This window comes from Coregonus lavaretus (genome assembly GCF_964263955.1).
Source record: "Coregonus lavaretus genome assembly, chromosome: 36".
Taxonomy (NCBI): domain Eukaryota; kingdom Metazoa; phylum Chordata; class Actinopteri; order Salmoniformes; family Salmonidae; genus Coregonus; species Coregonus lavaretus.
In genome coordinates, this window is record NC_140023.1 from 14999211 (window position 1) to 15143389 (window position 144179).

Sequence of the window (144179 nt, forward strand, 5' to 3'; positions counted from 1 at the left end):
GAGTCCTTCAATGGCAGACTGGATTACCTCTGAAAGAAAAAAGGCTTTAGATGTTTACTAATGTGATGCATCCTGTGAGAATTGAGTGAATTCAGCATTCTGTATTTACTTGCGCTTGGTTTAAACATTAGGATAGACCACTATTCAATTGTTGTAATTAAAAAAAATATGCTTTTGGCATACTTTGAAATATTGTATCTAAAATTCCAGTTGAATCACCTGCAAAGCTTTGCCTTAGTCAAATTATTAGTAGCCTATGGCAGAGCACAGTATTTTGATGTCACTGAATAATTATTGTTACAGTTACCATTTATATTATTATGCTGTGTTCATAACCAAGTGGGAAGGTGGTAATTACCAGTTGTGAAGTTGTAAATACCAGTTGGATGCATTCACATGCTTTGAACTTGTTGACAAATGCTAATGGCCAACAACCTGCATAAACCATAAACTAAAAGTACAGCTATCATGCTTGTAAACAAATTAGTGTTAAAAAAACATTAATAGATCATGTTTTTATAAATAATGTTTTGGTACATTTACAGTGCATTTGGAAAGTATTCAGACCCCTTCACTTTTTCCACATTTTATTACATTACAGCCTTATTCTAAAATTGATTAAATCATTTTTTTCCCTCATCAATCTACACACAATATCCCATAATGTCAAAGCGAAAACAGGTTTTTAGACATTTTTGCGAATGTATTAAAAATAAAAAAACATACCTTATTTACATAAGTATTCAGACCCTTTGTTATGAACTCTGGTGCATCCTGTTTCCATTCATCATCCTTGAGATGTTTCTACAACTTGATTGGAGTCCACCTGTAGTAAATTCAATTGATTGGACATGATTTGGAAAGGCACACACCTGTCTAGATAATGTCCCACAGTTGACATTGCATGTCAGAGCAATAACCAAGGTAATGTGTAGATTGATCATGTAGCCGAGGGAGCGTCTCTAAAGCCATGGTGCCTGGGAAATAGAGGAAAGGGACTCTTTACATTAGGCAATGGATGGACTGCTATAGGAGCCCACACGACTTATCGTTTTTTAGAGATCAATCATTTCCAATAAGTTCTGACCCCATTCATTTTTCCTTCAGGGCTACAGTAATTTTGCTCCACCGTTGTCTATATGTTTTGGAAGTGACTTTCATCGATCAAATCTCAAATGGCTGAAATTATGCTAGCTGAAATGCGAACCCCATTTTTATACTAGTCTGTGTAAAAGGGGTTTTGTATGCAGTCAAGTATCTGCTGTCTTTGGGGAAGATTAATCAAAGCTTTATGTAAGAGGTAGAAATTGCCACCTCTGAATCGATTGACAAGACTGGTGATTCTGTCTTAGCGGTCAAAGGTACATTTGCTGCTTTATTTGCTACAAAATGTCTCCACTCCAGTGTGTCATTGCAGTTGTCATCTAGGCCAGCTTCTGTCTATTAAACGTATTGTTATGCTTTCTTTGTACACCAAAAAAGTTTAGTCCTATGTATTCAGATTTGCCAAAAAACTAGGTTTACCGATGTTAGCCCTAATAAAGATACTGTGAAAGGAGTTCAACTAAAAGTGACAAGGTTTTGAAGTCTTAGGTTTCTCCATAATTGCCATAAAAAACAAATGTATCTTGCACAACAGCACCCTTCCCATTTTAAGATCTCGTTGCACTCACGGTTCTCTTTTACCTTGTGAGGTTGGGGGACACTCTTTTCACGCCACTTTGATACAGCTACAACCTGAAGTGTTCTTCGTAGCCGGTTAGGAGCATTTTTGCTAACTTTAATTATCCTAACCTGCTATGAAAAAGTCACTTCTGGTTGTAGCTGTATCGAAGTGGTGTAAAAGGGGTTTTTCCTTACTATGGTTCTGTGAGGTTAGCTTGTGAGCCCATATTGCGGCTGGAAATTAGTTTAGAATGACCTCAACTACTTGTGGCATGAAACCTTTGAGGCATTCTGGGTAACACAGTTCACAACACAGTGGACTCAAGCGTGTATTATAAATGCACTGGGCAGGAAACACTTATCTAGTGGCTTAATTTGAGACTGCGTCTCAGTTTAGAAATGAGTGTACTGTAAACTTCATGTACTTAAAGTGTAGATTGGATTATTTCATGTATGTATTAAGAAAACAAATATAGTAAATTGGCCTATTTGGGGTTAACTGTATAGGTTGTTACACACCATTACCGTTACAAATGTACAAATGAAGCATTAAAAGAAGTTAACATATCCAGATAGTGTGATTTAGATTAGTTCTGCATTACTTTTTATTTATTTACTGTAATTAAATGTGCTAATTCCTGACCGCATTATGTGACAAAGCGTGATCCTTATGAGAAACATATGACCTGTTCTTCAGGTATGGTTCTTCCTATCCATAACATTTTCATAAAAGGTAGCTGTAGTATGAGAACTAGTATCAGGCTTTTTATCTGATGCAGATGTGCCTTGTTTTCATTCCCCTTTCTCTAAACTACAGGTACCAACCTCTTGCCTGGGTAGTCCTGTCCTGCACCAGGTAGCCCATGCTCTATATGTGTAGTACACCTTGATCAATCCAGATCCCTTGGTTGGAAAAATTCTCTATTTTTACTGTGACGGATCAAATGGATTGGCTCAAGACGACATTGTCTTCAGCACTTCAGCAATTTCCAACTCTGCAACTACTACATAGAGGGCAAAGTAAAGCCTGTTGTAGAAGTCACAGGATGACTGCCTTATGTAACGGTGACTTATTTAATTTACATGCCAGAGCACGTTACATTGAGATAAGAAATAATGCTGTATGTTGGTTTAGCAACCCTGTAGCCATTTGGTTACCTTAATTCTATTTGGTCACATATCCTGAGTTTCCTTTTGGACAAACAGGAATTATTGCTTCCACACTGCAAAGTGAGTCCTTCAATGGCAGACTGGATTACCTCTGAAAGAAAAAAGACTTTAGATGTTTACTAATGTGATGCATCCTGTGAGAATTGAGTGAATTCAGCATTCTGTATTTACTTGCGCTTGGTTTAAACATTAGGATAGACCACTATTCATTCAATTGTTGTAATTTAAAAAAAATATGCTTTTGGCATACTTTGAAATATTGTATCTAAAATTCCAGTTGAATCACCTGCAAAGCTTTGCCTTAGTCAAATTATTAGTAGCCTATGGCAGAGCACAGTATTTTGATGTCACTGAATAATTATTGTTACAGTTACCATTTATATTATTATGCTGTGTTCATAACCAAGTGGGAAGGTGGTAATTACCAGTTGTGAAGTTGTAAATACCAGTTGGATGCATTCACATGCTTTGAACTTGTTGACAAATGCTAATGGCCAACAACCTGCATAAACCATAAACTAAAAGTACAGCTATCATGCTTGTAAACAAATTAGTGTTAAAAAAACATTAATAGATCATGTTTTTATAAATAATGTTTTGGTACATTTACAGTTCATTCGGAAAGTATTCAGACCCCTTCACTTTTTCCACATTTTATTACATTACAGCCTTATTCTAAAATTGATTAAATACATTTTTTTCCCTCATCAATCTACACACAATACCCCATAATGTCAAAGCGAAAACAGGTTTTTAGACATTTTTGCGAATGCATTAAAAATAAAAAACATACCTTATTTACATAAGTATTCAGACCCTTTGTTATGAACTCTGGTGTATCCTGTTTCCATTCATCATCCTTGAGATGTTTCTACAACTTGATTGGAGTCAACCTGTAGTAAATTCAATTGATTGGACATGATTTGGAAAGGCACACACCTGTCTAGATAATGTCCCACAGTTGACATTGCATGTCAGAGCAATAACCAAGCCATGAGGTCGAAGGAATTGTCTGTAGAGCTCCGAGACAGGATTGTGTCGAGGCACAGATCTGGGGAAGGGTACCAAAAAATGTCTTCAGCATTGAAGGTCCCCAAGAACACAGTGGCCTCCATCATTCTTAAATGGAAGAAGTTTGGAACCACCGAGACTCTTACAAGAGCTGGCCGCCTGGCCAAACTGAGCAATCGGGGGAGAAGGGCCTTTGTCAGGGAGGTGACCAAGAACCCGATGGTCACTCTGTCAGAGCTCCAATGTTCCTCTGTGGAGATGGGAGAACCTTCCAGAAGGACAACCATCTCAGCAGCACTCCACCAGTAGCCACTCCTCAGTAAAAGGCACATGTCAGCCCGCTTGGAATTTCAGACCATGAGAAACAAGATTCTTTGGTATGATAAAACCAAGATTGAACTCTTTGGCCTGATGAAAACCTGCTCCAGAACGCTCAGCACCTCAGCCTGGGGCGAAGGTCCACCTTCCAACAGGACAATGACCCTAAGCACACAGCCAAGACAATGCAGGAGTGGCTTCGGGACAAGTCTCTGAATGTCCTTGAGAAGCCCAGCCAGAGCCCGGACTTGAGCCCGATCTAACATCTCTGGAGAGACCTGAAAATAGCTGTGTAGCGACGCTCCCCATCCAACTTGACAGAGCTTGAGAGGATCTGCAGAAAATAATGGGAGATACTCCCCAAATATAGGTGTGCCAAGCTTGTAGCGTCATACCCAAGAAGACTCAAGGCTGTCATCGCTGCCAAAGGTGCTTCAGCAAAGTACTGAGAAAGGGTCTGAATACTTACCTAAACGTATTTATACATTTCTGAACCTGTTTTTGCTTTGTCATTATGGGCTATTGTGTGTAGATTGATGAGGGGGGGGGGGGACTATTGAATCCATGTGGAAAAAGTCAACGGGTCTGAAAACTTTCTGAATGCACTGTAACTGCCCTTAGTAGGTGGTGTCAGGATTTGGGAGCATTCGGAGCTCAGGATGATAGACCAGTTTCCCACTAGTAGCAGCATTATTTCTCAAGGCTATGGTTGTGTTCCTTTGCTTAGATGTTTCTGACACATCCCAGATCTTACATATTTGCTAACCACATCACGTTATAGCAATCTGGTGCCTGGCGGCATAGTCAATGACTTGGCACACAAACATTGCTTGATGCATGCAACGTCTGAGCAGAGGAACACTACCTAATATGTCACAGGTGTGACGAGCCTTAATTGCTTGTGCGTGCTACCTTTTCTTTTAAATTTTTTAAATTTTTAGTCATTTAGCAGACGCTCTTATCCAGAGCAACTTACAGTTAGTGAGTGCATACATTATTTTATTTTTTCATACTGGCCCCCCGTGGGAATCAAACCCACAACCCTGGCGTTGCAAACGCCATGCTCTACCAACTGAGCTACATCCCTGAGCTACAAACCTTGGTTTGAGAGAGAACTTGTTATTTGAATGGTTCTGTAATTTTATAGTCTGACTGTTTTCCTTTAAATTCAATCTCTTTTTGTTTGAGGTGTGGCTGCCTGGGGGGAAGGTGCTGACTAAGTTGAGATCATTGTTTGATGTTTTGTTGATTTAAATGAAGGCATAATTTTTTTATTTAACTAGGCAAGTCAGTTAAGACAATAAGAACAAGAGCAAGTCAGTTAAGACAATAAAAACAAATTCTTATTTACAATGACGGCCTACACCGGCCAAACCCAAACGACGCTGGGCCAATTGTGCGCTGCCCTATGGGACTCCCAATCACGGCCGGTTGTGATACAGCCTGGAATCGAACCAGGGGGTCTGTAGTGATGCCTCAAGCACTGAGATGCAGTGCCTTAGACCGCTGCGCCACTCGGGAGCCCAATTAGTGCTCCCCATGCGCTTATTTCAATCTGGAGTGGTGTAGTATTTGGCAGTTTGACATAGTCTGAACTTCTGCAGAGGTATTTAGCACCTCTCATAATCAGTTGACAATAACGCCTTCATTTCTTGGATGTGTAATTGAGAGGACCACTATCCCAATGGTGCCAATTACAGAGACATAATGAAATCATTTGAGGGGACAATGAATCATTAATGGACAGTCTTTTTGTGTTATGAGGAACAAACATTACTCATAAGAAATTGCATCACCATACTCTCTAGGCTAGCAACTGTACATCAAGGCATTGGCTAGTTGTTCAGCACTTATGGCTCATCCTGCAAATTTGAAGCTGAACTGGTATTAATTTGTGTTCAAGTTCAGTATGTATCATACTGTATGAATGACATGTTTTGGGGGGTAACTGTAGCCAGTAGCACCTAGATGAGTTTAGCAATTTACATAGCCCATACGTCAGCGGAAAGCTTAGGTGAAAGTGTTGGTTGGCCCCGGAGGACAGGGAACGGTGTACAGCCGCTGTGTTTGAGGTTTAGATCTCATTGGGATCCCCGTTAGCCGACGCCAATATTGGCAGCTAGTCTTCCTAGGGTCCGACACATAACGAAAAAGACAGACAAACTTTACAATTTGCATACATTTAAAAACATTAACATTTACATTTACATTTTTAGTCATTTAGCAGACGCTCTTATCCAGAGCGACTTACAGGAGCAATTAGGGTTAAGTGCCTTGCTCAAGGGCACATTTACGTCATTTAGCAGACGCTCTTATCCAGAGCGACTCACCAATTGGTGCGTTCACCCTATAGCCAGTGGGATAACCACTTTACAATTTTTTTGGGGGGGGGGGGGGGGGGGGGATTAACCTAGACATTAGACTACACGCATACATACATTACTACATATACATTAACTAGGTTGACTAGGTCAGATTGGGGAGAGGCGTGAGGTGTTTTACTTGTTTTTTAAAGCTAATTTTGCTGTTTGCTTGAGTAATTTGAGATGGGAGTTCCATGTGATTATGGCTCTATATAATACTGGCATTGGCCCTCAGATCCTCAGTTCTACAGCTAACTGGACCATTGAGAGTATCTTGACTGGCTGTATTTCTGCTTGGTATGGCAACTGCTTGGCATCCGACCGCAAGCCGCTACAGAGGGTAGTGCGTATGGCCCAGTACATCACTGGGGACAAGCTCCCTGCCATCCAGGACCTCTATACCAGGCGGTGTCAGAGGAAGGCCCTAAAAATTGTCCGACTACATCCACCCAAGTCATACACTATTCTCTCTGTTACCACACAGCAAGCGGTACCGATGCACCAAGTCTGGAACCAACAGGACTTGGAACAGCTTCTACCCCCAAGCCATAAGACTGCTAAATAGTTAACCAAATAGCTAACCAGTCTATCTGCATTGACCCTTTAGCACTAACATTTTTGACTCCTCACATACGCTGCTGCTACTGTTAATCTATCCTGTTGCCTAGTCACTTTATTCCTAGTTATAGGTACATATCAACCTCTAACTACATCTACATATCAACCTCTAATCTACACAAAAATGTATGCACGCATGACTGTAAGTCGCATTGGATAAAAGTGTCTGCTAAATGGCATATGATATATTATTATATTATATTAACTTCGTACCCCTGCACATCTACTCGGTACTGGTACCCCGTGTATGTAGTCAAGTTATTGTTACTCATTATGTATTACTTTTATTATTAAATTATCACTTTTCTATTTCTCTTTTCTTTCTCTCTGCATTGTTGAGAAGGGCCTGTAAGTAAGCATTTCAATGTTAGTCCACCTGTTTACGAAGCATGTGCTGAATAAAATTTGGGGACTGTGAAGAGATGTCTGGTGGGGTAAGTCTAATATAGAGGCAAAAGAAACGCACACCTATTTAGGCGAGGTGCTGGCTAACGGAGTAGAACACTTGAAAAAGAAAAGGAGAGCCGCAATAATTTAATAACCTAATAACCAACATTTCGACAGACAAGCTGTCTTCATCAGGGTATAATGAAAGGGACTGCTGGTCACTAGTTTATATACAGTGGGGAGAACAAGTATTTGATACACTGCCGATTTTGCAGGTTTTCCTACTTACAAAGCATGTAGAGGTCTGTAATTTTTATCATAGGTACACTTCAACTGTGAGAGACGGAATCTAAAACAAAAATCCAGAAAATCACATTGTATGATTTTTAAGTAATTAATTTGCATTTTATTGCATGACATAAGTATTTGATCACCTACCAACCAGTAAGAATTCCGGCTCTCACAGACCTGTTAGTTTTTCTTTAAGAAGCCCTCCTGTTCTCCACTCATTACCTGTATTAACTGCACCTGTTTGAACTCGTTACCTGTATAAAAAGACACCTGTCCACACACTCAATCAAACAGACTCCAACCTCTCCACAATGGCCAATACCAGAGAGCTGTGTAAGGACATCAGGGATAAAATTGTAGACCTGCACAAGGCTGGGATGGGCTACAGGACAATAGGCAAGCAGCTTGGTGAGAAGGCAACAACTGTTGGTGCAATTATTAGAAAATGGAAGAAGTTCAAGATGACGCTCAATCACCCTCGGTCTGGGGCTCCATGCAAGATCTCACCTCGTGGGGCATCAATGATCATGAGGAAGGTGAGGGATCAGCCAATAACTACACGGTAGAACCTGGTCAATGACCTAAAGAGAGCTGGGACCACAGTCTCAAAGAAAACCATTAGTAACACACTACGCCGTCATGGATTAAAATCCTGCAGCGCACGCAAGGTCCCCCTGCTCAAGCCAGCGCATGTCCAGGCCCATCTGAAGTTTACCAATGACCATCTGGATGATCCAGAGGAGGAATGGGAGAAGGTCATGTGGTCTGATGAGACAAAAATATAGCTTTTTGGTCTAAACTCCACTTGCCGTGTTTGGAGGAAGAATAAGGATGAGTACAACCCCAAGAACACCATCCCAACCGTGAAGCATGGAGGTGGAAACATCACTCTTTGGGGATGCTTTTCTACAAAGGGGACAGGACGACTGCACCGTATTGAGGGGAGGATGGATGGGGCCATGTATCGCGAGATCTTGGCCATCAACCTCCTTCCCTCAGTAAGAGCATTGAAGATGCTCGTGGCTGGGTCTTCCAGCAAACACACAGCCAGGGCAACTAAGGAGTGGCTCTGTAAGAAGCATCTCAAGGTCCTGGAGTGGCCTTGCCAGTCTCCAGACCTGAACCCAATAGAACATCTTTGGAGGGAGCTGAAAGTCCGTATTGCCCAGCGACAGCCCCGAAACCTGAAGGATCTGGAAAAGGTCTGTATGGAGGAGTGGGCCAAAATCCATGCTGCAGTGTGTGCAAACCTGGTCAAGATCTACAGGAAACGTATGATCTCTGTAATTGCAAACAAAGGTTTCTGTACCAAATATTAAGTTCTGCTTTTCTGATGTATCAAATACTTATGTCATGCAATAAAATGCAAATTAATTACTTAAAAATCATACAATGTGATTTTCTGGATTTTTGTCTCTAACAGTTGAAGTGTACCTATGATAAAAATGACAGACCTCTACATGCTTTGTAAGTAGGAAAACCTGCAAAATCGGCAGTGTATCAAATACTTGTTCTCCCCACTGTATGTCAAAGGACACACGCAGGTGTCTGTAATCATGGCCGGGTGTGTCCTGATAGCATTGGTTAATTTACAGATAAACAGAACATACAAAAAACATGGATAGCATACGATCATAGATACAACTTGGCTACATAGGCCCACAAACATTTACAATGAATAGCAAAATCACAATAATCACAAGAATGGCTTCAAATCAAAGTCTACGTTGAGACGGAGGGAGCAAGGGTCTTTAAATTAAAGATCCAGGCAGCCTCTCGTTTTAACAATAAGTTGTCGAGGTCATGTCGTGTATGAAGATTATGACTAGTCTTGAGGGACAAAGAAAAACTGTTTATCTTAGTTTAAATGTAGCAGTTGTAGGGTGACGCCCCAGGGGAGACCGGTGATTGGACGAAAGAGGGAGCAACCCATTTTTGCCATTGTTTATAAGTAGGAGCTAGACAAAGGGGGAGTCAGAAGCATTCAGATTAATTTGGGACGGTGCTTCTCCAGACACCGCGGGTCTGTAACTTATGCTGTAAACGTGTGATATTAATAAAAGCCTCTAATCACGGTGCAGCCTAAGCGGACTCTTTGTTGACAGCAATAACCACCAACAGCAGACGCGACACGACACAATGGGGACTCGTCCGGGATTCTGATTGCATCGTTCTTGGTTCCCTTCCTGAGTCGCGAGTTGACTACTGCTCAAGCCGGCTTTAAAGGTGAGATTACTCACAAAATTTGGGCATTAGTTATTCCGCTGATTCATGAGAGGGCATTGAAGGTGTACAGTTAAAAGTACTTGGGTCGTTGTTGATGTGGTGCTATTGTGGTCGACTAAGAGTCTGTAATAAATATTCTAAAATTTGGTTGATTGGTAAACGGTGTAAATAATAGGAAGTCTAGAACAATTGATTGGTAGTGAATAAAGTCAGGAATATGTATACATTAGGGCATTGTGAATCTGTGGAAGACCTCGAAATGGGGCGACTCCTTAGGAGTGGGCCATAAATCCTTGCAACGCGCTAGGTGTTGTCAGGTTAGTTCTAGGAACTATGAGGTGGACGGTTATATTGTAAGTTATTCTCATCTTGTAGTCGACGGGGTATTTGCATGGGGTAGCCACTCATATAATATCCATAACTTACGGCAGCATAAAGTTAGACGGGGATAAATGGACAATGATTTAGGCACAATGCAAGGTTACTTAGGGCGTAGTAGGCCACAGTTAGCTAAAGGCTAAGGCTAATGTTAATGCTAAATGCTGGATTGGGTTTCATGCTACATTGTACATAGCGGCTAATGCTAAATGCTAAGGCTAAATGCTAATTGTGTTGCGTGCTACATGCTAACGGGTGTCCTTAGAGGTGTCATTGCGATGGACTAAGCCTCTTAAAATATGTCGGTGTGTGTGGAATTCAGAGTTCTACGCAAATGTGAGCTCTGTTATGTGTAATTGTTTGATTATAAGGTATAAAATAGTGAGGTTGTAGTGGAATGCTGGCGTTCTATTGTGTGGCAATCGTATGGTTAAATGGATTTGCGCATGCGCTTGATTTTACGGCGCTAAAACTACAACACGAGGAGATTGGTTAAACTACAACACGGGATTGTGGGTAAAGGGTCATATTTCTGTGGGGTTGCGTGGCTCAGGGGGAGACAGAGAAATATCCACAAAGAGAAGAGATTTGGACACAAATCTTCTAATCGTTAAAGTGACTATTGTTCAAAAAGGAAACTATTTGTTGAGATGTAGTAAATTTATAAATTAGATATATGGTGACGGATTATAATAAATTGAATTAGAAGACGATTAAAAATAAATAAAAATTAAATAAAAATGTTATTGAGCTATTTAGTCCTGAGTTAAGTCTTAGCGAATGTGAGTGGGGGAATATTGAATGTGGATAACTTAGTTAAGTGTATAAACTTTAAATGCTTGTCTGTCCCGTTTTGTTCCCTTGTCATATGAGAGGCGATAGGACGAGAGCAGAGGAGAGAGAGGGGAGGGGCTGACGTGCGTCACGTGACAAGGTGTGACGCAGGCAGAGGATCAGTCAAAATCAGGCCAGTGCTTTTTTGTTTACAAATCTTCCCCTACAGGATGTTTGATGTTATGACAATTTCGCAGACGCTTGGCAACAGACTGATCATTTGAATAAAATTTGCATTTTGGAGTCTCTGTACATTACTTGGCTTGATTAGGGGTTCGGTTGGAAAGCAGGTACTGACATTATTCTGTGAAATTAAGATACTTGGGTGCATATTAAACAATGGAATTTATGAGTGTGGTAAGGTTGTAGATTGGAAGTCGTTGGTTTTTGGGATTGCTGTGAAGTTGACTACTGGTATTCACTTTCCGGATGGGTTAAGGTAAGTGAGCCACTAATTGATAAATTGGTAAGATAGGTGTAGAAATAAAAGATTGGTGTTAATTATTCATAATTTTTAATTGAATTTTTGGATATTCATATTTTTATTGATTTATTTAGAAGAAAAAAAAGTTTTTTTTTTTTTTTTTTTTTGGGGGGGTTGTTTAGGTTATATTAATAATTAAAGGGGGGAGGCCATAGGCTATATAGGCTAAAATAAAATATTTCACAATAAAGGAATATAAAAGAGTAGTTACAATGGGGAGAAAGGACAGCAAGGCTATGAAAGTTATTACACCGGTTGATATAGTGGAACATAGTAATCCTTTAGTTAAGGGTATTGCGAGGTTATCCGGCAAATGGAACAAACGTTGGCCTGACATTGAACAACCATGGCCAGTGGAAGGGGCTCTTAACCCTGACGTCATCAACATCATGAAAGTGCTTCTGTCAATTTACAAGGCAGATCAGAAGAAGGGAAATCAAAAGGAACGACGTAAAGAAAAGAGACAAAGGGAGCTGGGTGTTCTTAAGCTGTTTGAAGATGAAGGACAAAAACTGATGAAAGATACCAACGATAAGGGAAGCAAAGGTATGGAGAAAAGGCTAAAGGAAGAGAAGTCGACAGAGAAACTAAGGGTAGAAGTCAGTATACCTTTCTCACATACGGATTCGGCGAAAAGACCCCCATTTTATGAGAAGGAAGTAGAGCTTAGGGATGCTTATCCTCAGCTTCCAGTGATCCTCCAGCAGGGTGATTATTACATCAGAGATGAAGATGAACGAATAATAGAGAGAGGACAAGCAGAAACGACCATAAAAATGCATCCAAGCTCCAAAGGCAAAAAGAAAACGAGAAGTCTGAAAACTAAGGGTGGAATGAGGTTAAGTAGGATGAAACTGGATGAGGACGATGATGATCAGAGTGATTTAGAGGGGATCATGGGTGGATATGATCCTGTGATCAAACGGAGGTTGGCCAGAACGGAGAGAAGGGGTGAGGAAGGTTTGAAGAAGAAGGATACAAGATATTCCAGGGCTGAGGAAGGTTTGAAGAAGAAGGATACAAGATATTCTAGTTCTGAGGAAAGCAAAGATGAAGACAGCGATAAAGAGGAGACTAAAGGTGCTGTGTATTCAAAAGGAGTTTATCCTACAAGGACTGGCACAGAAGAAATAGAAGGACATATAGACCGATGCTTATCAGGCCTGGAGGAAGCGAGGACTTTGGGAGAGGTAAGAGAGCTAGAGGAACAGCTCGAGACGCTGAAGATACAGAAGGAGAAACTGCGGAAAAAAGAATCCAGAGAAGCTGAGAGAAAATATGCTTTAAGGTCAAGAAAAGAGGCCACGAGCAAAATGATACCAGTTATCATTCGAGGTCAAAACTTTGAATATAAGCCGTTGCAAAATACCGATATGTCAAATATACTTGAGAAGCTGCCTATTCTTCAAAATGGGGCCTATCCTTGGATTTCGAAATTGGAAGAAATTACGGTGGGAACACAGTCAGCCATAGGAGACGTTAAGAGACTGTTGGCTAATCTCATTGGGATTCCAGATATGGAAGAAGTCTTTCAGAGAGCTGGACTCATTAGATATGTAGGGACTGCAGTGAACGATCCTGAATTGTTGGCTGCAAGTAGGAATCGTCTGTGGAGAGCATTGAAAGATACATTTCCAACAAATGTACATCCTGATAATATTCTGATTGACCCGCTAGGACAACAAGAAAATCTGAGAGCCTATGTGTCAAGAGTTCATAAAGTGTGGAGAAATATTACTGGAAATGATCCAGATGTGAGTCAAATTGAGCAGTCAATTTTGAGAGCTAAACTGCAAATGGGACTGCCCTCACCAGTAAGGAGCAAACTGGCAGAAGTGGTTGGACTTGGAAGCATGACAAAAGGTGTCTATACAGATCACATAGCTCATCAAGTGGATCTGTACAGGAAAAAGGAACTCAACCAGAAAGAGCAGGACGAAGAAACTCTCAGAAAACTCAATCAAATACAACTGGGGGAGAATAAAAAGGATAAGAAACAAGCTTTGGTTATGCAGAATCAGTGTGCACCAAATCAACAATCACTGCCACAGCTTCAACCAGAACAGGTCCAACCGCAATTGTACCAGCCACTAATGGCGGCACCAGTTGTTTCATATCCACAGCCAATTTCTGGACAGACACAGAATTGGAGAGGAAGAGGACGAGAAGGCTTCGAAGGAAGAGGAAGGTTTCAGCCACACTTCCAGCAATCTCAAGATGTGTGTTATAATTGTGGACAGGGTGGTCACTGTGTCAGGGACTGCAATTGGTCAGGAGGAAACATCAGAGGGAATTTCAGAGGAAGATACAGGGGCCAGTCAAAGATCATCTGGAGGACCGGTGAACCCCTACAGGGGTCCGGAGCAAGGATTCTAGAGGTGCCTAGATGATCCGAAAGGGGGGTGTCAGCTGGTAGCATCAGGACCTGAAAAAGACCCAACAATTGAGGTGAAAATAAACAACCGACCATTGGAAGTGATGGCGGATAGCGGAGCTGCGTTCACCTGTGTTCGGCCTGAAGATGCTACACATCTCCCTATGTCCAATCAACTCATTAGGACAATCGGATTTGAGGGAGTAAAACAGCTGATTCCTCTTACGGAACCAATTGAGCTCTGCTATAAAGATCAGAAAATTACAATACCCATACTGGTATCAGAACATACACCTGTTGCGTTATTGGGAAGAGATGCATTGTGTAAGTTGAACTGTACAATAAGATGTACACCAGACGGCTGTCTGATAGAAATGCCAAAGGAAAAGGTTTACCAATTGTCGATGATGACAGAGATGGATTCGTCTTCAGTATTCTGGATTGGAAATCTCAGTGAAGATTTTATGAAGCAGGCTAAGATATGGGAAAGATTTATTGTTGCAAATATGCCGGATGCGAAGCTTCCGGAATATCCATTCCATTGTACGCTCAAGTATTTCAAGAAGGCTGCTCAACCACACTCAGAGGAATGGTTGAGTCATCAACCGAAGAATGTTCAACTTAGCTCAAGTTGCATTATTTTAGGACCACAAGGAGCAGCTATGAAGATAAACACAGACGACTATCTGAATAAAGAATTTGAGATTGAGAAGAGTGTGCCACATGTTACCTTGTTGGTTTCGGAAGGCTATGAGCAAAAGCAAATAGGAGAAATGATGACAGAAGCAGAGAAACTTAGTTTCAGACCAATGAAAGAGAATTTGGCGATCTGGAGAAGTGAAGATCAACGATTTCTTAAAATAATGATTTCGGCTCAAGGACAAGGAGAGCCACAGGCTGTAGGAATGACACATTAATCTATTTGCAATATGAAGATGGATTCAGACTCTATGAAAGAGGAGATGTTGCAACAAGTTCCAGAAGGGTTGTGGTCTCAACATAGTACCGATATTGGACTTGTGAAATCAGCCCAACCTGTGAAAGTTGAACTTCGACCAGGAGCCAGACCTCCATGGAAAAATCAGTATCCATTGAAAGATGAAGCAATCAAAGGGATTGAACCACAAATTGAAGGACTGTGATTCATACATCATTTATATATCATTTTTATATTCTTAGTTGATATCATTTATATATCATTTTTATATTCTTAGTTGATATTGATGTTCAATTTGAAAGTGTTGTTTTGCAAAAGATACTGTTTGGTCTTTTCTTTTCTTCCAGAAGCATTTGGGGGAATATGTGGAGATTGAAATACTCAAACAAGGACAATATGAAAGGACAATGACTGGAGGAGATGAAACAAGGAGGGTGTGGAAAGGTTCCCATTCCATCATCAACAATCCATTGGAAGTCGAGACTACGGGGAGATGAAGTGTAGTGGACTACATTCCAGTGTCTGCAATGAAATATAGACATATTTGCATGTGTAATACATAATTTGTGTCATATTCTTAGGTATTAATTTTTGTAGAAGGATATTTGATGTTTTTGAATACATGTGAGGATCTTAGATGTTTTTGTTTATTTCGTTGATGCTTAGGGACAGGGAGTCTAGGCAGGGAGAGGTCCCCTGTAGGGTCCAATGGGTTGACCAGCCTTAGAGTGGACATTTTTGGATAGTATTTTGTTTGCAGGGGCTTACATGTGTATTTAATTGCATCATAGTTTCAAATGCATTTACATGGTTTATGAGTTTATCTGGAGTATCTAGGTGGTTGCCTGGGGCAGAGGGACCGTGAGAGAATTTTACTGTCTTGATTGATGGATGGATATCTGGAAAGATGGCTGCCGGACAGGTTTTTCGCTCTCACACTCCATAAAGATTTGTTCATATTTCATAATAATGTATTCACACTCCATAAAGATTTGTTCATATTTCATAATAATGTATTCACACTCCATAAAGATTTGTTCATATTTCATAATAATGTATTCACACTCCATAAAGATTTGTTCATATTTCATAGTAATGTATTCACACTTCATAAACAGTTATTCATATTTCATAGAAAGGTATTTACACTCTAGAGGAGAATGTTTTTGGTTTAATGTTAAAGATACTCAATAAGATAAATTGTTACTGGTCATAATCCTATTCTGTTTGTTTTCAAGACTTTTAGTTAGTCTCGAAGGGGGGATATGTCGTGTATGAAGATTATGACTAGTCTTGAGGGACAAAGAAAAACTGTTTATCTTAGTTTAAATGTAGCAGTTGTAGGGTGACGCCCCAGGGGAGACCGGTGATTGGACGAAAGAGGGAGCAACCCATTTTTGCCATTGTTTATAAGTAGGAGCTAGACAAAGCGGGAGTCAGAAGCATTCAGATTAATTTGGGACGGTGCTTCTCCAGACACCGCGGGTCTGTAACTTATGCTGTAAACGTGTGATATTAATAAAAGCCTCTAATCACGGTGCAGCCTAAGCGGACTCTTTGTTGACAGCAATAACCACCAACAGCAGACGCGACACGACAGTCACCCCGTCTCCTAGGGAGGGTGACATGTTCGATGCCGATATAAAGGACGAAATCGAGTGGTTTGCTTCCAAAAAGTGGGCAGCAACTGGGTATGTCGAGTTTATGCACCTAATGCACCTAACGATGCTCGGAGATTCGTACTTTTAATTCGCACTTTGTTTTACCCACATCATTTTTACCACAAGGACAAGTTATAAGATAAATAACTGCCTTAGTGGAGCACATGATAACACCTTTGATTGGGATCTGTTTCCCTGTTTGGGGGTGTTTGAAGGATCTACATTTGTAAGTGCCATTGCATTGAGCACACCCATTACACTTGTAGTTTCCATCCGGTAGAGGCGCAAATAGACGTTGTGCAGGGATATTTAGAGGTGGTAAATCCGAGTTTACCAATTGATCTCTGAGATTTATGCCCGGGCAGAATACAACCTAGGGAGGGTCCGAAAACACATTACCAATGCTGTCATCGGATCTTAGAATGTGCCAATGTTTGTGAACGATTCCCTTAATTTGTTCAGAGCAATTTGAATAGCGTGTAGTTAGAACGCAAGAATGCTTCTTTTTGCGAGACTGTCCCTGAAAGAGATCAGGTCTTGATTTGTTTTGAATTTTCTCAATGGCAGTATTAATCTGACAATTTTTGTACCTCCTCTCCTTGAATTGTCTTTGCGTCTGAGCCATATTTCGGTCAAAATCTGATTGTTTTTTACAAATTCTTTTGATTCGACAGAATGGGGTAAGTCTGTCAGAGCTATATGTTGATTATACAGACAATTTGGAATTTTCAACACTATTTCGCACAAAAACAAGAATTGATGCAGTCAATCTCTCCTCTACCTTGAGCCAAGAGGGACTGATGGCACCGTACTGGATGGCTACTGTTTTGCATGCTCCAACCAACTTTGCTATTTTGCGATTATTTTGTTTAATTTTCTCGACATGTATCCACTATCATTTCTTACAACCAAGAATAACTTTTGAACATCAGATCGGCAGTTACTTACCTCAATTCTGGCTTCAATTTTGACTAATCTGCCCTGGGCTCTTTCTGTAATTTCGGGCTACCCAAGAGGAAACGCCGATGTTAGAGGCAAGAGAGGGGGATCTCTCCTTGTATGTCTGTAATCCCCACGTTTTAAGATGACCACCATTATTCCTGTTCCCAAGAACTCTATGGCTTCATGCCACAATGACTACCGCCCTGTAGCACTCACATCTGTAATCATGCTTAAATGACTACCGACCTGTAGCACTGACATCTGTAGCCATGAAGTGCTTTGAAAGGCTGGTCATGGCTCACATCAACACCATTATTCCAGAAACCCTAGACCCACTCCAATTTGCATACCGCCCCAACAGATCCACAGATGATGCAATCTCTATTGCACTCCACACTGCCCTTTCCCACCTGGACAAGAGGAACACCTACGTGAGAATGCTATTCATTGACTACAGCTCAGCGTTCAACACCATGGTGCCCTCAAAGCTCATCATTAAGCTAAGGATCCTGGGACTAAACACCTCCCTCTGCAACTGGATCCTAGACTTCCTGACGGGCCGCCCCCAGATGGTAAGGGTAGGTAACAACATATCTGCCACACTGATCCTCAACACGGGGGCCCCTCAGGGGTGCATGCTCAGTCCCCTCCTGTACTCCTTGTTCACCCATGACTGCATGGCCAGGCACGACTCCAACACCATCATTAAGTTTGCCGACGACACAACAGTGGTAGGCCTGATCACCGACAACGATGAGACAGCCTATAGGGAGGAGGTCAGAGACCTGGCCGTGTGGTGCCAGGATAACAACCTCTCCCTCAACGTGACCAAGACAAAGGAGATGATTGTGGACTACAGGAAAAAAAAGAGGACTGAGCACGCCCCCATTCTCATCGACAGGGCTGTAGTGGAACAGGTTGAGAGCTTCAAGTTCCTTGGTGTCCACATCACCAACGAACTATCATGGTCCAAACACACCAAGACAGTCGTGAAGAGGGCACGACAAAGCCTATTCCCCCTCAGGAGACTGAAAAGATTTGGCATGGGTCCTCAGATCCTCAAAAAGTTCTACAGCTGCACCATCGAGAGTATCCTGACTGGTTGCATCACCGCCTAGTATGGCAACTGCTCTGCCTCCGACCGCAAGGCACTACAGAGGGTAGTGCATACGGCCCAGTACATCACTGGGGCCAAGCTTCCTGCCATCCAGGACCTCTATACCAGGCGATGTCAGAGGAAGGCCCTCAAAATTGTCAAAGACTCCAGCCACCCTAGTCATAGACTATTCTCTCTGCTACCGCACTGCAAGCGGTACTGGAGTGCCAAGTCTAGGTCCAAAAGGCTTCTCAACAGCTTCTACCCCCAAGCCATAAGACTCCTGAACAGCTAATCATGGCTACCCAGACTATTTGCACACTCCCCCACCCCCACCCCCACCCCATCTTTTTACGCTGCTGCTACTCTGTTAATTATTTATGCATAGTCACTTTAACTCTACCCACATGTACATATTACCTCAACTACCTCAACTAGCCGGTGCCCCCGCACATTGACTCTGCACCGGTACCCACATAGCCTCCCTACTGTTATTTGTATTTTATTTTTACACTTTTTTGTTGTTGTTGTTTTATTTTACTTATTTATTAAAAAATAAATGCATTGTTCGTTAAGGGCTGTAAGTAAGCATTTCACAGTAATGTCTACACCTGTTGTATTCGGCGCATGTGGCAAATAAAATTTGATTTGAAGTGCTTTGAGAGGCTGGTTATGGCAAACAACTCCATCATCCCAGACACCTTAGACCCACTCCATTTTGAATACCGCCCCAACAGATCCATAGACGACTCAATCTCAACTGCACTCCACACTGCCCTCACCCACCTAGATAAGAGGAATACCTATGTGAGAATGCTGTTAATTGACTACAGCCTAGCATTCAACACCATTTTCCCCTCCAAGCTCGTCGCCAAGCTTAGGACCCTGGGACTGAACACCTCCCTGGATCCTGGACTTACTGACAGCCTGACCCCAGGTGGTGAGGGTAGGCAACACGCTGATCCTCAACACTAGGGCCCCACAGGGGTGTGTGCTTAGTCCCCTTCTGTACTCCCTGTTCACCCACGACTGCATGGCCATGCATGACTCCAACACCAAGTTTGCTGACGACACAACGGTGGTAGGCCTGATCACTGGCGACCGATGAAACGGCCTTCAGGGAGGAGGTCAGTGACCTGGCAGTGTGGGGCCGGAACAACAACAACCTCTCCATCAGTAAGACCAAGGAGCTGATCGTGGACTACAGGAAACGGGGGCGAGCATGCCCCCAACATTGATGGGGCTGCAGTGGAGCAGGTCGAGAGCTTCAAGTTCCTCGGTATCCAAATCACTAAGAACTTAAAATGGTCCACATGAAGTCACGACAGCGCCTCTTCCCCCTCAGGAGATTGAAAAGGTTTGGCATTGGCCAAATCCTCAAAGTTCTACAGCTGTACCATTTGAGAGCATCTAGCTTGGCTCCATCACTGCTAATATGGCAATAGCACCGCCATCAATCGCATGGCGCTACAGACAGTGGTGCGGACAGCCCAGTCCATCACTGGACCTCTATATCCAGGACCTCTATATCAGGCGGTGTGAAAGGAAGGCCCGGAAAGTTGTTAAAGACTCCAACCACCCAAGCCATAGACTGTTCTCTCTGCTTCCGCATGGCAAGTGGTACCGGTGTATCAAGTCTGGCACCAACAGGCTCCTGAACAACTTCTATGCCCATGCCATAAGACCGCGAAATAACTACCTATACTAAACAAAAATATAAACTCAACATGTAAAGTGTTGGTCCCATGTTTCCTGAGCTGAAATAAAAGATCCCAGAAATGTTCCATACGCACAAAAAGCGTATTTCTCTCATTTTGTGCACAAATTTGTTTAAATCCTTGTTAGTGAGCATTTCTCCTTTGCCAAGATAATCCATCCACCTGACAGGTGTGGCATATCAAGAAGCTGCTTAAACAGCATGATCATTACACAGGTGCACCTTGTGCTAGGGACAAAAGGCCACTCTAAAATGTGCAGTTTTGTCACCCAACACAATGCCACAGATGTCTCAAGTTTTGAGGGAGCGTGCAGTTGGCATGCTGACTCCAGGAATGTCCACCAGAGCTGTTACCAGAAAATGTAATGTTCATTTCTCTACCATAAGCCGCCTCCAACTTTGTTTTAGAGAATTTGGCAGTACGTCCAACCGGCCTCCCAACCGCAGGCCACGTGTGGACGAGCGGTTTGCTGATGTCAACTTTGTGAACAGAGTGCCCCATGGTGGCGGTGTGGTTATGGTATGGGCAGGCATAAGCTACGGACAATGAACACAATTTCATTTGATCGATTGCAATTTGAATGCACAGAAATACAGTGACGAGATCCTGAGGCCCATTGTCGTGCCATTCATCCACCGCCATCACCTCATGTTTCAACACGATAATGCACGGCCCCATGTCGCAAGGATCTGTACACAATTCCTGGAAGCTGAAAATGTCCATTCTTCCATGGCCTGCATACTCACCAGACATGTCACCCATTGAGCATGTTTTATGGATGCTCTGAATCGACGTGTACAACAGTGTGTTCCAGTTCCTGCCAATATCCAGCTACTTCGCACAGCCATTGAAGAAGAGTGGGACAACATTCCACAGGCCACAATCAACAGCCTGATCAACTCAGGCCACAGTCAACAGCCTGATCAACTCTATGTGAAGGAGATGTGTCGCGCTGCATAAGGCAGATGGTGGTCACATCTCTTATAAACAGATGCATATCTGTATTCCCAGTCATGTGAAATCCATAGATTAGGGCCTAATGAATGTATTTAAATTGACTGATTTCCTTATAGGAACTGTAATTCAGTAAAATCTTTGAAATTGTTGCATGTTGCGTTTATATTTTTGTTCAGTATACTTAATAGCTAACAAAATGGCTACACGGACTATCTGAGTTGACCATTTGTAATGTATTCTTATTTTTGCACTGTCTCTATGCACACTCACAGGGCCCTACACACTACACACACTGATACTCCAACACACATACTAACACTCCATCATTGGCTCACATGCACATACATTAATACTGACTCTACACACACCCACTCACACAATCATATGCACTTCTGCTACTCTGTTTATTATATATCCTGATGCCTAGTCACCTTACCCCTATACTTACAGTATCTACTTCTATCGATACAGTATCCCTGCACATTGTAAATATGGTACATGAACTGACCCTGTATATAGTATGCTTACTTTCTCATGTTCTTATTTGTATATCTCGTGTGTTTTTGTTCTACCTTGTTATTTTTAGTATTACATTGTTATTGATTCCTGCGTTGTTGGGGTTAGTGCTTGCAAGAAAGGCTGTACTGTACTAGTGCATGTGACATAAAACTTCAAACATGCATATTGAAAGGCAAGACGTGCTGCCCTATTCTGGGACAGCTACAGGTTTTCTAGGTCCTTCTTTGCAGCACTTGACCATATCACCGGGCAATAGTCAAGATTAGATCAAACTAAAGCCTGCAGGAAGTGGTCGACTGTGGTGTTTTAAAAATGCTGAGCATCACTTTATCACAGACAAACCTCTCCCCATCTTTACAACAACTGAATAACTATGCCTTGACCATGACTATTTACAGTCTAAGGTGACACACCAAGAAGTTTAGTCTCCTCGACTTCCTCAACAGCAATCAATCATTCATTCCCAGTTTGCTAAGCGTCGGCAGCCAGCTGATTGGCGGCCATTAGAACCAATAAAGGGCGCTTTACCGTTCTTGGGTAGTGGAATGAGCTTCCCTCCAGTTCTGAGGACAAACACTTTTCTCCAGGCTCAGATTAAAGAAATGACAAACAGGATGGCAATATAGTCCACTACATTGCTCCGTAGCTTTCCATCAAGTCGTCAATACCTGGTGGTTTCTCATTATTGATGGACAACAATACTTTTCCCACACTAACTTTACAGAATTCTAAATGACAATGCTTTTCTTTAATTATTAGGTATTTGAGGAATTTTTTTTGTTGTCATTTAGCAGACACTCTTATCCAGAGCGACTTACAGTTAGTGAGTGCATACATTTTCATACTGGCCCCCCGTGGGAAACGAACCCACAACCCTGGCGTTGCAAGCGCCATGCTCTACCAACTGAGCTACAGGAGGCTAATATGAATATGATGACTCATAGTTTGTTGGCATTTCATGTCTGAGATTGCCCACTTTGCCAATGAAATAGACAAAATAATTGGCCGTATCAAAAGATGTTGTGATGAATGAGCCTTCTGATTCAATGAAAGATGGAGTTGAATTAGTCTTCCTGCCCATAAATTCATTTAAAGTACTTCAAAGCTTTTTCCCAACATACTTTATATAATTTATCTTAGTTTCATAATACAGTTTCTTCTTTTTGTTCAGTTTTAGCCCTTTGTCCCACATCCCGCAACCAAACAATTATGTCCCACATTTTATCAACAAATTAAAACACTACTAATTTAGATTTTTTTTTTGATTTGTTCTGTATTTGTTAGATTTCCTATTCATTTGATGAGATTTGACATTCCAACCTCTCTTTTGCAATCACGTTGCGCTTATGACAATATATATCATAAGGATGTGGTGCTGGTGATGTTAAACACTTCTCCAATCGTTGTTGAAAGCTGATACAATGCGCAGAGCAAGAAGACACATAGGCCAATGTAAATCGTCAAACAATCATATTTGTCAAATACTTTTAGGCTAAACTTGGAGAGGACAGTTACAGCTGATATAGATTTCTATGCTTCCCGCGCTTACAGTGAGGGAAAAAAGTATTTGATCCCCTGCTGATGTTGTACGTTTGCCCACTGACAAAGAAATTATCAGTCTATAATTTTAATTGTAGGTTTATTTGAACAGTGAGAGACAGAATAAGAACAAAAAAATCCAGAAAAACACGTCTTAAATGTTATAAATTGATTTGCATTTTAATGAGGGAAATACGTATTTGACCCCCTCTCAATCAGAAAGATTTCTGGCTCCCAGGTGTCTTTTATACAGGTAACGAGCTGAGATTAGGAGCACACTCTTAAAGGGAGTGCTCCTAATCTAAGTTTGTTACCTGTATAAAAGACACCTGTCCACAGAAGCAATCAATCAATCAGATTCCAAACTCTCCACCATGGCCAAGACCAACGAGCTCTCCAAGGATGTCAGGGACAAGATTGTAGACCTACACAAGGCTGGAGTGGGCTACAAGACCAACTGTCAATCTCCCTCGGCCTGGGGCTCCATGCAAGATCTCACCTCGTGGAGTTGCAATGATCATGAGAACGGTGAGGAATCAGCCCAGAACTACACGGGAGGATCTTGTCAATGATCTCAAGGCAGCTGGGACCATAGTCACCAAGAAAACAATTGGTAACACACAACGCCCTGAAGGACTGTAATCCTGCAGCGCCCGCAAGGTCCCCCTGCTCAAGAAAGCACATATACAGGGCCGTCTGAAGTTTGCCAATGAACATCTAAATGATTCAGAGGAGAACTGGGTGAAAGTGTTGTGGTCAGATGAGACCAAAATCGAGCTCTTTGGCATCAACTCAACTCGCCGTGTTTGGAGGAGGAGGAATGCTGCCTATGACCCCAAGAACACCATCCCCACCTTCAAACATGGAGGTGGAAACATTATGCTTTGGGGGTGTTTTTCTGCTAAGGGGACAGGACAACTTCACCGCATCAAAGGGACGATGGACGGGGCCATGTACCGTCAAATCTTGGGTGAGATCCTCCTTCCCTCAGCCAGGGCATTGAAAATGGGTCGTGAATGGGTATTCCAGCATGACAATGACCCAAAACACACGGTCAAGGCAACAAAGGAGTGGCTCAAGAAGAAGCACATTAAGGTCCTGGAGTGGCCTAGCCAGTCTCCAGACCTTAATCCCATAGAAAATCTGTGGAGGGAGCTGAAGGTTCGAGTTGCCAAACGTCAGCCTCAAAACCTTAATGACTTGGAGAAGATCTGCAAAGAGGAGTGGAACAAAATCCCTCCTGAGATGTGTGCAAACCTGGTGGCCAACTACAAGAAACGTCTGACCTCTGTGATTGCCAACAAGGGTTTTGCCACCAAGTACTAAATCATGTTTTGCAGAGGGGTCAAATACTTATTTCCCTCATTAAAATGCAAATCAATTTATAACATTTTTGACATGCGTTTTTCTGGATTTTGTTGTTGTTATTCTGTCTCTCACTGTTCAAATAAACCTACCTACCATTAAAATTATAGACTGATCATGTCTTTGTCAGTGGGGAAACGTACAAAATCAGCAGGGGATCAAATACTTTTTTCCCTCACTAGTTTTGTTTTTGCGTCTTATTCTTTCAGTTTTGTACACCAGCTTCAAACAGTTGAAAATACAATATTTCTGGTTATGTAATATATATTTCACAGCGGTTTAGATGGTATAATGATTCTCTACAGTATACTTTTTTCACATAAACTGAAATTAGGCAAACCATTAGAATATTAGCAACCAGTAGATGGCTGAGCGATTTCTGAATAGTACATGTCTAACAGTTAGACTCTAACTACCGGTACTTACAAAAAGTGTGCGTCCTAATGAAGAGCTACAAAAGTAAGTAAATAGTCGTATTAGACTGAAAGATAAGGTAATTTCGATTATCTCGCTCAGTGCAGCGGGAGGAAGACTTTGGTGTGTGTGAAAATAAATATTAATGTGTAGGTAATGTGTAAATTGAATGCACCAATTTGTAAGTCGCTCTGGATAAGAGCGTCTGCTAAATGACTTAAATGTAAAATGTAAATGTAGGCTACACAATCCCGCGAATGATCCCGTTGTCCCGCATTTGGGTATTTTAAATGTGGCCACCCTAGACTTTTTAGCCACTCCTTTTGCTTCATCTCTCTCAACCATAGTTATTCGATCCTCACCATCCACGGAACCTTAAAGGGACATTTCACAGTTGCTCTTTCACTGTATATGCATAACCGTGGGAAGTAGGGGTGCTGAGCGTGCTGCAGCGCCCCCTGAAAAATCGGAATACAAAAATATATTAATAAACAGAAAATATATATAATAAGTAGTCCACTGGGCCTTTACTAGTCTTGTATTAGCGGACCGATATACAGTTGAGGTCGGAAGTTGACATACACTTAGGTTGGAGTCATTAAAACTGGTTTTTCAACCACTCCACAAATGTCTTGTTAACAAACTATAATTTTGGCAAGTCGGTTAGGACATTACACAAGTAATTTTTCCAACAACTGTTTACAGACAGATTATTTCACTTATAATTCACTGTATCACAATACAGTGGGTCAGAAGTTTACATACACTAAGTTGACTGTGCCATTAAACAGCTTGGAAAATTCCAGAAAATGATGTCATGGATGATAGGCTAATTGACATCATTTGAGTCAATTGGAGGTGTACCTGTGGATGTATTTCAAGGCCTAACTTCAAACTCAGTGCCTCTTTGCTTGACATCATGGGAAAATCAAAAGAAATCAGCCAAGACCTAAGAAAAAAATGGTAGACCTCCACAAGTCTGGTTCATCCTTGGGAGCAATTTCCAAACGCCTGAAGGTACCACGTTCATCTATACAAACAATAGTACGCAAGTATAAACACCATGGGACCACGCAGCCGTCATACGGCTCAGGAAGGAGACGCATTCTGTTTCCTAGAGATGAACGTACTTTGGTGCGAAAAGTGCAAATCAATCCCAGAACAACAGCAAAGGACCTTGTGAAGATGCTGGAGGAAACAGGTACAAAATTATCTATATCCACAGTAAAACGAGTCCTATATCGACATAACCTGAAAGGCCGCTCAGCAAGGAAGAAGCCACTGCTCCAAAATGCCATAAAAAAGCCAGACTACGGTTTGCAACTGCACATGGGGACAAAGATCGTACTTTTTGGAGAAATGTCCTCTGATCTGATGAAACAAAAATAGAACAGTTTGGCCATAATGACCATTGTTATGTTTGGAGGAAAAAGGGGGTTGCTTGCAAGCCGAAGAACACCATCCCAACCGTGAAGCATGGGGGTGGCAGCATCATGCTGTGGGGGTGCTTTGCTGCAGGAGGGACTGGTGCACTTCACAAAATAGATGGCATCATGAGGAAGGAAAATTATGTGGATATATTGAAGCAACATCTCAAGACATCAGTCAGGAAGTTAAAGCTTGGTCGCAAATGGGTCTTCCAAATGGACAATGACCCCAAGCATACTTCTAAAGTTGTGGCAAAATCGCTTAAGGACAACAAAATCAAGGTATTGGAGTGGCCATCACAAAGCCCTGACCTCAATCCTGTAGAAAATGTGTGGGCAGAACTGAAAAAGCGTGTGTGAGCAAGGAGGCCTACAAACCTGACTCAGTTACACCAGCTCTGTCAGGAGGAATGGGCCAAAATTCACCCAACTTATTGTGGGAAGCTTGTGGAAGGCTACCCGAAACGTTTGACCCAAGTTAAAGAATTTGAAGGCAATGCTACCAAATACTAATTGAGTGTATGTAAACTTCTGACCTACTGGGAATGTGATGAAAGAAATAAAAGCTGAAATAAATCATTCGCTCTACTATTATTCTGACATTAAAATAAAGTGGTGATCCTAACTGACCTAAAACAGGGAATCTTTACTAGGATTAAATGTCAGGTGTATGTAAACTTCCGACTTCAACTGTAGCTGTCTGTAGCGTCAGCGAAGAAATCGCAGCACCCCCACCCACAAACATCTTCCCGCGGGCATGTGTATATGTCCATTAATATGTCATTAACATATGCACTGAGTGTACAAAACACCTTCCTAATATTGAGTTGCACCCCTTTTTGCCCTCAGAACAGCATCAATTTGAAGACGCAGTGACGCCACAAGGTGTCAAGCATTCCACAGGGATGCTGGCCCACAGTTGTGTCAAGTTGGCTGGATGTCCTTTTGGTTGTGGACTAATTTTGATACATACGGGAAACTGTTGCGCATGAAAAACCGAGCCATGTACTTCCTTTCCTCATGAGAGCCAGTTTCATCATAGCGCTTGATGGTTTTTGCGACTGCATTTGAAGAAACTTTCAAAGTTCTTGACATTTTCCGGATTGACTGACCTTCATGTCTTAAAGTAATAATGGACTGTCATTTCTCTTAGTTTATTTGAGCTGTTCTTGCCATAATATGGACTTGGTCTTTTACCAAATAGGGCTATTTTCTGTATACCACCCCTACCTTTTCACAACACAACTGATTGGCTCAAACGCATTAAGAAGGAAAGAAATTCCACAAATTAACTTTTAACAAGGCACACCTGTTAATTGAAATGCATTCCAGGTGACTACCTCATGAAGCTGGTTGTGAGAATGCCAAGAGTATGCAAAGCTGTCATCAAGGCAAAGCGTGGCTACTTTGAAGAATCTCAAATATAAAATATATTTTGATTTGTTGACTTTTTTGGTTACTACTTGATTACATATGTGTTATTTCATAGTTTTGATGTCTTCACTATTATTCTACAATGTAAAAATTAAGAAAAACCCTGGAATGAGTAGGTCCACTGCAGGCCCCCCATCCGACGCCTCGAATCCAAGATGGAACGGACTGAGTACGCCGGAGCCCCCTCGATGTCCAGCGGGGGCGGAGGAGCCTCTCGTACCTCACTCTCCTGGAGTGGACCAGCTACTACCGGCCTGAGGGGAGACACATGGAACGAGGGGTTAATGCAGTAATTAATGGGCAGTTGTAACCTATAACATACCTTGTTTAATCTCCTCAGGACTTTAAATGGCCCCACAAACCGCCGACCCAGCTTCCGGCAGGGCAGGCGAAGGGGCAGGTTTCGGGTCGAGAGCCAGACCCGATCTCCCGGTGCGTACACCGGAGCCTCACTGCGGTGGTGATCGGCGCTCGCTTTTTGCCACCTGATCGCTCGCTGTAGACGGACATGCGCAGCGTTCCAGGTTTCCTCCGAGCGCCGAAACCACTCGTCCACCGCAGGGGCCTCGATCTGGCTCTGATGCCAAGGTGCCAGGACCGGCTGATAGGCCTTTTCAGTGTGTGCTAGGTTAAGGTTAGTTGAGGAGTGGCGAAGTGAGTTTATAATAGGACCTCAGAAACCTACCCACATCCTGGTTCACTCTCTCCACCTGCCCGTTACTCTCGGGGTGAAACCCTGAGGTAAAGCTAATCGAGACCCCCAGACGTTCCATAAACGCCCTCCAGACTCTAGAGGTGAACTGGGGACCCCGATCAGACACTATATCCTCAGGTACCCCGTAGTGCCGGAAGACGTGAGTAAACAGGGCGTCAGCAGTTTGTAGGGCTGTAGGGAGACCTGGCATTGGAATGAGACGGCAGGCCTTTGAAAACCGATCCACAACGACTAAGATCGTCGTATTCCCCTGGGAGGGGGGAAGGTCCGTGACGAAATCCACCAAGAGGTGAGACCACGGTCGTTGTGGAACGGGTAGGGGTTGTAATTTCCCTCTGGGTAGGTGTCTAGGCGCCTTACACTGAGCGCACACCGAGCAGGAGGAAACATAAACCCTCACGTCCTTAGCCAAAGTGGGCCACCAGTACTTTCCACTAAGGCAGTGCACTGTCCGTCCAATACCAGGATGGCCAGAAGGTGACATGTGAGCCCAATATATTAATCGATCACGAACCTCGAGCGGCACGTACTTTCGACCCTCTGGACACTGTGGGGGAGTAGGATCGGTACGTAACGCCCGCTCGATGTCCGCATCAACCTCCCATACCACCGGTGCCACCAGACAAGACTCCGGAAGTATGGGAGTAGGCTCAATGGACCTCTCCTCTGTGTCATATAGTCGGGACAGGGCGTCTGCCTTAGCGTTCTGTGACCCTGGTCTATAGGTGAGCGTAAACACAAATCGGGTGAAAAACATAGCCCACCTAGCCTGGCGAGGGTTCAGCCTCCTCGCCGCCTGTATGTACTCCAGGTTACGATGGTCAGTCAAAATGAGAAAAGGGTGTTTAGCCCTCTCAAGCCAATGCCTCCACACCTTCAGGGCTTGCACCACAGCCAACTGCTCCCTGTCCCCCACATCATAATTGCGCTCCGCCGGACTGAGCTTCTTAGAAAAGCAAGCACAGGGGCGGAGTTTAGGTGGCGTACCCGAGCGCTGAGACAGTACAGCACCGATCCCAGCCTCGGACGCATCCACCTCAACTTGGAACGCCAAAGAGGGATCCGGATGCGCCAGCACTGGAGCCGAGGTAAACAGGTCCTTCAGATGCCCAAAAGCCCTGTCCGCCTCAGCCGACCACTGCAGACGCACCGGACCCCCCTTTAGCAGAGAGGTAATGGGAGCTGCTACCTGCCCAAAGCCCAGGATAAACCTCCGGTAGTATTTGGCAAAACCCAAGAACCGCTGCACCTCCTTCACCGTGGAGGGAGTCGGCCAATTGCGCACGGCTGAAACACGGTCAATCTCCATCTCCACCCCTGATGCGGACAACCGGTGTCCCAGGAAGGAGATGGACTCCTGAAAGAACAGACATTTCTCCGCCTTTGCATACAGGTCATGCTCCAACAGTCTACCAAGCACCCGACGAACCAGGGACACATGCTCTGCGCGGGTAGTGGAGTATATTAGAATGTCATCAATATACACCACTACACCCTGTCCATGTAAGTCCCGGAAAATCTCATCCACAAACGATTGGAAGACTGAAGGAGCATTCATTAACCCGTATGGCATGACGAGGTACTCATAGTGACCCGAGGTGGTACTGAATGCTGTCTTCCACTCATCTCCCTCCCTAATGCGCACCAGGTTGTACGCGCTCCTGAGATCCAATTTTGTGAAGAATCGCGCCCCGTGTAATGACTCCGTCATACTAGCAATCAGAGGGAGAGGATAGCTATATTTGATGGTGATCTGATTGAGACCACGGTAGTCAATACACGGGCGTAAACCCCCATCTTTCTTCTTCACAAAAAAGAAACTTGAGGACGCAGGGGAAGTGGACGGCCGTATGTATCCCTGTCTCAGCGATTCGGCGACATATGTTTCCATAGCCGCTGTCTCCTCCTGAGACAGAGGATACACATGGCTACGTGGAAGCGCAGCGCCTACTTGGAGGTTTATCGCACAATCCCCCTGTCGATGGGGTGGTAATTGAGTCGCCTTCTTTTTACAGAAGGCGAGAGCCAAATCGGCATATTCAGGTGGAATGTGCATGGTGGGAACCTGGTTCGGACTTTCCACCGTCGTGGCCCCTACGGAAACACCCACACACCTCCAGACACACTGATCAGACCATCCCTTGAGAGCCCTCTGTTGCCATGAAATGTTGGGGTCATGAGATGTCAACCAGGGAAGCCCCAACACCACGGGAAACGCAGGAGAGTCAATCAAATACAACCGAATTATCTCCTCATGGCCCTCCTGCGTTTTCATCCTGAGCGGCGCCGTGACCTCCCTAATCAACCCAGACCCCAAAGGGCGACTATCTAGGGCATGGATAGGGAAGGGCACATCCACTGGAACTATAGGAATCCCTAACTTATGAGTGAAATGGCGGTCGATAAAATTCTCAGCTGCGCCTGAATCGACTAGCGCCTTATGCTGGGAATGAGGAGAAACCTCGGGAAACACAACTTTAATACACATATGCGCAACAGGGAGCTCTGGGTGAGTTGGGCGCCTACTCACCTAGAATGACTCATCAGTGCGCGGCCTACTGCCTCGATTCCGAGGAGACCCTCCCCAGCACCGACCAGCAGTGTGTCCTCTGCGGCCACAGTTGGTGCAGGGGACGGCCTCTCTCCTGGTCTCTCTCCTAGTACCAGCACCTCCGAGCTCCATCGGGGTCGGCTCGGAAGTGCTGGGGGATGGAATGGACGGCCCCGAGTCCGGACGTCCGCGGATATCCAACAGGGTGTCCAGGCGAATCGACATGTCCACCAGTTGATCGAAGGTTAGGTTGGTGTCCCTGCAGGCCAATTCCCGACACACGTCCTCCCTCAGGCTACATCTGTAGTGGTCGATGAGGGCCCTCTCATTCCATCCTGCGTTGGCAGCCAGTGTCCGGAAGTCCAGTGCAAACTCCTGCGCGCTCCTCCTCCCCTGTCGAAGGTGGAATAGACGTTCACCCGCCGCCTTACCCTCTGGTGGATGATCGAATACTGCCCTGAAGCGGCGGGTGAACTCTGCATAGTTGACTGTGTCGGCGTCTATTGCCCCCCACTCGGCGTTGGCCCACTCCAGCGCCTTGCCGGACAGACAGGAGATGAGGGCGGACACGCTCTCGTATCCCGAGGGCGCCGGGTGGATGGTTGCAAGGTAGAGTTCCACCTGGAGCAGGAAACCCTGACACCCGGCAGCTGTGCCATCATAAGCCCTCGGGAGCGAGAGCCGAATCCCACTGGACCCCGGAGATGAAGCGATGGGCATAGCTGATGGTGGTGGTATCGTCGGAGGAGGTGTAGACCAGGGGTGTCAAACGTACGGCCCGCGGGCCGGATCAGGCCCGCAAACGGGTTTAATCCGGCCCGCGAGATGATTTTGAGAAAAAGAAAAAAGAAAAAAAAAATTGTTTCTTTTTTTTTGTATAGTATAAAAATGCGCTGCAATTTTTCTATAAAATAAACTGCTGTTCCAATTGCGTCCACTGGATGGCGCAATAGCAATTGTGTTAAGCAAGCAAACTGTTTATACCGGGGCAGAGCAAGTAGGTCAAGCACGTGCAGCCAATGAGCTACTTTGTTTTGCCCGCGATTTATTACGGCTTCTACTTTTAACATTATGTGCTTTGGCACCCTCATTGCCCCAATATGTCTCTGTCAAAAAAGAGAAAAGTGGACGCAGAGTGCAGAGTGTTCCAAGAAAAATGGTCATCCTATTTATTCACGGAATTGAATGGGAAAGCTGTATGTTTGGTGTGTTCAGAGCATGTTGCAGTGCTGAAAGAATATAACCTTCGTCGCCACTATGTGAGTCTTCATGCCGACAAATATGACAACTTTCAAGGACAGCGGAGATGAGAGAAGGTGAATGAACTGTTGGCGGGTCTGAAGAAACAGCAGTCTGTGTTTACTCACAGCCGAGACATCAGTGACGCTGCAGTGAAAGCTAGCTACCTCATTGCTAATGAAATCGCAGTGGCTTCAAAACCATTTAGTGAGGGTGAATTTGTAAAAACATGCATGATGAAGGCAGCGGAGATTGTGTGCCCTGAAAAGCGGCAGGCTTTTGCAAATATCAGCCTGACAAGAAACACAGTTGCAGACAGGATTTCCGATCTTTCAGTGGATTTGGACAGCCAGTTGAAGCAAAAAGTAAAGTCATTTATTGCGTTTTCGGTTGCAATTGATGAAAGCACGGACATTACAGATGTTGCACAACTGGGCATTTTCATCCGCGGAGTTGATGACACATTGACCGTCACCGAGGAGTTCGTGGAGTTGGTGCCGATGACAGATACAACGACAGCAGCTGATATTTTTACCGCACTCGTCGGCGCGCTGGACAGGGTCGGAGTGGACTGGTCCCGCGCTGTCAGCCTGGCTACAGATGATGCGCCCTCAATGATCGGGAAAAAAGCAGGCATTGTGACAAAGTTCAGAGAGAAAGTGCAATCTGCAAATGGAGGACGTGATTTTTTGACTTTTCACTGTATTTTGCACCAGGATGCTTTGTGTTGCAAGTCATTAAAGATGGATAACGTCATGAAGGTGGTCATCCAAACTGTTAATTTCATCCGATCCAGAAGCCTGAATCACCGTCAGTTTGACAGCCTTCTCAGAGAGAAAGACCACATCTATGGCCTGCCATACCACACTGAGGTAAGATGGTTAAGCCGAGGTGCTGTGCTGAGGCGTTTCTTTGATTTACGAGAAGAAATTGAACAGTTCATGGAAGAAAAGGGCAAACCAGTGTTAGAATTTCATTCCGCAGAATGGATGCAGGACCTTGCATTTATGGTGGATGTTACAGAGCACCTGAATAACTTGAACAAACAGCTGCAAGGGCGCAACAAAGTTGTCACGCAGTATTATGACAGCATACGTTCTTTCAAGTTGAAGCTGTCATTGTGGGAGACGCAACTTGCCGGTGGTGATGCAGCTCACTTCCCCTGTCTGAAAAATGTGTGCGCGACCCAACATGTGGCAGACATGAAGCGGTTCAAAGATAAAATAACGGGACTGTTACGGGAGTTTGAGCAACGCTTTCAGATTTATGTTGATGTTTTTATGTTGATGTGCTATTGTTTTTAATTGATTTTATTTGTATATTTAACCTATTCTTGACTCTGTGGTTCTTGCACTTGTTTGGGGAACAGGATTTCATTATTTGTATCTACATTTCTGCCTGAGAAATGACACCCTGATATAGTTCTGTGATCTGTGAAACAGTTCTGTTAATCACTGAGGCATTGTGTGTTTGTGTGTTCTTTTTCTTTAGAATTTTCAAATAAACTTGACGTGTTTTATGATTAATAGTGATGTTGTGCTTGTACTATTTTGGACACACTGTCCTCAGGCTCCAGCTTTATGTTGTATGTTGATCGTATTAAAACAAAGAAAACAATCTGAAGTTGTTGTTTTTAAGTTATATATACCATGATTTTTCCGGTCCGGCCCACTTGGGAATAGATTTTCCTCCATGTGGCCCCTGAGCTAAAATGAGTTTGACACCCCTGGTGTAGACCAACTTCTTCTTTCCCATCGCTCCACGGTTTTCACCACCTGTTCCATGGCGGTGCCGAGAGCCTGGATCATAGCCGCTTGTTGTTCTACGCGCTCTTCTATTGATCCAGCTGGCACCGCCGCTCCTGCTAACTCCATGTCTAATTGGTGCGTTATTCTGTCAAGGCGACGTGTATGCGGTAGGCGAAGTCAAGAGCAGGACACCGAGCTACTGGCAGACACTTTAATAGATTCAGCAACAAAACAAAGTACACTGGCAACCTCGAACAGCGAGGGAAATAGCAAGACCCGCACACATGGGCAACTGCCGCAAAGACCAAAAACAATAACGCACAATACATAATGAGAAACAGAGGGTATTAAAGGGAACACAATCAAACATAATGGGAAACAGATGTAAACAATAAAGACCAAACAAGACAAACACCGAAACATCGATCGGCAGCAGCTATTACTCCGGGGACAACGAACGCCGAAGCCTGCCCGAGCAAGGAGGAGGAGCAGCCTCGGCTGAATCCGTGACACAGCAGTCTGTTTTTTTCCACTCCTAACCTAATGTAGCAGGTGTAAAATAAACGGTTGTGCTTACTGAACGTACAGTTTTAAATTACATGTATTGGATTTGTTGGCATGAACTCATTTACAGAAAGATTAAACATATAAAGTTAAAACAATATTTAGAGTAGAGTGTATTACCGGCAACCCAGGCTAGGAGAGGGCTTACCAACCTTGGGTTGCCTTACATTTATATGTTTTATGTTTGTATGTTTGTCTTGCTCTTAATCCGTCACCACTTTCCCAAAGACCTCCAGGGCTGCCTGTCCTTAGGAGGGGGCTATTTTGGTTAGAGAGCTGAGTGTAAATCACGTTTGCTTTTGCATGCTAATTATCACGTGTGCTAGCTGTCATCTTACAAATAGTATTTCACCACGAGTGTGCTATCTTACAAAGTGTGTATATGCCTTATCTAAAGTCTGCATGATATTATCCTAGAAGTGTTTTACATGCAAAGATTGAGTCTTGGATACTTGCTATATCGTGCCCTGCTGCTAATTCATTGTGTGTGCTTTCTAAACCATAGTCCCAGCCAGTGTGTGTTAATCTGTGGGATACCAGTGACTCCTAATTGTGTGAATTGTATTTGTTACTCTTGAATGTTAATTAACCTTGGCACTTTGGTTAACTCTGTCATTTATTTTACAGACCTGTTTAACTTGTCCCAAAGACCTCCCCTCGTGTATAAAAAAGGTGGTGTAGGACAGTTTACATAATGATGCCAGAGATTTTATATAATGTTGTCCCATCCCTCAATCAAATACTTGACCAGAAATCACGAGAAGGGTGTAATTGCAGCCCGCAATTTGGGGTGTTCCTGCATGTGGGTATTCCTGCACCTGTTGGAACCCCTCTTTATACTTCCATTGGTCCATTTTAAAGCTAGGTAGCTTTACACAGGCAGGCACGCTCCAGTACAGTAGGTGGGGGTAATGCACCATAACGTTGGATGCCAACCACCGATAAACCCCACAGAAGAAGAGGCGAAGGCTAGCTAGCTAGGACACCGTAGACAGTGTCCTTCGCCCCCCGAAAAAGTCAGATAATACTTTTATTTCCCTTTTGACCCACATTTTAATCGCATAGACAATCAGAGGAAATCTAGAATATCAAGTGTCTCACACGCATGAAGATGGCGTGCTCGAGGGGGGAACGCCCTGAATTGCGGGCTGCAATCACACGCTATTGGAAACCACCAGAAACGGCACAGTTCCACAGGGCCGGTGTCAAACAACACAGGTCCTGCAGGATTCTGTCCCAACTAGGCACCACACTGTGCTACAGTTCAGCGATTGCCTAAATTCAACACACCTGATCTTCCAGGTTGGTTAAATCAAAAACATTAAGTGCCTGCAGCACTCCAGGACCAGGGTTGCCTACCCCTGCACTGAGGTATAGCTATATCAGAGAGGAATAGAAGCGATAGGATTTACTTTGCCCAAAATCTGTCCGTGTGAGAATGTCACAAATGATGCCCGCATCGATGAGGCAGAAGGCCGTGTGGTGTTATGATTCTGACAGGTCAGATAGCTAGCAACAATGACAAGAAGCTGCCATGGGAGAATCGTAGGTGGCTCGTTTCAGCTAATTTTATCTTGTTATTGATACCATGTCTTGACTCATGTCATGTCTATGCTATTATTGTTCAAATTCGCTAGCTAGCTAACCAACAACTGTAACAAGTGCTCATTATGCTACTGTATTTGTTTTCAATAAACATTGAGACAAAACATATACTGAACAAAAGTATAAACGCAACATGAAAGAAATTTGAAAGAAAATGTCTGGGATCTTTTATTTCAGCTCATGAAACATGGGACCAACACTTTACAGGTTGCGTTTCTATTTTTGTTCAGTATAGTTTGTTGAAAACATGTAATCTAAACCCGTCGTTTTTGTTGCTAAACGTTTAGCAACAAAACCCACCCATCTGAGAGTTTCGAATTATGTGAGGCTTATTTGTCATGTTTAGGCTTTTAAAGCGACAATATGGGCGACCTGACCAAATTCACATAGAATGTGAGTAATAGATATTTCATTCCCGTTGAAAGCAAGTCTAAGAAGCGGTAGATCTGTTATATGTGTACTATTTCTATGCTTCCCGTTCTGAAGTTTAGTTTTTGCATCTTTTACTTTCGATTTTGTACACCAGCTTCAAACAGCTGAATACGCTATATTTTTGGTTATGTACTGATATAAGTGGATGCATGTGTCATTCCGGGACCTTTGAGAAAAATGACTTAGTAGTTATTCTTATTCTTCTATGGTATATTGGCGATTGCTAAATGTAATGTGCATCCCGCCAGCTACTGTGCAGGATGGAAACAGGATCCCCCCCCCAAAACGGAACAAACTACCAAAACAACTACCAAAAATAAAATAAACCAAATCAAACAACTTTACTGTAAAAAATAAAATAAATAAATAAAATAAATAAACAGATCTTATCCCTACACAGGCTCAAGGGGAGCCTGGGAGGGCGGGACGTCGTCCAGTGCCAGTACCCCTTGCAAGTCTTCAGATGTAAAATCCTTAAGTCCCAAAAACCTTTGTGCCGCAGCCACAATAATGTCCAGTCTTCTTTGAGACTTCAGCCGTACAGTTTATAACTGTGGCAATGAACGCCACAAAATCCACCTTTTTAACACAAAGGGTATCTTTTGACTGGCAGCAAACATTTACTACAGGCTGTGGTGCATCCACTACCATATCTTCACTAGCATCACTTGTTTTCTCAATTATTTTAATTGCCTCCGTATAGGAGATTCGATTGGTCACTAACTTGTTCCACCTCAATCTCCTTCACCCTTACAGGGCACTCCAGGAACTCGGGATCATGATCCCCACCACAATTGCAACACTGTTGTCCTTTTACACACCGTTCTTCATTATACTCTGTCCATCTGCACATACTTGAAACATGGCCAAATCCTTAACAGTTCTTACACTGCAGTGGTTTGGGAAAGAAAGCACTTACAGCTTATCTTACATAACCAAGCTTCACATGCATAGCTAGATGCTCTTTATCAAAAAACAACAGGACCGACAGACTTTCTTATTTTTCTCCATTTACCCAGCGGGTCAGACGCCTGGCACCAACCACACCAGGAATTATCTTCAGGTATTCAAACTGAACATCTGAGATGACCCCTTTGAAGGGTGCTCTACTCGAAAGTTCAAAGCACGAAACATCTGTTGTTCGGATTCTTTTGAGGCCCACTGCAATCTTCCTCTGTTCTTCAGAAATACAATGAATCAAAATAACACCACTCCTGGTCACTCTGACAGACTATACTTTTCCTAGCTCATACTTCACCATTTTCAGCACCTCAAACAGGTTTCTCACATATGCATCCCAAAAAGAAGCAAATCATTATCATTCATAGATGTATTCTCCACTTTCCTTTTTGTTCCAGTTTTTGACACTACTGATGTCCATTCAGGACCTTCAGCTTCACCAACTTTACGCGACACGCCGCTTGATTCAAACTCTTCTTCTTCTATGATATAATGGCGGTCCGCAAACCAACGTTAAAGGTGCATGCCGCCATCTACTGTGCTGGAGTGTGTGGTCAATCACAGTTTACAACATTTCTAAATCTAAATCCCTTCCAAACCCGCCCAACCCCCTCCTACCTAAATGACCCTACACTTCAATCTTTCCCTCTCTTCAACATACTTACAACAATTTAACAACACATGTTCCACCGTTTCATCGACCATACGCTCCAGACACAAACCATTCACATGCTTGCCAACCAGACGTAATGACGAGTTCAATGTCCTAAGCGCAATCGAGCAAACACCACCTCTTCCTTCCTAATCTGACCTTTGATTGATTCAAACTCTTCTGTGGCTTTTATGGGAGACTACAACCCAAAAAGGTGTATTACTGCCATCAACTGGACCAGGTTGAAAAAATAAAATCCATACGTGATAGGAAAACCTAACTTAATCCACCCAAAATTAAACAATAAAAATCACATTGACAAAACCAAAACTCCCACTTCTTCCTTAAAATCTCCATGTCTCCCTTCTCAGGCTCTATGACCTGAGAGGGTGGTAGGGCTTGTGACAATACTCCATGCAACTCCTCCACAGAGAAGTCTTTCAGTCCCAGGAACCGTTCCGCTGCATCCCCAATGATATCTACTTTCCTGGAATTCTAACTCACATCCACTTCCGCCATTTTCCTCCCACTTTCTGCCCTCTAATTGACTAGAATGGTCCCACCTGATCTCGCCTACCTTCAATTCAATTTGAGGAAGTGTATTTCCATTGTTAGAGCGGTCTGACCAAATATATTTATAACTAACCCAAGATAGTTCATCTGTGTCGTTTTCAATGGGAGCAAATTGAAAATCTGGCACACTCCTGTTGGGTTTTATTTTTCTCATAATTGGATTTGTATGTGATGAATAGCTTAGAAGGAATGCATTAATGATTAAGCATGAAGGGTTTGTACTGTACTGATATAAAATTGTTTCACCTAACAAGCTGTGATTAATGTGAGGAGCTGTTTTAGGGAGTAGGGGGAGATAAGAACTTGTGTCTCAAAGTACTAGACCTCACTGCCTCTTTGTATTCTGTGAAACTGTCCTTGAACCTGGCTACAGTGGATATTGTGTATTCTCGGTGCTGACTCTGCAGGTTATTATCATAGCAACCATGCCTGGCAACAACTGGAGTGCCAAGGAGTTGAGACCAACCCCCGCGCCAACGGATTGGCTGAAATGGAGTCTGGACCACACTCAGTCCTTTGCTCTGGTTGGCCAACAGAAGAGGTGGAAACTTTCTGTCAGAGTATTTGAGAAAGAATCTGTAAACAATAAGTTTAGTTCTCTGTCGGCCCTGCGTGGTTTGTCAGTGAGCCCGTATACGAACTTTCATACTTATCATACATACATTTTGCATATAATAAATTAAGCTTGGATTGAAGATCTCTTGATTCTTATTCCAATACCAGATTTGAATTACGCAATCTCAACACTCCTTGTAAACAAGGCAATTTTGTAAAACTTTGGCAATGGCTACAAATCTTAGTGCACTCTGTTCGTAACAGATTGTAGTTTTGGGAACAGAACTGTTGAGATTGGGAAATTCCAACCGGATGCTTCAGATTTATACATCCGGTGAAACATCTGGCTCCTTGTTCGATCTGTGGTGGGGCAGTCACTCGGCTATCTTGGGCAGTGTTGCCAATTTAGCGACTTTGTCGCTATATTTAGCGAGTATTCAGACCCCTCTAGCGACACATTTTCAAAAAAGCGACTAGTGACAAATCTAGCAATTTTTTTCTGGTGTTATTGGAGACTTTTGGAGACTCTGACGTGAAAGCACGTATCGTTCTTACTCTTCTCAACGAGCAGCGGGTGCTGCCCCGGGCCCCACCATCGTCCCAAAGCACTCACAGACAGCCCAGTCCTCACGCAGCAGTCCCTCCCAGCTGCAGTCAGCGCAGGAGATGTTCACCCCTCCGCGTCCAGACTGCAAATGAATCGTGCATGCGGGAAGCCGCCGCTGGCTGATCCCGCCCTGGCTTACATTCAGGGTGGGATGTAAATATAGGGTGTTTTTTACTCACTTTTTGTCTCTCCCACACATTATTCCTCTCTCTTACAGAGTCCCTCACAATTACATGCACATGGCCAATTATGCAAATCTAGCGGCTTTTAGGACAGCCAATAGCTACTTTCCTTACTGAGGAGTTGGCAACAGTCTTGGGTAGGTTCGTAAATTCACTCTGGCTCTCTACTCAGATTTCAGAGCACTCTCGTCTGTGTGCCAGAGCGCAGAATGATGAATTAATGAACACGCAACACTGGTTGAATATGACTGGTGTCAGTAAACTTCGGCAAAAAAAACTTTATTAAATTGTTGCCAGCAGCAGAATTACAGTCACCAACGCCCTAGACAACATGAAAACAGCCTAACCACCTCTACTAGGGCGAGTAAAATGGTCAGAGTGAGGTGTTCTTTGTGTCTGGAAGTAGCTAGCCAACTTTAGCCAGTTAGCTTGGGTGCTTGACTGACGTTGTTGTGAGGTCAGAACGCTCGGATCAACCCTACTCATGTTTTTTTTTTGTGTGACATTTTAGTCATTTAGCAGACGCTCTTATCCAGAGCGACCTACAGTTAGTGAGTGCATACATTTTCATACTGGCCCCCCGTGGGAAACGAACCCACAACCCTGCCATGCTCTACCAACTGAGCTACAGGGGACTACTCCTCCGCCAGAGCGTCCAGTGCACTCTGAAAACTCCCAGAGCCAAAACGCTGTGAATTTACGAACGCCCTGAGCACAGTCTGTGAGAGAATCAGCGAATCAGCATCCAAAACGTTTGTTTGTGACGCTGGTCGGGTGGTGGGCGAACTCTATTTCAGTCAGATCAGGCTTTGACACCGGACAGGGTGGCTTGAAACAGTTAGGTAACCGAGAAGTTGGAGTCAATTTGTTACATTTAGCTAGTAACATAAATGTTTTGAGACTCATTACCTGTCACTTACACCAAAGAAAGATGGGGAACCGTGTCGCTCGTGAGGATTACGAATGGGTTTATACAGATCAGCCACATGCAGACAGGAGGAAAGACATTTTGGGTGAGGATTTTCCTTTCTCCTCCCAGACCGCAATAGAAGCTAACATTAGCTTGTCAGTTCGTATTTTTCTAACAACTTCACCTACTATCAAACTTGCCACCAACCAAAGGTTGTTAGCTTGCTAGTTAAGCAAACTGGTCATTCATTATTTAGCTTGTTAGCTATAAATGTTATTCTTGTCTTTCATCAGAGCTGGCTGCTAGTTAGTTAAAGTTGGCTAGTTAACTAACTGGAATCCCCCTTCAGGGATGCTATGTAGCTAGCAGTTGCTCACTGCAGCCACAGATGAATAGATAATTAGCTAGCTAATGATAATAGATAACTAACTAAATAATATATAAATATAATAATATATGCCATTTAACAGACACCTTTATCCAAAGCCACTTAGTCATGCGTGCATACATTTTATGTATGGTGGCTGGCTAGTTACCTTGTGTTGTGAGCCAGGCAGGGAGAGGGGTGTTGGCTAGTAACTGATCTAATTTCAACCATTGCTGTTGCTACCTACAATATTCGTCATCTAGCTAGCTAGACAGGCCAATTATTATGTAAAACGATTATGCAGGAACCCCTCTTTATACTTCTATTGGTCAATTTTTAAGGTAGGACTCCAGTACATACAGTACCAGTCAAAAGTTTGGACACCTACTCATTCCAGGGTTTTTCTTTATTTTTACTATTTTCTACATTGTAGAATAATAGTGAAGACATCAAAACTATGAAATAACACAAATGGAATCATGTAGTAACCCAAAAAGTGTTAAACATATCAAAATATTTTTTTTATTTGAGATTCTTCAAAGTAGCCACCCTTTACCTTGATGACAGCTTTGCACACTCTTGGCATTCTCTCAACCAGCTTCACCTGGAATGTTAATGGAACAATTTCAAAGATTTGACTGAGTTGCAGTTCATATGAGGAAATCAGTCAATTGAAATAAATTCAATAGGCCCTAATCCATGGATTTCACATGACTGGGAATACAGATTTGCATCTGTCGGTCACAGATACCTTTAAAAAAATGGGCCTCACAATGGGCCTCAGGATCATTTTATGGTATTTCTTTTCATTCAAATTGCCATCGATAAAATGCAATTGTGTTCGTTGTCTGTAGCTTATGCCTGCCCATACAATAACCCCACCGCCACCATGGGGCACTCTGTTCACAACATTGACATCAGCAAACCATAGACGTGGTCTGCGGTTGAGAGGCCGGTTGGACGTACTGCCAAATTCTCTAAACCGAAGTTGGAGGCTTATGGTAGAGAAATTAACATTAAATTCTCTGGCAACAGCTCTGGTGGACATTCCAGCAGTCAGCATGCCAATTGCACTATCCCTCAACTTGAGACATCTGTGGCATTGTGTTGTGTGACAAAACTGCACATTTTAGAGTGGCCTTTATTGTCCCCAGCACAAGGTGCACCTGCACAATGATCAGCTTCCTGATATGGCACACCTGTCGGGTGGATGGATTATCTTGGCAAAGGAGAAATGCTCACTAACAGGGATAACAAATCTGTACACAATTTGAGAGAAATAAGCTTTTTGTGTGTAAGACACATTTCTGGGATCTTTTATTTTAGCTCATGAAAGATGGGACCAACACTTTACATGTTGCGTTTCTATTTTTGTTCAGTGTAATAATAAATTGTGAACATATTTCAGTTTATTGTTAACACAAATGTTGCTATACAGGTAACGAAACAAATGTGTGTGTCAGGTTGACATTGAAGTTGATATCCAAGTAAAGGGGGATGTATATTGATGTGACGTACTGATATGACGTCACCATGACAGAATGCTGGGTTCTTGTTATACCGACAGTCATGGAGTAAAGCCATTAAAATTGACCTCTGAGTCCGTTTGATTCAATTCAGTATAATATCCTAATTTAGCACAAGTTGTAAGTCTAGGATGGAACACCATGCAATTTCCCCACCCTGTGAACTTATTTCAGCTGCAGCCTAATAAACTGGCTTAGTGGAAGGACCACACAACATATCGCGTGACTCCCACGTTTACATCAATATAATGGTTATTATATATATATATATATTTGCGCATAAGTATTTCCACCACCATTTCTCGCATAATTAATTTTACAGACACAAAAAGATCCCATCTTGGATCTTTTGTGATGTCGACATTTGGAAAGTTTACCGACAAATTTGCTGTTTCCATCAGGCCTGTCGTGACATTTTTCTGTCCGACGTATTGACTCTCATAAAAAGGTTGGAAGGAAACCTGGCTAGTGACAAAGGACTCTCATCCTGTCTGGCTAGTGACAAAGGAATCTCATCCTGTCTGAATAATGTGTAAGCTATGGGAGTACAGCAGCAACAGGAGGCACAGAGGGACACTGCTAGTTACTACTGTAGAGACTGCTGGCTAGTATTGCAGTCTGGTGGTGGCTTTTAGGGTTTATCAGTGTTGTTGTCCCCTATACTAACTGCAATCATCATGGCCTCTCCTTCTCAGTAGGCAATCCAACAATACAAACCTAAGCTCTCTTGAAATATGAATAAAAGCACAGTTTGATTTCCTAGAAGTGAAAATGAAACTGTTTCCCGGCACTGGCAGAAATAGCCTTAAGGTAAATATTTTGCAAAGGTGGCTCTGTTTTGTCTTGGAGACTTATCAGATTTCTCACATCTCTCTCCGCAGAGAAATTGTAAAATCCCAGATATGGTCAGGTGAACAGGTTAAGCCGACTTTATAATAATTACTCCAGACATCACTCCAAAATCTAACTTGATTTGATCACTCCACAAAGTGATAAGTAGTGCAATTAGATAGGAGTGCTGGACTATTGTCAGCTAGCCAGCCCACCTCCTTTTGCTAGCCAGCCCACCTCCTTCAGCTAGCCAGCCCACCTCCTTCCACCTGATTTCTTTCCTGTCTCTGTTAGCCTTTATCGTCCTTATATTTCAGTAGCACTGATGAAACTAACCAAAGTGTGTTACGCTGTGATAGGACAGAAAGCAAACAATGTAACTTCAATTGTTGAGTATGATTTGGTTATAACATTGCCTTGATAAACACCATCCACCCCAATGGTTAGAAAGGTGAAAGGTCATTAGTCAAGAAGCAGTCAGTGAGTAGTAGGCTAAACAGTCCGTCTATCCACACATCCATTATAAGTAACACAGTAAACTCAAGGTCAGCATGGCCTGGCTTTCACTTTCTAGCTCATAGCCTAGTTTTAATAAATCCCTGTGATTTAATATAGGCTTACACACACACACAAAATAATCAAAACTTCTGTCCACTGCAGCTGCTACCAACACTTAAACAAACATTTAAAATAGGCTACTACATTTTACATTTTTACATTTACGTCATTTAGCAGACGCTCTTATCCAGAGCGACTTACTACAAGCTGGTAATGTTGTATAGGACCCAGCAATTGTTGGTGTTTCAGGCTATATCACTATGTGCATTGTTACAATGACTGTTCGACCTACCTGATAAAGGTTTTCCTATTCCTTTGTACACAAAACCCACGTTTGTGTGTCCCCAAAACATTTCTAACTGGTTTGGAGGAGCGGGTGGATGGTAAATTGTACATTTCACCCATTCTCCATCAGCTGAGACTTCAAGGTGATAATAAGGATGTCAGTTTCTTTTTGGTGTTGCTTAACTTAACCCACATGGGTGAAATTCCAGTTGTTATGTGGTATAAGCTGATAGGCCTGCATCTAAAACCCTCCACCCTCTGTAACCACCCAGGTCCCAGTCTTGACCTTCTGTATGGTTTGTTCTCATTAGTATGACATGTTTTTCGGTCCTATGTCATTTGAAGGCCAGTTAGGCCGCTTAATGTAGTTGGCAATGATTACGCTAGGCCTACAGTGACTTACAAGACTTTGATACTAGCAGAGAGACATTTTATAATTTTGATACTGTGTGATAACTTTAATAATGCTGTAGGCCAAACCCTCTGTGCTTTGATTTTGTCACTCATTGGCTGGGCCCTAGTGGACCTAGGCCTAATCTGAATCCACCCTTTGTGCACATTAGGTTACTTTTTAGTCAGGAGCGATTTAAGATAAGTTCTCAAGGTGACACACATCGTCACAAAATGTAAGTTGTGACTCGCAGACTGCTTTATTTGCAAATGGAGGGTGGATTTGGTAAGCTTATTTGCATTGCCCATATTCTTTGAAAGTACATTAATCATTGTGGTCTCACATCCTGCTGTGGCTGCCAGTCAAATAAGATACCAGTATAATTAGTGCTGTTTTGAATGGCAATTGCCAGACTGTTCCTGCAGGCACCTTTCTATCAATGGTGTTTGTGGTTGACAGTTTGGGACCTCTGGGCCTGTCCTGACTGATCTTTTTAAGGGGCCATTTGACAGAAGTAGCGAAACTTGAGGGCTTGCAAATGGTTACAAAGGTTACAAATTGTAGGAAATGTCTGATAGTCTTTATATTATGATTGTAACAATTAAAGTTCTGAATTGGAATGACATGACGAAAGGAGTTGTATCAATGTTATTTTTTTAATTAGTACTTTGTCAAATAAGTAGGCTAAATTTTAAAATGAACCAAAATTGTATTCTTTCTCTTCTCTAACAGCAAAGTACCCAGAAATAAAGACCCTAATGGGGCCTGATCCCAGGCTGAAGTGGATTGTTTGCATGATGGTACTCATCCAGTTTTTAGCATTCTACCTGGTCAAAGACCTAGACTGGAAATGGGTGCTGTTCTGGACGTATGCCTTTGGCAGCTGTATCAACCACTCCATGACCCTGGCCATCCACGAGATCTCCCACAACACAGCGTTTGGCAACAGCAGGGCCATGTGGAACCGCTGGTTCGCCATGTTTGCCAACCTGCCCATCGGGCTGCCGTATTCTGCCTCCTTTAAGCGCTACCACCTGGACCACCACCGCTACCTGGGAGGAGATGGCGTGGACGTGGACATCCCCACTGAATTTGAGGGCTGGTTCTTCTGCACACGCTTCCGTAAGTTTGTCTGGATCATCCTTCAGCCTCTGTTCTACGCCATCCGCCCTCTCTGCATCAACCCCAAGCCCATCACCAGGCTGGAGGTGGCCAACGTGGCTGTGCAGCTGTCCTTCAATGTGGCCCTCTACTGGCTGTGTGGAGCCAAGCCTGTGGTCTACATGATGGCAGGCTCCTTGCTGGGAATGGGCCTGCACCCCATCTCTGGACACTTCATCGCTGAGCACTACATGTTCCTCAAGGGCCATGAGACCTACTCCTACTACGGCTCCCTCAACCTGCTCACCTTCAACGTGGGCTACCACAACGAGCACCACGACTTCCCCAGCATCCCAGGACGTAGGCTACCTCTGGTACAGTATGAGTGTTGAAAAAATTGTTATCATGTACATGTTATCATCAGACCAGTTTTAGCATTCTAACTGTTGTCATCAAATAAAAAATAGGCAATTGGAATTTGGGGGCAGGGGCAGCTGTTTTAATTGTCTGAGTGACGGTTCCATAGCTCTTTTACTGTAATGAAGTGCTGGTAATGAACTTTTATTTGCATACAACTTACATTTGCACCCAGAAGTGCTTGTCGTGATGAAACAGGATAAGTCATATAAAAAACAAGGGTAATAAAAATATAAGAACATCCTGTAAAACAACCATATTCCTCCAAATATGTTTAGGCAGACTGTTCCAATGTCTAGGCTCAGCAGAAAAGCATTTGACTTCACCAGACCCAGGGAGACTTTAACCTCTAGCTCTATTTCGTTGCACATTCTGTGTTTGGAGATGTAAATGATTTAAAGGATTACCATTGTGAAAGAATGTTTGTAGGGAAAAGTGTTGCATTGAGTATTCTTATCTGATTCAGGATCGCTGCAATTTTGCTTTGTTTGAGCGCCCCTGGAACTTAAGAGAAACACTTGAAGATGCAATATGTATAAATCAATCCACCATTTCCTTGTTGCAAAAATTCTAATAGTTTGCCTAATTTTAGGTTGTGACAAAACAAGCAGTCATTGTGTAGAGCATCACTGTACCATGTAAACCACTGTGAAATATATTTTCCATAACCTAAAATATTGTATTTTCAGCTGTTTGAAGCTGGTGTACAAAACTGAAAGTAAAAGATGCAAAAACTAAACTTCAGAACGGGAAGCATAGAAATAGCCCACATAGAACAGATCTACCGCTTCTTAGACTTGCTTTCATTGAGTGACAGATTTATAACTCAATTTATATGCGGATTTGATCGAGTCGCCCCAAAAAGTTACATATTGCAGCTTTATGCTGAAGACACTTGTAGCAAACAGTGTTTATTTGATTTCTCCCTTCACCTAGGTGAAGAAAATCGCATCGGAGTACTACGATGACCTGCCCCACTACACATCGTGGGTGAAGGTCCTGTATGACTTCATTATGGACGACCAGCTCAGCCCCTACTCTCGTGTGAAGAGGAGGCTAAAGGGAGATGTCAAGCAGGAGTAACTCCTTCCCCTCCCTCTCTCGTACTTTAACAAATAAACTGTGAAGTAAATTGACACTAGCCCCAATTAACCACCGCAAGACTTTTAACAGCTTTTGCATATTAATACACATTTTGAATAGAATGTGTAGAGAATTTCTGTGAACAGTACGTGTGACATGTATGTGTTAATGTTGTGCTTACCCCTCAGGAACAACTGAAATGGGTGTATATTCCTCTACCATTACTGCTTGCATTCCAATTAGTCCTTATTACATAAGATTGTCATTTCCCCTATTTGTTTTTCCCGAAAAGCCCATTTATTGCAGTTGTGGTCATTTTAGAAACCTGTAATAGGGACGATGGCAAGTCAAAGTATTTTTCCAGTCACAAATTGTAATTATTATTATAGATTAATCAGGAGTGTTGCACCGGTTGCTGAATGTGTTGAATATTTGAGATCCTGTTTTTATAGTTTTATTTTATGATCAGTTTTATTTCATCTCTTGAAAGAGGTTGTATAGCAATATACAACCATATCTTATTGTGAAAAAGTTTTATTGGAAAGGGTGGAGGATACTCTTGTACCAGTTAGGAGATCAGGCCACCTGAACACACCGTTTTTTGCTTCTGAATTGCTGCTTTGTGAGGGAGGAAAAAGCCTAGCTCATCACTTCTCTTACATGTCTACTGTGTCTGAGGTGAGTTGTAAATTCCATGCTAGAAACCTAATTTGTTTTCACTTCACTCGTAAAATATTGAGTGTTCTGTCCTTTCTTGTAGACTACTAAACTTGACCATGACTGTGTGTATATGGACATATTGTCTTAAGTTTTGAGCTTATTTTAGCTCATTTAGATTTGAGTGCTATTTTGTATTGCGCTTGCCAACACCTCAGTTCAATAACTAATTCACAGTCTGAAGCACTGAGCATTGCCCGAGTCGATTTGCTTCGATTTAAAATTTAGTTTGACACAATCGGGAGAAAGAATGGCATTAGATCAAACATTGTCTCGTGTTTTGTCTCGCTATGCTGACGGTCTCTTATGGAAACCCAATCGAAGGCCAAATTAATTGAAACCAAATATAGATAAGAGTAACTCTTTGTTCCATGTACTGTATGCTTAACTTTGTTACAATTCCACTAGACTCTGAAAGTCTGATTATTTCCAATTGTGTCCTTAACATTTGCAATGGTGTAAGTAACCTAATTTATGTGAGAAAGAGAAAATAGCTTATTTTAAGATGGTGATTGACCTCAAGAACAGGGCCACATCCCCTTAGTCATTGAGTTTGAAAGCCTCTCAAATATTTGTCACTTTAAAGTAGCTACCACAGGGAGAGAAACCCAATTGGTGTAGCACATATCCAAACCATGATGTGGATAGATGTTGTTCAAAGTGGAATGGAAGCTCGCTGACATTGGTGTTGAATAACCTTAGACTCCATGTAGATCTGGAATGGGAATAGTTCCATCTTGCCCTCTAATAGGCTTGGAGGGAGATTTGCCATATTGAATAGACCTACACTTATCCAATCTACTACAGATGAACCATGGTTGATTTGGGATTCGGGGGCCTCTGAAACAGGGTAGAGGGGCTGTTGGTTACATCTACGTCAGTATTAAACATAAGCTGAACTCATGCTAAGGGTGAAAGAATTCTAGAAAGAGCAGTCTGTTTATATTCTCAAATCAAACCTATTATTTTAATGTAGAATATTCCTCTGCAAGAGGGAAGAGTCATGATTCCATCCTCATTGTGTAACACCTGCTTTTTGCATTACTGCATCAGTATGATTTGATTAAACTAATTCACTGAGTTTTGTCTGTCATCCTTTTTGCTGGTTAACCATAAGGTCCTGTCATAAAATGGAATAGCAGGTCAGATCTATTGGTTATAGGCTAAAGCTGTACTGGTAATTGCATTAAGGCTGGGGTTCAATGCAAGGCACGCAGGGTTGGGTAGGTTACTTTAAATGTAATCCGTTAGTTACTAGTTACCTGTCAAATGTGTAATCATTAATGTAATTTAGATTACCCAAACTAACGTAATCTGATTTATGTTCAGTTACTTTTAGACTACTTTCCCTTTTACAAGGCATTAGAGGAAGACAAAAAGTCCTCACCAGGGTCTTGACCTGACTGCAGTTCGGTGTCGTAAACGACTTCAGTGGGCAACTGCTCACCTTCGATGGCCACTGGAGAAGTGTGCTCTTTACGATGAATCCCGGTTTCAACTTTATCGGGCAGACCGCATGTATGGTGTGGTGAACAGTGCCCCGTGGTGGCGTTGGGGTTATGGTATGGGCAGGAGTAAACTACGGACAATGAACACAATTGCATTTTATCGATGGTAATTTCAATGCACAGAGATCCCTTGACGAGATCCTGAGGCCCATTGCCGTACCATTAATTTGCCGCCATCACCTCATGTTTCAGCATGATAATGCACGGCCCCATGTCACAAGGTATGAAAAATGTATGCGCTCACTAACTGTAAGTCACTCTGGATAAGAGCGTCTGCTAAATGACTAAAATGTAAAAAAACAAGGATCTGTACACAATTCCTGGAAGCTGGAAATGTCCCAGTTCTTTCATGGCCTGACATTCTAGACGATTCTGTGCTTCCAACTTTGTGGCAACAGTTTGGACAATGCCCCCATGCACAAAGCAAGGTCCATACAGAAATGGTTTGTCGAGATCGGTGTGGAAGAACTTGACTGGCCTGCACAGAGCCCTGACCTCAACCCCATTGAATTGTCATGCTGAAATTCGATGCCACTCTAGACCCACTTCAATTTGTTTACCGCCCCAATAGAGCCACAGACGATGCAATTGCCATCACTCTGCACACTGCCCTATCCCATCTGGACAAGAGGAATACCTATGTAAGAATGCTGCTCATTGACTATAGTTCAGCATTCAACAACATAGTCCCCTCCAAGCTCATCATTAAGCTCAAGGCCCTGGGTCTGAACCCCGCCCTGTGCAACTGGATCCTGGACTTCCTGACAGGCCGCCCCCAGGTGTTGAAGGTAGGAAACAACACCTCCACTTCGCTGATCCTCAACAATGTGGCCCCACAAGGGTGCGTGCTCAGCCCACTCCTGTGCTCCCTGTTCACCCATGACTGCGTGGCCAAGCACGCCTCAAACTCAATCATCAAGACGACACAACAGTAGTAGGCTTGATTACCAACAATGACGAGACAGCCTATAGGGAGGAGGTGAGGGCTCTGGGAGTGTGGTGCTAGGAAAATAACCTCTCACTCAACGTCAACAAAACAAAGGAGATGATTGTGGACTTCAGGAAACAGCAGAGGGTGCACCCCCCAATCCACATCGACGGGACCGCAGCGGAGAAGGTGGAAAGCTTCAAGTTCATTGGCGTACACATCACTGACAATCTGAAATGGACCACCCACACAGACAGTGTGGTGAAGAAGGTGCAACAGCGCCTCTTCAACCTCAGGAGGCTAAATACATTTGGCTTGGCACCTAAAACCCTCACACATTTTTACAGATGCACAATTGAGAGCATCCTGTCGGGCTGTATCACCCCCTGGTACGGCAACTGCACTGCCCGCAACCGCAAGGCTCTCCAGAGGGTGGTGCGGTCTGCCCCCTTACCGGGGGCAAACTACCCGCCCTCCAGGACACCTAAAGCACCCGATATCACAGGAAGGCCAAAAAGATCATCAACCACCCGAGCCACTGCCTGGTCAGCCAGGCGAAGTCAGTACAGGTGCATCAAAGCTGGGACCGAGAGACTGAAAAACAGCTTCTATCTCAAGGCCATCAGTCTGTTAAACAGCCATCACTAGCACGTTAGAGGCTGCTGCCTATAGACATAGACTAGAAATCACTGGCCACTTTAAGAAATGGAACACTAGCCACTTTAATAATGTTTACATATCTTGTATTACTCATCTCATATGTATATACTGCATTCTATACTACTGTATCTTAGTCCATGCCGCTCTGACATCGGTCGTCCTTATATGTACACTACCGGTCAAAAGTTTTAGAACACCTACTCATTCAAGGGTTTTTCTTTATTTTTACTATTTTCTACATTGTAGAATAATAGTGAAGACATCAAAACTATGAAATAACACATATGGAATCATTTAGTAACCAAAAAAGTGTTAAACCAATCTAAATATATTTTATATTTGAGAAATTACCACCCTTTGCCTTGATGACAGCTTTGCACACTCTTGGCATTCTCTCAACCAGCTTCACCTGGAATGCTTTTCCAACAGTCTTGAAGGAGTTCCCATGTATGCTGAGCACTTGTTGGCTGCTTTTCCTTCACTCTGCAGTCCGACTCATCCCAAACCATCTCAATTTGGTTGAGGTCGGGGGATTGTGGAGGCCAGGTCATCTGATGCAGCACTCCATCACTCGCCTTCTTGGTAAAATAGCCCTTACACAGCCTGGAGGTGTGTTGGGTCATTGTCCTGTTGAAAAACAAATGATATCCCATCTGGTTTGGGCTTAGTGGGACTGGCGTATCGCTGCAGAATGCTGTGGTAGCCATGCTGGTTAAATGTGCCTTGAATTCTAAATAAATCCCAGACAGTGTCACCAGCAAAGCACAACAACACCTCCTCCTCCATGCTTTACGGTGGGAAATACACATGTAGAGATAATCCGTTCACCCACACAGCGTCTCACAAAGACACGGCAGTTGGAACCAAAAATCTCCAATTTGGACCCCAGACCAAAGGACAAATTTCCACCGGTCTAATGTCCATTGTTCGTGTTTCTTGGCCCAAGCAAGTCTCTTCTTATTATTGGTGTCCTTTAGTAGTGGTTTCTTTGCAGCAATTAGACCATGAAGACCTGATTCACACAGTCTCCTCTGAACAGTTGATGTTGAGATGTGTCTGTTACCTGAACTCTGTGAAGCATTTATTTGGGCTGCAATTTCTGAGGCTGGTAACTCTAATGAACTTATCCTCTGCAGCAGAGGTAACTCTGGGTCTTCCATTCCTGTGGCGGTCCTCATGAGAGCCAGTTTCATCATAGCGCTTGATGGTTTTTGCGACTGCATTTGAACAGTTCTTGCCATAATATGGACTTGGTCTTTTACCAAATAGCGCTATCTTTTGTATACCCCCCCTACCTTGTCACAACACAACTGATGGGCTCAAACGCATTAAGGAAAGAAATTCCACAAATTAACTTTTAAGAAGTTAATTGAAATGCTTCCAGGTGACTACCTCATGAAGCTGGTTGAGAGAATGCCATGCTTGTGCAAATCTGTCATAATAAATAAATAAAATAATATGCCATTTAGCAGATGCTTTTATCCAAAGCGACTTACAATCATGTGTGCATACATTTTTACGTATGGGTGGTCCCGGGGATCGAACCCACTACCCTGGCGTTACAAGTGCCATGCTCTACCAATTGAGCTACAGCGGACCACATCAAGGCAAAGAGTGGCTATTTGAAGAATCTCATATAAAATATATTTGGATTTGTTTAACACTTTTTTGGTTACTACATGATTCCATGTGTTATTTCATAGTTGAGGTCTTCACTATTATTCTACAATGTAGAAAATAGTAAAAAGAAAGACCCTTGAATGAGTAGGTGTTCTAAAACTTTTGACCGGTAGTGTATATATTCTTAAGTTGTTAGATATTACTTCACTGTCGGAGCTAGAAGCACAAGCAATTCGCTACACCCGCAAAAACATCTGCTAAACACGTGTGTGACCAATAACATTTGATTTACCTTTGGGATGAATTGGAACACCGACTGCGAGCCAGACCTAATCGCCCAACATCAGTGCCCGACCTCACTAATGCTCGTGGCTGAATGGACGCAAGTCCCTGCAGCAATGTTCCAAATATCTAGTAGAAAGTCTTCGCAGAAGAGCAGAGGCTGATAGCAAAGGGGGGGACCAACCCCATATTAATGCACATGATTTTGGAATGAGATGTTCGACAAGCATGATGTCTCTAGCTACAAACGTAAAACTTTCTACAAGTTCACAAATTTCTTGGTACCGTGACAGAACTCCGAGCATGCGCAGATTCAATATTTACAAGTATTTTTGATTCACAGCAGAATATTCACTCGTAAGTGGACTTGTAATTATTCTGAAAATAAATTATGCTTGCAAATCTCATTGAATGTATTAAGATGTCAAGTTACAAGTTTGCGAACGTTAAATCTTTCACACGATACAAACGTGCGAAATTAAATTACAAAATTGCAACCACGAAATTCAAAATACATACTCAAGTAGTTCTGTCATCACACTATCCTACATCTCAATGTTTTCAATAAAACAGTCAATACATACAGTAATCAATTTCTATTTTAATTTTTTTGACATTCATAAAGGTTTACATTTTCTTTCATAAGAATATAAACATGTCTTAAAATGTGGTTTGGATTATAAAACAGCAATCCAAAAAAGCAAATATGTCTTGGTGTCCAAACAGATAGTCCTCAGCCCTGGTAGATTGTAAATTACTGTTTTATATCATGATATCCTCTAAGTGTGAATAGATTGTTTTTATATATCCTTAGAGATGGAACGTAGCATTAGGTTCAAGCTCTGTATGAGAAGTGTCATTATTTAGTGGACTGTAGGAATGTGTACTTCCAATACCTCAAGGCCTCTCCTGATATGAAGCCCTGTGATACGCACAGAGAAATCATTGGTACTGAAGTACATCTTTGTGGAAGGGAGGGGGTGAGAGCTAAGGGTGTAAATGGACACTGCACTGTATTGAACGTATGTATTCAGCTGGTAAATCTTCGCTGAGTAAACCTTTCAAACATCACTCGGATTTTGGACTCTTGTCTGATAAATATGTTTATTGTGTATTGAGATACTGGTCTTCTTATCAGCACTGATATCCTTCATTCTGAAGGACTCTGGTCAAATCCTCTCACCTTGTAAGAGATTCCTTTAGCTGCTCGTACATACGCTGGTCCTATAGAGGGTGGAAATAAAGAGTCATTAAAAATCCTTCCATGCTCTGTTTGTCGTTTTAGACTTGTTCCGTCTCTTCCTCTTTGTAGTGAAGCCTAAAAAGGCACCCAGCTCCTACCTACATCCAATCACACAAACGGACACCATACAACTGAGCAAGTAAAAGCACACAACTTCCTTGTCGGACTATGACCAACAGGCTAGACCCTGTTAACTTTGGGCTTAATTTATTACATTTGCATTCAAATAGGGATGGAAATGGTAATGGCGGAACAGTTAGTTCCCCAGTGACCACAAACCCACTGAGGCTGTGTGGGAATAGCTGAGGAAACCTACAGTACCTACATGTTTAACATAAGCATTTCACTGCACCTGCTATAACACCTGCAAATCAGTGTCCACGACCAATAAAACTTTGATTTTATTTTTGCCACTGCAGTGTTTACTGATGGGGACAGGAAAGACTGGTTCACCTAGGAGAGATTAAAGACAGCCGGGGGGGGGGGGGGATCATGTGCTAACCTACTTCATTATTAATTACCACATTTAGGAATGCTGCTCCCAATGACGTCTGAGGCAAATCAAAACAAGCCATTACCAGACACTCTGGATTCTGGGGACATCCCTAAATACTTAGACTTGTCTAATCCCTAACTATTTGGACTTGAAACGAGTCACTCGCTAAGTAAATTATACGTGTCAGACTGTCTACAGGGATTCGGGGTTTGGTTACATGCATTTCTGTCAGTCTGTGCTTCTGTGCAGTCATTCATTTGTTCACATCCCAATGCATCTCACCTTTTTAGACACAGACGGCCGTACTTTCTTGAAGGCATCCTCAAAGTTCTGCTTGCTGACCCTGATGTCGGCCACAGGGCCGTTGGAGTAGCTGTGACCTGAGGGGTTAATAAGTACAGACTCAGATGGAGAGGAAGTGGACTGGCAACCCTGGTGGAGGATACTGTACAATTACTATGACCTTGGGTATGGTACTTCTCTTGCCTTAGAAAGCAGTGATAAATGGCAGACATGAAATGTATGTGAGCAATAAACCAGGGTTGCACAGTGTTCCATTAAAAAGAGTCAAGAGGCAGAGAAGACCTAGTTGTCTTTAGGCCAGCATTACCTGTGTAAGATGGGTTGGGTTGGGTCAGGAGGTAGGCTCTCAGAGCATTGACAGAGGCTTCCCTCACCAACGCAGACAGGTCTGCCCCACTGCATGGAACAACAAACACACAATATCCACTGTGTTGAAGGCTCTAAGAGAACATCTGTAAGGTTGTGATTTGGTCAAACAGTACATTTCTGCAACCAAAGGGTCTGCCCTGCCCATGTTGTTTCGCTGCCCCTGTGCTTGTTTCGTGCTGTGATGAGCGAGTGTACTCCCTCTCCCCAGTACCCACTGGGCACTCCGAGTGGATGGAAGATTTAAATAATGGTGTTCTGATTGCCAACATTTTAAAATGCAATAGTGGGTAAAAACTGTTTTAAAAGCAACAACAGTTGAAGAGAAGAGGGCCTCCGCTTTCTGAAGGTATGATATTTATTTCTCAACTCCCAATATTGAGCACTCTAGCACTGTTTTACAACCAAAGTAATTGGTATGGCTTTGAGATAAGGCACGCGAAGGCCATTGGTGGTGATTGCATAGTTTTATATTGACTTCATTGGGTAGTATGATGCAAAGTCTTTTAGGTAATTCGATTTACTGTTAGATTAATCAATTATACAGCTAACTAGCAGTATATTCTATTTAGCTATCTAGATAATACGTTTTGCGTTTCCAATTCCTTAGATGGTGGAAGGCCATAAGACTGTTGAATAGCATAAAACTGTTGAATAGCCAACTACCCCTGCCCTCCCTCTCTCCCACAGACTATCTGCATGGACTCTTTTCCCATCCTCACCACTCAGCCACACACACCTACATGGACACTCTTCACATTCACGCATACTGACATCTCACATATACTCTCATTACCATGGACGCACCACATATGATGCTGTCATAATTGATTGATTATAGTGATAAATATTACAATTCGTTGCTGCTATATTGTTTATTAAGATTATTATTACCATTAGTATTTATCCTGCTACTTTTACCTATACATTCCTTCCTCAAAAAACAAATTCACTCCAGTACCCCGCACATTGTAATAACGGTACTGGCACTGCACTGACCTGTCGATAACTGAATTCTCGTGTTTATTTTATTTTTTCTCTCTCATTTCACGTTTTATTTCTTACTTATATTACTACCTCTATTGTGCATAGTTGGGAAAGAGCTCGCAAGTTAAGCATTTCACTGTGCTGTTTTACACCTGCTGTATCCTCTGCATGTGACAATAAAACGTGTAACTTAAATTAGCCCCAAATGAATTAGCCTATGTGATATTAGTACACAAATTAATCTCTATAGAACAAAATACTCAAATGCTGGAGCCCTATTTTGATATAGCAACAATAGCCTAATTGTCATCTCAGTAGCACTGTGAATGATTTTATAAGATGATTACAATTTTTTTCTATTGCATGACCCTGCAGCAAAATGTTGGTGCGACCAAATCATGGGCCGGTGCCACCAACTGAAAATGTTAGTGGCACAAATGCCACAAGGGGAAAGGGTTAGTCTGGAAACCTGCAGGTTAAGATGTATTCCTTCTCTGGGACACTCACGTGAAACAGTCACTGCGCATGTCATGGGCTATCTCCTCCAGACTCACATCCTGCTCCAGATGAGGCTTACTGCCCCCCTATGACAGACACAATAATCATGAAACAACCCTTCTCACAGCAACACCAGCCACTAACTAAGGCATTATATGAGGCTCATGGATTGTCGTATTGTGAGCTTCCATCCATGGCATTCCACGTTACCTTGGTGATGGTGAGTAAGATGGCGTGTCGGTCTGAAGGAGGTGGGAGGCCCACATACAGGGTCTTGTCCAGACGGCCTGGTCTCAGCACAGCAGGGTCAATGATATCTACAGGGACAGCGTCAACAATGGTGAATAACTTCACAGATTTGAATAGTAGCGTCATATAAGTATACAAAACTGTACATGCGTCAATAGAACCATACACCAAAACACTGAAAAAGAATCTCCCTCAAATGTTGGTTTTGTGATAGGTGAATATCTATGTCAATGAGGGAGTGAAATGATGCGAGAAGCCCACCTGGTCTATTGGTAGCAGCCATGATGAAGACCTGCCGCCGGGTCTCCAGTCCATCCATCTCAGTAAGCAGCTGGTTGACCACACGGACACTGGCTCCAGACTGAGGACACACCGCCACCATCACCCTCATGTCAACAATACTATATTAATCATCATTCACCTCCATTCACTCAGATGGTGACCCTCAGATAGCGGATTATTAGCCCTTCTCACCTCATGCCCGGAGCGGCGGGGGCACAGTGCATCGATCTCGTCGAAAAAGATGACACAAGGGGCAGAGTTCCTTCCTCTCTGGAACACCTGTCGCACGGCCCGCTCGCTCTCTCCCACATACTGAGGAACAAGAGACACAAAGCTGTCTAACTCATGTCGAAATCCACAGCTCGAATAACAGACACACACACAGTACCAGTCAAAAGTTTGGACACACCTACTCATTCCAGGGTTTTTCTTTATTTTTACTATTTTCTACATTGTAGAATAATAGTGAAGATATCAAAACTATGAAATAACACATATTGAATCATGTAGTAACCAAAAAAGTGTTAAACAAATCAAAATATATTTTATATTTGAGATTATTCAAAGTAACCACCCTTGATGACAGCTTTGCACACTCTTTGCATTCCATCTAACCTACATAATGCTAAGTTAATCATTCAGGCCCCCAGAATCAAAGTATGTTTCCTTTGTGTTTTACATTATATAAAGTCAGTGGACATGAATTAGGCCATTAAAATGCATCCAGGTGATTTAGGAGTATTACCTCAGTGTGAAGGGTATCTGATATAATGACTATTAACGGTATAGATAGCTGTGACTACAGGTAACTGAGCCCTCTCCAAGTAAATAATGCACAAGGCTGTCAGATCACTTCTGCTTACTGTCTGTGAGAACGCAATGATTTCAGTCGGGCACTTCAGTTACAAATATAATTTCAGCAGATTTACCGACACAGAGTTAACATGACTTGGCTAAGTGTCACAGGCCAAAGTCATGTTGAGGCACTCCAGGAATCTGTATAGCTGAATGACTCACCATGTTCAGCAGCTCTGGCCCCTTGACAGAGATGAAGTTCAGTCCTGACTCATTGGCCACAGCCTGAAATCGGAGACACACAACACGGTATACTGTTGTAACTGATTATTTACTAAACCACCACAAGCCTTCAACATTCCACTTATTTTAGCAGCTGGCAAACGGTACCTTGGCCAGCAGGGTCTTTCCACAACCTGGAGGCCCAGCTAGCAACACCCCTGCAGGAGCACTGAGACCCAGGGCTTTGAACTGCTCAGGAGAACGCACAGGGGCCTGAGGACACACACAAACACAAAGTTAATACACACACTGCCCTTATTCATCTAAGACGCACAATGCCAGTATTCATTCTGAAGTCAACAAAGTACGACCTATAATCCAGTCTGAATCTGGATGAGTTTAGAGCTAGATAGAGCCGACAGCCATACAATGTTAATCTATAACATTTGCAATGTGCCATTAACTCTGTGACCACTGCCATTGACCGTGTAAATTGACTGACGTCATGCTGTTGTTAAATTAACCTGAAGAGAACCTATGGTTCCTTGTGTTGATACTTATTCAACCATAGCAGTTGAGTCAGAATACCAAACCTATTATATATGGTTAAGTTCCCACAATCAACCACTGTTGTTCTGAATGACATGCTCCAATCACAGAACAGGTACAGTATATTCCCTATGTTCTGATGACAAAATACTTCTAGGGTGGGGACAATTGTTTTATGGTGCTATGCTTTTGGAATAAATAGTTTAATGTCTTAGAGAGATAACCGTGATAGAGGTGGATATTTTATTTGACAATCTTAAATGCTACGAGAGCAAAGGAACTGGTCAATTTTCCTGACAACGTGACCTGAACAGAAAAACTCCTGGCCCAAATTATAATACACCAAGTCCAAATCCTTATGTTGTTTAGCAGTGGCTAACACTGAGCCCAACATATCAGATATAGCATCAGCTGTTTTGAGGAGATACCCACCAGGATGGCCATGGTGAGCTCTTCGCGGATGTCATGCAGGGCCCCCACATCCTCCCAGGTGACGTCTGGCACCGTGGCGAAGCCTTCACGCTTGGCAGAGGGTTGCACACTGGCCAGGGAGCCCAGGAAGTCTGACATGAGGATGCACAGGCCAGCAAGCTGCTCCTCAGACAGCGACTCACTGCTCTTCAGCAGAGACAGCAGGCGACACAGCTCCCCCTGGTGGTGAAGACAGAGAAGTGGAACATTTTCACACCACTGACCATCAAGGTGGGATGTTCACCAGATTCAGAGGGAACAGTGAATTCAATACTATTTACAGCATACTGTCCTAGTGAAAAACACAGCCAGTGTTTATTTGATGGAGTCAAATATATCACCCTGAAGGTTGTCTCAGTGGCCAGAGGATGCTGCTGGTCTCCCTGTGGTACGTGGCTAAGGTCTGTCATCTCCTGGTGCTCTGTGTCTGCTGAGGCCTGGCATCTCTCTGGGCCCTGTGGGAGAGGACCTGCGCCCTGAGGCACCTTTGACTCTGCGCTCTCCTCCGCCATGGGGACCATCCCCTGGTTCTTGTCCTGCCTCTCCAGCAGGACCCTGTTGACGGCACTCATGGCGGCCTCGCGGCACAGCGCCATGAGGTCAGCTCCCACGTACCCCGGGGTAAGACGCGCCAGCTGCCGGTAGTCAAAGTCCTCAGGGAGCTTCAGCTTCCGACAAAGGGTCTTCAGAATTCTGAGAGCAGGAATTAACACACGGCGGGTAACTTACAGTCTCAACACCAGAGCTAGCAACCACATTATCGTCAACGCCACTATTATTATAGGAGACAAATCCACTCACCTGAGACGAGCTGCTTCATCAGGTATCCCCAGACAGATTTCTTTGTCAAAGCGTCCAGCACGGCGCAGCGCTGGGTCCAGAGAGTCTGGCCGGTTGGTGGCACCAATGACCATCACCTGGGCTGTGACAGCTAAAGAGTTCAGGTCTGGAGAAACACATAGATGAAAGAGTGAAGGGAAGATTAACGTCAACCAAAAGTACCAGAGAAGGTGAATTGATAATCTCCCAACCCTGCCAACAAAATATATCAAATTGATTTCTTTATCATAAAAGGAGATATTCCTATCAAAGAAATATAGGTGTATTGTAATCATCAACTCAAAAGTCATGAAATCAACAAGATGTATTGCACTAGCATCTCTTACCATCCATGCAGGTGAGCAGCTGAGCAACAATCCGTCTCTCCATGTCCTTGGAGGCCACCTCTCTCTTAGGAGTGATGGCATCAATCTCATCAATGAACAGGATGCAAGGGGAGCTGGTCTGCAAGGGTAACAGGACCAGAATGGTTAGTTTGAGCGAGCTGTCCTTGAAGGGACATTCTTATAAAATATTCATTTAATTTCACAGCAAACTGTGTAGCAGCCCGTCTGTCTAGACTCAGGAGTGACACTTACCACAGCCTGCTCAAACAGCTCTCTCAGCTTCTGCTCAGATTCCCCTGACACCCCAGACACCAGCTCTGGCGCCGACACCTTCAGCATGGGCAGCTCCATCTCCTTTTAACACACACAGAGGGAAATGAATGAGTCATTTTCACATAGAAAAAAACATGTCTATATTAGAAGATTTTTCCAGGAAATGTGGAAAAAGGTTAGTGAGGAAAAATGTGGAATAAGATTAGTGAGGAAAAATCATCTCTATATATAAAGGGGGACACCATCCAGACTCACCCCAGCCACAGCCTGGGCCAGCAGGGTTTTCCCACAGCCAGGGGGGCCATGGAGCAGGAACCCCCGTGGAGGGACCACCCCCAACTGCTGGTACACCTCTGGATGACGCATATGGATCAGCAGCTTACACACCTCCTTCAGTGACAAAGAGCCAGACAGGAATTCAATCTACAAGCCATTATGGTTCAGTGCATGGGTCATGTTCAGCAGGATACAATGTAAAAAAAACATTTTCAAACAGGAAATGAATAGGAGTATTCTTATTGGACAAGTTCAGGTATGAGCTCGTCTGCTTTCTCCCATTTCGTGCATACAGAATACAACCCAGAATACATCTAAATGAGATTCCACAGCTAAGAAAACTGACAACACTAAAACTGACAAAACAAAGCATACCGTTAACGTGTCCTCATTGCCTCCAACATCTTCAAACTTTAATGTAGAATACTGTAGTTCAATGGATTTTGTCCTCGCTAGAACGATCAGAGGAAAACGTATAGTTTACAAAACACACACCATTCTGACTTCAAGTGATACTGTAGAACAGGGGTATTCAAATCTTACCCTACGAGGTCTGGACTACTGCTGGTTTTCTGTTCAACCTGATAATTAATTGCACCCACCTGGTGTCTTATGCGTAAATCAGTCCCTGATTAGAGAGGATGAATGAAAAAAAGCAGTGGAACTGGCTTCGTGGTCCAGATTTGAATTTGAGGGATGTATAATGTCTTAATATGTTCAACTGTTTAGTTTATATTGTTTGTATCCTTGACTGGCTACAATGTTTGAGTTCTTAAACATCATTAAAGTAAGGTGGGAAGCAACCTTTCTTGTTCATGATACTGGCCTCGATGTCACCATCGTTGCCCTTTGACGCTCCCTCTTTCCGCCGTTTAGATTTTTTCAATTTGCCTTTTTTTGGTGTCTTCTCAGGCTCAAGCATTGAGACATCTGTCTGCTTCTGGTGAAGTCAACATAAGCATTCAAATTGTTATAGCAAATTGTGAGACAAAGAGAGATGTAGTCATCCACTACTGACGAAAGACAACATAGGAAGCTGTGACACATACATTTCCTGCAGGACTGGCTGCCTCCTCTTCACACAGGTCAATGAGGATGCTGTCATGCTCCAGGCCTCTGCCCTTGTCTATGAACCAGCCCCCTGCAGACACCTTTGTGCCAACACTGTGAGGGGTGGACTGAGCCTCGGGGGCAGGGCTGTCTGATGCAGACTGGTCCCTCCTGGGAGATGCCCCACTCTCTGGGTTCCCCTTCTTGTACAGGGACATCAGGGAGTTATTCATGAGGTTGATGGGCTGTTAAGGCAAGGGATAATCAGAAGGAAAAACAAGTTTAGTCTATTAGCGTATTGTCCTGAAGCTCTGTGTCATTTTTTATATTACAATGACTCACATGGTAATAAGCAACACATAAGGATGGTAAACTTGACAAATGAATGAAAAGAGGTAGTAGAGAATTATGTACCGGTTGTTCGGGAAGGTCCTCATCACTATCAGTAGTGTCATCCAAGTTACTGCTGCCATCCCTGTAAAAGACCAGAATATGCGCTGTATAATCACTCAACTCAGGGGCATTGACAAATCAAAACAAAAAGATTATGAGCAGATGGTGTGGCCCTTACCCAGCATCCTTCTCACTGTGTCTGGCTCTCTTGGCCAAGTGCTTGTTCTCCAGATCGTTCAGTCCAGATTCATCGCATATCACGCCATGGACTGAAGGTGTAAAAATGCACAGAGAATTGTAAGTCCTGGTTTGCTCTTGGAGAAATTGGCTAACATGCTTTAATGAAAAGATCGGCAGATGCATTGTAGCTGAACTACCAAAAATGCCATGTGCAGTCAAATGATAAATTAGGTACTTGTATAAGTTTTCACTCACCTTTTTCCACCTGAATCCTGAATGCAGTCTTGTTTCGCCTGCCATAGTCCATTCTGAGGAGGATACAATATTAAGCTGTGTGTATAAACCCTGAAGGTTTTCAGAAAGGCAAGGTTGTAGAAAGAGTACATGGGGAAATTATGATAAATCAAACTCACCTGTAGAGTCTCTGAAGATCATGTGCCATTGAAGTAATGTCAACATACTGACCGCTCTGGTTACTCAAATACTAGCAGACAAAATTGAACAGATCCAATACAGTAACAACACATTACTGTAAATTATGTTAGCTAGCTAGCGTGTTACAAAATAGGAATCAGGCGACAGTTGGTGTATACTGCGAATAACTAGTCTAAAATGTACCTGCTCAACTCTCTGTTTGAGTCGGTTGTCCACCCCGCCACCTCTGTTCTTCATCATGTCTCCTGTCACCTGCAACATTAGTTGCGTTACAACTAACGTGAGTTAGCGTACTAATTCACTTAACTAGCTATAAATAATGAGTAACATGAGGGTCGTTCCTAGCTAACAGTGTCTAACTACAGTTTATCTCGGGAAAAAAATATTTAGAGTAGTATAGCTAGATGAAACCGGTATATTTAACACATTGGATGAAAGTGGAAGTATGTGTAGACGTTACAGTCCCTAGCAATGTGATGCTATCGAGCAAGCTAGCTAATAGGGTCGCTATACCACCATAGGAGTGTCTATGCGTATGTACTCTAAACAGATAACATTTAATTATAGGCACGTACCTTTTGTAATAATCGTACATAGCAGTTGATGAATAAGCAAAGACGATTGTAAATAACAGTAATTACAGTTAGCACAAGTTTGTACCCCACGTGAAACTACAGGCTTTTTACACGGAGCTGTCCATGATGTTGCCTGTTTGAAATTGTGGACAAAATGCCAGAAGCAGAGGTTTCTTCTTCTTCTTCTTCTTCTTCTTCTTCTTCTTCTTCTTCTTCTTCTTCTTCGGTGGGGGTTAGCAGAGGATTCGATTAGGAGGTGATTAATCGAGCTGTAATTCAACTTTATACAATTGATATCTCATACTGGTAGAAATCACGCTTGTTTTATAATCAGAAGAAATACGGGTGGACTATTTGCAGGTTATCATCAGGACAGCAATTTTATTTAATTTTATTCCAAGTACAAATTACAAATATCAGACACAAATATTAATTATACAAATTATCAGCAATCAACAATTTACATCACTACGTCAAACATGTCTAACACAAAACAAAACACAGGTAAAAACAAGAAATATTTTAAATAGGCAGTCAAAGGCAGTCAAAGCCAAGTAAATTCGCTACTGCGACTTCAGTAACTGTAAGTCGCTCTGGATAAGAGCGTCTGCTAAATGACTAAAATGTAAATGTAAATACATACAAAAAATTTAAATTAAAAGTGCAATTGCATTCACTCAGAAAAAAATCTCATTATAATGATTTCATCAGGACCGGTATTAATTTCTGACTGGGACCTTCGTGACGTTGAAATTGGATCAGAGATATTAGAGAAAGGAGGAGATAGGAATCCCACAGGGCATTAAATGGACGAACGTATAACGCCTCACTCCTTGAAGGAGAGTGCTCCTTGTCCCAGAACCACCCATAATGCACCGCGCGGCCCATGGGCAACGTTAATACGATTCCATTGGAGTTTCCTATCTTCTCAGAAGTATCTCTGACAGACATTATAGAAAGGGACCGCGCTATCTAGAGTCACCTTCCAACAGGACAACGACCTTAAGCACACAGCCATGAAAACACAGGAGTGGCTTTGGGACAAGTCTCTGAATGTCCTTGAGTGGCCCAGCCAGAGGCCGGACTTGAACCCGATCAAACGTCTCTGGAGAGACCTGAAAATAGCTGTGCAGCGATGGTCCCCATCCAAACTGACAGAGCTTGAGAGGATCTGCAGAGAAGAATGGGAGAAACTCCCCAAATACAGGTGTGCCAAGCTTGTAGCTTCATACCCAAGAAGACTTGAGGCTATATTCGCTGCTAAAGGTGCTTCAACAAAGTACTGAGTAAAGGGTCTGAATACTTATGTAAAAAAACATTTATTCATTTTTTTCTTTGTAAAAACTATTTTTGCCCACAACCCCATTTTTATATCTGAAAATTCTCTTGACCCCAACCATGTGAATTTTATTAATGTAATTAACAGCCAATGTTTACTTTTTTAATTGGGGCTATAACAGTATAACAGTATTTCTGATTGTATTCTCAACTCACCATCATATACTTTTAATGTGGGGCGTTGACAGTCAATTGCAAATTAGTCTGACATTTATCTTAACTCTCCACCACTAATGACATGGGTGTGCTTGATTCATGTCGTGTCAGAGCTTCTCAAAGTCAGGGGCGTGGTCGACAGTGTGCGCTTCATCTCTCCTGTCACATCCAACCTGGATCGATATTTGTTGTTAATGCAGAGGAGAGCACTGAATCCGAGTTTTAGTGCTCTGAGGTAGACGGCACAGTATTCCCTTTCTCAGGAACAACATCTCCTCCATAGTGACCCGTAAATGCGTTGTCTGCAGCATTCGGTCACATGACAGCTCCATCAGCTGTTCGGTTTCACTTACCGTCATGTCAACTAAGCCATGATCACAGTCAAACTAATTTAGCTGATTCGGTCACTCATCCGTATATATTTTTTGTATTTCCCCTGTATGCTTGCGTTCAGTTCATTCAGTTTCCCAAATATGTCTGTTACATAGGCAATGAGACATTTTATTTTCATTACACAGAAAGTCAACAAAGTCTGTTTTTTTTTACATCCATTGCAATTGACAACAGTTCCTCTCTCCATTCAAAAAATCTTTCCAACACTCCCCCTCGATGACCACCAAGCCTCCGTGTGAAATATAACATTGTCATGCTCTGATCCCATATCGCCACATAGTTTTGCGAACAGGCGTGCGCAATGTAGTTTACAATCGAAGTTACCTGCTGCATATCTCTGAGTTCTGCGCTCAGCTCTTTTGCCGCCAGTTGCTCTCGGTGTAACCATTATAGCTCAGTGGGTGTATCATACAATGCTTCCATATGGCAGAGGGAGACACATTCATAACTAAATTGCAGAGGCCTGCCCGCCATCCCACCATAGATAGGAGCCCGATCTGTGCAAAAGCCCACCATTCAATCTGTTTTTCATCAATATAGCCACGCAGCACACTGAACATCCCGTGAGACAAAACAATAAATATGTCCTCGTGAATAGCATCCCGACATGTAGCAAACAAAAGTCAATGTATGGGCATCTTGGCCCTCACAGCTAACGTCCATTTGGAGAGCATAAGGTGGGGAGTTTTTCAGTCATTCAGTCAGTTTCCTCTTGATTGCTAGCTATAACATAAATTCTTAGTTTCACAGTGTTATCTGACAAAGGTATTGATGTGAGTTTCTGTGCCTCTGCCTCGCTCCGAAATACAAATAATATTACTACAGATAATACACGTAACGTTAGCTAGCTAGCTAACAGTACACTTGAACTTGAAATGAAAACGAGTTTCTGACAAAATGAGAAATGTGTTATATCTGAAAATGTAGCTAGCTAGACTCTCTTACCCGTATACATGGATGGACGCTTCTCTCTCTCTGTCACGGATGTCACGGTTGCCATTCGTTTGAAGATGTAATCCGGAGACAGGTGTTTTATACAATAGCCTTCTGTGTGTTCTCTTTTTGACTCCGTCTGCATATTTGCAATCAAACGCCAGAATTTCCTCCATCTCCTTAGCTATCATACTCTAATTCCACTGATTTCAAAACTCGGTCCTCCAGAAAGCGGAGAGTAACACTTATGCAGTTCTACTACGTGATATCTTTCAAAAAAGCTGTGTTAGAAAGGATTACCTACACATACTGACCAGCTCATATTATAGACAGAAGCATGCTACATGGCAGACCAATCTGAACTCATCTCTCGGCATGTCCAGCCCACTCATTATCTCAGCCAATCATGGCTAGCGGAAAGGTGACTGTCTTTGTCCGTGGCTAAACCAACTAGGCTCGTAATTTAACAATTTAATTAGTATTTACAGATGGCATACAAGTTTGTTATTAAGGCACATTAACATTCACATGTTCTAGAAGGCATTTCTGCCAAAAAACTTATTTTGATAAAAGTTCACATTCAAATGGCGCTCCTGAAACGAGTCACAAATCTTAGCTAGCAAGCTAGACAAGCGGTCATCATCAATAATCAAGTCGACAATCTACTGGCAAATCCTTTTTTGCCATTTATGAATGTGTTATTCAATGCGTTTCTATGGACTATAGTAGTAGAGGACAAATTCAATATTTTATCAAATAATTGTTGTATATTTTTTGGATACCTAAAGGGGTCCTAAAGTTCAAAATCAAATCGCTAAATTATCCATGATATGACAATCTTAAAACAATTAAATATGTTAGCTTAATAGAACAATTATTTTGCAAGCAGTAGGCATTTAGAAGGAGTGGAGCGTATTGTTTTGTGATGACGTCACATGCCCCGCGTACCTTCAAAAGTATTCGGCAATCATCATTTATTCGAAAAACAGTTTCCATCATTTGTCGCAGTAAAGAAAATTCAACAAAAGAAAAATGGACCCCTATTGAACGGATAAAAATTTTGATCTTTAAAATGTCTGCTATATCTGCCGTTTCTATTACACGTCACAACTATTTTTTTCGACATTGCTTTGTTGAATAAACCTGGGTCAATGGAAATGCCTAAAGTGTGAGAAAGAGGACAAGCGAGTGAGCAACAGCAGTCAAAAACATGACGTATATAATCAGATACAAAACAGTGATCACCTTACAAAAATATGGAAACTGTTTCTATCCTGATAGGATCCAATGACTGGCAAGATCATTTGCGCTTGCAAATAGACTTGCTCCATCAATTGCTGAGACCTAGATTATAAGAGGACAATGTATGTTGTAAGAGAATTTCTCCATTATAGAATAATTCCATCTCAACAGTTTAACATTAGGAAGAAAAACAGACAGCACATGCTTCAAATGGCAGTTGACCTTTAAATTGGGAAAATACATTTGATCATATTTGCAGCACTAAATCAAGGTTGAACCAAGTGAAATATACACAAAAGTGGCCATGGCCCAATATAAGAGGGTTGTTTAATAAACATTTACAGTAACTAAAGGTCTGAACAATGGGATCAGTAGCTGGCAGCAAAACGATTCTGGACATGATAAATGCTGCAACACAGAGGAACACAGTTTGTTGAAAAAAGGACAACCCCAAAAGGAGAGAAAAAAATCAGAGGAATATTGTTTATTTCTAACTTTAAAAGCTCCAACTTCTGAAAACAGCTGCAATGATGCCAAACAATGACCCAAGGCCAGGTCCTCCAGAGATACAATCAAACCAGGACATGCAGTACAGCAGCTATTACTTATTCTAATCCTTTTCCTTCTTCTTCTTCTTCTTCTTCTTTTTCTTCTTCTTCTTATTTTTGTTGCCTTTAGGAGATTTGCCTTTCTCGTCATCACTGCTGGAACTGCTTTCTCCTTTATCTTTGTCCTTTTTGTCACATACTTCCACTGTGGGATTTCCTTTGGTCTCCATCTCCTCCAGTTTGACTCTACCATGTTTCCCACTGGCAGGGTCAGAGGAAGCAGCACAAGAGCCCTTATCCACTCTCCCCTCCTCTCTCCCCCTGGCCTTCTGCAAACCTGGTGGGGTGTGCCCGCAGACCATCGTCATCTTTATCCTGGGGCTTCCAGGTCGTTCCTCTTTCACGTAGATCTTCTCCCTGTCGTTCCTGTAACCCTTTGGGCCCTCATCTAGTTTGCGTTTAAGGTCAGGGTGCCTCTGATCCCTCTGGTGCTCAGGATACCTCTGATCTCTTGGGTCTCTCTGGTCCCTCTGCTCTGGGGCCAGGGGGTATCTGCTGTGATGGCTAGGGTGTCCTCTGTCCTCTCCAGGTCGTCTGTCTCCATGCTGATGCTATAGACAAGGTGAAACAAGTAGCTAAGAATTATATTGATACAGTTTGGGATTATAATACTGAAAATAACACCACAATTGTTTTTGGGAATTAGACTTTTTTTATGGATGCTGAAGCCAACTGGACTGGAAAGGAACCTCAAGTTAATACTGAGGTGTGATCTAGGTTGAACAATACAATGGTTTAACTACGTTATTTATTTGGTCAATGCAGTGTATACAGTTGGGTTACTGTGTGGGGCGAGAGAATGTAGCTAGGTACTTGCCATGCTAGGCTCATTCCGCCTGTGGGTTGCTGCATGGCCCTCAGCAGTGGTCAGGTCTCCAAAGAACTCCTCACACTTCTGGCAGTAGAACCCGATGACAGGAATTAGAAAGGTAGACCCTGAAAAATATAGGAATGAAAAGGAATTTAGGAGTAATTCTATCAGCAAGTAATGATGGAAACAAAAATAATGCTTATATTATGTAGATAGAGAAAGACTGGTTAGAAAGACAGGTCTATAATGAACAATACTATACCATCCTGCATTAGCAATTCCTCCAGTTCCTTCACAAGAATTTCTTTCCTTTTCATTTGGTCATGTCTTGATCTCCTCTGACTCTGACTCTCATCGTCATCTTTGCTCTAGAAAGTCCCATTTCATCACAATGTTAAAATGCAGTGTTTTCTAGTTTAGACATCACAACATGCTGTACACAACAAACATCAGGAGTAATTATCATCAGCAATACTGAGGTTTATCGCAGAGAATAGTGTGTGATTGGAATAACACTGCCAAGTAAATGTTACCTTCTCTTTGTCTGAACTCCTCTGGGAATGGTTGCCATCATGTGGATCACTATTGGCCCTTTTCTCCCTTGTTGCTAAAGACAGTTATAGAAATGCGATCATTAATATATACTGAACAAAAATTTAAACGCAACATGTAAAGTGTTGGCCCCATGTTTCATGAGTTGAGATAAAAGATCCCAGAAATGTTTCATATGCACAAAAAGCTTATTTCTCAAAAATGTTGTGCACAAATTTGTTTACATCCCTGTTAATGAGCATTTATCCTTTGCCAACATAATCCATCCACCTAACAAGTGTGGAATATCAAGAAGCTGATTAAACACCATGATCATTACACAGATGCACCTTGTGCTGGGGACAATAAAAGGCCACTAAAATGTGCAGTTTTGTCACATAACACAATGCCAAAGATGTCTCAAGTTTTGAGGGAGCTTGCAATTGGCATGCTGACTGCAAGAATGTCCACCAGAGCTGTTGCCAGATAATTTAATGTTAATTTCTCTACCATAAGCTGCCTCCAACGTCGTTTTAGAGAATTTGGCAGTACGTCCAACTGGCCTCACAACCGCAGACCACGTGTAACCACGCCAGCCCAAGACCTCCACATCCGGCTTCTTCACCTGCGGGGTCGTCTGAGACCAGCCACCCGGACAGCTGATGAAACTGAGGAGTATTTCTGTCTGTAATAAAGCCCTTTTGTGGGCAAAAACACATTCTGATTGGCTGGGACTGGCTCCCAAGTGGGTGGGCCTGGCCATGACTGCGCCCCTACCCAGTCGAGTGAAATCCATAGATTAGGGCCTAATGAATTCATTATAATTCACTTATTTCCTTATATGAACTGTAACTTAGTAAAATCATTGAAATTGTTGCATGTTGCGTTTATATTTTTGTTCAGTATAGATTAAAATGTTTCCTGCAAGAGTGAATTTGTTGTATATAGACTGCTCTAACCTTTAATAATGGACTGTAAAGACTCCAGTGCTTGTCGTATTGGTGCTGCCCCGAATGCTGGCGAGGCCAGTCTGGGCTCCTGTGATGCCCCAACTACAATAGGAATCGCTGGTGCTGGTGACAGCAGTTTCTCCTCCCTCTTCTGCTCTGGCATCTTCCCCTCCTTCTGTTGCTGCAGCTTGCTCATCATCTTACTGATCTCTGCCGTGCCCAAATTCAGACCAATGTTCTTCAAAATAGTCTTGTACTTCTCACATTCCTTCACAGTGGGGGCGGGCTTCACATCAGGAGCAGAAACAGGCTGTACCCTCTTCTCAGGCCTCACACTGGACTGGACTGGTTGAGAAGGCATCTTGAGCACCTGGATTTCACCATGGTTCCCGAACAAAGGCTGGCTTTGATAGTAGGGTGGGCCTGCCGGGGAGATCTCTGCATCGCTCTGCTGGGTAATGGATGTGGACTGTGCGAAAGGCAGGGTGGCAGGGTGTTGTTTTGGCTGGATATCCTCATTCCCATAGAGGAAGTCCTCCTCATCCTCGACCTTCTCCGGCTTCTGAACAGGCGAGACCTCCCTGGTGCCCTGCAGCCAGGAGAAGTCACAGCCCACCCTCTCGTGGGGGAGAAGATTGCTGTCGGTCTCCTCCCGTCTCGTCTGTGGATCACCCTGTCTACTGACTGGCATAGGCCCATCTGATACTTGAAGAAATTCCTGTCTGCTGGCCAAGACTGGTCCACCTGGAAGGCTGCTGCTCTGGATTGCTCTGCTGCTCTGGATATCTTTGCTAAAGTTATTGGCCTATGGAACAAACAGAAAAGACATCAATGGGTTTTATTTTGAGGATTGATTTTACATTTGTTATATTGTCTAGCCTTCTTCACTGCAGATATAAATTAGAATATTACTTCAAAATGGGTCTCGCCATGATTGTAGAACATTCATTAACTAAACATACCCCATAACAACCCATGTCTTTCTCATACTATACCTGTATTGTGAGAATGGCATTCTTGATGGAAGGCATACTGTCCTCCAGTTGCTTGCTGTTCATAACCCGTTTGAGGCCCTCAAGCAGGTCATTGTGTGCGGAGGAGTGATTACTGATACTGCCGCTACAGCTCCGACTGGGGCTCCTTTTGTCCCTGTGGTCTGAGTGATGGTTTATTCTACCCCGGCTCTTTCCATGGCTGCGACTCCTACTCCTTGATCTGCTTTTGCTCCTTGCCCGACTTTTCCCTCGGCTACGGCTCCTACTACGAGCCTTGCTCTTGCTTCTGGCCTGGCTCTTGCTTCTGGCCTGGCTCTTGCTTCTGGCCTGGCTCTTTCCACAACTGCGACTCCTGCTCCTCGGTCGGCTTTTGCTTCTTGCCCGGCTTTTCCCTCGGGTACGACTTCTGCTGCGCAGACGGCTCTTGCTTCTTGGCCGGCTCTTGCTTCTTACCTGGCACTTTGCTCGGCTCTTGCTCCTGCCCCTGCTTTCCTTCGCTGGACTGCGAGATTTGCTCCGGAGTCTCTGCCTCTCATAACCCCGGTCTTCTGGTACACCTGGTGCTTTGACCTCCTTCCCTGCGTCCAACAGGTTGACTCCTTTGAGGAAGTCAGGGACTGGCTTATTAGCTGCAAGGCATCTGAGGAATTCTTCACCAGCCGTCAAGTTCTCACTGAAATACAAGTGAAAACGGTTCAGATTCCTGTTAATTGCAATCAGCCATAGTTGAATGAGGTTGTGAACTAGGCTATGCATCACAAAATCCTTGAACCTTGACATTTCCCCAACCTCATGTCTCTTTGGCGTGGTTCCAAAGGGTCGGTGGGCCACTGTGGCATCTGAAGATGCCGTGTGTCTGGTGGGAGAATCTGTTGACTACCCAGACTGATCACTGTGCTGCGGTCAATGGAGTAACTGCTGCAGTGTGGAGTCTGATTGAGGTACAAACAACATACTAATCATTAACATTATGGTGTTTTGGCTGTGTGCACCATGTCTACCAGTATCCTAGTTTAAGCATTAATACATTTTATCAAGAAACAAACTACTAAAGAATAAATCGACTAGCTATGGACTTGTTGTGAAGCACATTAGCTGACACATAACGTTAGCTACGTACATTGATATAATGCTCCCTCATGGGCCTGTGGAGGTATTCACTTCCCGATCCAAGAGGTAAGAAGGGATGACAAGGTCCAGGAGGTAAGTGTCTATGCGGTGGAACTTCGGGTGGCGGGCCAAAGGGCCCTCCGTAGCTGGGACCGGGTGGCTGTACATGGGGTGGGTGGCCTAACGGCGCAGGGCCCCGGGGAAATTCTCCGGGATTAAGAAAACCACGAAACATTATAGCCGACAAACGATCACGGCAATTAAATTAATACTAGATATCAATACTTATCAGGGAAACGACCAAATGTCAACACAAACATTAACTCATTCGTTCGCTTGCTTGCTTTGAAGTAGCTGGCGGGTGAATGAAAGCGGAAGAACTTCAAATTGTAAAGTCCACAACATCCGGTATTCTGCATTTCAAAATAAAAGCCCACTCTGGCCCTAAAATACAACCACCTGATCAGAAAATAAAAGCCCACCCTGCACCAAGAATTAGCAATAGCATTACAGCACGTTTTTAAACTCTTTCATTACATTATGATCAATAATTAATTGATATGTGGAGCTAATTTGGGTACACTGGTTTTCAAATTGTGTACAAAATACTGGTGGTCACAATTAAGATGAAAGTATGACCAAATAAACAAATAAGATGACAGGCATGTTAAATCAATTAGATTTTATTGCTCACCTCTCATTCATTCACACTTCCAAGTAGTCTTTCTTACATCCAAGTATGTACACTTCTGTTTATAAGCATCATTAGGTGACGTCTTTTAAATAAGTAATAGAGGAGATACCAGTCAAAACTATTTGCAACAGCAAAAAACTTTTGAGGCTCAAGCTTATTTTTAACCCATTCCTAGTTACAATGAGCTAATGTAAACCAAAGCTTACAAAAAAAAAAGCACTGGAGAAATAAAGCTTGTTTCTTTTCAAGTATTAATTAAATTAATTAAGGATGGACTACAATACTTCCACAATTGTCAGCTTATCATATGTAGTTACATGACATTCAACTCCTCTTTCAAATAATCTTCAAGATAAGGCTTTATAATTTAGTGTTACAATGGCCACCATTGGCTTTAGCTTTCATGTGGCAAGATAGTGGAACACAGCATAAACACAAAAGCACTCACATATGCAAAAGAACACATGGGAACAGTCATTTGTAATAGCCATGGGATTGTGGAAAAGTCTGGTTTGTTTGAGCTCTCATGTCATGCATGACCTGGACTTTCTCTTCAGTTGGAGACATGGTCACTCTCCACATTCTTATTCGGTTTAGGGAAGAAATTATAATAACCATGCTTTATATTCATATTCACATTTAGAAAATAAGGCGTTTTCACTTCATGACTTGCATGATCTCTGCTTCAGTGGCCTGCACTTTCTTTTCAACTAGTGTAGTTTTTGCTCCCCTGGCTAAAGCCTGCTTGATTGTACTGCTGGCCACCCTGCTGGAAGAACTGTTCAAACTGTCCTCCTTGGTTCAAATTCTGACCCCCTCGCCAACCTCCTCCCTGACCTCTTCCCCTACCATCACCTCTTCCTCTACCCCCGCGACCCCCTCGGCCACCCCTGTCCTGGTGGCGACCGCCTTCTTGATTTTGGTTGTCGTGTTGGTAACCACCTCCTCCTCCGCCCCCTCCTCCTCCCCCTTGATGCCCTGCTGCAGGGTAACCAGGGCCCTGAAAGCCCCCTTGAAATTTTCCACCCCCGTGACCTCCTCTCCCCCCACCCCCTTGGTGGCCACCTCCTTCCTGGTAATGACCCTGGTAACCACCACCCCCCCCACCACCTCCTCCTCCTCCTCCTCCTCCGTCCGACCAGCCTCCCTGCACCTTGCCCCCTCTGCCGCCCCCTCCTCCACCCCTCCCGCCCCTTTCATAACCCCCTCCTCCTCCTCGCTCGTAACCCCCTCGGCCCCCCTGAGAGTGCTGGTCGTAGCCCCCCCTGACGCCTCCTCGTCCACCCCCGCCGTAGTGTCCACCTCCCTGAGGACCGTCTTGCCTCTTCTGCCAGGAAGGCATCTCTGGTGGGGGCGCCTCAATCTCAGTGGGTCGCCCACCTCTGTCTGGCACGCGTCCCATCAGAACCTGCTCAACAAGACACAACAAAAAAGAAAGCCAATAGTTAATCAACAGAATGTGTACAAGCCAAGGGGTGTTGTCTGACAGCACAGCCGAAGTAGCCTAAATAGTTTTAAAATATTTTCTTGATTTGAAGTATAAAAAAACAGAATGTGACAGCAGCACTCAAGGTAGCATTGAGATTAAACGTTAAAAGTTAGCAAGTGCGGAATTACAAATCTGCTCCCTACCTTGTTAATGGCACAAGCAGTCCTCTCCCTTATCCTGCCACTACTTGTGCGCATAATCTTGGAGAGGTCCTCTCGTGCAGCAAAGAGGTGAGCCACCGAGACTTTGCTCTTTGTGGCGAGGGTTGAACGCAGAGGCGGGTATACATTGGCCAGCTTTTCAGCATGTTTCTGTGTAACAATAGAAATACATCAGTCTCTACATACAGTACTCAATTGTTTACAGTACAAATGCATTGTGATTGCAAATATGCTGTAAATGAATAACAGACTACAACCACAACCAGTTACAGAGGTCTCACCTTAGCTTTGTCAGACCAACCAAAGGACTGAACTGTCACGTCAAGACGTTTCAACAACATTTTCCTTCGGACTTCATACTCGTTCACAAGTGCTTGATTGATGGCTTCGATTTTTTCCTGTAAAATAGATCATATGTAGATTAGATTAGAGAGTTTAATAGTCACATGTACAGGGTTGCAGATATAATTACAGGGTACAGTGAAATATAGTATAGTACAGTATAGTACGCTGCTTAAGAATGTTTGTTGTTGTAACATATTTTGGTTTGAAGTGGGAAATGTATTTTGCTTTATTGTTTTTAAGGGTATTACAAAGTGAACTGGTCCAAGTGCCTTCTTCATCAGAGGACCCCCAACATGAGTTGATGGCACTTTGGCTAGAGCTTCTTTCAGCTGAGGAAAAAAGGAGAGAATATTAATGTTGAGAAAACCAGACCTTAGCTAAAGTATAGCTGCATTCAACAAAAAGACACACCTATCATAACATAAAAAAGCATTCTGCCATAGCCTGGTGTGACATGGACTGACCTTCTTCTCGATCCCACTGAAGAACTGGAACATGGTGATGTTGGCTGGGGGTTTGGACATGCCCAGGGACACACAGATTCCCTTCAGCTCCATAAAGACAACACTGCCCCCGGCCTCCTGGGCTGCCTTCTGAGGCTTGTTGACCAGGATCATCCTGGAGGCCTCCAGCTCCGAGATCAGAAAGGCTGAGAGAGAGAGCATATCATTCAAACGGCAATCATCATACTGTATTAATATGAATTCTATAAATTATGGGGAAACTGACAACACAGAGAGAAGGTTGACTTATGCTGTTCACATACTGATGAGCAGTAGGCAGTTTGTCTTGTTGAGGAGCCTCTGGGTGACATCTCCTGTGGTGAGGACATTGTAAGGACAGGCCAGCTCAGACAGAAGACCACTCATCTCCAGCTGGAACCCCTCTGCCTCACTGGGACCTGGGTGGGGTAGATGGAGAGTTGGTGCAAGAACAACTCAGGGAACTATCTTTTTCTTTTATTATTCAATTTACAAACACTGAGATGAGTTAAGATGAAAAGTGACTCACAGTTGGTGGCATGGACATTCTCCTCCAGCTGACAGTAGAGCTTGAGCTCTGAGACGATCCAGGCACACACCTTGGTGAACTCTGGTGCTGCTGCTCCCCCGCTCACCGCAGCCTCCAGTGCTCCATCCTCCAACAGTGGGCCTTGGTACCTGAGAAAACAAAGACAGTAACCTCATAAGACTTTCACTAAAAACCCATACTTACCAGTTTATCTAGCTAGTCATTAAAGCAGCAATCAACAGTTGAAAAAAAATTGTAAAAAGCTGAGGGATAGAGCTCGAGAAATGTAACCACTCAAATTCATAGAAAGAGCTATGGATGCAAGGACTTACCATCCATGATAACAAAATTGATATCAAAATTATAGTTTTAACCATGCTTTGAGGCTATATAGTGTTTGTTTACATTTACTTTGTTTAGAAACATTGGAGTAAAACAAGCTTATATTCTGGGTTCTGATGGGGTACATAATATGTACCCATTGATTCTTGAAGAAGATAGCTCATGAGGCGTTTATAAGTTTAGTTCAACTGTGGTACCCCATCAGATATTATTATTAACTTATACAGTGAGGGAAAAAAGTATTTGATCCCCTGCTGATTTTGTATGTTTGCCCACTGACAAAGACATGATCAGTCTATAATTTTAATGGTAGGTTTATTTGAACAGTGAGAGACAGAATAACAACAAAAAAATCCAGAAAAACGCATGTCAAAAATGTTGTAAATTGATTTGCATTTTAATTAGGGAAATAAGTATTTGACCCCTCTGCAAAACATGATTTAGTACTTGGTGGCAAAACCCTTGTTGGCAATCACAGAGGTCAGACGTTTCTTGTAGTTGGCCACCAGGTTTGCACACATCTCAGGAGGGATTTTGTCCCACTCCTCTTTGCAGATCTTCTCCAAGTCATTAAGGTTTCGAGCCTGACGTGGCAGCTCGAACCTTCAGCTCCCTCCACAGATTTTCTATGGGATTAAGGTCTGGAGACTGGCTAGGCCACTCCAGGACCTTAATGTCCTTCTTCTTGAGCCACTCCTTTGTTGCCTTGGCCGTGTGTTTTGGGTCATTGTCATGCTGGAATACCCATCCACGACCCATTTTCAATGCCCTGGCTGAGGGAAGGAGGTTCTCACCCAGGATTTGACGGTACATGGCGCCGTCCATCATCCCTTTGATGCAGTGAAGTTGTCCTGTCCCCTTAGCAGAAAAACACCCCCAAAGCATAATGTTTCCACCTCCATGTTTGACGATGGGGATGGTGTTCTTGGGGTCATAGGCACCATACCTCCTCCTCCAAACACGGCGAGTTGAGTTGATGCCAAAGAGCTCGATTTTGGTCTCGATTTTGGTCTCATCTGACCACAACACTTTCACCGAGTTCTCCTCTGAATCATTCAGATGTTCATAGGCAAACTTCAGAAGGGCCTGTATATGTGCTTTCTTGAGCAGGGGGACCTTGCGGGCGCTGCAGAACTTCAGTCCTTCACGGCGTAGTGTGTTACCAATTGTTTTCTTGGTGACTATGGTCCCAGCTGCCTTGAGATCATTGACAAGATCCTCCCGTGTAGTTCTGGGTTGATTCCTCACCGTTCTCATGATTATTTCAACTCCACGAGGTGAGATCTTGCTTGGAGCCCCAGGCCGAGAGAGATTGACAGTTCTTTTGTGTTTCTTCCATTTGCGAATAATCGCACCAACTGTTGTCACCTTCTCACCAAGCTGCTTGGCGATGGTCTTGTAGTCCATTCCAGCCTTTTGTAGGTCTACAATCTTGTCCCTGACATCCTTGGAGAGCTCTTTGGTCTTGGCCATGGTGGAGAGTTTGGAATCTGATTGATTGATTGCTTCTGTGGACAGGTGTCTTTTATACAGGTAACAAACTGAGATTAAGAGCACTCCCTTTAAGAGTGTGCTCCTAATCTCAGCTCGTTACCTGTATAAAAGACACCTGGGAGCCAGAAATCTTTCTGATTGAGAGGGGATCAAATACTTATTTCCCTCATTAAAATGCAAATCAATTTATAACATTTTTGACATGCGTTTTTCTGGATGTTATTCTGTCTCTCACTGTTCAAATAAACCTACCACTAAAATTATAGACTGATCATTTCAGTGGGCAAACGTACAAAATCAGCAGGGGATCAAATACTTTTTTCCCTCACTGTAAGTCCAAAAATGGCCTTAACAAAAGGAGCTGTGCGTGCTGGACAATTCCACGGTTACAGAATTACTCTGACTCAATTTTTTCACTTAAAAAATGTATGCCAAACAAAAAACTGTTGATTTCAAAGTTTAACAAACCACACAACTCTATGCACAAAGACTACTTTTAACAATTTCCCCTGAAAATAGTACAAAAACTAATTTAGTGGAAGAATTGTGTAAATAAATGCAAACTTTGGTAACAGGGTAATAGTAAAATCTACCTCAGGTTTTTATGCTACCACGTTTCCCCAAAACTCTTAAATATCTGCTCCGAATTAAGATTCAAAGATGTCTGCAGAAAGAATGGGGTGTCGGCTATGACATGGCACCTTGAGTTTGAAGAAATCCATTTTTGTTATTGAACTACAGTATGTGAAGTGGATTTACACCCGGTAACGGAATTACATCATGGTTCCCTGATCTGTACTACACATAAATGTATAATTATGGATATGAATGTCATTCTCCTCATGTTTCACAAGTTTGGACATCACAGCGTTGCAGAGCAGAACACAGTACAAGAGTACAGTTCAGTAGAGTATAGTTCAGTACAGTACAATATACTGTACTCTACTTTTCTTTACTGTACTACTGTACTGTATTGGACTGTACTGTATTGTACTATACTCTACTGTGCTTTACTCACTGTACTGTACTGGGCTATCCAAACTTGTGAAACATACGTCTATGATAGGTTCAGATTTGGTCTAGTGCGGATGTTAAAATCAAGGCCAGGGTGGACTGACCCAATTTAAACTACTTGTCAACGTCCATGTATGTCCGGTGTCGGTCTGTCAGTGGGTGAGGATGTTGGTTACAGTAAATCGAACGAGAGGGGGCTTATGGGTAGCTGTCAGTAAGAGCTGGGAGAGGTGACATTAACTGGTGAGAGAGAGAGGCAGAGAGAGAGAGAGAGAGAGAAAGTGATAGAGAGAGGGAGAGGTTGATCAGACATACTGTTTTAACACTCTTGGTTTGAGCACCTGACAACAGAAAGACAAAGAAAACTTATGAGCTGAACATAACAGTATGTCAGTGGAAGGGAGGACAGTAGCAGTTGACCCAACTGTGGTTTGTAACTATTATGATTTCCAATTGTAGCCAATTCAGTTGCAGTAATTCAGTTACAGATTTTTTGTAATTCTGTTACCAATTTGGTAATGGAATTAGGAGTTTGAATCACTTAAAATAGATATCAGTAAAATCACTATAACTAATTGTTAGGTCTACCATTACTTGTTACTTCTGTGAACTTTCATTATCCTCCCTCCTCATGAGGGAGAGAAATTAGAAAATATCTTAAAGATATGTGGGTTTTTGGTAACGGAATTATAAGGCACAAGACAATATTTCTTAAACTTACAGATGGTAAAACATTTTTCCAAAACTAAATATAAGTGTTGATATTAGTTGGCAGGGGTCTTTACGTCAACAATTTTGTGTTTTTATGTATTTCTGATACCTTTTAAGACTTTTTCTGGTAGATGTTTTCTAAGACCCCCTTTCCATCTGTTTAGAAAAGAAATCAAAGTATTTTACTTATGCCTAATTTTTCAGATTAAAAATGGTTGACAAATGTATCTATGCCTTCATTTCCCAAAAATATAGACTCTTAGCTTTCATTTGACCCCCCATTTGATATGCTTATATGAGCTTCACATGTTGGTGCTCATGGGTCCTTTTCTATGGAAATGCACTGCTTCAATTGACAAGTAATGGCGTCTTTTTGTAGGCACTATCTCTGTCATAGTTCGTTGGACAAAGCCTATGGGGAAATTAATATTTTTTTGATAAATACCAAAAATAAGATCTGTGGTAAACACAGGCTTATGAAATCTTATAAATGTTGTTCTATGAGATCATCATCAGCTAACCTCACATTGTTAATTTTGAAGCACATAAGTAATTGTAAAAAAGCACATAAAGCACATAAATGCTTTATAATTCATAAAGGTCATGTTAACAGACTGATATTATCTCATAGAACAAAACGTATAAGATCTACTAAACCTATGTTAATCTCATACCTTACTTTCGGCGTTTATCCCAAAACCCCATTCTTTCCACATTGGTTTTCCCGATAGGAATGGCTGAACGAAACAGCGGTAACTAATTCATTTCCGGTTTTTACGACTACAAGCCGGCGAGCTCTACTGAACTGATTTTACTGTGAATAGCAACCAGTCATGAGATAAGTGGGACCTTCTGGCATATCTTGTTTCCAGCTTCAGTGTATTCATAACACTGAGGCGGTGCCTGCTCTCTGAATGAACATCAACCGGTTGGCATGATAGGTAGATTCAGCCAAAATGGATAGGTCACTTTTACATTCACAATATAATGAAAAGGAAGTCATAAGGCCGTATAGCCAGCTAGATGCCACAAAAATGTATGAAAGACCCTGCAGAGCTTAGTTTACTACTCAGCTGTCTCTGGCTGTGACAGTTGACCGATGACAGGCAGTCAACGTATCAGCTACCGTTAACGTTAGCTAAATTAACCAGCTGAGCAAGCTAGTTAAAACATAAATCAGATAGGCTAAATAAAGACTATTCTCATCGAAAAATTGTTTAAACCTACCCCAGATCTTCCAGTGAGTCAATAATATCTGTCTCCATTTCTGTGATGAACCTTCAATTGATTAAACCGCAAGAATAATCTAATATCACTGAAGAACAACACTTCTGCTGGGTTGGCATGCTGGGTCCTAACTCAACCTCTTACTGGTGATAGGGCTGACCGATACAATGCCTGTGCAGAATGCCTCGCCGAGTAGGATTTCAATTTGAAAGTATTAGACGTGTGCTCGAGAATAAAGTCGAAATAAAATGGAGGTAATAGTGTCAACAGGTCGAGAGTAAACGCCAAATGTAACGTCGAGAATAAATGCGAAATATTAGCAAGGCTATTTTTTGAAGATGAACATAGGGGATTTGGTGAAATGCATGTATCCCTAGCTCCCTATTGATGTGCGCGCCACCGTTGAAATGCCTGAGTAAAATGACCTGGTGAAACAATACTTGAGAATTGGATTTAGTAAGAAGGAAATCCTTGCTCTTTTAGCACATAATAACCATATTATTATAAGTATTAGGCCCTGGAAAAGGTTGTGCCACAGATTATTTTCAGAAGGAGGAACCGTGGTTACATATATAGGTAGCGACGGGCGTGTTGTGTGTGTAAGCAGCAGTGGAGGCTGCTGAGAGGAGTACGGCTCATAACAATGGCCGGAACAGAGCAGATGGAATGGTATCAAACACATGGAAACCATGTGTTACCATTCCATTATTCCACTCCAGCCATTACCACGAGCCAGTCCTCCCCAATGAAGGTGCCACCAACCTCCTGTGGTATGAAAATGTATGCACTCACTAACTGTAAGTCGCTCTGGATAAGAGCGTCTGCTAAATGACTAAAATGTCAAATGTATGCAGGTGAGTGTGTGGGCGATAAAAAAATAAGGGCGAAACAAACTGCCCATCAATCTAATACACTCATTCAAACAGGCGTCACTGGGCACTCACGCTTATCAATCTAATGATCGAATAACTCGCAAACACACACCCCAAGTTTCTCCCTGGCAATTTCAGACTATAGGCATACACACTTCTGACCGCCATGGTGCGTTATGAGTACAAACAAAAAACGTTATTGGCAATGTCACTGAATGCGAAGAGAACTGGAGTTAAGTCCCTGTCAGTCTGCCCTCCGAATTCGTTACAACGTTCTGCTGCTTAGCAGAACACCTTGCAAAAAATCTATGCATAATGTAAACTATTAACGACCTTGTCCATGGTGCTTTATTAACAGAGGTTTTCCCCCTTATGGCGACTATAGGCTAGTAGGCTACGTGAGCACACCCAATAAAAACGAATTATCTTGGGATCCTGGAGACCGGGGGCTATGCGTGTGTATGTTCCATGTCAAGCTGCTCTCCAAATTAACAACACCTCCATTTTGCAGCCATTATAAAACTATAGCTGCCCACTATATTGAGTAGCCTAACCTGTAGGCAAATCGTACACTACAGTGGGCAAGTGAAAGTAAATTATACGCTTATCCAACGGCTGCGGGAGGAATGAACAATGAAGCACCAAGGGTTTTAAGCAAGGACCAACTCTCCACTCCTGCATGCGCAAACCAGCATACCTCATCCAAATCCGTGTGGTTCCTCCTTCTGAAAATAATCTGTGGCACAACCTCTTCCAGGTCCTTAATAGGCCTATTTATAATCATATGGTTATTATGTGCTAAAGGAGAAAGGATTTCCTAAGTATAGTTTCACCAGGTCATCTAACTGCAGGCATTTAAATGGTGGCGCGCACAGCAACAGGAAGCCGGGAGCCATGCAGTTAACCAAATCCCATACTTTCATCTTGAAATATAACGGCGACATTATTCTCAACATTTTGACTTTATTCTCAAAATAAAATGTCGAGTTTATTCTCGAAATATTGCCACTTTATTCACGAAATTTAATTTGGACTTTATTCTCGAAATATTGCTACTTTTTTTGAAGTACCATCGTCCAACATCCTCACCCGGCAATAAATTGTAGATGGTCTGTGCCATTTGACCACCACTAGGGGGTGGTGTTTGACAACATATTTCCCATGTTTACATTTCCTAGTTTAGAGAAAGGTTTCACCTTTCACTTTAGATGTCAGTAATTTCAGATATCTAAATAGGACATGAAAGGCATTTTTTTCTTCCAGATGTTGCCTACTCTTTATTCTCTGCAGACTAAAGAGACATATCTTCAAGATAAATTAGATATAAATGCACCTGTACCTGCTCTCTGTGGAAAACATCCTGCTGTGGACTCCATCTTCCTTCTCTACTTCCCACTGGATCAATAAGTCACAAATACTGGTATTACATTCTCCTTAAAAAGATAAAAACATATTTATGTTTTTATGAGATAGAAATGTGGGCAATGCCACAATGGGCTTGTGTACAAAGAGTCTGATAAACAGGATTATCTTTTTTATTTGGCGGTTTACAGTGTAAACAGTTAACAGCTGTTTATTTTTATGATATGGTGCCCCCCAGTCAAGATACAACACATATAGGCCTACTAAGCAGAGAGAGCGAAGACAGAATTGGAAAATCAACCCATTGCACATGGTCGACAAGATGGAGCAGGACAACAGTATTGCAACACAGTATCGAGCAGATTTATACATAATAGTAAAATAGGAAAGATATGGGAAATGGGTACTAACAGCGTATGGTTCATAAGATTAATGTAAAACTTATATAAATATGTTATCGCTTATATTTTTCTTTTGTAGAAAAATGCACAATATATTTTTTTTTGAAATACCATAACCCCAAAATCCTCCATCAAGGTGTAAATGTAAAATGTAAATGTAAGGTAATAACTTTAACACATAAAGATAGGCATTTTGATCAAGGTAATAAGTACACTGAACAAAAATATAAATGCAACAATTTCAAAGATTTTACTGAGTTACAGTTCATACAAGGAAATCAGTCAATTGAAATAAATTCACTAGGCCCTAATCTATGGATTTCACATGACTGGGAATACAGATATGCATCTGTTGGTCACAAATACCTTTTAAAAAGGTAGGGGCGTGGATCAGAAAACCAGTCAGTATCTGGTGTGACCACCATTTGCCTCATGCAGCGCGACACATCTCCTTCGCATAGAGTTGATCAGGTTGTTGATTGTGGCCAGTGGAATGTTGTCCCACTCCTCTTTAATGGCTGTGCGAAGTTGCTGGATATTGGAACTGAAATACGCTGTTGTACAGGTCGATCCAGAGAATCCCAAACATGCTCAATGGGTGACATGTCTGGTGAGAATGCAGGCCATGGAAGAACTGGGAGATTTTCAGCTTCCAGGAATTGTGTGCAGATCCTTGCGACATGGGGCCGTGTATTGTCATGCTGAAACATGAGCTGATGGCGGTATCTCTGTGTATTCAAATTGCTATCGATAAAATGCAATTGTGTTCGTTGTCCGTAGTTTATGCCTGCCGATACCATAACCCCACCTCCCCCATGGGGCGTTGACATCAACAATCCGCTCATCCACACGATGTCTGCCATCTGCCCGGTACAGTTTAAACCGGGATTTAGCCGTGAAGAGCACACTTCTCCAGCGTGCCAGTGGCCATCAAAGGTGAGCATTTGCGACGCCATACTGCACTCAGGTCAAGACCCTGGTGAGGACGACGAGCACGCAGATGAGCTTTCCTGAGACGGTTTTTGGCAGTTTGTGCAGAAATTATTTGGTTGTGCAAACCCACAGTTTAATCAGCTGTCTAGGTGGCTGGTCTCAGTTGATCCCGCAGGTGAAGAAGCTGGATGTGGAGGTCCTGGGCTGGCGTAGTTACACGTGGTCTGCAGTTGTGAGGCGGGTTGGACATACTGCCAAATTCTCTAAAATGATGTTGGAGGCGGCTTATGGTAGAGAAATGAATTCCTGCAGCCAGCAGACGCCTCAACTTGAGACGTCTGTGGCATTGTGTTGTGACAAACTGCACATTTTACAGTGGCCTTTTATTGTCCCCAGCACAAGGTGCACCTGTGTAATAATAATGCAGTTTAATCAGCTTCTTCATATGCCATACCTGTCAGGTGGATGTATTATCTTGGCAAAGGAGAAATGCTCAATAACAGCAATATAAACTAATTTGTGCAAAACATTTGAGAGAAATAAGCTTTTTGTGCATATGGAAAATGTCTGGGATCTTTTATTTCAGCTCATGAAACATGGGACCAACACTTTACATGTTGCATTTATATTTTTGTTCAGTATATATTTTTGGATGTAGCCTATCAAGTTGAAGAGATTTGTCCCTTAATAAAATAATTGTGATTCTATGGGTAAATATACATTCATATTATATACAAAAATCCAGTATTCGGGTTATGATTAGTTGGTGCATTTTGCCCCTCTAATAATACATCTGATATTAGACCGGAGTGAGTTTTTTGGCCTCAGAATATGTATTGGCTTTACTTTTCCCTCATAAACATAAATATACTATATGTCTACTGGTTCAGCAGGTAACAGGCTAGAGATGGTACATTTCACTGTTTCACAAATACACAAGGAGTAAAAAACATTGCCATATGATTGGTTACAGGATGCACTTGTAAAGATTTGAACGAGATAGTAGTTTACAGTGGTAGCCTTCAATAACAATTTGACAAATCTGAACTGATTAAACTAGGCGCTGAAAAATCTGTTTAATACTGTACATTATCAAAATGTGTATCAATTAGCCACACATCAACAAATAATAAAATAACATTGGCACACAATGACAAAATAAACAATGCTACAGAATTCTCTCCATAAACAATACAAATAGACAGAATTAAAATAAAATAGATGACAAACATACAATCAAGTGAGATAACAACACACTTTTCTCAAGTAGACCAGTTAATGATAATAATGTTGATAATAGTATCATCAATATTGTTGACAATAATTTGACTGAAAAAATATAAAGTCTTGTTGGAATGTGTCCCAAATACAAAAAAAGTATGTCGTTGCAGAAGTGAAGTTGCCACTGCCTTAATATCCCTTATCAACATGATAACTCAGAACCATTTTCAGAAGAAACAATAAAGTCATTTGATATCAAGTGTGGTAACTACTGTATGTGAGTGTGAGACAAGCAGGGACTTCAGATCCTTCAAAGATCAGATTATTGGTCTTCATTAGTGTACTATTATACATGCTCTTGTATGTTCTCAATACCTGACACGTAACAACCCCAATAGAGCTACTGTATAAAGGATCTGGCACCAAGATCAATGAGAACTCAAGCAGACCAGTATACTCTAAAAGCAGCTCAGCCATTTAGAAATAACCTCTGTGGCATCACAACACTTTGCTGTCCTTGATTTCAGCCAGGTATGAGGATATTGTGGGTTTGAGACCTTGCAGGAACAACACATTATCCATGAGTAGTCCAGTAGCAAAGAGAGTGATATTGCTCTGACGCACTAAGCATTGAATAATTGCCATCCCTTACCTCTTGTATATGAAGCTTTGGATATCTCTTGCTACTATACACTATCTTTTCCCATGCCCCTCCTCCAACATGGAGTGCTCTGACCCTACGGTCCTGTTCTTGTCTCTGTCCTACTGTGTCGAACAAAAGGTCAGACCCTATTGTCTCTGCAGAGATCCATGTCAAACTCACCTGCCCATACCTACTTCTCCCTACCCTGAAGGGGGTGGAGTCCCTGCAAGCAGTCGCTCTACAGATGAAAATAAACTCCCTCCTCTTACGTAACCTGTTGTATCCTTGGTGATGGAGGAACTGACCTGCTCACTCAACTGATGCCTGGCAACCACAGAACAATGAGCACCTGGGCTCACATCTGGTGCCACTGTAAGCAAGTTAGTAATCAGTGCTCCACTGACTGAGGGCTTAGTGGAGATTCCATTACCCCTGCCTGAAGGCAACAAGCTTGATCCTTCAGCAGATTAAAAAAGGTCAAAGGTCACTTATTGGCTTCTCTATAGATGTGCAGTGAGACAACAACATTGACCCATATTGACATATTCAGCCTGCATTGCTTTGAAATATCTAGAATAGCTTGAACGTTGAACAGCCTCACTAGTGTCGCATGACTGTATGAAAAATCACATGCCTAAACCCATAAATATATGTACAGTATACATAGTTCACCTTATTGTCCTGAGTATTACAAAGACTAGATTCCTTCTGAGTTCAAATCCCTTTGAAATAATAAGGCTGAAAACAATAAAGCTTTCTTGACTAACCAAAAGACACAACTATTCCTTGATTTATAAAACAAGTCTCAGTGGTTATATTGTTCTTTATCTCATGCTCACACAGCAAGTACCATTTATTGGTTTCCAGAGTAAGATACAGAACTGGCACATAAACGATCATCAGTAGTCATGTTACAATAAACTTACCCTTAGAAACAATGTACCTGCCTCTGTTTCCCCTCATCACTTTCACTTCATCTTTAACTTTCTATTGCTTTACATCTCGATCTCTGTATGCATTCTCCCATCTCCAAATGCATTCTCACTTTGCATCCCTCTCCCAGTCCATTATAAAACGTTCACTATGTTCTCAAAACGTTCATCAAACGTTATTGCAACTTAACCACGTGACCCAAATAACTTCATTTCATGGTATTATACATGCCCTTAATGGTTTTTTCAGCAATTCAACAGTAGATATCACAAATACTGTATGTGCACCACAGACCACACACACAGTAAATAGTAAGCATGTACATGCTCCGACATTCATACAGGCACAGGTGGACACCCGATCAGTCTGTCAAACACTGGTGAGCCCCATTTGAGCCCCAACAAACCTAAATCACTTATAGGTAGTCCAGGATCCTTTTCCCATGACACTGATGGGGTGGGAAGGCGGGGTATGTAGAGCTGGGGAGCATTCAGGAGTGTCTGTACCCTACCAAACAAGGGCTTTTTCAGTTCCACCACCCACATCCGCTCACTCCCCTTCGCTATCTTATGGCATGTGAACTCTCACGAGGAATCCCAAACCAGCCCTTCACCCCTACCAACTCGCTTGGTGTGAGGGAAGGTGAAAGGACCTGGGAAGAGACTGGTTTGGGATTCAGCATCAGTATTCACATGTGGTTCACCGAAGACATGTCCGTATAGGTCAGAGGAGGTCCGTCCTACTCCAGGTCACCAAATGGGGGCCTCAAGCAGCCAAGTACTTCCCCCAGTAAGGACAGCTTCATGATGCGGGCTGCCGAGGACCTCCTGGGGCCCTGGGTCCGGCCCTCGCCAAGTCAGCTGTCCTGTGGGCAAGAGGAGAGACACGTACTGTAGTCACATATTTAGAGCTCACGATAGAGGAGAGAAGACAGGAACACCCTTGCCAGTCATTCACAAGAAGTAACTACTGTAAAGAGATGTTCAGAATGTTGTATACTTGTTTTTCTTTACAATTAGATTGCCTACAGTGGCAGCAGATTGGCCAATAGTTTGGATTACGTCCATCTCATAATGGAAAAAAACTATATTTGTTTGTGAGTTTTGTTGAGGCTCTGAGGATGGAAACCAGTTGCAAATACGTTTGATTGAACGTCTAAAAATAGAAGAGCCAGCATGTTTCCAAGTACCCTCCAGCCTTTCATGTTGATCCAAATATTCCCAAGGTAGACGACCCAATAATACCATTAGTGCCTCAGGTTTTGTCTCAATAAAATCTTCAACGCTCTGCTTTTGAGCCAAACTATATGGTCCTTATTTAGCCTTCTTAAGCTGATGAAAATCAACTTCTTGACACAAGCCACCATCAATCTGAGTGCCTCTGTGGCCTCTGTGCTCCCTTGATCTAGATCATCTCCCAGTGAATAGAAGAGAAAAACCCCTCTTTGCCCTGTTACTGAATCCCTTGTTTCCATGGGTATGAAAATAAGTGAGGCTTTAATAACAAAATGTTCCGTGGTGGTGAGGCCGTAGGTAAAAGGTGAAGGGCACAGACTCTGACAACAAAGACAAAGAAAATAGCTTTCACTGTATTGTTCTGCGTCCCTGAATCTGACCTGGCCAGGTTATCTATTTTGGGCTTGATAAGAAAACACATAACACAATGATAACTGTAAGGCTGTTATTGGGCTATTGTTAGAAGTAAAAAAGACTATGTTTTCAAACATGCATGAGAGAGGATCACCATTAACAAACAGAATGTGGATAACAACCACTTGAGGGAGAAGGAGTGATAATTGGAGATTCAATGTGACACATGTAACTGCCAAAATAATTTATTTTGGCAGTTACCTGTATGTTGTGTCACAGAGCATTAAAACATAACCATCCCCTAAAGACACAGAACAATACACACATGCACACTCACACAGGTACTCACCCATACGCACACATTCCAACACACAGAGACAAATAAAATAAAATATTATTTGTCACATGCTTCGAAACAACAGGTGTGGAATAACAGTAAAATGCTTACTTACTGGCCCTTCCCAACAATGCAGAGAGAAAGAAAATAGAGAAATAATAGAAAAGTAAAACACGTAATAATACAAGTAATAATAGATACACAATGAGTAACGATAACTTGGCTATATACAAGGGGTACCAGTACCGAGTCAATGTGCAGGGGAACGAGGTAATTGAGGTAGATACGTACATATACTGTAACTAGGAATAAAGTGACAGATAATAAACAGTAGCAGCAGCGTATGTGATGAGACAAAAAAGTTAGTGCAAAAAGGGTTGATGCAGATAGTCCAGGTAGTTATTTGGTTAACTATTTAACTAACTATTTGGCAGTCTTATGGCTTGGGGGTAGAAGCTGTTCAGGGTCCTGTTGGTTCCAGACTTGGTGCATCGGTAATGCTTGCCGTGCGATAGCAGAGAGAACAGTTTATGACTTGAGCGGCTGGAGTCTTTGACAATTTTTAGCGCCTTCCACTGACACCGCCTGGTATAGAGGTCCTGGATGGCATGGAGCTCGGCCCCAGTGATGTACTGGGCTGTACGCACTACAGTGGCCTTGTGGTCGGATGCCAAGCAGTTGCCATACCAAGCGGTGACACAGCCAGTCAAATTGCTCTCAATGGTGCACTTTTTGAGGATCTGATCATACCAAATCTTTTCAGCTTCCTGAGTGGGAAGAGGTGTTGTCGTGTCTTCTTTATGACTTTGTTGGTGTGTGTGGACCATGATAAATCCTTAGTGATGTGGACACCGAGAAACTTGTAAGCCCTCGACCCGCTCCACTACAGCCGATGTGAATGGGGGCATGCTGGGCCCTCCGTTTCCTATAGTCCACGATCAGCTCCTTTGTCTTGCTGATGTTGAGGGAGAAGTTGTTGTTCTGGCAACACACTGCCAGGTCTCTGACCTCCCGATAGGCTGTCTCATTGTCATCGGTGATCAGGCCTACCACTGTTGTGTCGTCAGCAAACTTAATGATAGTGTTGGAGTCGTGCGCGGCCACGCAGTCATAGGTGAACAGGGAGTACAGGAGGGGAATAAGCACGCACCCTTGAGGGGCCCCCGTGTTGAGGGTCAGCATGGCGGATGTGTTGTTGGCTACCCTCACCACCTGGGGGCGGCCCGTCAGGAAGTCCAGGATCCAGTTGCAGAGGGAGGTGTTTAGTCCCAGGGTCCTTAGCTTAGTGATGAGCTTGGAGGGCACTATGGTGTTGAACGCTGAGCTGTAGTCAATGAACAGCATTCTCACAAAGGTGTTCCTTTTGTCCAGGTGGGAAAGAGCAGTGTGGAGTGCAATAGAGATTGCGTCATCTGTGGATCTGTTGAGGCAGTATGCGAATTGGAGTGGGTCCAGGGATGATGGTGTTGATGTGAGCCATGACCAGCCTTTCAAAGCATTTCATGGCTACAGATGTAAGTGCTACGGGGTGATAGTCATTTAGACAGGTTACCTCAGCGTTCTTGGGTACAGGGACTATTGGTGGTCTGCTTGAAACAAGTAGGTATTACAGACTGGGTCAGGGAGAGGTTGAAAAGGTCAGTGAAGACATTTGCCAGCTGGTCAGCGCATGCCCTGAGTATGCTTCCTAGTAATCCGAATGTTAACCTGTTTAAAGGTGTTACTCACATCGGCTACGGAGAGCGTGATCACACAGTCGTCCAGAACAGCTGGTGCTCTCATGCATGGTTCAGTATTGCTTGCCTTGAAGCGAGCATAGAAGGCATTTAGCTCCTCTGGTAGGCTCGTGTCACTGGGCAGCTTGCGGCTGGGTTTCAGTTTGTAGTTCATGATAGTTTGCAAGCCCTGCCACATCCAACGAGCATCAGATCCGGGGTACTAGGATTAGATCTTAGTTCTGTATTGATGCTTTGCCTGTTTGATGGTTTGTTGGAGGGTGTAGTGGGATTTATTTTAAGCATCCAGATTAGTGTGCCGCTCCTTGAAAGTGGCAGCTCTAGCCTTTAGCTGAGTGCGGATGTTGCCTGTAATCCATGACTTCTGGATGGGATATGTACGTACGGTCACTGTGGGGACAACATTGTCATACATTTTAATGAAGCCGGTGACTGATGTGGTAAACTCCTCAATGCCATCGGATGAATCCCGGAACACACACACACACACACAAATCTCAGCTGCAGTTACCTTCTCTCTGTGTGGTGTTATCCCATTCTGCACCACCTCTGCAGGTCCGTCCGTCTGCTCCTGGGAATCCCGCCGACCCCTGGGTTGCCCCTGGGCCTCGTTCTCCCAGCGGGCAAAGCCTTTGCTTTTGGAGGCCTTCCTGTGTGGTCGGTACCTCATCTTGGGGAAGGTGTGGGAGCCCCCGTCCCCAGCCCCCCAGGTGTGCTCTGGCCACAAAGGCTCTGTCTGCGTGGCCTGGCTGGTGGTGGCCCGCTGCAGACGCACAGAGATCCGCTGGGCCGAGCCCGTCATCAGGGTGATTGACTTATGCTCCAGGTCAGAACCGCCAGGTGTCACAGAGGGGAACTCAAACACTTCGTCCTCATCTGCAGGGAGGACAGTATGACAGGAATGAAATACACTGACCAATCATCATAGTTGAAACGCTGTTGTTTACAGTATATCACTAAAGTGTTGCTGTACCTTTACAGGTGGGCATGGCGGGGCTGCTGGGTAGAGAGCTGTGGGTCAGGCCTCCAGGGGAGACACTTCGCAGAGAGGTGGAGCGCGGCAGCTTCCTACAGGCCAGCACCAACAGCTCCCTGCACTGCTTATGGCAGTTCACCCCGCAATCTGAAACAGAACATATAACAGTGCTGTCAGGCCTTAGCCCTCACAGTGCATGTATAATGAAAAATCCCAAACGTCTTAAATGTGCAGTTCTCCGAATAATAGAAAATAGGTCGATACATACAGTCCATAGAGCCTACCTTTGCACTTGTATCCCTGTTTGATTATTCCCCAGAGCTAAGAGCAACAAGTCCAGAGGGACAGGAATCGGAGGGAGGTGGAAAAAGACAAAGGAATGTTAGAATTTGTAATGATGGAAGCATATTCAGTGGAAACCATTGTGTAATAAACAGGATACAATCTCTCACAACACCCTTCCTGTAAACTCTCTCTGTGTGTGTGTGTGTGTGTGTGTGTGTGTGTGTGTGTGTATGCTCATTTGAGAATAGTAGGACTTCTCTGTATAAATTCTCATTTCTTTTCACTAAGTGATGCCTAAAACAACACAAAAATAGAAAGATAGCGAGAACATAATTTGTGTACATATTTTGACACGCAACAACAACTCTTCTCTCATGTAAGACGTGCATCCTTTCATTGTTGACTATGTGAGTGTTGGCATTACCATGTAAATCGCATTATTGTTCCGTCGACACGATTCAGTGTTGTTTTTATCAACTTTAATAAACCAATGTATCCTGAAGTCATGGCAACATATTGCATCTCTGTATTTTGAATCCCTCTATGCACTGTGAATCATCTCTGTCTCAGAAGGTCATTAAAAGAGTAAAGATAGGCATCTTCTCTCAGCACTGTATGATTCTGTAGCTGTTTTGCACTAATTTGATGGCAGTATATAGCACAGAGTTGCTGACCTAAACAACCAGAAAGCACTATACTTTTCTTCCAACCAAAACTGCACTGTCTCTCTGAGCATAAACAGTTTGTTTATATTCATGTGTATTACAAAGTGCACAGTATACATACAAATCCAGCACAGTGCTCGCAGAAGGTGGGCTTCAGATACGTCATCTCCGTAAAGTTGTGGATAAAGCCAGGGCCCATTTTGTACTGGAGCAAGGGGTTGGCCCTCAGGAAGTAAGCCATCATCTCATCCTTACTAATCAGACCATCCCTGTAGTAGAGGAGAGAGAAAGACAAAGAAATAATACAGATAAGAGAATGATAATACGATGGAGAGAATGACAGCTCCTGTTATGCAAACATTACAGTAAATCCCATCCCTTATTTCTGTTTTATCCAGACAGGAAGAGATCTACAACAGTGCTCTAGATTAGACACCCAGGTGGTTTGTGGCAGCTCCAGTCCCTACATGTCTCCAGTCTCCCTCCTAAGGAGCTCAGCCTCCCAGACCTATTTCCTGAGTCATGGAGCTGCTCAGGCGAGCTGAAATGTGATTTGAAGCGTTCCAGTGAACAGATGAACGGCCCAGGACACGACGGCAGAGCACTGTGTGTGGCACTGTCTGTCCTTCACGGGCTGCCATAACCTTCACCTCCCCCCTCCTCAAACCATGGCGACAAAGCACCACTCCCAGTCAAGGCAGGGCAAGGCTAAAAGCAGATATGACTCTGTTGTGACTTCACAGGGTTTTCCTGCAGATTTATGAGAGGATGTTTAACATTACCAATGACCTCATTTATACTGTAGCTTTGTGTGGTGAATAATGGTTGTTGATGGCCAGTTACTGTATCTCGCTGTGAAATTTTCAGAATACCTCCAGATGTAGTCTTATAGCATCTTGGATGCTCGTAGCTGCTTTAAAGGCAAATATTAAACAGGCACATGAATCAGACGACTGTGAGAGAGGGAGAGAGAGAGAAATGGGGTTTATGTGTGAAAGGCAAATAAGGTGAGATGTATTAGATGTGTTAGGTGTGGAAACGTTAAAATGTGTTTGCATGTGTGTATGTGTGGAACGTGCGTGCGTATGTGCGCATGCACGTATGTGTGAGTGAGAAAAAGGCAATGTGAGAGGGTGTTTGTTGGTGACACAAAGCGGGAAATGGAAGAGGAGGATGAGGTGGCTTAGTTGTGACACCTCTGAAGCTGTCATATTTCAATGGTAGACAGGGTCACTCACTGGTCCTTGTCCAACACACAGAAGGAGTCCAAGAAAGGAAAGTTGGCAGCAATACTCTCAAAGTCCTCCTGAGAGATGTAGCCATCATGGTCATGGTCGTAGTTCCTGAATACAGACTTCCCAGAAAAAGACATGAACAAAATACTTGAAATGATTTACAAGTGCCAGTAATTTTGTGAGTCATATTTTAGTAGTTGTTGGTTTATATACCTACTCAAATATTTGGTATTGTGACAGAAATAGCCACAGACTGATTCTTGAAATAATGAATGAGATATTTTTGGACGGGTTACCCATCCTGTAGATAGTACAATTTTCAAGAGTTCAGACCACAGCTAAGCTATGTCCTCCTGGACTTTATTCAAGAGAAGACACATATCAGTTACTGTAATGGAAGCAACTTACATCCACCACCTTCCTGATGTGCTTGTTCACCACATTGGGGTCAGGTTTGGTTGTCACACCTGAAGCCCAGTCCAGAGGGGCCATTGGCTTGTTGGGGGTTGTCGGAGAGGTAGGCTGTGGAGAGGGAAAAGATGGAGAGTTAAGATAGGAACCCTCAGGTATACAGTAGTATTTATATTTTTATACATTTCAGTTTTCTAATAACTATAGCGCCAACAATGCAGCCTATAAACCACAACAAGGAGACTTACCAAAGACTTTGGGTTCCGTGGTTCCCTTAGCAAGGATAGCTCATATATCTCATCTTCAGTGTAGTAAAGGTCTAGAGAGAGCTGGAGGAAATTGTTTACGATTAAACATTAAAACAGATTCAGCCTTTCTGCAATAACAAACATTTATAATCATGTTACTCTTTTCTATGATCCCACTGAAATGACAAATTCAGTGATAGAACGATAAACAAGTCCATTTCCTGTTGACGGGGGACCTTTTAGGGCGGGACACTCACGGTGAGCAGGTAGATGAGGTCCATGTTGGGTTCCACCTGGGCTGCAGCACTCTGAAGGGACACAAGCTCGTTGAAGGTGAGGTAGAGCTGCTGCATCTTAACGATGTTCACCTTGTTGTCGTCCACCCAGTCAGAGAAGACCACGTGTACGGCGATCAGGTCCTTCAGGTGGACTCCCAGGATGGGGACCTTGAAGCCTTCGGAATCTGTGAACGCCTTGCGGTAAGCACAGTAGTTCCCATTGGAGGAGACCAGCTCCGTCATCTCATTCCAGATCTGATGGGAGCGGTAAGATGTCAGGAAGTGGTGGACAGCATAGATATTAGGGTAACACTTTACTTGACACCCAGTGTCATAACACGTTATGATTATTTTATGGCTGGTTATGACACCTACATAAGAGTGTGAAACTCGTTTTTTCCCTGCCAAGAAGTTTCCTTTCATTTGAAAGTTTGTTTCTTAAATCCTTTGTTGTTGTTGTAATGAATTCTTTAAAGTCATGTTTTTTTCCTCATATCTTAAATAACTTGTAGGAAATACACTTTATGACACTCATGAAGCATTATGACCATCCTGTATCACTTTACTTGGACTAAGAAAATACACTTTATGACACTGTCCAGAAGCATTATGACCATCATAATCATAAGCCAGATAGGCCTATCACGTACATGCCCTTATGTCAGTCATCAGTCAAAAAGAGGGTGTCTTGTCCTGCTCCTGAAATCTGCTCCTGCATTCATCCCAGTTATCAGCAACAGAGCATTGGGGTAGGTGCATGTCTGATATCAATGTGTGCGCAATTACAATGATAATTTCATATGGTCAATAAAAAAAAATATATACAACATAAGTATAATGTTGACATTAGGCTATGGTGTTATGGAATGTTTTGCCTTGTGTGGTAGGTTTTGTGGGTTTTGACACTTATATGTAGGCGTCATAACCAGCCATAAAATAACGCAATATTTATCACAACAGGTGTAAATATATGTGTCATGAAAGTGTTATGACCATATTATAACAGGTTATGACAAGTTATGTCAGCTGTTATGACATTTTATAAATGTAAAATATTTTAGTAATTTAGCAGACGCTAAATGCATACATGTTTTTTTGCATACATGTTTTTTTGTTTTTTCCATACTGGCCCCCCGTGGGAAACGAACCCACAACCCTGGCGTTGTAAACGCCATGCTCTACCAACTGAGCTACACAGGACTTTTTTGACATGGTTATGACCGTGTCATAGCATGTTATGATGCTGTGTGTCAAGTAAAGTGTTACCGATATTAGATACAGCACCAGAAAGATACAGAGAGAGTGACATAACAGCAATCAATATGATACAGATCGGTATCAAATGTAACATCAAATGCCAGGAAATTAGGACAATATCAATTCTGCGTGGTGTGCTTTCTGAAACCATCACTACATGGCAGTTGATGAATTGATCTAAATTGATCCTTAGAAGATTCTAAATGAATATGACCATGATCTAAAGTAAATGAAAATGTAGAATCACATCAGATGATATTAGTGAGGCTGTGACAGAGCAGAGGCAGGCGTGCGTGCTGACCTTGGTGACCTCAGGAGCCAGATGAGAGTGGGTCTCCTTCAGACGAGAGATGGAGCTGTGACTCAGACCTCCCACCACAGCCATCAGCGTATTAAAGTTCTGCAGTTGGAGGAGTTTCTGAAGGACAGAGTGGCATGGAACAAAGTGGAAGAGAGAGAGAGAGAGGGGAGGTAGAGTGAGATGGAGGGAGGGAAGAGATAGAGAGAGAGAGAATGAGGAAGAGAAATACAAATTACAATAAAAACAAATGAACATACCTAAAACAACTTTATTCCAATACAGTATCTAAAGCAACATAAACCAACATCAATTAAGCTCTCTTTACATTGAGCTTATGCAGTCAATAACGTCAGGGGAACGTGTTTTAACATCTTATTTCAAAAATGCGAGAAGCTTTGCCTGTAAAAAACTAAAAACAATGAGCCCTCTTGAGTTGAACAGCTTCTGCATTAGCTGAGAGATTGCCTGCACAAACAGCGGAAGCAGACATGAGCATGAGTGCTAGTCATTAGTCTTCTGAATAATTCCTTTATCTAATTCCTGGTAGATGATAATGGAGGGAGAAACCCCTGGTATCTGATGAGATTGAGGCCCAATAGCATGCATGATGCTTAATGTCACCCCCCCAGCAATTAGACATGGAGAATCGCATTAATCGAAATGAGACAGTGTTATTGCTAGAGGGATGCCCTGTTCTTACATTGTCTTACGTCAGATAGCGCAACGATTCCTCCTGCACTGATCTCTCTCGTTTCTCACAAAGAGTAAGGGGATAGATCAAAAGTAGTTCGACTACAATGTGCCATCATATCATAACTTTCAAAAATACTGGGTGCATTTGAGTTCTAAGGTTACTTACGTAATGAATCTTGTGAAAGCTCTTGTGGATTAATGTTGAAAAACGTTATGATACACAGCCTGTTAAACAGCATTAAGAAATACAATTTCTCACCATAAGCTGTAAGACTAGACTTAAATTGCTGACAAGGATACATGAGGAAAGCATATAGAGAAATCCTTTCTATAATAGAAAAGAAAGGCATGTGTGGGCAGCAGTAGCTTTTAATGAGCAGAGGGTGTTTGTGATCTAATTGACAATGTTCCAGCTCCATTGATACAGATGATTTAATGCAAGTCAGGCTCAGCTAACTGTCTGATTAATATACGGTACATGTTTCATATTGAACCATGAGTCCCTCTAGCTTCCTCTGTTGTTCCTTCTCCTTCAGGATGTTCATGTACTTATAATGAGAGAGGTTCTGCACATGGAGGCAAAAGAAACCCCCTATTTATGTCAAGAGTTACAGTATCGTACTTTTAATGAAAATGTATGCCTCAAAAAATTGCCCCAACCTCCTTTACAGTTGCTTGTGTCAGAGTGGGCAGGTTGTAGCTCATCAGACAAATGAAATTGTGAGAAGTTATGGAATATAGAATGTAAGTGGAGAGGTGGGGTGAGTGAATAAGCGTGAACCAGCAACGCCCCAGCTGTCAGAGAGAGCGAGAGAGAGGGAGACAGGGATAGAAAAAGAGCGAGAGAGAGATCGAGAGGGAAGAACCCCACCCACTCACGGATAAACGCTGTGGTAATATGAAGGAGCAGACTTTAACAAATGTCCAATTTGAACCCTTTAGGGCCCTCTTATGGCACTGTCCTATACGACTCCACAGATAGTTTTATTTATTTAAATGATTGTTATCATTTAGTTGGTCGTTTCATTTTGAGGAGGCTGTAGTAAATCACACTGCGTCATGACAGGCCTCTTGGGCAGTTCAACAGGGAAATGCATGAGCACGAATCTCGGTTGAGGGACGAGTGTCGCGTAAGAGTGACACCACCTGACGTAAGACAATGCTGTGCTTATACATAATGGACACGTCTTCCACATACACTCTTTATGCTCCCTGCATCTTTATTCCCAATTCAACCGTTGCCCTAACCCTAACCCTAAATACGGGGTAAGTAACAATACTTGGTACACAGAAATAATTACAAAGTAATAAGGGCACTGTAATGTAAAGTGTTACCATCAAACCTACAACTAGGAAGTGCTCTCTTCCTCTCTTCCTACCTGGGCCACGTTAATGTATTTGGTGATGACCTCAGCGCGGTGTTGTGGTGTCAGCTTACTGAGCACCATGAGCTGAACCCACTGGGACACTCCGTTAAACAGGGCGATGGAGCGCTCCAGCGTTGGGTTGTCCACCAGACATCCGTGCATTACATAGCTTTGGTAGTCTGTGAACTGGGTTTGGGGGTTGGAGAAAGGGAGAGTTAGTGTACATGGCATGTACAGTCGGCTGAGTAGATTACAAAGACGTCATTGGCATATACTGTGCCTTACATTGCTGGTGAATTTACAAGTAAACTACCCAGCAAATCAAACTAACTGAAATGTAGAGCAAACGTATCTAAGAACATACTCTGTGGTGGTGCGCAATAAGCCTGGGGACGAGGTTAGTTGACAGCCAAAGCTTTGTTCTTGTACTTAGTAACAGTACTAGAGGGGCTAAAAAGAGTTCTGTGGAAAAAGTACTCTTGGAAAGAGTCTTGAGGAATGTCACACACAGGGGTTAGATAGGGATGAAAGGACCCCAGCAGGTGGATCGGTTCTCAGGGCAAGTGTCTTTTTCCACCAGGGACACTCACTGATATCCTCCTGATGGACTTGTACTCCAGGAACGTGAGGTGTTCAGCCAGCTCCATGGGCTCTAGGTGGTCAAAGAGGAGTGAGGCTTTGCCCTTCTTGGCTTGCTTCTTCCTCTGGGTCAGCTTTCTCATCCAGTCATATGATGGACTAGAAAGAAATACATACAATCTGTTGAAACTGTGTCTGTGTGTGTGTGTGTGTGTGTGTGTGTGTGTGTGTGTCTGTGTGTGTGTGTATGTGTGTGTGTGTGTGTGTGTGTGTGTGTGTGTGTGTGTGTGTGTGTGTGTGTGTGTGTGTGTGTCCGCCCGTCCTTGAGTAGTCCCTCACATGGTGGAGATGTCAATGAGTTTGAAGTGTTCCTCACAGCCCAGCTGAGCCGCCACATCTCTGAACTCCTCAGTGAGGTGGATAAGGCCCAGGTCCAGATTAAACTCTGCAGGGAACACCGTAATCCAGTACCTGAGAACAAACAGCACAGCAGAATGGCTGATTTAACATATATAAAATGTTGACTGTTTGTTTGCATGTGTACATTATGGCTGAACATCATAGTGTGTAGCCCCAAGCAGTAGTGCCTGTTATAAATGAATGATTCACAATGATATCATAGTCTCAGAGGGCAAAGGCACACACTGACTCTGCACAAGGACTGCTGGGGGCTCCTTGCGCAGTGATTTGTAGTGTGATATGGCGATATGATATCGGCAAGTCCAGCAAACATAGTCATAAACATGGCCTAGATTTTTTCAACCCAACAAATCATGTTTTCTTAATCTGGAAACAACAAATGAATACAGAGAACCAATAGCATTATGCTCCTTTAACAAGTGAATGGCCATTGTGTTATTACCACTTCAGATTAAAATTAACTGCAAAATAGCATGAACTTTAGACTGGCCCCTCGTTACAGTAGTTAACATTAAATTCAGATGATTTACTTAGTCTTTGAATTTCATATCAAGGTTGCACACAGAATAGTAGGACAGATGTAATGGATTGGCAGACATTGGTGGAGAATTGCTTTAAAGGGGTTTACCAGTGAAATGAGGGTCTGAGTATGCTGTTACAGATTGCCTGAGGACTTTTCTGGGTAAGTAATGGATCACAAGACTCCTTAGTCATAGAATGCTTTTCCCCCAAACAATATCTCCACTTCAGATGGCTGGCAGTGGCCCACATCTCATGAGGACAGCCACTGGCTGTCACTTCCAATGACATCATCGCATCCCTCATTGTACCAGCCAGTCAGTCACAGAGCCCCGAGAGAGGAGCACACAACCCGCACAACATTTTCAGCCGAGGGGGCGGGTTGCCTAGCAATAAAAAACATCTTCAATACTAAAGAGCTCAGAAACTTCTGGGTATGTAGTAGTGTTTTTTTTACCTCATTAAATAGCAGATCTTCAGTCTCGTTCTTTGGCACTCATCTCCCTGGCAGTCACGGTACGTGGGGTTGTGTCAAGGACAGTTTAGCACTTTTTGGAGACATTGCCCGAAGCCCCATTACAAATGGACACCATTCCCCATTTCCAACAACCCCCCACCCCTCCCAAAAAACACAACAATAAAACATATTTCACGAGAAACAGCTGTACATTTATTAGTTGGACAAAAGGTCTCCTCTCATGAAGAATAACTAAAGTGTTCAGAGAGGAATGCCCAGTATCTGGAAGTAAAAACAATGGAAGGTGAGGCCATGTGATGAACCTCTCCACCACTGCATGTGTGCATTCTCTAAATAACTGTTACTGGGCCAAAGTTTTCCTACCTCGAACCATTGAAATATAGATCTTAGAAGTAGCTTTGGAGAGGCCATGGGCAGGGAGCCATGTCTGCAGCGTAGCCTGTCTGCTATCACCTTCAAAGGAACACAGCTGTTTCTCTGCCCAGGATCCAGTCACAAGCATGCAGTAGAGCAGACAAACCCCTGCCTTCACTGTGGTACTTTGGAACTCTCCCAGCATGGAGGGTCACGATGGATGCTTATTGGATGTATACATGACTGTGAAAAACACACATAATCAATTGGTCTCTCCTTCTCTCAAGAAGACTGAAGAAATATTCTCATGGGCTAACTCACAAACAATAGGGTGAGTCCATAATATACATAAGTACTGTATATTAAGTACTGAAGGACAAAGATAAGTACTGTATATTTTGTTGGGTTAAAGCAAAAGCAAAAAGTGAGAGTAAGGGCAGAATAGTGCCTTTGTATTCTGTCACATGGAAGAGGCTGTCTGCTCTGGCTCTCATCTGAAGCAGCTTCATACTGCATGGAAAATGTAGAATTTGCCACAAACTGGTCCTGGGTCACATATTTTTAGGATCAGGACTGGAGGTTGGGTTATCTAGTCTGATTCTAGACCTGCGGTTAGGGGCAACTTCCATCTGGAGCACCACAGCCATTACTCCAACCAACAGCAGGGAAAAGATTGGTTAATCGGTCATCAGTGGAGAGGCCTGACGCCAGGCAGAGTAATATCTCAGGGTCATGATGTATGATGGAAGCAAAGAGTTCTGAGAATATGCCGTCCCCTGTTGAGTGCTCGTCTGAAGAAGATGCACGCGACATCAAACCACTTAGTGGTATGGAGTCTCCAGGAAAACACCGTCCAGAACGCTGCTAACTGATAGAAATCATATAGAGAAATGGAACGCTATTAGGTATAGATTCAATCCAAGTTGCATTTCTTTTGAAGCGGTTCTTTATCTCTAACATTGCTCTCAAATGCATTTGCACTTAAGGAACATGTCTAATTCTTCCTGATGTTTTGATAGGACAATCTGCATTAACCCAGAGCTGTGCGATCAACCAATAATAATTTGTTGCTAGAAATGACACAAAGAGAGTTTGTATACTCAGGAAAAGTCGGTCAGGGTTAGTCAGTGTCTCACCACCCAGAAAATACATTTGGCACAGACAGGGAACACAGCATTCCATAGCGTCCATATTGTATACTCTGCCATATCTAAACACTACCAGAAAGGCTCTAAATGGCATATGACCATTGTTCTTTGTTGTTCTGGTGTGAATCCACATGGAAGGATATATCATGAGCAGCTTCCCAGCCAGCTCTTTGGACGTGACATACCAGCGGTGCATCAGCAGCAGGGTGCGCGGGAGCTGGTTGGACTGCAACTCCCCATTGTCATCTGTGGAGAGTGATCACACCATAGAAGAGGAACACCTACAGTATCTATATCTCTATGGATCACATCACACACCACTGAGATAGCTTCCCCACTGTGTTTCTGTGATTGGTCACTCACCAAAAGCCTGGATGCAGGCATCCAGTAACGTGTTGAGGGGGGCTGCCTTCCCCAGCGTTGATGATCCCATGGTTCCGCGGGGTGACTCCTCACAGATACGGGTTCACTCCCCCGGAGCGGGAGAACACATGGTACACCTCCACACCTGAAGGTCAGGGGTCAAAGCCTGCTTAGGAGCTCTCTATGAGGAGAGAAGACACAGGGATGCATCTAGATGTCAGCTTACACTAAACAAACATTGCTTATATCTCTTTTTAAGATTCTTCTAAACACATGCAGATACGGATGTGGATGTTGTTTATTCCTAAAGCACACAATTGTAATAGGTGTTCTAACTGTGTGGACACATACTAAATTCACCAGGCGTATTTCCTTTTACAATACATACTATCACTAAATGGATGCTATACTAGGTTTTTCAATAAACTACAGTGGCTAGTGAAAAGAGGTGATAGCCAGTTCAGTGCATTCCTCCAGCATCATGCTCCTTTTCTCCCTCCCCCACCATCTCCCACAGCACGTTTCTGATCCCCACATCTGCAGGAGTGGGGCCATCTTCTGAGAACTCCCATGGCAGCCATCAATTTTTAATGACTTTTCGATGTGCTCAGTGTGTGGTACCACTGAAACAGCTCATGATTCCATACAAATTGCATAATTTCTGGCCCAGTGAGCTGGACAAGACTACATCTGTCTACAATGGGACTGGATACAGTGGTCTCTCTCGCTCTGTCTGGTGAATATCAGTGATTGTCAGTTCATACAATATCACCACTGATGCCAACACAAAGTAAGTTAAGTACAGACAAGGTCATTTCAGGATGTTATTCTAGGGTTTTAGATTTTACGACACAACAATAAAGGTTGAAATAGCAGAGCGAGTTGTCTGTAGTGATGACATCAGAGAAGGCGTCATCGGGAGGTTTGGTCGGTTGTTTTGGAAACCGTGGCTGTTTGAGATTGGTTGAGATTGGCCTAAGCCTCGAAGCCAAACAAATCATCAACCACTGAATAAGGATTAGAGGTGCATTGTGGGAGCAGGGGACCAAGTCCCTGTTGATTTGGAACTTGTTAATGGCTTTGTGTGTAATCTGTTGCCGTCACCTTCGTGAGGCGCATACAAGACGTCATCCACAAACCTTGTAATTGATTGTGCGACACTTATGTCAATATCAGAACTAGGGCAATTGGTGGGGGTTAGGGTCAGGAGAGTGTGTGTGTATGTGTGCATGTATGTGCGTGTGTGTGTGTGTGCGTTTCTGCATGTGTGTGTGTGTGCGTGCATGCGTGTGCACATGCTTTTTCTGGAAATTAATCAAGGCCTTGTCCCTTGACTGTAAGGAGATTAGTGAGCTCTCTCTATCTGCAGACGGATTTGATAATATCTTAGAATGGATGTGTTACCATACTGACTAGTATGTGTCCTTCAGGTCTGATTCATATTTGTTAGTGTTAAAATGAATGACGTCCATGACCTTGACTGAAGGCAACCTTTCTTAGGGCTCTATTCAATCAGATCCGCTTTAGCCGATATCTGCATAGCGGTTGTTTTGGTGGTGTCGGAGGTGGGACTGCATTAGAGCTGTCAAATCCACAAGCGGCTCCTGGCATTATATCTAAAGCGGACATTGCCATTGGCTGCAATGAGTCGCAATAAGAGAAATCCCATGCAACCTTGTTTACAAGTTGGAACACTGGAATGTGAGATGTAATCTGGACCTCGATTAGGATGATAGAAATCCTCATTATTTCGTTGAATGATTTTCAATTTGAGCGTCATTATTTCTATATAGCCTGAGAGTGGGACGGGTGTGGCAATGATCAAGAGTAGCTGCTCACAGATTTCACAGCTCAAACACAGTTACACCTCCAAAACATCAGCTTTGTGGGTGTCGATTATCGCCAGTTCACGCTTGATCGATTTGAATCTAGGCCTTAATTAATGCTCGGGACAAACATAAATCAAGGCATAGTACCCAAAAATGTATTAACTCTGCCATGCAGATTCATGTCCAGCTATCTACTTCAATCCTATCTCAAGCCTCCCACCTATCACATTTTGAGATGCATTTGAAATATAACAAACTGATGTACACATACTGTATGTGTATTGATAAATTGATAAATACACAAATACACTGAGAATACCTGCTCTTTCCATGACATAGACTGACCAGGTGAATCCAGGTGAAAGCTATGATCCCTTATTGATGTCACTTGTTAAATCCACTTCAACAGTGTAGATGAAGGGGAGGAGACAGGTTAGATAAGGATTTTTAAGCCTTGAGACAATTGAGACATGGATTGTGTATGTGTGCCATTCAGAGGGTGAATGGGCAAGACAAAATATTTAAGTGCCTTTGAACGGGGTATGGTAGTAGGTGCCAGGTGCACCGGTTTGAGTGTGTCAAGAACTGCAACGCTGCTGGGTTTTTTACGCTCAACAGTTTCCCGTGTGTATCAAGAACGGTCCACCACTAAAAGGATATCCAGCCAACTTGACACAACTGTGGGAAGCATTGGAGTCAACATGGGCCAGCATCCCTGAGAAATGCTTTCGATATCTTGTCCATGCCCTCACGAATTGAGGCTGTTCTGAGGGCAAAAGGGGGTGCAATTTAATATTTGGAAGGTGTTCCTAATGTTTAACACACTCGGTGTATGTCAATAGTCTATGCAGAGGGAAGAGCAAATGCATGAGGAAGATTTGATCAACATTCAACTCAGTGGAAATGATGTGTGTATCTGTTACGTTATTCCCTAGCCAATAGTCTATCATTGCACTGAAACGAAACAGCTGATGCCTAGTGCCATAATGGACACCATGGCAGATATGCCCAAGCTTGTTTAGCTCAAGCAATCACAGTCTATTAATAAGGGTTGAAGGCCCTAACAGCAGCACTCCTAACAGATAAGATCTTTCTAATGCACAACTGTTTTCCATCATGATTTGCAACATGATCTCCACTACATGGACTTGTATGTATTGAAGCAACTACGAAAGCCATAACAATCAGTCTAAAATCCTCTGTTTTTGTGCAGAGAAGATTTCTACCTCTTATTCTGGGTATTAAACCTCAAATTCCCTGTGCAGTCAGTCACACAGTTTGCCCCTCTACAGCTGGGCACAGAGCCAGCGTCCAGATAAATGCCAAAAGCCATGCAGCCTTGGAGGGTCACACTTCAATAAGTTGAGAGGGGCACTGATAAATTAACAACCAAAGGTCTACAACTCAGCTACAGCTCTGACTTCAGATTGACCATACATTTTGTGCTCATCTGTGACTCTGAGTTGAAGTTCACAATGTCAACTTCAGAAAACCTTCCAAAGCATGCGATGAGCTTATTGGTCAAAACTGTTGTAAACACAGAGTTGTACGGTAGTGTCCTGACATAAACCAAACCTCAGCTTTTAGAAGGAAGCGTCAGTCAGCAGAATTACTCTCTGCTGTACATTCTGTTCTGACCACACAGTGCCGAGACAGACAGAACCAACATAATCACCTGTCAAGTGGAAAATACATGTTTTTCCAGAAACATAACATTATATGATTATATTATATGCCATTTAGCAGACGCTTTTATCCAAAGCGACTTACAGTCATGCTTGCATACCCACAATACTGCCGTTGCAAGCACCATGCTCTACCAACTGAGCTAGAGGACCACATGACCTCCCACTGGACACAGATGTCAAGTCAACATCTATTCCACGTTGGGTCAATGTACATTATATATACACAAAAGTATGTGGACACCTCTTCAAATTAGTGGATTCGGCAATTTCAGCCACATCCGTTGCTGACAGGTGTATAAAATTGAGCACACAGCCATGCAATCCCCATAGACAAACATTGTCAGTAGAATGGCCTTACTGAAAAGCTCAGTGACTTTCAACGTGGCACCGTCATAGGATGCCACCTTTCCAACAAGTCCGTTCGTCATATTTCTGCCGCGCTAGAGCTGCCCTGGTCAACTGTAAATGCTGTTATAGTGAAGTGGAAACGTCTAGGATCAACAACGGCTCAGCCGCAAAGTGGTAGGCCACACAAGCTCACAGAACAGGACCGCCGAGTGCTGAAGCGCGTCCCGCGTCTGTCCTCAGTTGCAACACTTACTACCAAGTTCCAAACTGCCTCTGGAAGCAACATCAGCACAAGATCTGTTCGTCGGGAGCTTCATGAAATGGGTTTCCATGGCCGAGCAGCCGCACAAAAGCCTAAGATCACCATGGGCAATGCCAAGCGTCGGCTGGAGTGGTGTAAAGCTCGCCGCCATTGGACTGTAGCAGTGGAAAAGCATTCTCTGGAGTGATGAATCACGCTTCACCATCTGGCAATCTGACGGATGAATCTGGGTTTGGCGGATGCCAGGAGATCGCTACCTACCCCAATGCATAGTGCCAACTGTAAAGTTTGGTGGAGGAGGAATAATGGTCTGTGGCTGTTTTTCATGGTTCGGGCTAGGCCCCTTAGTTTGAGTGAAGGGAAATATTAACTCTACAGCAGACAATGACATTCTAGACGATTCTGTGCTTCCAACTTTGTGGCAACAGTTTGCCCCTGTACACAAAGCGAGGTCCATACAGAAATGTTTTTTGTCGAAATCGGTGTGGAAGAACTTGACTGGCCTGCACAGAGACCTGACCTCAACCCCATCAGCAACCACAGCTAATGAAGTGACTGAAACCCTTAACAAAGAGTTGCAGTCTGTTTTGGAATGGGTGGCCAGTAATAAACTGGTCCTGAACATCTCTAAAACTAAGAGAATTGTATTTAGTACAAATCATTCTCTAAGTTCTAGACCTCAGCTGAATCTGGTAATGAATGGTGTGGCTGTTGAACAAGTTGAGGAGACTAAATTACTTGGCATTACCTTAGATTGTAAACTGTCATAGTCCAAACATATCAAATCAAATCAAATCGAATTTTATTTGCCACATGCGCCAAATACAACAGGTGTAGACATTACCGTGAAATGCTTACTTACAGCCCTTAACCAACAATGCATTTATTTTTTGATAGAAAAGTAAAATAAAACAACAACAAAAAAGTTTTGAGAAAAAAAGAGCAGAAGGAAAATAAAATAACAGTAGGGAGGCTATAAAAAGAGGGGTACCGGTGCAGAGTCAATGTGCGGGGGCACCGGCTAGTTGAGGTAGTTCAGGTAATATGTACATGTGGGTAGAGTTAAAGTGACTATGCATAAATAATTAACAGAGTAGCAGCAGCGTAAAAGGATGGGGTGGGGGGTGGGGGGGCAGTGCAAATAGTCCGGGTAGCCATGATTAGCTGTTCAGGAGTCTTATGGCTTGGGGGTAGAAGCTGTTGAGAAGCCTTTTGGACCTAGACTTGGCATTCCAGTACCGCTTGCCGTGCTGTAGCAGAGAGAACAGTCTATGACTAGGGTGGCTGGAGTCTTTGACAATTTTGAGGGCCTTCCTCTGACACCGCCTGGTATAGAGGTCCTGGATGGCAGGAAGCTTGGCCACAGTGATGTACTGGGCCGTACGCACTACCCTCTGTAGTGCCTTGCGGTCGGAGGTCGAGCAGTTGCCATACCAGGCGGTGATGCAACCAGTCAGAATGCTCTCGATGGTGCAGCTGTAGAACTTTTTGAGGAGCTGAGGACCCATGCCAAATCTTTTCAGTCTCCTGAGGGGGAATAGGCTTTGTCGTGCCCTCTTCACGACTGTCTTGGTGTGTTTGGACCATGATAGCTCGTTGGTGATGTGGAAACCTGTTCCACTACAGCCCCGTCGATGAGAATGGGGGCGTGCTCAGTCCTCTTTTTTTTCCTGTAGTCCACAATCGTCTCCTTTGTCTTTGTCACGTTGAGGGAGAGGTTGTTATCTTGGCACCACACGGCCAGGTCTCTGACCTCCTCCCTATAGGCTGTCTCATTGTTGTCGGTGATCAGGCCTACCACTGTTGTGTCGTCGGCAAACTTAATGATGGTGTTGGAGTCGTGCCTGGCCATGCAGTCATGGGTGAACAGGGAGTATAGGAGGGGACTGAGCACGCACACCTGAGGTGCCCCCGTGATGAGGATCAGCGTGGCAGATGTGTTGTTACCTACCCTTACCACCTGGGGCGGCCCGTCAGGAAGTCCAGGATCCAGTTGCAGAGGGATGTGTTTAGTCCCAGGATCCTTAGCTTAGTGATGAGCTTTGAGGGCACTATGGTGTTGAACGCTGAGCTGTAGTCAATTAATAGCATTCTCACGTAGGTATTCCTCTTGTCCTGGTGGGAAAGGGCAGTGTGGAGTGCAATAGAGATTGCATCATCTGTGGATCTGTTGGGGCGGTATGCAAATTGGAGCGGGTCTAGGGTTTCTGGGATAATGGTGTTGATGTGAGCCATGACCAGCCTTTCAAAGCACTTCATGGCTACAGACGTCAGTGCTATGGGTCGGTAGTCATTTAGGCAGGTTATCTTAGTGTTCTTGGGCACGGGGACTATGGTGGTCTGCTTGAAACATGTTGGTATTACAGACTCAGTCAGGGACATGATGAAAATGTCAGTGAAGACACTTGCCAGTTGGTCAGCACATGCTCGGAGTACACGTCCTGATAATCCGTCTGGCCCTGCGGCCTTGTGAATGTTGACCTGCTTAAAAGTCTTACTCACATCGGCTACATAGTCATCCGGAACAGCTGGTGCTCTCATGCATGCTTCAGTGTTGCTTGCCTCTCGAAGCGAGCATAGAAGTGGTTTAGCTCGTCTGGTAGGCTTGTGTCACTGGGCAGCTCGCGGCTGTGTATAGATTCAATGGTTGGAAAGATGGGGAGAGGTCTGTCCATAATAAAGAGATGCTCTACTTTTTTGACACCACACTCCAAAAAGCAAGTTCTGCACGCACTAGTTTTGTCTTCTCTTGATTATTGTCCTGTCGTGTGGTCGAGTGCTGCAAGGAAAGACCTAGTTAAGCTGCAGCTGGCCCAGAACAGAGCGGCACATCTTGCTCTTCATTGTAATCAGATGGCTGATATAAATACTATGCATGCCAGTCTTTCTTGGCTAAGAGTTGAGGAAAGACTGACTGCGTCACTTCTTCTTTTTATAAGAAACATTAATGTGTTGAAAATCCCAAATTGTTTGCATAGTTAATTTACACACAGCTCTGACACACACACTTACCCCACCAGACATGCCACCAGGGGTCTTTTCACAGTCCCCAAATCCAGAACAAATTCAAGAAAGCGTTCAATATTATATAGAGCCATTATTTTGCATGGAACTCCATTCCATCTCATATTGCTCAAATAAACAGCAAACCTGGTTTAAAAAAACAGATAAAGCAACACCTCACGGCACAATGCCTCTCCCCTATTTGACCTAGATAGTTTGTGTGTATGTATTGATATGTAGGCTACGTGTGCCTTTAATTTTTTTTTTAGTTCTGTCCTTGAGCTGTACTTGTCTATTAATGTTCTGTATTATGTTTCATGTTTTGTGTGGACCCCAGGAAGAGTAGCTGCTGCTTTTGCAACAGCTAATGGGTATCCTAATAAAATACCAAATGCCAAAATACCATCGAACACCTTTAGGATGAATTGGAACACCGACTGCGAGCCAGGCCTAATCGCCCAACATCAGTGCCCAACCTCACTAATGCTCTTGTGGCTGAATGGAAGCAAGTCCCCGCAGCAATGTTCCAACATCTAGTGGAAAGCCTTCCCAGAAGAGTGGAGGCTGTTATAGCAGCAAAAGGGGGACTAACTCCATATTAATGCCCATGATTTTGGAATGAGATGTTTGACGAGCAGGTGTCCACATACTTTTTGTCATGTAGTGTAATTTCAGAGCCTAGCATCCTGCCAAGGCTCATGCAAGGCTACTCACGTACTTTATGACAACACTGATGTTTGCAACACCTTGATTTTATATATCCAATAGGACCTCAGATTTATACTTCCACAAATACAGAAGGTAGCCTGGCGTTTGCAACGCCAGGGTTGTAGGTTCGATTCCCACGGGGGGCCAGTAATAATGTATGCACTCACTAACTGTAAGTCGCTCTGGATAAGTGCGTCTGCTAAATGACTAAAATGTAAATGTAAGAGTCTGCTGCCCTGAGCCTCCACAACTCTAAGGGGATATGAATCAATGAATGGATTAGTTGTCCGTTAAGTGGTAATCATGCATTCCTACTCTCCACAGGGACACCCAATGATTCCTCCACAGCTTGACCCCACACAGCCAAGGAGATGCCAGATGACAGGAGGTCAGGAGGGTACGAGGCTCAGGCTGCATCTCATTCCACAGAGAATTCCTCCCTTCTATACCCCCTAAGTTAGTCCCCCTGTCCAGATCTGATAGGAACGGATAGGTGGAAGCAATATGGACACGTACTATGGTACAGTGAGGGAAAAAAGTATTTGATCCCCTGCTGATTTTGTACGTTTGCCCACTGACAAAGAAATGATCAGTCTATCATTTTAATGGTAGGTTTATTTGAACAGTGAGAGACAGAATAACAACAACAAAATCCAGAAAAATGCATGTAAAAAATGTTATAAATTGATTTGCATTTTAATGAGGGAAATAAGTATTTGACCCCCTCTTAATCAGAAAGATTTCTGGCTCCCAGGTGTCTTTTATACAGGTAACAAGATTCCAAACTCTCCACCATGGCCAAGACCAAAGAGCTCTCCAAGGATGTCAGGGACAAGATTGTAGACCTACACAAGGCTGGAATGGGCTACAAGACCATCGCCAAGCAGCTTGGTGAGAAGGTGACAACAGTTGGTGCGATTATTCGCAAATGGAAGAAACACAAAAGAACTGTCAATCTCCCTCGGCCTGGGGCTCCATGCAAGATCTCACCTCGTGGAGTTGTAATGATCATGAGAACGGTGAGGAATCAGCCCAAAACTACACGGGAGGATCTTGTCAATGATCTCAAGGCAGCTGGGACCATAGTCACTAAGAAAACAATTGGTAACACACTACGCCGTGAAGGACTGAAATCCTGCAGCGCCCGCAAGGTCCCTCTGCTCAAGAAAGCACATATACAGGCCCGTCTGAAGTTTGCCAATGAACATCTGAATGATTCAGAGGAGAACTGGGTGAAAGTGTTGTGGTCAGATGAGACCAAAATCGAGCTCTTTGGCATCAACTCAACTCACCGTGTTTGGAGGAGGAGGAATGCTGCCTATGACCCCAAGAACACCATCCCCACCTTCAAACATGGAGGTGGAAACATTATGCTTTGGGGGTGTTTTTCTGCTAAGGGGACAGGACAACTTCACCGCATCAAAGGGACGATGGACGGGGCCATGTACCGTCAAATCTTGGGTGAGAACCTCCTTCCCTCAGCCAGGGCATTGAAAATGGGTCGTGGATAGGTATTCCAGCATGACAATCACCCAAAACACACGGCCAATGCAACAAAGGAGTGGCTCAAGAAGCAGCACATTAAGGTCCTGGAGTGGCCTAGCCAGTCTCCAGTCCTTAATCCCATAGAAAATCTGTGGAGGGAGCTGAAGGTTCGAGTTGCCAAACGTCAGCCTCGAAACCTTAATGACTTGGAGAAGATCTGCAAAGAGGAGTGGGACAAAATCCCTCCTGAGATGTGTGCCAACCTGGTGGCCAACTACAAGAAACGTCTGACCTCTATGATTGCCAAGAAGGGTTTTGCCAACAAGTACTAAGTCATGTTTTGCAGAGGGGTCAAATACTTATTTCCCTCATTAAAATGCAAATCAATATATAACATTTTTGACATGCGTTTTTCTGGATTTTTTTTTGTTATTCTGTCTCTCACTGTTCAAATTAACCTACTATTAAAATTATAGACCGATAATTTCTTTGTCAGTGGGCAAACGTACAAAATCAGCAGGGGATCAAATACTTTTTTCCCTCACTGTATATGTGAATGTGAGTGAAGAATTCCTTCCTGTAAGAAGCAAAAAAGCCCAAACGGAGCAGGAAAGGGTAATATATTATTCATGATATAATACTTTAATCTTTCATGTTTGACTTGTTTGCTATACTTGATTGTTTGGATATCGACCCCAAAGTCACTTGCATCACAACCCAAGCTATTTCAAGACAAAGAGTTTCTTCATATAGCAGGTTTAAGACCACTATAGAAATATGGAACAGTTTGCTATAGTTTATTATTATCAGGAGGATAGGATGAATCCTCTAAAGTAACCTCAATACACACACACATCTCTACAATCACTCCTTGACAACAACCACCATCACCATCGCCTGACCACCACTGTATTGATCCAAATAGCTCAACCCAACCATGTCTCTGAAGTGGCTGAGGTTACTGGCTGAGGTCAAAATAACAACACAATAACAACTCCATATGTACACATTGAAATACACTAGGGTGGGGATTCAATGCAAGGCACATTATACAGCCGACAATGCAGCTTTTAAAGGCATTTTCCGGATGAAACAGCTGATGCCTGGAGCCAAAATGGACACAATGGCAGAGCTCTTTTTTATTGTGGCACGGCATCAGTGAGATTCAAACCTATAATTTTATGTTCTCTATTTTATTAATGAAATATTTTATTAATGAAATACCAAAACAATTATGTTTTTTTAATCAAGTTCCTTAAATGTGATAAGAATGTTCCAAAGCGAAGCAACAATCCTGCACCATTCCCAGAAAGTTGCTGGGAATTTAGTGTTACCTAACTGGCAACCAGCAAGTTATTGTTAACTTTACAGTAACTTCCAGTGATTTACTGTACCGTCACTGGAATTTTCAGATGACAACAATAGGCAAATTGATCAACAACCCACTTGCAACTAGCTGACAGTAAGTTATTGAAAATTAAACATTAACTTCCTGGTGACCAGCTGCCATTAAGTTACTGTGAATTGCACATTAATCTCTTAACAGCGCAGCTCTTCATTGTCACAAGCTCTCACAAAGATTGTAGAACTGGAAATTAACAAATTAGGTGCTCAACCTTCATCAACATATCAATAAAACCACTTCAACTGGTACAACACTTCCACTAACGGTTGGTACAAAAACAACATATTTTAGACCATGCCCCAAATACGCTAATGAGCCCCGCCAGCATATTGCCCCCACTGACATTTCAAAGTGCAGTAATAATTGTATCTTATATTCAATACGTTGGGTAGAAAATGTGCTATTATAATAGACTATCCACACAAATACTTAAAAAGATACCGAATAACCAGTGCCATGTGAGTTCTTATGTGTAACTTTGACCTTTTCGTACCCCAGGGAACAACGCTGTTGCGTAACCATACCATTATTTTTGAGAGTGTGTGAAAATAGGTTATTGGTAATAAATATGTACCTGGTGGCACTGCAGAAATACTGATGCACTCCCCACCTAGAGGTTGCAAGTTCAAATCCACAGAGTATTTTTGCACACTTTATGTCAAGTGTCTTTGAGCACTACTATTTTTACGTTGGTGTTGTCAGATAGTCACAAAATTATTGACTTGATATTGGGAAACTTTTAGCAAAGTGCAGAAATGTATTCTTCCCAATAAGTCTATGGCCAATCTCCATCACACCAACAGATATGGTGGCGTAGCATGAAATGTCAGGTTGCTGGCAACCAAGTCCCAGTAGAGGTTGAGTCCCAAGTGTGCTCACAGTACACCATTTAACAAGATTGTACTGCATCACTTAGCATGTAAAATTACAATAGCTTACCGGCTACTGAGTGGCAGTAAAAATACAGTCAATATAATTTACAAGAGTGTACTGTTATGAGAAAACAGCAGCATACTGTCATTTTACAGCAATAACATCTTCACGTTCTCGTATATATACTTTATTTGTCTCTTGTATTGTCACTGACCTGGTGGCGCAGCAGGAAATTCAAGTAGTTACCAACCAATAGGTTCTGAGTTCAAATCCTAAGTCAGGTAACGGTGCAGTTAACTGTAAGTTAGCATAAAACAATGATACCAAAGATTACACTAAGTATTTGTTACCGTAAAATGACTACAGTAGCATTTTTGGTACTGTAAATCAATTATAGTAACATTATTGGATACCGTAAAATACAGTACGGTAGCATACTCTACCTTTTTTTCTTACAGGTAACTGGCTGCCAGTAAGTTACTGTAAAAACAACAGGACATTTTTACAGTGTAGCATCCTGATCTAAACCCAAACCTCAGCTTTTAGAAGGAAGCGTCAGTCAGCAGAATGACTCTCTGCTGTACATTCTGTTCTGGCCACACAGTTCAGAGACAGACAGAAACAACATAATAATCACCCGTCAACTGGAAAAGACAAAGGACCTGAAAAAGGAAAAGTTCTATATACTTCTTTGGAGAACGTGTAATTAACGGTTACAGTCCACAAATAATGAGCCCAAGCCAAGATACGATGATCCCTTCCTCTTCCTAGATAATCCCCAAGCCAAATCTCTGCTTTAACCCTTTGTCTCTCAGTATTATAATTATGCTGTCTTTATTACATGGTTCCATCTACTGTATAAAGCATAGGATAATACTGAGAATTATGAGCTACTTATACATGTTTTTCGACAAACATGACAAGACATTGCAGTCACCACCAGTCTCATTCTGCATCAGCTTTACCGGCAGTAGGGTCCACTACTCCTCAATATCCATATGAGAAGAACGGATACCCTGATGCATTTTAAGTTTCCTCCCTCATGCTGATTTGAATACAGCCGTGCATTGTTGGGGTCAGGTCTGTCATGTTGGGGTCAGTTCTGCCATGTTGGGGTCAGATTTGCTTGACTTGTACTGTCTGCTCAACAATAAGCCTGGGGTTTGCACACACACACACACATTGTAGCCAGACCACTAGTGTCACTAGCTCACCATCAAATAACCACTCTATTCCTCTGCTCTGACAGACACAACTCTAACGCAGAGATGCGAGAGCACATTGCCCTGTTGACCTCTAACAAAAACAAAACAGCACACAGAAACCCCATGTCAGACAACAATACAAGCAGCCTCTTAGCCACCAACAATGAATAGATATTAGATACAGAGACAAACAAGAGCAAAGAGTAACAGTAAGATGTACAAGAACGATAAGGTTCTACATAAGCCTTTTCTGTCTGTGTTTCATAATGCTCTGGTGTACAAGAACGATAAGGTTCTACATAAGCCTTTTCTGTCTGTGTTTCAAAATGCTCTGGTAACAGTCACAAGCATCTCACCCATTGTCTTGAACATATTATAAACACTGAAAACGTCCTAATACGTAAATGTACAGTCTTACCCCCAAAAGGCAGGGCAACAATGTCAGCCTTTAGTAAGTCCAGGGCAAAGATCATTCTTCCCAAAGGCTACACTATCTTAGATGAAGTCGACCAAACCAGTACTCCAGGCTTTCTGGCTGCAGTGGAGTCCCATGGTAGAGTGCAGAACGGTACCCTGGTCATCCTTCTGTTTGTAAACACAGCCTGCAGCAGTGTAACACAGCCCCCATGTGACCCCACACTCCAGCAAATCAAAGGAGCTCTGCTCAGAAAACCAACACACACCCCCACTACCGCACGGACACATACATCCACACACTCAAACACTGATCGCACAGGCGCACACACACGCACATCAAAACAGGAGCAGACATGGATAAGGTATAGCATCCAGACCTGGAGTATTTGAACAGAGCCCATGCAGCAGACACAGACAGGGCACACATAGAGGATGAGGCAAGGGCAGATGTTGTTGTAGACACACATGGCTGTAGCCTTGCTCAGTGATTTGGCATAAAGAGAGCAGCAGCTGCCCACCACAGCCGTTTGTTGTTAGGTGTGAGAGAGAGAGAGAGAGAGTGTGTGTGTGTGTGTGTGTGTGTATGCATGCCCCAGCCAGTCACATGTTTCTTTTGATCACTGAGCAGATAATGGCCTGAATAGTGGCCTGCAGCCTTACTAATCCTACCTACAGCAGCCCTAATGAGTGCCACTAAATGGCTGCTGACATTACCTATAGAGTACAGGGTTTATAACTGACATCACCTATACAGGATGGGGTTTTTAATTGACACCACCTACAGTGCATTCGGAAAGTATTCAGTCCCCTTGACTTTTTCCATATTCTGTTTCGTTACGTTAATATTTTTCCACATCAATCTCCACACAATACCCCATAATGACAAAGCAAAAACAGGTTATTAGAAACTGTTGCATATTTATAAAAAAACTAAAACAGAAATACCTTATTTACATAAATATTCAGACCCTTTGCTATGAGACTTGAAATTGAGCTCAGGTGCATCCTGTTTCCATTGATCATCCTTTAGATGTTTCTTCAACTTGATTGGAGTCTTCCTGTGGTACATTCAATTGATTGGACATGATTTGTAAAGGCACACACCTGTCTATATAAGGTCCCACAGTTGACAGTGCAGGTCAGAGCAAAACCAGTCCCATGAGGTGGAAGGAATTGTCTGTAGAGCTCCAAGACAGGATTGCGTCGAGGAACAGATCTTGGGAAGTGAAACAAAACATTTCTGCAGCATTGAAGGTCCCCAAGAACACAGTGGGCTCCATCATTCTTAAATGGAAGAAGTTTGGAACCACCAAGACTCTTCCTAGAGCTGGCCGCCTGGCCAAACTCAGCAATCGGGGGAGAAGGGCCTTGGTCAGGGAGGTGACCAAGAACCCGATGTTCACTCTGACATAGCTCCAGAGTTCCTCTGTGGAGATGGGAGAACCTTCCAGAAGGACAACCATCTCTGCAGCACTCCACCAATCAGGCCTTTATGGTAGAGTGGCCAGACGGAAGCCACTCTTCAGTAAAAGGCACGACAGCCCGCTTGGAGTTTGCCAAAAGGCACCTAAAGGACCCTCGGACCATGAGAAACAAGATTCTCTGGTCTGATAAAACCAAGATTGAACTCTTTGGCCTGAATGCCAAGCATCAAGTCTGGAGGAAACCTGGCACCATCCCTACGGTGAAGCATGGTGGTGGCAGCATCATGCTCTGTGGATGTTTTTCAGCAGCAGGGACTGGACAACTAGTCAGGATCAAGGGAAAGATGAACGGAGCAAAGTATAGAGAGATCCTTGATGAAAACCTGATACAGAGCACTCAGGACCTCAGACTGGGGCAAAGGTTCCCCTTCCAACAGGACAACGACCCTAAGCACACAGCCAAGACAATGCAGGAGTGGCTTCGGGTAAGTCTCTGAATGTCCTTGAATGGCCCAGCCAGAGCCCGGACTTAAACCCGATCTAACATTTCTGGAGAGACCTGAAAATAGCTGTGCAGCGATGGTCCCCATCCAACCTGACTTGAGCTTGAGAGGAACTGCAGAGAAGAATGGGAGAAACTTCCCAAATACAGATGTGCCAAGCTTGTAGCGTCATACCTAAAAAGAACCGAGGCTGTAATTGCTGCCCAAGGTGTTTCAACAAAGCACTGAGTAACGGGTCTGAATACTTACGGTGAGGGAAAAAAGTGTTTGATCCCCTGCTGATTTTGTACGTTTGCCCACTGACAAAGACATGATCAGTCTATAATTTTAATGATAGGTTTATTTGAACAGTGAGAGACAGAATAACAACAAAAAAATCCAGAAAAACGCATGTCAAAATAAAATACAATAAATTGATTTGCATTTTAATGAGGGAAATAAGTATTTGACCCCTCTGCAAAACAGAGGGGGAAAAAACTATTTAATCCATTTTAGAATAAAGCTGTAATGTAACACAATTTGGAAAAAGTCAAGGGGTCTGAATACTTTCCGAATGCACTATATACAGGATGGGGCTTTGAATTGACATCATCTATACAGGATGGGTTTTTGAATTTATATCACCTATACAGGATAGGGTTTTTAATTGACACCTATACAGGATGGTTTTTTAAAATTGACATCACGTATACAGGATGTTTTTTTTTATTGACACCTATACAGGATGGGATTTTTAATTGGGTGCTCAACTCTACTGCACCTTTTCCATAATACTGTGCAACCTATGGCAACACTAATACAGTCCTTAACATATACAGTATTTGGACAGTGAAGTTAGAATTTGTATTTTGTCTCTATACTCCAGCATTTGGGATTTGAGATCAAATGAGTAATACGACTCAATAGTACAGAATATCACCTTCTATTTGAGGGTATTTTCATACATATGTTTATTTCTTAGACATGAAAGTACTTTTCTTTCCAAGTGAGCAGAGAATAAGTTTCCAAACCCTTCTAAATTCATCTTGATCCTGCCATGGTTAAGAAAATTCATGAATGGATCATTAATAATGACGAGTATGAAAGTTAAGCTACAACAACAGATGCTAACCTCTCATCATTACCAATAACAGGGAAGATTAGCATTTTTGTGGGGGTATCATCTTTGTCTCTCTGTAACTTCGTCACTCAACTTTCTCACACAAATAATTGATCAGAATCCTTGATGGATTCAAGGCCTTAGCAGTTTACAAAACAAAACAGTACTTTTTTTCACATACAGTTGAAGTCGGAAGTTTACATACAGCTTAGCCAAATACATGTAAACTCAGTTTTTCACAATTCCTGACATTTAATCAGAGTAAAAATTCCCTGTCTTAGGTCAGTTAGGATCACCACTTTATTTTAAGAATGTGAAATGTCAGAATAATAGTAGAGAGAATGATTTATTTCAGCTTTTATTTCTTTCATCACATTCCCAGTGGGTCAGAAGTTTACATACACTCAATTAGTATTTGGTAGCTTTGCCTTTAAATTGTTTAACTTGGGTCAAACGTTTCGGGTAGCCTTCCACAAGCTTCCCACAATAAGTTGGGTGAATTTTGGCCTATTCCTCCTGACAGAGCTGGTGTGACTGAGTCAGGTTTGTAGGCCTCCTTGCTCGCACACGCTTTTTCAGTTCTGCCCAAAAATGTTCTGTAGCATTGAGGTCAGGGCTTTGTGATGGCCACTCCAATACCTTGACTTTGTGGTTCTTAAGTCATTTTGCCACAACTTTGGAAGTATGCTTGGGGTCATTGTCCATTTGGAAGACCCATTTGCGACCAAGATTTAACATTCTGACTGATGTCTTCAGATGTTGCTTCAATATATCCACATAATTTTCATTCCTCATGATGCCATCTAAGTGCACCAGTCCCTCCTGCAGCAAAGCACACCCACAGCATGATGCTGCCACCACCGTGCTTCACAGTGGGATGGTGTTCTTCGCCTTGCAAGCGACCCCCTTTTTCCTCCAAACAGAACGATGGTCATTATGGCCAAACAGTTCTATTTTTGTTTCATCAGACTAGAGGACATTTCTCCAAAAAGTACGATCTTTGTCCCCATGTGCAGTTGCAAACCGTAGTCTGGCTTTTTTATGCGGTTTTGGAGCAGTGGCTTCTTCCTTGCTGAGCAGCCTTTCAGGTTATGTCGATATAGGACTTGTTTTACTGTAGATATACAGTGGGGAGAACAAGTATTTGATACACTGCCGATTTTCCGGATATTTTTGTACCCGTTTCCTCCAGCATCTTCACAAGGTCATTTGCTGTTGCTCTAGGAGACAGAACGCGTCTCCTTCCTGAGCGGTATGACAGCTGCGTAGTCCCATGGTGTTTATACCTGCGTACTATTGTTTGTACAGATGAACGTGGTATCTTCAGGCATTTGGAAATTGCTCCAAAGGATTAACCAGACTTGAGAAAAAATTTCTGAGGCACTGAGTTTGAAGGTAGGCCTTGAAATACATCCACAGGTACACCTCCAATTGACTCAAATGATGCAATTAGCCTATCAGAAGCTTCTAAAGCCATGACATCATTTTCTGGAATTTTCCAAGATGTTTAAAGGCACAGTCAACTTAGTGTATGTAAACTTCTGACCCACTGGAATTGTGATACAGTGAATTATAAGTGAAATAATCTGTCTGTAAACAATTGTTGGAAAAATTACTTGTGTCATGCACAAAGTAGATGTCCTAACCGACTTGCCAAAACTATAGTTTGTTAACAAGAAATTTGTGGAGTGGTTGAAAAACGAGTTTTAATGACTCCAACCTAAGTGTATGTAAACTTCTGACTTCAACTGTATCTGCATGGCTTTTCCTAATCCTACTGACATGGATCCCATACTATTGGCTTTGGGTGCAGAATGGCTATAATTGTTTTGCCTAAGATAAATGTTCATATTCCAAGAAAGTGTGTACCCTCTTGGCAAAAACTGGTTGAATCAATGTTGTTTCCACGTCATTTCAATCAAAAATATATATGCGATGACGTTGAATTAACGTGGAAAACTGATTGGATTTGCAAAAAGACCGCAACGTAAGAGCATTTCATATTTTTTTACCCAAGTTTTGACCTGAATTTTTTTGTCGATTTCACGTTGAATTCACATTAGGTGACAACTCAATCAAATGTGAATCAAATCAAAACGTTGAACTGACGTCTGTGCCCAGTGGGTAATGTCTCATTCTTTGAGTCACTGATTGACAGGAGGTCATCTCTGTGTGTTTTCCAGGAAGCTTACCATTGATACCAGTCTCTAAACAGCTATAAAACACTTAGATGGTCATTATTGGCAATCCCTCTGCTAGACACACTGCTACAGCATATGAATGTGATGTGGGCGCATTTGGGCTGAGGATAAGCACTGTAGTACAAAAAAAAGTAGATTTCAACTAAAAAGGGTGTGTTCATATAGCAGGTTTAAGACCACTATAGAAATATGGAACAGTTTGTTATAGTTTATTATTATCAGGAGGATAGGATGAATCCTCTAAAGTAACCTCAATACACACACACATCTCTACAATCACTCCTTGACAACAACCACCATCACCATCGCCTGACCACCACTGTATTGATCCAAATACCTCAACCCAACCCAACCATGTCTCTGAAGTGGCTGAGGTTACTGGCTGAAGTCATAATAACAACACAATAACAACTCCATATGTACACATTGAAATACACTAGGGGGAGGATTCAATGCAAGGTGTGTTATAACGCCGCACGTTATGGTAAATGATGTCGGCCCAACTTAAAATATCTTTAAAAATCTGTTATATAGTGCGCTGTACTATAACACGCTTTGCATTGACTCTGGACTATGGGCGATTCCACGCCAGGATAGCCCAAATATATATTGGGAATCTAAGATTGTTCTTGTAATTTTCACATAAAGTTCATTGGGAGAAAGGATGTTTGACATGCTTTTTTTCCCAGAAAAATTGTTTGTGATACAAATGTAAAAAGCTTGTTAAACATCCTTCCTCCCAATGAATTTTCTATGTGAGAATTGCCAGATCAATCTGAAATACCTAAATTATTTCAGGCTATCCTGTCGTGGAATCACCCCTAAGAGATCTGAGAAGTTCAAGGGGTTCATTACGCAAATGTTCCAACAGAACTCAGAGAGAAAGGACACTAAAGCCCTGTTTATACCTTGTTCTAACATGTGTCCTTAGTCCTGATCTTGTCCACATTCTGATTGTGCCCTAATTTATAGACAGGTCTATACGAGTAAAATAAACATTGTGATCTGATTGTGATCCAGAGGCAGTCAGGGACCAATGGTGTTTGGATATCTTACAAGTATAGATGTGGCTGCACAGTGAACCATTTAAAATCATCAATATATTGCCCTCTAAAATCATTGACAGCTGGCACCATTGACTTATGGCATCAATATGTTTCTTAAAATAAATAATAATATTATTTTGAAGGAATATCTGTCAAATAATTTGCATACAGGGAGGGACCAGGAAATCTGGTCACAATGCAGATACGGGACGGATAAGAGGCACGTAACACACGTGCAGGTGCAAAAATGTGCGCACAATCAGAATGTGGACAAGGTCAGGACACAGGACGAATGTTAGAACTAGGTATAAACGGGGCTTAAGTGATATGCTAACTTCACATTAGTTAACAAGCTTGAGAGTGTGTCGTGTGTTTGTGTGTGTGTGTGTGGGAGCCAGCATGCTGGGCTATTTGCTAAGTATCCTCTCGCTCTGTGAATTAATCAGGCAGGGTCTGTTGAAGAGGGCTCTCTTGTTGCTGGTATGCATTGTGGGAGCGAGGAAGCGTCAGATGGATGGAATTTCAATGAAGTGAGCCCCCTTCTTATCTCAGGCAATGTCATTCCCCTGGTATCGGGGTCCGCATTCTGAGCATAGCGCTCGCTCAGCTTGTACTTCTCGGCTTGAGCTGATTCTAACAGGGCTCAAACATTAACTAATGCTCAATCCACATACATGCTCAAATGGAGTTATATTATAGCAGCCAATTAACGTAATCCATAAAGAAAACCCCACCATATTGAAAGCATAAACCTTAGCAGATTCCTCCAACGTCTCTGCACCTTGCTAACCACCATCACAATGTTTCCCCAGATTACGCTGACATAATGTCACTTTGACAGTGCAAGAACGTCCAGACTTTGTCAGAAAAGCAGAGCGACAAATAGGTACTGAAAACAGTCACAAAGCAAAAAAGTTAGTTTACTGTAGAAACTGAACACAGTTGGGCTACAATCAGACCCCAAAACCAGTAGAGGCTGCTGAGAGGAGGACGGCTCATGGTAATGGCTGGAATGGAGTAAATGGAATGGTATCAACCGCATGGAAACCACGTTTGATACCATTCCACTGAATCTATTCCAGACATTATTATGAACCGTCCTCCCCTCAGCAGCCTCCACTGCCCAAAACAAAGCAAAGAGCCTGTGTTGGAGCTGAAGTTGTAACTTTCCTTTAGCATGGCCCAACCTACCTCAGGAAGAACAGTCAGGTCCTACCAGTAGACCACTTGGATCCACCACCTTCCACACATGGCCTCTGATTGGGAGACTCAAAATCCACCTAAAGAGCCTGGCCCGCTCCTACTCAGACCCATTCACTGGAAACACCAGCATACTGCTCCAGTACTGTGCATCTTCTCTGGTCTTTTCTGTGGCTGACCCACTTCTATTGTACCTCTCGCTGTCCCCTCTCTCTCTCTCCTCGTAAAGCGCAGCAGCTTACTCCTGCTAGACCGCTGATTGTTTGTCTAAATGGCAGTAGACTTCCTCCTATTCTTTCCCAACTTAGTTTTCCTGCCTCTACCTGACTGTTTCCCTGGGCTGGACTAAAAATAGGGCCCACACAAGGTAAAGTGGAAAAGAGCAGGGCAGGAAATGTGTGACAATAAGCTCTCTCTCTCTCTCTCTCTCTCTCTCTCTCTCTCTCTCTCTCTCTCTCTCTCTCTCTCTCTCTCTCTCTCTCTCTCTCTCTCTCTCTCTCTCTCTCTCTCTCTCTCTCTCTCTCTCTCTCTCTCTCTCTCTCTCTCTCTCTCTCTCTCTCTCTCTCTCTCTCTCTCTCTCTCTCTCTCTCTCTCTCTCTCTCTCTCTCTCTCTCTCTCTCTCTCTCTCTCTCTCTCTCTCTCTCTCTCTCTCTCTCTCTCTCTCTCTCTCTCTCTCTCTCTCTCTCTCTCTCTCTCTCTCTCTCTCTCTCTCTCTCTCTCTCTCCTCTCCTCCCTCCCTCCCTCCCTCCCTCTCCCTCTCCCTCTCCCTCTCCGTAATTAAAGTAAAAACATTCAGAAATAAATCAGAGATAAATCACTCAAAGCGATGGGGCTGAAACTATTTGGCCCTCAGCAATAGGAGCCCAATCAATTCCCTATCTCTGGAACAGCAAAGACAGAGGCAGCATGTACCAGACACTTAGGGAGCCCATCCGTGTTCAGTCAACTTCAGTGTGTGTGTGTGTGTGCGCATGTGCGTGAGAATGATGCCAACCCAGCCCCCTCTGACGCTGCACACATCGTTTTGTCTCCTTCAGAGTCTAAAGAAATCCCCTAAACAAAAACAATGACTGCATATCCTGCCGCTTGGGCGTGCAAGTAACAAGCAACAATGGACCATGGGCTTTTGCAGAACATCCCCACCCATTGACACTGCATTACCACAAGTCTTACTTTCAATGTCTGCTCTCATTTGAAGATGTGCCTTTACTTCAATGATACTGGTGACATATGGGTATGCAGCCTTTTGACATAAAGATACAATATTGAGGCAATGTGTGACTTTTCCACACTAGCATCCATTCACATATGGAGAAAAAAATATGTTGGTAGCAGTTTCAACTACTCCAAGAAGAGTGTGTTGATGGCTATGGTTTTCTTGGGACTAGAAATCTTGATAAAAGGATTACTAATGATTAATGTCTTTGCCCTCCAATGCAGTTAGTCTGGTCCAACAGAATATCATTCCTTAAATCAAAAAGTCACAACATTGTCTATATGACAAATAGATTTGTCCCAGTTTTGGATTTGCGCAACACTTATTGTGAACGGTATGTGGACATTTTCAAAATGTTGTCATCTGTCCTCCCTTTCCCATCTCATTCTGTATTATGTATCATTATAAGTTCTTCTTGTTTTGAAAAGCATTGTTGTACAGTAGGTCCCACTGTTTTGTCATGCAGTTCACTTCATCTATTATGTAAGATCATTGACTTACAAGGGTATGATTAATGCATGCAAGTCTTCATTCTGTATTTGGTCCTCTTGTCAAGATACGTCAATGTTTCAAGCTCGCTCTGAAATTTCGCAACAAACAGAAAACAAAAAATCATGTGTTTCCAGCAACGGGGAGTTTTCTTACTGATCCAGAACAATTATCTCAGATAGAGAAGGTGGACGACATACAGTAGAATGTGTTGCATTGTGGGAAATCTTGTTATTCCACATGAGTTGTGGTGAGTAGTTACCTGTAAACAGAGGCTCTTGCACATGGGCCGCTGGGGTCTGGGGTGGGGCATCAGGACAGTGGGGGGACATAGCACATGGGCCCTCTGATGGTTGCTAAGTGCTTTCTGCTGTTACACCGACGTCATACGTCTGTTATTAAGGGAAGTGGTGGTGGTAGGGGGTAGTGGATGGGATATTTATCTCTTTCTCCTCCTATCAAAGGGTGGCAGAACTGGCACGTGCACAAGCATACTCCTAGAAAAGGGATTCTCAACCAGGGGGGCCCGGACTCTAGAGGGCCTCAATTAATTTCCAAGTGGTATTCATGGACAAGCAGGGAAGAAAAATGAAATCAAAAACATTTGTGGAAGAGCACTGTCTGACTGGACAACTACACATAAAACAATAAATATAAAGTAAATACAGTATATAGGTCAGAGGCCAGCCAAACTGGACATCAGCAAATACAAAAAGAGACAGTGTGCAAAGCCACAACTTCAAACTACCTGTTTACTAAGTATTAACATTCTTTCTTTCTAGCATGTTCCTACTTTTGTCCAGGAAGTATAGCACTACTCACACATCCTACCCTTAAACCCTTTAACCCCAGGCTTCCAGAGTAACAGACCACTCCCCTAACCGCCCCACATGTGCTACATACACTGCCCCCCAACTGGCCTCTTCTGCCCAAAACAGAGCCCTCACCATCACAAACCTGTCTTTCACATGGCCGTTTTCTCCCTCTGTCATACTCTCCTTCGCCACAGTCAGTGAAACACAGACACCCCTGTAAGTGTGGAGCGAGTGAGCACTGCCAATCCACACACGCTCGCACCCGCAGACACTTACTCGCAGACACACACACCAGTGACGTGCAGGCAGGGCTTACTCTGTGATAATCTAATAAAAAAAAGCTGTTCTAAAAAAATATTTTGTTGTTATCTAATGTTTTCTCTCAACGATTCTGGTGTTTTTTATGCTCCTCGTGAACATGGGATAGAGTCAATAGACAACATCCCTCTGATGCATTTGATTTATCAAGCTAGAATTTTGTTTTGATGAGACTTTTTTAAAATGTTTTGAACTGCATTTTTCAGTCATTTCGATTGTTGATATGAACATATCAACATATGCCACCTTTGGTTGTAACTGTGGATGCTACACTGGTCTATAGCTGAGCTGAGTTGAGCAGTGTGTCATTTTGTCGGGTGCTATAAAATATTCTGCCATCGGAGGCTATCGCTTGTGTATCTTGGCTACATTGGTATTTGCATTTGGGGGAAATGATTTGTAAATGTAGGTTAATGTCACTCTGGTTGTTGGAGCTATCTGTTGTATGGTGAACTTGGGCTTCATCAAGGTTTATTTGTAAATCTGGCTTTGATAATAGCCAGTGCCTACCCAGCCACCGACCTCACTGCAAGTCACTAACACACACACACACACACACACACATGAGGAGGCTGGTGGGAGGAGCTATAGGAGGACTAGCTCATTGTAATGGCTGGAATGGAATTAATGGAACGGTATCAAGCACATCAAACATATGGAAACCACATTCCAACTCCATTCCATTCCAGACATTACAATGAGCCCATCCTCCTATAGCTCCTCCCACCAGCCTCCTCTGTGTTAGTGTGTGTTAGTGACTTGCGGTGAGGTAGGTGGCACACACACACACACACACACACACACACACACACACACACTATAAATAGCCCCAGAGTTGAATGGAAACAAGAGCCCCGGCCCATGGCCGCTCTGCAAATAACAATCTGTGTAGCCTTGCTGGAGAGAGATTCAGATTCAGAGTGTTTAATAGTCACAGTTGCAGTTGAGATTGCAGGGTACAGTGAATGTCCATAGTTGGTGTAGCAGGGGGGAGGGGGGAGTAGGTAGCTGACTAGTGGTGACTATTCAGCAGCCTGATGGTCTGAGGGTAGATACTATTGGCCAGTCTGATAGTTTTTGCCATGATGCTCCTGTACTGCCCGCGTCTGAATGATTGAAGCAGGGAGAACAGGCCGTGGCTTGGGTTCCTGGGGTCCCTGATGATCTTCTTGGCCTTCCTGCGACACCTGGTGTTGTAGGGGTCCTGTAGGACAGGCAGTGTGCACCCAATGGTGTGTTCGGCTGCACATATCACCTTCTGAAGAGCCTTGTGGTCAGTGGCGGTGGAGTTGCCTTACCAGGCTGTGATGCAGCCCGACAGTATGGTCTTGATGGTGCTCCTTTAGAACACTGTGAGTGCCCTTGGGTAATGGCCAAATTTCTTCAGCATCCTGAGGTTGAAGAGTCGCTGTCGTGCCTTCTTCACTATGGTGTCCGTGTGGTTAGACCATTTCAGCTTCTCTGACATGTGTACGGCGAGGAATTTGAAGTTATTGACCGTCTCCACGGCAGCCCCGTTGAAGTGTCCAGCCTGGTTTCTCCTGAAGTCCACAATCAACGTTGAGGGAGAGGTTGTTTACCTGGCATCACGCCTTCAGAGTGCCTACCTCCTCCCTGTAGGCTGTCTCGTCGTTGTTGGTGATTTGTATTTATTATGGATTCCCATTAACTGCTCCCAAGGCAGCAGGTACTCTTCCTGGGGTCCAGCAAAATTAAGGCAGATATACCATTTAAAAAACATTACAATACATTCACAACAGATTTCACAACACATTATGTGTGTACCCTCAGGCCCCTATACTACCACATATCTACAACACAAATTCCATGTGTACGTGTGTGTATAGTAGGCATGTTATCGTGTGTATTTATGCATGTGTCTGTGCCTATGTTTGTGTTGCTTCACAGTCCCCGCTGTTCCATAAGGTGTATTTTTATCTGTTTTTTAAATCTAATTTTACTGCTTGCATGAGTTACTTGATGTGGAATAGAGTTCCATGTAGTCATGGCGCTATGTAGTGCTGTAAGCCTCACATTGTCTTTTCTGGACTTGGGGACTGTGAAGAGACCTCTGGTGGCATGTCTTGTGGGGTATGCATGGAGGTCCGAGCTGTGTGCCAGTAGTTCAAACAGACAGCTTGGTGCATTCAACATGTCAATACCTCTCACAAATACAAGTAGTGATGAAGTCAATCTCTCCTCCACTTTGAGCCAGAAGAGATTGACATGCATATTATTAATGTTAGCTCTCTGTGTACATCCAAGGGCCAGCCATGCTGCCCTGTTCTGAGCCAATTGCAATTTTCCTAAGTCCCTCTTTGTGGCACCTGACCACACGACTCAACAGTAGTCCAAGTGTGACAAAACTAGGGCCTGTAGGACCTGCCTTGTTGATAGTGCTGTTAAGAAGGCAGAGCAGCGCTTTATTATGGACAGACTTCTCCCCATCTTAGCTACTGTTGTATCAATATGTTTTGACCATGACAGTTTACAATCCACGGTTACTCCAAGCAGTTTAGTCATCTCAACATGCTAAATTTCCACATTATTCATTACAAGATTTAGTTGAGGTTTAGGGTTTAGTGAATGATTTGTCCCAAATACAATGCTTTTTAGTTTTTTAAATATTTAGGACTAACTTCCTTTCCACCCATTCTGAAAATAACTGCAGATCTTTGTTAAGTGTTGCAGTCATTTCAGTCGCTATAGTAGCTGACGTGTATAGTGTTGAGTCATCTGCATACATAGACACACTGCCTTTACTCAAAGCCAGTGACATGTCGTTGGTAAAGATAGAAAAAGGTAAGGGGCCTACTACTGTCGCGTTATCAGTGAACTTGATGATGGAGTTGGAACTGTGTGAGGCCACGCAGTCATGGGTATATAGGGAATACAGGAGGGGACTGAGGACGCACCCTTGTGGGGCCCCCGTGTTGAGGATCAGTGTGGAGGAGGTCATGTTGCCTACCTTCACCACCTGGGGGTGGCCCGTCAGGAAGTCCAGGACCCAGTTGCATATGGAGGAGTTCAGGAGCTTTGTAATGAGCTTATAGGGCGCTATGGTATTGAAGGCCGAGCTGTAGTCGATGAACAACATCCTCACATATGCATTCCTTTTGTCCAGGTGGGTAAGGGCAATGGCGATTGTGTTGTCCGTGGATCTGTCAGGGTGGTAGGCGAATTGGAGAGGGTCGAGTGTGTCGGGGAGGAAGGAAGTGATATGGTCTTTGACTAGCCTCTCGAAGCACTTCATGATGACGGAAGTGAGTGCTACTAGTCGGTAGTCATTCAGTTCAGTTACTTTCCCTTTCTTGAAGCAGGTAGGTATAGAGGCCTGAGCTAGGGAGAGATGAAAATGTCAGAGAACACAACAGCCAGCTGGTCTGCAAAGCTCTGAGGGCACGGCTAGAGATGCTGTCTGGGCCGGCAGCCTTGCGAGGGTTAACACCTTTGAATGACTTACATACATCCTCAGTGGAGACTGTGAGTGTGTAGCCTACGTTGTCATCGGGGGCTCTCCCCGGCAGCTCAGGGTCATTGTGCTCGAATCTTCCGAAAAAGGGGTTTAGCTCGTCCGGTATGGTGACGTTGGTGACCGTGATGTGGATGGCTTTCTTTTTGTAATCCATGATCGTTAAGAGCCCCTGCCACATATGCATTGTGTCCAATCCGGCAAATTGCACCTCCACTTTGTCCCTATACTTGTGTTCCGCCATCTTGATCGATCTGCATAAGTCATATTTGTACTGTTTAACCAAAGAGTACACTAGCCAATCACCTTGCCCTGTTGATAAACAGCATCTCTCTCTTTCAGAGGGAGGGAAAGGGAAAGAGTGAGATAATAATGAGAGAGAGAGAAATAGAGAGAAGAGAGGATTGTGTTTGTGTAAGAGAGAGAGGGAGGGAGAAAAAAAGAAAGGTGTGGAAAGGAGGAGAGTTAGGAGGAGGATAGTGAAACATAAATCACTAGAACATGGTAGTGATTTATCTCTCCCTCTCAGTCACCTGCAGTGCTGGCCATAATTAACATCAGCTGGGAGGTGCAGGTGGAGCAGATAGTGGCGGCGGCGGTGATGAGAGAGAGAGAGAGAGAGAGAGAGAGAGAGAGAGAGAGAGAGAGAGAGAGAGAGAGAGAGAGAGAGAGAAAGAGAGAGAGGAGAGAGAGAGAGAGAGAGAGAGAGAGAGAGAGAGAGACCTGTAAAGGTTAATTATTGAAAAGTTGTATTAACAGGCTGTCTATCCCAGGCTGGTATCTGACTGGGACCTGACAGGCAATATAGGTTATAGAGGGGGGAGGACTGTCAAGTGCCTGAGGCACTCTGTGCATAGTCACTACCTATATATATTAAAAGGGGGTGATCTTTTATATTGCCTATCTAACAGTCTAGAAAGAGAGACATAAAAATAATGTAAAGAAAGGAGTAATAAAACAAGCATGTGACTGAATGTAGTGTCCTCCATTCTATCAGGATCCATAGCTACTGCTGCTACTGACATCACTGACACATAGAAAGTCTGCAGTGGTAACGCTATTACTATCCGTTATGATCATAGCATTACTGTCTATATTATTACCACCAATATAGCTATTCCATTATCAACTATTACACTCATATCACTAACATAATTAAACTACTGTACTGTGTTATAGGGATGTAACGATTCACCGATACGCATTGGTCCCATGTTAAAATGTTTAAGATACAACCCACTGGGCACACACTGGTTGAATCAATGCTGTTTTCACGTTATTTTTATGTGCCCAGTGGGAAGTGCACAGGTCCGTGGGAGCCCAAACGGTCCAAATGAAGCATGCATCGGTCAGAAAACCGATTCAAACGTTACGAATAGCCGGATCACTAATGTTTTTACTCAAATTGTTTTATTCAGAAAATACCTCTTATTTGTTGTGACTGAATTCATGTATATTATGTAAATGACTGTCAGATAACTGTGTGCACGCCGCACAGTGCGGGAGACAGTCTCTCACGCAAAAGAAAGGGAGGCCTATCGCTGTTCTAGGCTATTCGTACATTGTGCGGCACCTTCAGCATTCAGATGCTTGTAAAATGACTGTCACAATGTAAAATCATAGGCTTTAATAGTTGAGCGACAACCAATGTCATTTGCTGGGTTACTGTTACTAGTGGCGTGTATTCATGGATGTCAAGGGAAGCCTGGCTTCCCCTAATATTTGAAAAATAAATATATTAAAATTTCAGAATTTTCAGTTAATTCGCAAGTGGCTGAATCTCACTGGAGAAATCATCCAAGCGAGGGAAACAGCACGCCTCTGTCTCAGTATATGTAGCGCATGTATCTGATGCTGTCTGAACCAAAAGAGTATAACATGTTGCCGCCATAGCATTTGATTGATTGATGCCAGCAAGCATTTGGTCTGCCTTGATTTTAATAATTAGCCAATCAGCATTGAGCTGAGCTCAACTGTGGGTTGTCCCAGTTCAGCAAAACGCCCCCCCAAGGGAGGCCAGTTTGGATTTGGCTTCAGACCAATCAAATCACTTCCTTTGTAAAACGTAATTTGCAGAAAAACTTGTCTGTTTCTGGTCTGCTTGTGTTGATGTCCTGCACTAGCTAGCTTGCTAAATTGGCCCTTTCCTAAGCCATGGATGGAGATGGGGATTTGGACTTGTGGTTTTGACTTACTTCTCTGTACAGGCCAATGACTATAATGCCATAAACCATAAATGAATATGTTGGCCGCTGGCCTGAGATGATTGAAGTTCAATATTTAGCCTAGATGTAGTCTAGTAGGCTCACATTAACTAGCTAGCTAGCTAACTTAGCTGGTTCATTGTTGCCCATGCGAGGAACTCAGGCTAGCAAGCATTTTAGCTAGGTAGCCTATGACAACAAAAACTAAAAGTGCCATAGACCGTTTTGCCAACATGAAAGAGAGGAGGACGGCATTTGCGTTCAACTAGTCTACAAGTAGGGTGTTTTATTTGTGCACGCACACATGCACACGCATACACACACACACACACACACACATCAGTACCATGGACAGCCACATTATATTTAGCAACATAGATTGGAATAAATGTTTTGGGTATCTTTAAGTTTGTTTTCAGTGCATTAAACTAAGCATGTATAGCGCTGTTGATTTGATTTTTAAATGTTTACGTTTAAATGGTGCTGGAATAGCGGCCTTATTGTATATCACGGTGGCGTATGAACGAATGGGTTATAGAGCAAACAACGCAATTATCACAACGTAAGTTGTAATATGGGTTTTTTACTGGCTTGGTTTGGCTTCCTCAGTGATTTTACCCACGCACCGCTACTGATTGTTACCATAACCAAATGCGCTGTAGAAAATTGTGTTTTACCGGAGTTCTGTAGGCCTAGCCTACCGGAGTGGAGTTGGACGCAACTCACATCCAACTGCTGATTGGGGTATTCAATCATTCAGATTTTATTTTAATGATTCAGGTTCAACATAATAAATACTTTTACTTTAAACAGTCAGTGTATTTGGTCATTTTTACTTGAACAGGGTAATTTCATAAAGGACATCAATAATGTTTTCGAGCTGTGCAATCATAGAGAGAAATAGTAATGGCGTCTTTTTGTAGGCACTAACTCCGCCATGGTTCATTGGACAATGCCTATTAGGAAAATGTATGGTGTTTTTGGAGGGTTTTTGGATAAATGCCGAAAATAAGGTCCGTGGTAAACACAGGCTTATGAGATTTAATACGTTTTGTTCTATGAGATAATCAGCTAACGTCACTTTTTGTGAATTTTGAAGAATTTATGTAATAATAAAAAACATAAATCACATAAAGGCTTCATAATTCATAAAGGTCATGTTAACTGACTGCTATTATCTCATAGAACAAAATGTATAGGATATTTTAAGCCTATGTTAACCTCAGACCATCATTTCACAGTTTATTTCAAAACCCTATTCCAAAACCTTATTCTTTCCCCATTCATTTTTCCCGTAACTAATTTCCTAAAATTCCAAACATCTAAACCATTTGCTTTTGAGATGGGGGTAAAATCAAAAGTTGCATTATATTAATTGGCTAAATGTCATGCTAATTTCTAAAGATAAATATTGACATAGTACTATGACAAATCATTTTTCTTTGCAAAAATTACAAGTTAATCAGTGGGTGATGGTGATTTCAGATAAAAAGTGGGGGAACAAAAAGCATAAATTGCCCCCAACCCTAATCTGATAGTGGGGTGGTAGATGCTCAGCCTTCCCTATGGCTCAGCTCAGGTGCCTACACACACCATTAACGTTGACACACACACACACACACACTCTCTAATAGAGTGCCACTCAGCTTAGAGAAGTCATCTCAGAGAGACACAACTCCTGAGCTCCCATCAGCAGCAGTATGTGTTCATACAAAATAAAGTGCATTGAATCGTATCGAATAGCATGAAATCGATCCCCTAATCAAACCGAATCGCTCAGAATCATTTCAAACTAAAACGTATCATTCCTGTATCGTATCGGAGCCCATGTATCTAGATGCGCTTCGAATCGTTCATAAAAAGGAGAGATGCACATCCCTACTGTTTAAGCATCCTCTACGTTGATTACACAAGGACAGCTTGTGTGCAAGATGTGATCATCATTACTGCAAGTAAGTTGCCTCATCCCCCAACAACTCCCACGTTTACTGCCTTTTGTTAAATTAATGTCATTTCATAAATCTCAATGAGTGATGACAGGCTGTCAGGGAGCCACTCCTCTGTGATGTCATCCGTCACGCTCCGAACACACGCCACGGGAATGCTGGCACAGTGCCCAGCTAGATTTACTGTCTTCAGGACAGATGGACACACACACATACACGTATACATCAACAACACTCTACTCTCACTCAAATCATTACCCTCCAACAACAGCACAGCACACTCCTGTCTCACCCATCTCTTTCAAGTCTCTACTCAACATCAACATTCATGTGAAAAGAGATTTGTCGATGATGTGCATATAGCCCAGTTGCACAGTATGACAGACACAGTAGTGATAGTCTCCAATCTCAGTTGAACAGCTGAATTTGCTTAGTAGCATATTGCTCTTACCTCTGTCTCTTCTTCAGTATGGTTTCCTCTCAGTGTTAGTCTCAGCGGAACAGAAGTAGTTGCGTACCGACTCTGGTCATGCTGTGGGGAACTGTCCACTCATGCTTAGACAGCACTGTGTGCTGTGTGGGGCGCTCTGACCGAACGAACTGCTCTCACTCCCAGCTGCTCTGGAAAGACTAAACAAAAACAGCACGCCTGAAGAGAGCCGGGAGAGGAGCATGTGATCACAGCCGTCTGTGTGCCTGCCATCTCTCTCTCTCGCTTTCTCTACCCTCGGAGCCCTCTCTTCTTCTCATTCACTCTCTCTCACTATTTTTGCTCTCTCACACACACACAATCTCTCCTCTCGTTCTCTTTCTTACTATCAGTGCTCTCTCCTACTTTCCCTCAGATCTCTCCTCTCTCGCTCTCTGGGGCTGGTGTAAATCTTTCTCCTCTCATGTCATTTGAAGCAGTTCTGGCTGCAAGAGTATAGTTATATCAGCCATCAAAGCACTCGTCCCTTCATCGCAAATCTGTCTGAAAATCCCATGTGGTTTGGATTTAAGAGACAAATCCTGAAGTGGAAAAAGAGGGTCTGTTCTGTTCAAATAGGAGCTGTATAAATCAAATGAGATACTGTACTTCAGTCTTCCTTGCCATGCCCTGGTACAGAACCGGAGAGACAGGTGGATAACAGGTGTACAGTCCAGACAAGGGGCGCGTTCCTCTGCCCAGGCGTTGCCGACACCTGCCACATCTTACAATGCCTGGATAGGTATTTTACTTATCAGCAAACCACATCATATGTTATAGCAATCTGTGACACAGTTGATGACGTGGCACGCAACCATGGGTTGATGCATGCAACATCTGAGCAGGGGAAGGCAACCAAGACCTGTCTACTGCAGGTGGCTATCAGAGCTAACGAACCTAACCCTGATACAGACGAGAACTGTTTGTGATAGCCACTGACCTGTAGGGCAAGACTAACACTGTGCAATTCGACCAATGAGAAGGGGTCCACTGCAGCATATCAAAACTAATAATAACCATACAAACAGGGCGGAGGTAGCCTATTGGTTAATAGTTTTGAGCCAGTATCCAAAAGATCTCTGTTTCGAATCCCTCCGCCGACTAGATGAAAAAAATCTGTCTATGTGCCCTTGAGCAAGGCACTTAACCTTAATTACTCCTGTAAGTCGCTCTGGATATGAGCATCTGCTAAATGACTAAAAATGTAAACATGAGAAAACGATTAAACATATTTACTATGCAAATAGCTGTCTCTTACCTTCTCCTTATGTTGGACTCAGTGCAAGGTTGCTTTAACCAAGACTACAATGCTACTACTTAAATGTAGTACTACTTGGTATAACTTATCCCTCTGACATACAGTAGCTCTTCTCTCCACTCGTTCTTTAACAGACTGCCCAGTGAGACATGATTTAGGGGACTAGAAAGCTGGACTTTTGACCTTGGAATGACTAGTTAAAGTCAGCCCTGACCATTGGCTGAGCCGATCTAGGACCTGACACCAGAAAAGATCCCAAACCCACAACAGCAACCAAGCCCTCCAAAACAACATGGGCTTCGCAACGTAGGAAGTGATGCCAAATAGATAAAGGGCTTGGTGACTGAAAAAACATATCATTAACATGCTATTGGGGAGTACATCTAAATAAGCATTAAACATACAATATTCTGAAAGTGGCAGTCTACAGTGGTCAGGGTAGAAGTCAGAACACTCTTACTGTTGCAGTTATACATATTCTACAGGGTGGGCTTCCGATGTGATCGAGAAGCAACTTGGGAAATGGCTCATCTCTTCCAAATGACTTAAAAGGGGGAATTCTCGGTTGCCACCCAGGTCGTTCTCTTTTGTTCGGCAGAAAGTATGGTCAAGCCTGGCACTGGAGGTGCTATGCTGAGTTTAATGCCATTTGAGTCCCCCGTCGAAGGTTTCCGCTGGCCCCTTGTCACTGTGGGAAAGACCCATCTGGGTGACACTGGGTAGCTAGCCAGCCAGGAGGAGGGCAACAGTAACACTAAACATTTATTACCTAACTGGCTGTGGTGTCCTTTTACTCTGCCATTCATATGCTATTGGTTAGATCAGATACATAATCACAAACACACAGATTCACAATGACCAGAACCAACCACTGAGCTTTTGTCATGTCATTGTTGGCCTATATTAAGAACAGCAGCAGGAAAATAAAATGATTAATCAGGTCTTCTACGATGTGTTGACATCAGAGGTGTTGTTGCGCTATCACTGTCTATGTCAACGGAAAAAATGACAGAGGGGACACTGGAAAATGGGGCAATAGGGAGGGTGGGGGTTGAGAGGCATGTGCTGAGATCAAGATCTGTGAGCAACAAGAATGCAACAGCAACAGCAACGACAGCAGCGAGGTCATTGGTAGTTGAAGCCACTCATGAGTCTCCCTTCTATTTTGCTCTGATTAGAGAAGGGCCTTGACACCATAATGTCATGCCAATTCATATTCTATATGATGCAGAAAACAGGGAGGAGCAAACATCACCTCTGACCTAGGTATTGCTCCACTGATCAACCAGTTAATGTTAAGTGAAGTGTGGTCTCACCCTAACCCTGAGTCTACACAGGCTAATAATAGCACTGGTCTGAGGGTTATATGCAGTGACTAAAATAATGAACATTAACAATATGAATATGATATGAATTGACCATATGCAAACATTCGTGTTGGAAAGGTATGATAGAAAATGTCTTGTTAAATAAAGTAAGTTGAGTCTATTCCTTGAAACATTGAACCGCTGTAGTTTACAACAATTCTAATTTCTAAAGTGGAAGTTGGGAGAGTTTTATTCGGGTGGTTCAGTGAAACAATTATAGTTTCTGAGGTGGAAGTTGGGAGAGTTATATTTTTTTGGTGAGGGAGGCCCTGCTCTCTCCTTTCCCAGATGTTTAGTTCATTTCATTCCGATCTCCTCTGCATTATTGTAGCCATCTGCTACAGCCTGTCAACTATGCCTCTGCCTATCCCTGTTCTCTCCTCTCCGCACAGGCTACACAAACGCCTCACACCGCGTGGCTGCTGCCTCTCTAACCTGGTGGTCCCTGCACGCACCACACACCTGGAGTTCCAGGTCTCAGGCAGCCTCTGGAACTGCCGTTCTGCTGCCAACAAGGCTGACTTCATCCCAGCCTATGCTACCCTCCAGTCCCTCGACTTCCTGGCGCTGACGGAAACATGGATTACCACTGAAAACACTGCTACTCCTACTGCTCTCTCCTCGTCTGACCATGTGTTCTCGCATACCCGAGAGCATCTGGTCAGAGGGGTGGTGGCACAGGAATCCTCATCTCTCCCAAGTGGTCATTCTCAATTTTTCCCCTAACCCATCTGTCTATCTCCTCATTTGAATTCCACGCTGTCACAGTCACTAGCCCATTTAAGCTTAATATCCTTGTCATCTATCGCCCTCCAGGTTCCCTTGGAGAGTTCATCAATGAGCTTGACGCCTTGATAAGTTCCTTTCCTGAGGATGGCTCACCCCTCACAGTTTTGGGGGATTTCAACCTCCCTACGTCTACATTTGACTCATTTCTCTCTGCCTCCTCCTTTCCACTCCTCTCCTCTTTTGACCTCACCCTCTCACCGTCCCCCCCTACTCACAAGGCATACGCTTGACTTCATCTTTACTAGATGTTGCTCTTCTACTAATCTCACTGCAACTCCCCTCCATGTCTCCGACCACTACTTTGTATCCTTTTCTCTCTCGCTCTCCTCCAACACTACTCACTCTGCCCCTACACAGATGGTAACGCGCCGCCGCAACCTTCGCTCTCTCTCTCCCACTACTCTCTCCTCTTCCATCCTATCATCTCTTCCCTCTGCTCAATCCTTCTCCCTCCAATCTCCTGATTCTGCCTCCTCAACCCTCCTCTCCTCCCTTTCTGCATCCTTTGACTCCCTGTGTCCCCTATCCTCCCGGCTGGCTCGGTCCTCCCCTCCAGCTCCGTGGCTTGATGACTCATTGCGAGCTCACAGAACAGAGCTCCGGGCAGCTGAGCGGAAATGGAAGAAAACTAAACTCCCTGCCGACCTGGCATCTTTTCACTCCCTCCTCTCTACATTTTCTTCATCTGTTTCTGCTGCTAAGGCCACTTTCTACCACTCTAAATTCCAAGCATCTGCCTCTAACCCTAGGAAGCTCTTTGCCACATTCTCCTCACTGCTGAATCCTCCCCCCCACCCCCCCCCCCCTCCTCCCTCTCTGTGGATGACTTCGTCAACCACTTTGAAAAGAAGGTTGACGACATCCGATCCTCGTTTGTTAAGTCTAATGACACTGCTGGTCCTGCTCACACTGCCCTACCCTATGCTTGGACTTCTTTCTCCCCTCTCTCTCCAGATAAAATCTTGCGACTTGTGACTGCAGGCCGCCCAACAACCTGCCCGCTTGACCCCATCCCCTCCTCTCTTCTCCAGACCATCTCCGGTGACCTTCTCCCCTACCTCACCTCGCTGATCAACTCATCCTTGACCGCTGGCTATGTCCCTTCCGTCTTCAAGAGAGCGAGAGTTGCACCCCTTCTCAAAAAACCAACACTCGATCCCACTGATGTCAACAACTACAGACCAGTATCCCTTCTTTCTTTTCTTTCCAAAACTATTGAGTGTGCCGTCTTTAGCAACTCTCTTGCTATCTCTCTCAGAATGACCTTCTTGATCCAAACCAGTCAGGTTTCAGGACTGGTCATTCAACTGAGACTGCTCTTCTCTGTGTCACGGAGGCTCTCCGCACTGCTAAAGCTAACTCTCTCTCCTCTGCTCTTGTCCTTCTAGACCTGTCTGCTGCCTTTGATACTGTGAACCATCAGATCCTCCTCTCCACCCTCTCCGAGCTGGGCATCTCCGGCGCGGCTCACTCCTGGATTGCGTCCTACCTGACCGGTCGCTCCTACCAAGTGGCGTGGCGAGAAGCTGTCTCCGCACCACGTGCTCTCACCACTGGTGTCCCCCAGGGCTCAGTTCTAGGCCCTCTCCTTTTCTCCCTATACACCAAGTCACTTGGCTCTGTCATATCCTCACATGGCCTCTCCTATCATTGCTACGCTGACGATACACAACTAATCTTCTCCTTTCCCCCTTCTGATAACCAGGTGGCGAATCGCATCTCTGCATGTCTGGCAGACATATCAGTATGGATGACGGATCACCACCTCAAGCTGAACCCTGGCAAGACGGAGCTGCTCTTCCTCCCGGGGAAGGACTGCCCGTTCCATGATCTCGCCATCACGGTTGACAACTCCGTTGTGTCCTCCTCCCAGAGTGCGAAGAGCCTTGGCGTGACCCTGGACAACACCCTGTCGTTCTCCGCTAACATCAAGGCGGTGACCCGATCCTGCAGGTTCATGCTCTACAACATTCGGAGAGTACGACCCTGCCTTACACAGGAAGCAGCACAGGTCCTAATCCAGGCACTTGTCATCTCCCGTCTGGATTACTGCAACTCGCTGTTGGCTGGGCTCCCTGCCTGTGCCATTAAACCCCTACAACTCATCCAGAATGCCGCAGCCCGTCTGGTGTTCAACCTTCCCAAGTTCTCTCACGTCACCCCCCTCCTCCGCACACTCCACTGGCTTCCAGTTGAAGCTCGCATCCGTTACAAGACCATGGTGCTTGCCTATGGAGCTGTGAGGGGAACGGCACCTCCGTACCTTCAGGCTCTGATCAGTCCCTACACCCAAACGAGGGCATTGCGTTCATTCACCTCTGGCCTGCTGGCTCCCCTTCCTCTGCGGAAGCATAGTTCCCGCTCAGCCCAGTCAAAACTGTTCGCTGCTCTGGCACCCCAATGGTGGAACAAGCTCCCTCACGATGCCAGGACAGCGGAGTCACTCACCACCTTCCGGAGACATTTGAAACCCCACCTCTTTAAGGAATACCTGGGATAGGATAAAGTAATCCTTCTACCCCCCCCAAAAAAAAATTGTAAGGTGGTTATCCCACTGGCTATAGGGTGAATGCACCAATTTGTAAGTCGCTCTGGATAAGAGCGTCTGCTAAATGACGTAAATGTAAATGTAAAATGTTGTTAGTATCCACAGTTGTAAAGGCTTATCTAATCGGGTATGTGTCATATGTCATGACTATATGGTTCTTCTAGGTACAGCTATTGTACACAATGTGAATAGGTCTTTGTCACTTCTAATAATAAAGGCCATCACATACCAGCCAGTTTAAATATCACCATTTGTGATTTATTACCAGGGGTTTAATATACATAGTAAAATGAATATTCATACAAGAGCTATTTTTCATGTACAAATTACAAATACATAAACTGGTTTCTCAACTCTTCTGTTTAAATGTACAAAATTTCTCCCATGGCTGTCCCATAGCAGCTTTGCAACCTGGCAAGACCTTTAGACATTGCAGTAAAATGCAGAAAAATATTTCATTGAAGTATGAAAAAATAAAGCAAAACAATATCTCAAGAAAATAAATGAAAGGGTAGGGAATATGACTGCTCCACAGGGCAGGCATGAGTATAAAACCAAACAAATCAAAAAATTAAAACCTGCTATTGTCCAATGTCCCAGACAGAGAAGTAGTTTTGTGTTTGCATTTATAATTAATACAAAAATTGACTAGAAAAAAGCTTATTCCAAAGAATTTACATGAAAAACATTCTATTACAGTAATGTGCATACTGCATGTTCGTGTGAAGCCACCGAGCAAAGATCAGATGGCTGTCCATCCAGGGCCAGGCAAGCAGTCCTCCACAGCCACGGTACAGGGAGGAGGAAGAGAAGTGCTGGGAAGAAGTGGGAGAACGGGGAAAGCGATTGGATGGCTGGCCTCTTCACTGAATTAAATATCCACACACAAGGCGTTTTGGACTGGGTAGAAAATAAAAAGTTATCCCCCAGTAAGAGTTCATAGGGTTTGTCGTTACGTTAGGAGAGCGAATGCTCCTCTAGCGCGCATAAACTCCTTTTAATATAAAAAAATAAAACCTACAAAAACCGGACAAAACAAACATACATTTTATACAATGCTGTGTTTCTCCACCGCACACAGGCACCACATAGTAGGTTACATTGGATCTTTATCTCAAGGAAATTATTTTTGTTGTTTTATTTAGTGTGTTTTTATACAGTGCAGAGTATATGGGCTTGGATTAAATAAGTGTATTTTTTTAGTGTTATGTGTTTCCCTCTAGTGGCCGTGGGGGCTCACTCCCTCTCTGTGTGCGCTGCTGCTGCCCACTGTTTCCTGGCCACACAGTAGTTAGACCGCTCAGAAGGGGTGTATCCCGGCAGGCACACACACTTGTAGGATCCTTGCGTGTTGATACATTTGGAGTTCTTGCAGAGGGACATCCGGTTGTTGAGCTCAGAACATTCATTCACATCTGTGTAAAAGAGAGGAGGGGTATCATGTTAGCAGTCTACATACAGTGAGGGAAAAAAGTATTTGATCACCTGCTGATTTTGTACGTTTGCCCACTGACAAAGAAATGATCAGTCTATAATTGTAATGGTAGGTTTATTTGAACAGTGAGAGACAGAATAACAACAACAAAATCCAGAAAAACGCTTGTCAAAAATGTTATAAATTGATTTGCATTTTAATGAGGGAAATAAGTATTTGACCCCCTCTCAATCAGAAAGATTTCTGGCTCCCAGGTGTCTTTTATACAGGTAACGAGCTGAGATTAGGAGCACACTCTTAAAGGGAGTGCTCCTAATCTCAGTTTGTTACCTGTATAAAAGACACCTGTCCACAGAAGTAATCAATCAATCAGATTCCAAACTCTCCACCATGACCAAGACCAAAGAGCTCTCCAAGGATGTCAGGGACAAGATTGTAGACCTACACAAGGCTGGAATGGGCTACAAGACCATCGCCAAGCAGCTTGGTGAGAAGGTGACAACAGTTGGTGCGATTATTCGCAAATGGAAGAAACACAAAAGAACGGTCAATCTCCCTCGGCCTGGGGCTCCATGCAAGATCTCACCTCGTGGAGTTGCAATGATCATGAAAATGGTGAGGAATCAGCCCAGAACTACACAGGAGGATCTTGTCAATGATCTCAAGGCAGCTGGGACCATAGTCACCAAGAAAACAATTGGTAACACACTACGCCGTGAAGGACTGAAATCCTGCAGCGCACGCAAGGTCCCCCTGCTCAAGAAAGCACATATACAGGCCCGTCTGAAGTTTGCCAATGAACATCTGAATGATTCAGAGGAGAACTGGGTGAAAGTGTTGTGGTCAGATGAGACCAAAATCGAGCTCTTTGGCATCAACTCAACTCACCGTGTTTGGAGGAGGAGGAATGCTGCCTATGACCCCAAGAACACCATCCCCACCTTCAAACATGGAGGTGGAAACATTATGCTTTGGGGGTGTTTTTCTGCTAAGGGGACAGGACAACTTCACCGCATCAAAGGGATGATGGACGGGGCCATGTCCCGTCAAATCTTGGGTGAGAACCTCCTTCCCTCAGCCAGGGCATTGAAAATGGGTCGTTGATGGGTATTCCAGCATGACAATGACCCAAAACACACGGCCAAGGCAACAAAGGAGTGGCTCAAGAAGCAGCACATTAAGGTCCTGGAGTGGCCTAGCCAGTCTCTAGACCTTAATCCCATAGAAAATCTGTGGAGGGAGCTGAAGGTTTGAGTTGCCAAACGTCAGCCTCAAAACCTTAATGACTTGGAGAAGATCTGCAAAGAGGAGTGGGACAAAATCCCTCCTGAGATGTGTTTAAAACTGGTGACCAACTACAAGAAACGTCTGACCTCTGTGATTGCCAACAAGGGTTTTGCCACCAAGTACTAAGTCATGTTTTGCAGAGGGGTCAAATACTTATTTCCCTCATTAAAATGAAAATCAATTTATAACATTTTTGACATGCTTTTT

At 43.3% G+C, this 144179-nt stretch overlaps 6 protein-coding genes across 6 annotated transcripts in view; 1 reads left to right on the forward strand and 5 right to left on the reverse strand.

The window, feature by feature from the left end:
- The first annotated feature begins 41316 nt into the window (after nt 1-41316).
- On the forward strand, nt 41317-49778 carry LOC311110626 (sphingolipid delta(4)-desaturase DES1-like). Its single transcript, XM_084153157.1, has 3 exons — nt 41317-41524; nt 46112-46854; nt 47834-49778. The coding sequence occupies exons 1-3, from the start codon at nt 41443-41445 to the stop codon at nt 47978-47980; spliced, it is 972 nt and encodes a 323-aa protein (XP_084009283.1). The 5' UTR covers nt 41317-41442; the 3' UTR covers nt 47981-49778.
- Nucleotides 49779-54276: 4498 nt separating this feature from the next.
- nvl (nuclear VCP like) lies at nt 54277-64629 on the reverse strand. Its single transcript, XM_084153207.1, has 24 exons — nt 64505-64629; nt 64113-64181; nt 63908-63978; nt 63750-63802; nt 63493-63583; nt 63336-63396; nt 62921-63166; nt 62676-62811; nt 62247-62323; nt 61851-61985; nt 61575-61676; nt 61323-61440; nt 60958-61102; nt 60498-60849; nt 60118-60336; nt 59305-59409; nt 59137-59199; nt 58312-58431; nt 58099-58198; nt 57799-57905; nt 57598-57674; nt 56045-56133; nt 55717-55814; nt 54277-54919 (listed from the first exon to the last, which is right to left on the reverse strand). Exons 2-24 carry the CDS (start codon nt 64167-64169, stop codon nt 54875-54877), a joined length of 2667 nt encoding a protein of 888 aa, XP_084009333.1. The 5' UTR covers nt 64170-64181; nt 64505-64629; the 3' UTR covers nt 54277-54874.
- Nucleotides 64630-68865: 4236 nt separating this feature from the next.
- LOC311110690 (uncharacterized protein) lies at nt 68866-73953 on the reverse strand. Its single transcript, XM_084153234.1, has 8 exons — nt 73582-73953; nt 73251-73393; nt 72462-73134; nt 71476-72271; nt 70519-70592; nt 70248-70353; nt 69992-70110; nt 68866-69725 (listed from the first exon to the last, which is right to left on the reverse strand). The coding sequence occupies exons 1-8, from the start codon at nt 73804-73806 to the stop codon at nt 69177-69179; spliced, it is 2685 nt and encodes an 894-aa protein (XP_084009360.1). The 5' UTR covers nt 73807-73953; the 3' UTR covers nt 68866-69176.
- A 285-nt stretch (nt 73954-74238) lies between these two features.
- On the reverse strand, nt 74239-82179 carry fam98a (family with sequence similarity 98 member A). The gene is made up of 8 exons (XM_084153341.1): nt 82060-82179; nt 77272-77420; nt 77027-77161; nt 76725-76909; nt 76509-76589; nt 76197-76313; nt 75898-76065; nt 74239-75673 (listed from the first exon to the last, which is right to left on the reverse strand). Exons 1-8 carry the CDS (start codon nt 82095-82097, stop codon nt 74972-74974), a joined length of 1575 nt encoding a protein of 524 aa, XP_084009467.1. The 5' UTR covers nt 82098-82179; the 3' UTR covers nt 74239-74971.
- Nucleotides 82180-88317: 6138 nt separating this feature from the next.
- Nucleotides 88318-103844, reverse strand: rasgrp3 (RAS guanyl releasing protein 3 (calcium and DAG-regulated)). The gene is made up of 16 exons (XM_084153349.1): nt 103664-103844; nt 103432-103546; nt 101778-101840; nt 100721-100852; nt 100393-100540; nt 99815-99988; nt 97743-97859; nt 96164-96439; nt 95907-95987; nt 95656-95769; nt 95251-95366; nt 94134-94281; nt 93347-93383; nt 93060-93209; nt 92598-92962; nt 88318-89289 (listed from the first exon to the last, which is right to left on the reverse strand). Exons 1-16 carry the CDS (start codon nt 103731-103733, stop codon nt 89281-89283), a joined length of 2115 nt encoding a protein of 704 aa, XP_084009475.1. The 5' UTR covers nt 103734-103844; the 3' UTR covers nt 88318-89280.
- A 37639-nt stretch (nt 103845-141483) lies between these two features.
- LOC311110871 (latent-transforming growth factor beta-binding protein 1-like) overlaps nt 141484-144179 on the reverse strand; it is a 154240-nt gene continuing 151544 nt past the window's right edge. The window contains exon 34 of the mRNA XM_084153471.1: nt 141484-142665. Coding sequence (XP_084009597.1) covers nt 142487-142665 — 179 coding nt within the window. The 3' untranslated portion in view covers nt 141484-142486. The remainder of the gene's footprint in view (nt 142666-144179) is intronic.

Coding starts and splice junctions, on each gene's coding strand:
- LOC311110690 (XM_084153234.1), bottom strand. CDS start 73,806: ATGTTTCGTGGTTTTCTTAATCCCGGAGAATTTCCCCGGGGCCCTGCG. Junction 73,394..73,581: donor TGAGGGAGCATTATATCAAT/GTACGTAGCTAA, acceptor TACCTCAATCAG/ACTCCACACTGCAGCAGTTA. Junction 73,135..73,250: donor CCACGCCAAAGAGACATGAG/GTTGGGGAAATG, acceptor CTTGTATTTCAG/TGAGAACTTGACGGCTGGTG.
- fam98a (XM_084153341.1), bottom strand. CDS start 82,097: ATGGAGACAGATATTATTGACTCACTGGAAGATCTGGG. Junction 76,910..77,026: donor AAACTGCCTACTGCTCATCA/GTATGTGAACAG, acceptor TCTCTCTCTCAG/CCTTTCTGATCTCGGAGCTG. Junction 76,590..76,724: donor TCAGTGGGATCGAGAAGAAG/GTCAGTCCATGT, acceptor TTTTTTCCTCAG/CTGAAAGAAGCTCTAGCCAA.
- rasgrp3 (XM_084153349.1), bottom strand. CDS start 103,733: ATGGGATCATCAACGCTGGGGAAGGCAGCCCCCCTCAACACGTTACTG. Junction 101,841..103,431: donor CTCATGATATATCCTTCCAT/GTGGATTCACAC, acceptor ACACAACCCCAC/GTACCGTGACTGCCAGGGAG. Junction 97,860..99,814: donor AATACATTAACGTGGCCCAG/GTAGGAAGAGAG, acceptor TCTGTCCTTCAG/AAACTCCTCCAACTGCAGAA.
- nvl (XM_084153207.1), bottom strand. CDS start 64,169: ATGATGAAGAACAGAGGTGGCGGGGTGGACAACCGACTCAAACAGAGA. Junction 62,324..62,675: donor CAGTATCATGAACAAGAAAG/GTTGCTTCCCAC, acceptor TGATCGTTCTAG/CGAGGACAAAATCCATTGAA. Junction 59,200..59,304: donor GAAAGACCCTGCTGGCCAAG/GTACCGTTTGCC, acceptor CTCCGATTTCAG/GCTGTGGCCAATGAGTCAGG.
- LOC311110626 (XM_084153157.1), top strand. CDS start 41,443: ATGGGGAACCGTGTCGCTCGTGAGGATTACGAATGGGTTTATACAGAT. Junction 41,525..46,111: donor CAGGAGGAAAGACATTTTGG/GTGAGGATTTTC, acceptor CTTCTCTAACAG/CAAAGTACCCAGAAATAAAG. Junction 46,855..47,833: donor CAGGACGTAGGCTACCTCTG/GTACAGTATGAG, acceptor CCCTTCACCTAG/GTGAAGAAAATCGCATCGGA.